Raw genomic sequence first — 131,884 nt, forward strand, 5'->3', positions numbered from 1 at the left:
GGGTAACTACGCCCACAAAAATGTAGGCAACAGATAATCCAACTACACCAGAAACCTAGGGTGAAGCAGAACAAATACATTCACAATACCACTGCCAACAACAAACCTAAATCAAACAACCATCAACAATCAATGGTCCTTACCACCCTCAACATTAATGGTTTTAACTCACCTATAAAGACACAGATTAACAGAATGGATACGAAGACAGAATCCATCCTTCTGCTGCATACAAGAAACACATCTTAGCCCAAAGATAGACATTACCTCAGGGTAAAGGGTTGGGAAAAGATTTTCCAATCAAATGGAAATAATAAGCAAGTAGGCTTAGCTATCCTAATATCTAACAAGCTAGACTTCAAACCAAACTAGTCAAAAGAGATGAAGACGGTCATTTCATATTCATCTCAGAGAAATCCATCAACACAAAGCCTCAATTCTGAACATCTATGCCCCTAATACAAAGCCACCCACATTCGTAAAGAAAACACTACTAAAACTCAAAGCTCATAAAAAACCTCACACACTTATAGTGGGAGACTTCAATACACCACTCTCAACACTAGACAGGACCACAAATCAGAAACTCAACAAAGAAACAAAAGAATTAACAGAAGTTATGTCTCAACTGGGGCTAACAGACATCTATAGAACATTCCATCCAAAGACAAAAGAATATACCTTCTTCTGCTCCACATTCCCTAAAATCGACCACATACTAGGAGACATAACAAACCCCCAACAGATACAAGAGAATAGAAATAGTCCCTGTATCTTATCGGACTACCATGCTTTAAAAATTGGAATTCAACAACAATACAAATAGCAGAAAACCTGCAAACTCATGGAAACTTAATACAAATTGCACCACTCCTGGGTCAAAGAAGAAATAAAGAAAGAAATTAAAGACTTTCTAATATTCAACGAGAATGAGGATACAACATACCCGAACTTATGGGACACCTTGAAAGCAGTGCTACGAGGGAAGTTCATTGCACTAAGTGCCCATATGAAGAAAACAGAGGATAGTCACATAAATGAATTAACAGCGCAACTGAAAGCCTTAGAACAGAGAGAAGCGAATTCACCCGCAGGAGAAGACGCCAGGAAATAATCCAACTTGAGGGCTGAAATCAACAAAATAGAAACCAGGAAAACAATACAAAAAAAAAATCAATGCAACAAAGAGTTGGTTTTTTGAGAAAATCAACAAGATTGATAAACCTTTATCCAAATTAACGAAAAAGAGAGACAGAACATGCAAATTAACAAAATCAGAAACGAAATGGGGAACATAACAACAGACACAGAGAAATCCAGACAATTTTCAGGTCATACTTCGAAATCTGTATTCCACAAAAATTGAAAATTCAAAGGAAATGGACAAGTTTCGGGATAACTGATCACTTACCAAAATTAAATCAAGAACAGACAAACAACTTAAATAGACCTATAACCCGAAATGAAATAGAAGCAGTCATCGAAAGCCTTCCAAAAAAAAAGTCCAGGGCCAGATGGATTCAGTGCAGAATTCTACCAGACATTCAAGGAAGAACTAATACCACTACTCCTCAAACTGTTCCACAAGATAGAAACAGAAGGTTTATTGCCAATCTCTTTTTATGAGGCCACAATAACTTTGATACCCAAACCTCACAAAGACACAACTAAGAAAGAAAACTACAGACCAATATCCCTGATGAACATCGATGCAAAAATACTCAATAAAATAATGGCAAACCGAATTCAAAAATACATCAGAGAAATCATCCACCATGATCAAGTAGGCTTCATACCTGGATTGCAGGTATGGTTTAACATACGAAAATCTATCAACGTGATCCACCATATAAACAAACTGAAAAAGAAAAACCATATGATTATCTCCCTAGATGCAGAAAAAGCCTTCGATAAAATTCAACACCCTTTCATGATAAAGGTATTAGAGAGGTCAGGGATAACAGGAACATACCTAAACATAATAAGAGCAATATACAGCAAACCAACTGCCAACATCAAACTGAATGGAGAGAAACTTAAGCCAATTCCTCTAAAATCAGGAACAAGACAAGGCTGTCCTCTCTCTCCATATCTCTTCAATATCGTACTAGAAGTTCTAGCTAATGCTATAAGACAACAAAAGGAGATCAAGGGCATCCAAATTGGAAAGGAAGAAGTCAAACTGTCTCTATTTGCAGATGATATGATAGTTTACATAAGCTTGACCCAATAAACTCTACCAGGGAACTCCTACAGCTGATAAACACCTTCAGCAAACTAGCAGGATACAAGATAAACTCAAAAAAAATCAGTAGCCCTATTTTTTTCAGACGACAAAGAGGCAGAGAAAGAAATCAGAGAAACATCACCCTTTACAATAGCCACAAGCAACATAAAGTATCTTGGTGTAACGCTTACCAAACAAGTAAAAGATCTATATAATAAGAACTTTGTGACTCTAAAGAAAGAAATTAAAGAAGATACCAGAAAATGGAAAGACCCCCCCATGCTCTTGGATAGGTAGGATAAACATAGTAAAAATGGCAATCTTACCAAAAGCAATCTACAAGATTCAATGCAATCCCCATTAAAATCCCACCACAATTCTTCACCGACCTTGAAAGGATAATAATCAACTTTATATGGAAAAACAAAAGACCCAGGATAGCCAAAACAACCCTATACAATAAAAGAACATCAGGAGGCATCACCATTCCTGACTTTAAGCTCTACTACAGAGCTATAGTTCTGAAAACAGCCTGGTATTGGCATAAAAATAGACAGGTAGACCAATGGAATCGAATTGAAAATCCTGATATTAATCCACACACCTATGAACACCTGATTTTCGACAAAACAGCTAAAATTATACAATGGGGCAAAGACAGCATCTTCAACAAATGGTGCTGGCACAATTGGATGAGGGTGTGTAGAAGACTGCAGATAGACCCATGGCTGTCGCCATGCACAAAACTCAAGTCCAAATGGATCAAAGACCTCAACATCAATCCAGCCACATTGAACCTCTTAGAAGAGAAAGTAGGAGGTACCCCTTGAACAAATTGGTATAGGAGACCGCTTCTTGAACATAACTCCAGGGGCACAGACACTGAAAGAAACAATTAATAAATGGGACCTCTTCAAACTTAGAAGCTTCTGTAAGGCAAAGGACACAGTTGACAAGACCAAACGGCAGCCCACTGACTGGGAAAAGATTTTCACTAAGCCTATATCCGACAAAGGGCTGATCTCCAAAATATACAAAGAACTCAAGAAACTAGTCAACAAAAACACCAAATAACCCTATTAAAAAATGGGGTACAGAACTGAAGAAAGAATTCTCAATGGAGGAAATCAAAAAGGCTGAAAGACACTTAAGAAAATGCTCCACATCCTTAGCTATCAGGGAAATGCAAATCAAAACAACTTTGAGATACCATCTTACCCCTGCCAGAATGGCTAAAATTAGAAACACTAGTGATGACTTATGTTGGAGAGGATGTGGAGAAAGTAGAACACTCCTCCACTGCTGGTGGGAATGCAAACTCATACAGCCACTTTGGAGATCAGTATGGCGGTTCCTCAGGAAAATGGGAATTAGTTTACCATAGGACCCGGCAATCCCCCTCTTAGGCATATACCCAAAGGATTCACATCAATGCAGCAAAGACATCTGTTCAACTATGTTCATAGCAGCACTATTTGTAAGGTAGCAAGAACCTGGAAGCAACCTAGATGCCCTTCAATTGAAGAATGGTTAATGAAGATGTGGCACATCTACACAATGGAATACTACTCTGCAGAAAAAAATAATGGTATCTTGAAATTCGCAGGCAAGTGGATGGCACTTGAAGAAACCATCCTGAATGAGGTAACCCAGTCACAAAAAGAGGAACACAGTATGTACTCACTCATATATGGATTTTAGACCTAGATCAAATGATCACCAGCCTATAATTCACATCACCAGAGGAACTAGGATACAAGTTGTATTCTAAGAGATTCATATAAAGTCCCTCACAGAACTGGGAAGGGACAAGTGCCCCAGACCTCAGGTATAGTGGGGGGGAGGACAGCTAATGGAGAGAGAAGTAGGAGAAAATGAGAGGGGAGGAGAGGAAGGCATGTGCGACCAGGAGGATTGAGCCTGGTTAGGAATGGAAAATAGGAAAGAGAGAGAGAGACAGAGACAGAGAGAGAGAACATAAAAGAGGGGGAGCCAATATTGGTTTGAAGATAAAGTTGAACACAAAGAAAGGTAGAGGGAACTACAAGACTGCTCCCAACTAACAATCTCAGCTTCCGTGGAAAGGCTATCATAAATGCCCTTCCGGAGAGTGAGATCAACAACTAACTTCTCCATGGAGTCCTCAACTAATGCCTGTTGAAAACAGGAGCAAACACTCATACATAAACACTGAGTCAAACTAGAACCCAGAAGCAGATGGAGAGGACAAGACCATGCGGTAGAAGTACATAGAGACAGCTTACCTGAACAAGGAGGAGCTATGGGCCACTAGACTGATAGCTGGGAAGCCAACAGGGGACTGACTCGGACCCCCCTGAATATGGGTCTCAGCCAGAAGGTCTGAGCAGTCTAAGAGACCTCAGACAGTGGAGCCAGGATGTATCCCTGGTGCACAAAAGGACTTTGCAAACATATCCCCCATGGAGGGATAACTGCCTTATTCTAGAGATAGGAGAGAAGCCCTAGTCCCTACTTCACAGGACCTGTCAGATCTACATGACCCCAACTGGATGGCATTCCCCTACATATTGTATTGTGGTGGGGGGTTGGGAGGGGAGGGTGTTTAGAGTGCATGGGAGAGGGCAGAGAGGGAAAAGGGAGGGAAGGAGGGAGGGAGGGGCTTGGGGGAGGGGGAGGGAGGGAGGGAGAGGGAACTGGGATCGACATGGGTAAAACAAAAAAAAAAAAAAAAAAAAAAAAACGCTTTGACTCCCAAAATTTAAGTTGAAGAACAAGTTACTGGGGAAAAGTATTTCTATTTTTGTTTCCAGAGAAAAAAAAAAGAGGGGGACCCCTACAAAACTAAGGTGGTTTGACCCCACCAGACCCCCTGAAAAGAGGAGGTGGACCCCCCATCCTATAAACAGGAACAGACAACGCACTAAATAGAACATAGGTACGGTATCTGTATTTTCTTCCACCCCCTTGGCGCCGCCCCTTACCAGCAGGAGTTTGTAAAGAAGAAAGCCCTAAAACCCAAAATTATTTTATAAAAATTATAATTTTTATTTAAAATTGTTTTATTTTATAAAAAAAAAAAAAAAAAAATAATTAAAAATAAAAAAAAAAATATAATTAACAGAATTAACATTAAAAATAGTGAAAAGAACTGCCAACCTCGGTTTGTTTATATTATTGAATTCCACTCAATCAAAAGGTAAAAGAAAGCCAACAGCTATAGTTATTTTCAGATGTAAACAATCTCAGAGGGAACACTGTAAAGGGAAAGGAAGGGGTAGACTGCAGCTAACAGGACTCATTCCAGCTAAGTGAAAGTACTAAACACAAACATGACTATGCTAACAGAGCCCAAACACAGACTCCAAAACACTGAAAAGAAAAAAGGATACAAAGATGTGACAGGTATATAACTACTCAAAACTTATACCTATTCAACTACCAGGCCAAACAGATTATTGAAGAAAAAAAAATTAAAGACAGCAAAAATCAGCAGATAATTAAAATATTAAAGTGATTAGGAAATGTTGACAAATTTTATGGTTTTAATAAATGTCACAATAAAAATAAAGTAAGCTAAAAAAAATTACAGGGAAAAACTGACAAATCCAGTATCACGATAGGGATTTTCAAACACATCTTTAATATTGATAGACCAACAGGAATAAAATTCAATACAAATAGTTTGAAAATAATAACTTAGGTTTGATTTACTGAAGTCTGAAAACAAATCTCAGAGAGTTCTGTAACTTTCAACCATCTAAATGTTTTTTTAGCAACTACAGATAAATTAAAAAACTTGATGACTATACTAGGTCACAAAGCTTAAAGCATCAATAGCCCCCAAATATTTCTATCTTCATAACAATTAAATTTAAGATTGAGAGCAAAAGGTCCAAGTTAGTTATTCTTAAATACCTCATAATAACTGTTAGTTCAATGAAGGAATCTTAATAGAAATAAAAAATTAGAATTGGAAATAAAATACATGAAAACCAGTAATATATAAAACAACTCATACATATTTTCATAATTTCAAAGTAGATAAAACTGTTAACTGAGTGTGGTGGGACATGCTTCAGAAGCTGAAGGAGGAGAATGGTGAGTTTGTAGCCAGCGTGAGCTACATGATGAGATATTTTCCACACATACAAAGAGACTAATATAGTTGACTTTTCAAAACATAAAATGTATAATACTACATTTTATTATTTACTATGACAAGATAATAACAAATGTACATTGTAGACGTTGAAAACCCACAGTATTATGTAAAGTTAATATTAACCAAAACTTTACACACCTAGACACAGAAACTTTACATGGTACCATTCACAGTGAAGAGCAAAGTAAGCAACACATTGTATTGCTATGATCATTTCATAGCTATTTCATGTTATAATCAGTAACCTCAAATGTCCCATGTATCCATTTAAAGATTTTGAGTGGTATCAAACATCTAAAAAGCAGTTTGCTCTCCAAGAAATTGTGTGTTGCAGTTTAAAATAAACATGATTCTTTTCTTACATATTTTTGTCACAAGCAATACACAGAAAATACGCGTTAATCACTACCAGGATTTCGACTTGGGGATTAGTAGATCTAATTTCAAAGACAGGGTTAGCCCCACTAACTAGCCCATTAAATAAGTTTCAAATTCCAGCCTAATAACTGGGAAAGGCCAGGAAGAATACAGAAAAAGCTAAATTAAGTCTCCAACAAGCAAGATCACATATGCAGGAAAGAACAGAAATAAACAAAGCATTACCAGAGACAACTTAAACACCAAACTTAATACTTAGAAATCCAATACAGCTCTAAAACTTATCCATAGTTACAATGGTAGTGAACACAGACATGCCAACTTAAAACAGAAGCAATCTATTGACAAAGTTCATAGTCTTCACTACTACGCTATATTACCAGTCAAAAAGCTAAACAGAAATGAAAAGCTTCCTGAATCCAACTATATTAATCATAACAATCTTCTTGTAGCACATAAACACAGACAAAAATACACAAAATTTTGCCTGTGATCTATAATCAGAATACACTTAAGAAACCTGTAACAACATTAAGAAAAGGGCAACAACCTAAAAGACAAATGGGCAAAAGAGGAGTAAATATTCCTCAGACTGGAAATCATGGGCAGCCAACAAACAAGAGGTTCAAACTCACAGGAAATTAGGAAAACTCAAAATTGAGACACAATGAGTAAAGACTCACCAAACTGTTTAAGTGTAGGGAAATATATAAAGCGAACAGAAATTCCTACATTCTGTTCTCAGGGTGCAACTAATAAAACACTTAATCACAAAAGAAATAACAATATTTTGACAATGAAATGTAAAACACACATACTATGGCTAAAAAAGTAATCCATTCTTGGCTGGAGATGAATCACTGGTTAAGAGCACTGGCTATTCTTGCAGAGGACCCATGTTTGATTCTCAGCTACCACATGGCAATATATGCCAGCCATCTGTAACTTCAGTTTCAGTAGATCCTACACTCTCTTATGATCTCCAAGGACACAGATATACACATGATATACATATACACATGCAGGAAAAGCACTCATACACATTAAATTATTTAAAAATTCATTATTAGGTATGCAACCTGAAGGAACTCCTTACATGTACCTGTGCATACATAGGTGTCCTACTCTATCATACTTAACCTTATTCCCTTGCAACAGAAGGTGTAGTAGTTTAAATAAGACTAATAGTTGTTGGAGTTGTTTGGGAAGGTTTAGTTGGTGTGGCCTTGCTGGGGAAGTATATTAATACAAGTGGACTTCGAGGGTTTAGTCTCATCACACATCAAGTTCATTCTGCTTCCTGCTCCTGCCACCATACATGTTGCTCTGGCTCCCTACCATGATAGGACTCCATTTCCTCTGGAAATGTCAGCCCAAATAAATCCTTCTTTCCGTAAGTTATGATGTTTTGTCACAGCAATAGAAAAATTAAGACAGGGTTTCTCACTACACTGGAGCTAGGTGGCAGAAGCCCTAGAGATCCTCTAGTCTCAGATACCTTCCCCAGAGCCCTAGAGTTACAGGCACACACATGAGTACAACTAGCTTTTTATGAGGGTTCTAATGATATGAACTCAGATCCTAATTCTTGCAAAGCAAGCACTCTATAACTACTGACCTATCTTTCCAGCTCCTATAGAAAGTCTTGAGCACATATATCACAAGAAATACCTGCTAGCTAGACTTATCTCAACTTGACACACAAACTATAGAGTTTATTAGGAAAGGAAGGGAGCCTCAATTGAAAAAATGCTACAATATGCTCCATCTGCAAACCTTTTTGTAATTAATGATCAATTGTGGATCATACCATCACTGGCCTGGTGGTCCTGGGCTCTGTAATAAAGTACGATGAATAAGCCATGGGAAGGAAGCCAGTAAGCAGCACCCCTCCATGGCCTCTGCATGAGCTCCTGCCTCAGGTTCCTGCCCTATTTGGGATCCTGTCCTGAATTCCTTTTATGGTGTACAATGAGGATTGGGGAAGGGTTTCCTTTTGTCTTTTCAGGAGAATGAGTTCATCTAGCTAAGGAATCTTAAGAATCACAGGACAAATGAGACATCTGAAGAGAAGAGAAAGAACAAATCATCCAGAAAAAAAAAAGTCCCAATAAAGAGTGAATTAGCCTATTACCATACTACATCTCCAGCAGGATACTATTTCATAAATCTTCCCAAATGTTTAATTCTGCTTTTTTTTTTCTATAGTCATAAAATGGAAATGGTCTTTTTGTATTCCCAGTTCAATTAAAAATTAAAGCTGGCTCCAGAGTTGGAATGTGGCTCTTTCCTTCTTTAAACCCAAGCATGTTTGTTAAAGTAAAATCCAAAATCTGTCTCATGTCTGCTCCTGGCAACACCAATCTACTTCAGACATGATGGGCATCAAAAAAAAAAAAAAAAAAAAAAAAAGAAAGAAAGAAAAACAAAACAAAAAAAACTACACATTGAGTTTCCTTTCTTTGTGGCAAAAGTTAGCCACTGGGCAAGAAAATGCCTTTGCCTTGACTGCTGACAGTATGTGTCCAAATTGGACAAGCAGGACACAAAAGAAAGTACTGCTGAATTTTGACAAGGTAAGACAGCCCTTCAGCATATGCTATTGCACAGAAAAGTCTGTCAGATATGCTAGGCCTGTAGGTTGAAGATGGATGCCCCACATGTGCAAAAGAACCTTGGATTACTGTCCAGGCACCCAGCAGTTTGTGTCATTTCTCACATTTTTTTTTTGGAAATCCCTTGCTTACATTTCCTGCTTATTCAGAAAATTATTTCCTTCTTGGGTCTCTGATGGAGTTGAAGACTTTATAGCTATAGTTACAATTTCCCTTGTTACCAGATTCAGAAAAGAAGTTCACTGAAGGGGTACAAAGTGTATAAGGGTGAGAGACATAAAAAGATAGTTTTGGTAACTCAAGTTAGAACAGAAAGTGAATTAGGTACAATCTTTTGGACTCACAAAGATAGGATAGATATGGAGATATGGAGTATTTTCTCTGAATTTGTCAACTTTTAATGGACTAAACAATTGTTGATGTATTTATTGCATATATATATGCAATAAATATCATATATATATATATCATATATAGTTATTGTACACAGTTTTTCTTATATTAGTTAACACCTTTTTTTTCCCTACTTTTTAGGCATAAAAGGGTGTGGTGATGTGTTGTTTATATTCTATCAAATAAAGCTTTCCTGAAGATCAGAGGGTGGAGCTAGCCATTAATTAACCACAGAGGTCTGGAGGTCTGTACAGACAGAGAGGAAGTGATAAGGCTGGGTGGAGATAGAAATATAAGGCAGGAGGGAACAGAACTCTTTTCAGTTGAGGAGTTACCAAGGTAAGAGTTGGTTGTGGCTTCCTGTTTTCTCTCTTTGGTCTTCCAGCATTTGCCCCTATATCTGGCTGCAAGTTTTATTAGTAAGACCAACTGGAAGTTTAAACCAATAAAACCTTTCCTCCTCAAGTTGCTTTAGTCAGGGTGTTTCATCATAGCAACAGAAACCCTAACTAAAACACATACAGAAGGACATTAATAGAAAATATCAGCAGAAAAATGGAAAAAGTAGTTCATGGTAATTCACAATTGACTTATCTAACAGTGAGAATTATATTAATATAATAGAATATATAAGAAAATATAAACATATTATAAATATAAAAATAAAAATGTGCATATATATGATAACACAGAAACATAATGTTGGATGACAATATAAGTTCAAAAGCAGGCTAAACTGAATCAATCATTTAGATGGAACCAATAAACATTAAACTGCCTATTAGGATAGAATGTATTATATTTACATATACTCTTTATTAAATTAGTTTAAGGTGGGAGCTTTTATACCTCATCCAGGCCTCAATGTCCTATGTAGCCAAGAGAGGCATTAAACTCCTAACTCAACTTCCTTCACATCCCACATGCTAGGAATACAGGGATGCACCACAATGCTCACCTTTGTCTAATTGTCATGTCATTCAAACAACTCTTTTAGAAACCATAAGTCAAACTCACCTGCAAAAACACTGTGGCAGTTCTCCTTGGCCATATAAAGGAAACAGAAATGGAGTGTTGCCATACCGCCCAAGACAGTGAAGAAAGTTTTTGGTAGCTTTGAGACCATCTACAGTACTGCTTGTAGTCTCTGATGTCATTGCAATTGAATGCAGGACAAAATATTGTAGGTTGGGGGTTAGTTTTCGAGTTTTTAAATATTCAGAAAATGTAGTTTCCTCATATGCTATGAAAAGAAACAGGAACATTCATCAATTAAAATAAAATATAATTTATATTTTTAATAAATCACACACTAATGGCCAAGTCTTTTGAAGGTTTAAAACAGGATGCAAGTGGTCCTATTACTAAAGTTTGGATGTACTATTGTTCTGAGGAAAAAATATGGAAACGACCTCATTATCCTAAGTAAATTGATGGCATAATTTTAAGCATTAAATGATGAATCTTTATTTAGTATTTTATTGATGTGAAAAACCAGGAAGACATTCAACAACTCTATAAATTATGGTGGATAGCAATACCTCAATTCATTAGCATTTAGGCTATAGAGTAATGTCAACATATACCTGAAAAAATAATATAAAATAATGAAATGATGAAATACATTAATAAAAATGTCACTTTTGTTACATTTTGCATTTTATTTTTGTTAAATATATACTTTGCATTCAAACCTAGAATTAAAAAAACTTCTACTGTAAGGTAATGAAACTAGTTTCTTTGTGGATGCAAGATACCAACATACACATACTGACAATCACACTTAAATATTAGGAATACCTACAAAACTAATCCTTTCATTACATAAGAGAAAACAAGTATATGTAGTAATAGTGGGAAGAAACAATCTTGTATCAAAAGACAAAACTTTAGGGAAATAAGCTAAGTTAATAAAAATGATAAAAATCAACTGACCAAGAATGTCTAAGTTTAGGTACTGGAAAAGACAACTTAGTATTTATTAAGTGTTTAATAGCGACAATTGGGTTTTCAGAATTCTGTCAAAACAAATCATGATATAATTCTCACTGAATTTTATAAATAAATTATCAAAATAAAATTTAATTTTGAACAATTTTCCAACCCAATGTACTTGAAAGGCAGCTTACATTACAACAATGAAATCAATTTTCAGCAAACTAAAATAACTGTCCTTAAAATTGCAATAATAGGGATAAAGCTAAGATTGGAAACCACAGTAACTCTAAATCTAGAGCTTTCCGCTATACATTACATAGCATTTACATCAACCAAATGAATAGATCAATATTTCAAGTAAAAGCAGTCCTGACGAGTGGCATCTATACAAATTTATTATTACTACTATTATAGTAGGAGGAGGAAGAGGAGGAGGAGGAACGACAAAGTAAAGATGAAATAACAAAAAAAGAATGTCATCTATCAACAATCAATTAACAGGTTATGTCTTATAAGCCAGGTCTTATGTTCAATTCCTACTGTCACACATATACAGATTAAACAATAAGTTAACCATAGTATTTTATTTAAAAGGAATAAAAATGAGAGGCTGCCATGACATTATGGCAATGTTGAAAACATTATAGCCACTACATGCATATGGATACCAAGCACTTGAAATATGGCTGGCATAACTGAGAAAATGAACTTTTCAGGATCTGAATAAATTAAATAGTACCATGCTGTTATGACTAACTCACTGGATACAGTAGAGTTAGAATGCATTTGAGAATAATTAGTATTTACCAAGTTGAGGAAGCAGATTAAAATTAAAATCACAAATAATTAGAAAACAATATTGGAAAGCAATACCTTTGTATTCATCAGGATAATCTTCATATTCCATACAAAATGTTAGAAATTTCATAAGCATTCGCTTTTCTACCATAGTAAGTTGTTTGCTATTAAAGACATCTGCTCTCGAACAGGGAACCTGAAAAGTATTTGAAAGTGAAGATGATTTTAGAATGCTTCCTAATGACACAAGTATTCCAGATTATACTTTTCAACCTTTCCTCATTACAAGGTTATCATTTCCATTCCATTCTGGCTGCTTCATGTCACCTTTCATCAGTTCCAATAGCATCTCTGTTAACTACAGAGCTAATTAATTTGAGAGCTCTGTTACTTAATTTTGCCAAGTTGTTCTTCATACCATTAAAAGGCCAATGACATGTCACCCCAATAGGGAACAAATGACAATTCAAATACAGTACTGCTGCCTGAAACTAACATTTCCTCAACATTAAAATTAACCTAGGGAATAAATGTTCAAAAACATAGCAAAATTTAATGGAGCAAATTTTGTGTTTACATTTATAAATGACCATGTAAAGTTGGAACTTATTGCCTTACTAGAAAATGTAACTGTCCTTTATCCTTCTAAATGAGTAACAGTAACTTGGCTCCCACAGCTGAGCAGCACAGTACCTGTTCCACAATTCCTTCACGAAATGCAAGAATCCTTGTAACATTTTTAAACTCTGCATATCGACTAACGTTTGATTTGATTAGAAGATCAATTAGTAATCCCCGAGAATAAAGAAGCTGTAGGAAGAAAGTGTTGGAGAGGATACAATCAAAGGCAAAATAATGGAAAATGGCAATTACCACAAACAGAAAGACACATACACAAAACTATTAGAATTTAAGTTATGTATACATTTTTAAAATCTAAAATTAATTCATTAACTGTTCACAGTTCAGCACTAAAATTCAAACCAAAAAGACCCTAGGATACAAAAGGTTTCTCCATAACTTGATCTGGCAGTAAAACCTGCACTCCTAAATGGTTCTTCTACTCATGTCTGGATGATGTATGAGTATACATGAATTTCATTACAGAAATGTTAATGGGTTTAGTTATGAAAACTCTTCCAGGTCTGCTAAGAATGTTGCATTGCACACTGCACATCAACATATCCAGTGTATTTCCTTCTGAAATATCCTTGTCATCTGAGTGATATAGTACCTCAGGATCTAGAGACACAAAATATTGAACTGGAAATAGAGCCAGTTGAGTTATAAGAAGAGATGAGTATAGTGAACCACCCCATGCCATCCATGTGGACAAACCAACCAAAAACAATCCAAAATCAAATAAAATAACCTCAAATAGAGGTAAACTTCCACAACAGAGTCAAATTCTAAGCCCCTCAAAATCTAAGTTTATATGACATATGATCTTTTCAAGAAGTGAACAATTTTACTATTGATATTTCTATGAAAGACTGACTTAATTCTTTCAGCATACATTATAATTAATACCAGAGAGGAAAGCAATAAAACTTTACATAGTATTGCCTAGCATGTTTGAAATTCATTTGAAATTATATTTGGCTATTTCCTATGATCATGATACTTATAATTTCTAACCCATTACATAAAAGGATAAAAGCTGTATCTATAATAACTGGAGAAAATTAAATAAAAAGAAATATGGCAGCTCAAAATTTTGATCTCATTCACTAATTTGTGCACCAAAGAACATGATTTCTTAAACAATATTATGTACAATTTTATAAACTATCATATTACTTTATCATTGTGCCAACAAAAGTTAATATTGCATTTTTAGAATTAATCGAAATACTCTGACTAAAAAATTTGCCATGTTATTTGACTACCTTGTTCCTAACACTATAAAACTGATACACATTATTTTTAAAATGACATTTATTAGCTCTATAAAATAGCGTGGTTTTGCATTTGCTTAAAAAATAATTACCTTTGATTTCACACTCAATGAAGAGGCAAATATTAATAGAGACCAAAAATGCATTTATATGTCAAATAAAGCTTAAAACAAGTGAATTTCAGTTTTCACTGAAGAATAAAAACAAATCTCAACTAAAATTATCTTACACATAAGTTTCTGAAGCATGGAAATAATACATGTACCATATTTAATCACAAGGCTTTTTACCAATGTCCCCTAAGTGATTTGCCATAGCAATTGCATATTCATGAGAGATGAAAAAAGCTGCAATTACACTAAAATAATCAGATAATTCTCAAACAGTTCTTTTGTCTATTTGGTATATTGTCTCCATAACTGAAGTATATAAGATTACTTAGAATCCCTTTTAATTGGAAAAAAAAAAAAAAAACTTTTATGGTGACTTCACTATTCTGAAGTACAATATTTCATGCAGGGAAATATTCATATTTATACACATTAAATTCAAAGCGAACAGCGGAGCAGGCATACAGATTTCATCAGCAACATGCAAGGTACATGAATTGTCTCTTCCCTTTCTCTTATCACACCCTTTATGGCAAGTCTGATTGGATATTTTATTATTATTTTGATAAAAAATAACCTTGTTTCTTATGAACCTAATGCAGTATTGAAGCCTCTCATGATCCAGCAATGTCATCGGAAATTACAATGAGCTAACATTAGAGTTAATTATGGAAACACTAGAAAAGACAAAAGAATTCTTCACATCTTTTGCCACCAGGAGAAAGATGTGCTCCAGTGTTCTCAAACCTGACGATGTGATATTCAAAAATGCATTTGCTTATTGAGAACACTTATATTGAGGACACTTTTATAAGGGCTATTCATACTAATATTTTAGTGTACTTGGGGGGGGGTTCAAGACAGGGTTTCTCCATGGCTTTAGGAGGCTGTCCTGGAACTTGCTCTTGTAGACCAGGCTAGTCTCCAACTCACAGAGATCCACCTACCTCTGCCTCTCAAGTGTTAGGATTAAAGGCATGTGGAACTAACATCTGGCTTTTAGTGTATTTTAACCTATACTCAAAGCAACCATTTTGTAACAGAATTATAAAATTGTGTTTATGATCTTTCTATAAAGCAAACAATTTACAATTCAGAAACTAAAATAAAGAAAAGTACACTTAGAGATCCAGATGCTGTTTTCAATATTGTTCTATGTTAAGATGTGTAAAATTGATACTTACTTTTGATACTAAATCAATATTAAATCTTCTTCCTTCTTTAATAATCTGTGAGTAAGTAATTATATTTTTCTTTGGTTGCTCTGTGTTGTCTTGTACTTTAGGCACATTTTCACTTGGCTCTTCTTCTGAAGGTTTATCATCGCTATAATTCTCTTTTTCTCCTGCTGCTTCAGCCTCATTTACTTCTAGTGAACTCTCTGGATCACTAATCTGAGTTTGTTCTGCTGGTGTTTCACAGCTCTGGGTGTTTATTGACTCATCTGCGACAGGCAGGCAAGCAGCCTCTGTAGCCTCTATGGAGTTCGTGTGTATTACAGAAGCATGATTTTTCTGCAGTGCACCAGCTTCTTCAACATCTTTGTGCAAATCCTGACTAATAAGAAATCATGACAATAATCAGTATCATGCTTCTGATATGTCTACCTTGCTACAATTTCTTACTACATTAAATTTTCATGACAAGTATGACTCCTCTATCCTTTTGTCTGAAGTTCAGGGTACATATTGTTAAAGTTTCCATATGAAATTTGAAATTTAAGATATTGAAGAGATCATGAACATGAATATTTTTGAGAATTTGAGGCAGGCAAAGGAATATTATTCTAAAAACAAACCAGCACAGTGTAACTATCAAACTGAACAGATAGAGCTATAACCCAACACCATTACTGATTAACATTCTAAATGTACTTAGTCCTACACTATGCCGGGATAATAGGACCCGCCATCAAGTTTGTTCTAAAAGTGAACTGACACATTGCATTCAAAGAACCCAACATTGTAAGTGGAACAGAGCAAATGCTCAATAATAGTAACTTTCAGAGGATTAATACTGAGGCTCTTAAGACTTGGTAGTGTGAGAGACATACCTTCATTCAAGGGAGGGGGAAGTGTGTCATGTCACTTTTCCTATTACTTTGTGGTACCTACCAGATCTTTTCACAGTGTTTCTTGTTTACTATTGATATTTATTACCCCACTGAAAGCTTCATTTTCAAAGTTATTACTAAAGTAAGCATTTTAGTCTACAGTTCTCTTGACACAACAGACTCATATTTGGCTTTCCTACATTGTGAATTTCGGTTCCAGAAAATCCACTCTTCTTCTTGTTCACTATCTGGTCCCAATTCCTTGTATTTGATGTCTGTTAACTAAGCATATACTAACTGAATATTTAAGAGCTAACAGTGGCCCTTCCACTATCAAGCAAGCCTAAACCCTACTTCCTGAAAAATCTTACTCTTTATGTCTCTAAAACAAATATCTTCCATCTTTATTTTTAAACTGCTTTCACATATGACATCTCTATCACCCAATTAATCATCTCAAGCCCCCATATTTTATCCCTTATCATGTTTTGTCATATGGGCTATTCTTCCCACTCCTCATAATATCAAAATTACTCTAGTTCCAAATATAACCACATATTAACTATCTATGTAGTATAGAAAATTCTAAATTTCAAAACAACCATATTTATCAGTTACTCCATGAACTATGAAGTATGGGTGCAGTTTATTTTGCATGTATTTACCTTTCTAATTGCCCTTTGGTTTTACAGTGTGGATTGATCATGCTTAAGCTACATCATCAAATATTAAATGTTAGCAAATCCAAAATCTTTTGAGCATCATGTTAGTAATCAAAAGATTTTAAATTATGGAACAATTTGGGCAAAAGATACTCAGTAAAGTCTATGTCAGTATTCTAAAATTGAAAAAAAAAGCAATCCTGAAGCACATCTGTTTCCAAGTGTAGTCATCTGAATGAGAACTATTCCCCATAGTCTCAAGCATTCAAATACTTGGTCCATAGTTGGTATTGCAGTCTGAGAAGTTTGGGAGGAGTGGACTTACTGGAAGAAGTATATCAGTGAGGGTAGCCTTTGACAGTTCAATGCCTCAGTCTACTCCATTTGCTCATTCTGCTACATGATACATATTTGTGGATCAAGAGATGAGCCCTCAACATCCTGCTCCAACCATCATGCCATTGTTTGCTACCATTCTTCCTTGCCATGGCAGACTCTTATCCCTCTAATCCCTTTCTTCTGTAAATTGCCTTGGTCATGGTATTTTATCACAACAGTTTTAAAAAAAAAAAAAAAGTAACAGAGACTTTGGTTCCAGAGAGTAGGCTAGTAGCATGCACTGAGTCCTCTGTGTATGTTGTAGCTGTTAGCTTGGTGTTTTGTGGGCCTCCTAACTATAGGAACAGTTATGTCTCTGACTAGGTTGCCTTGTCCAGCTGTGGTGGGAGGACTTTTGTCTTGTCTCGCTGTATTGTTTGGTCAGGTTGGGATGTTACCCATTAGAAGTCTGTTCATTTTGATGGGAATTTGGGATGGGGTGTGGTGGTGGAAGTGGATCCTGGAGAAAGAGGAAGTGGGGAGGTGGATATGGCAAAAGTAGAGAGAGGGGAAACTGTGCTGGGAATGTATTGTATGAGGAAAGAATCTATTTTCAAACTGTCAACAAATTATCAAAATGTAATGATAACTTCGATGAAATTTAATTTAAATAGCAACTGATAATCACTAATCATCAGCAAGACTTTTCCTAAGTAGGTAACAACAGTGGGGAAATGACCTAGGTCCCAATACCTCATGTCATTACTTGGGAGGTCCATTTACCTTATCTTTCATAATATCATAAGATAAACTAATATACATGAAAAGTATTTAATAAACAAAAAAGTCAGAAATAAGGTATAGATCCAATCTTGAGTTAGTTAAATTGCCTGTAGGTCAAAAGAAAAACCTCCATTGACTCACATGATGGAAACTCTGGCCATGCCATTACAATTAACATTAAAAACAAAAAATCAGGGATAGAAAGATGGTTCAGCAGTAAAAAAATGTTTGCTGCTTGTCTTATTTTAATTTCTGTTTGAATGATAAAACACTGATCAATGGAAATTTGGAAAGTTTTTTGGCTTAGAGGTTACAGTCCATTATGGCAAGAAGTCAATACAAGAAGTCAAGATGGGAAACTGGATATAGGTACTGAAACAGAGACCATGAAGGAACTGAATTATGGTATTACAAGTTATTACTGGATTATTTCCTCTCACTACCTTAGTTAGCTACCTTCTTAACTAGCTCTGGACCACCTGCATGAGGACTGCACTGCCCACAGTGAGCTGGGTTCTTCCACATCAAACTACAGTAAGCAAAGTAATGCACAAGCATGCACATAGCCAACCAGCAGTCAATTTCTTGATCTTTCACGCTTTCCCTGGGTGACTCTGATTTTTGCCAAGCTGATGAAAACAAACTAGCACACTGATCTTGCAGAAAAAGCAGGGTTCCAATGCCATGCTGAGGAGCTTAAAACTACCTTTAATTTTAGCTCCAGGGGATCTAATACCTTCTTCCAAAAGAACCCACACATACATATGCATAAATAAAGGTTAAAAGTTATATCCTTTAAAAATCAAGTTATGATATAAAATGTGATTTGTATCTTTTCCACAGTAATGTCCCCATCTGTATTTGCTTTCATTCTGAAAACTGATAAAACTTAAGATGACAACTTTCAACAAAAGTTCCATGCCTAAAGATTTGAGTAAGAAATGACAGAGTAATTAATTATACTACACAGACAAGATAGAATATGGCAACTTCTTTTATTATAGACTGTGATGAGAACAGCATGGAAATTGAGCATAACAACTGATTTATTCAGTAGCTATCTCGTATATTAAGTAAAAAGAGGTTTCATGTAGTAAATGAAATCCATTATTCAATGCTGGACAACCTGAAAGCTAAAAGTCAAAACGTTTCATTAAAGTTGTAATCAAAGGTTAAATAACTCTAAGGCACTAGGAAAGAAATTCCTATTTTAGAATTTGTTCTACTACTACAAACTACTAAATTTCAGTGTTCTCAACACCACAAGTTGGTCAAGTTCCTAGCTCTACAAGAAATAGAAGCATAAAAACATACTACTATTCCCACTTTATTAAAAACCAAAGAATTTTTGGAGTTCTGCCAAGTGTTAGCCTCATATCTAAAAAAATTATGAAGACACTAGAAATTCCTAAACCCCCAAATAATTACTGTGTAACCAAATTCTTTTAAGCAAAAGGGTGATATTTTCATGAATTTAAAACCTTACATTGTGGTTCATATATAAGCAGCATTTTCATAAAAAATTTTCATCTGCCAAGGAAAATTTAAGAATAACAGTTCAATTTTAGTAACTCAAATGTATTTGAAAACCATGAAAATGTATGTGCAAATATTTTAGCAAATTGTAAGCCCCCAAAGAAGCTCTTAATATAAAAACATTCACTATCAAATAATTTTGCAAATTAAGACAAATATCACTTATACTTCCAACCTGAATCTCAAAGGCCATTAGAGATGGATTGTATTTTTTAAAATAATTTACCCTAACTAAACTAAAAATGTTGATTGCTTTGTATAAACGTACCTAAAAAAAACTAATTGCCAACTTAAAGAACTCGGATCACTCATGAGTGGTAATAACCAAAGAGCACTTCCAAATAAATTTGCCATATTAATACTTTGTAATCCTTTATGTGGGTTCAATACACACACACACACACACACACACACACACACACACTGTAAACTAGCTGGTTACTTTATTTAGGACAGATGTTCACAGTTGTACAATTTTTGTATAATTATGCAAATATGTGTTGCATATATATATATATATATATATATATATATATATATATATATATAGTGGAATATTTGTTTAACTGTGTAAAGATGTGTTGCATTTGTTTAATTTTGTAAAGATATGTTGCTGTTTTACCTTGCCTGCCTAAGGCACCTGACTGATCAAATAAAAAGCTACAGAGCCAATAACAATGGAGGAGGTATAGGCAGAGAATAAGAGGAGGAATTTAGATTCTAGAGAAAAAAAGGAGAGGACAAGGAGACAACAGGGGCTAGATACAAACATTTCAGGGACCTACAGAATATGGCATTTAAGAGAGTGAGACAGGTCTGCTCCTGGCAGCTATGATCTACTTCATAAAAGGATAACAGGCATCAAAGGACATCCATAAGGAGTTCACGTCATTGTGGCAAAACTAGGCATTTGGGCAGGAAACTGCCTCGACTTCTGACAGTATGCTGTCCAAACTGGACAAGTAGGACACAAAAGAAAAAGACTGTCAAACTTTTGTCAGTTGCTGTTTCAAAGAAAATCCTGTCAGGTATTCTAGAGATGTAGGAAAAAGATGGATACCCCAATGTTGTATCGACAAAACTTAGGTGACTGTTCAGACATCTAGTTATTTTTCTCATTTCTATATTTTGGAAGATCTTTTCTCTATACTTCCTGCTTACTCAGTTGATTTTATCTCCTTCTCAGGTCTCTGATGGAATTGAAGGAGATATAGTTATAGTTTTTCTCATTACCATATTTAGAAAAGAGATTTAAATAAGAAAAGTTAAGTATATAAGATTAGAAACATAAAAGCTTAAATTGTTTAATCTAAGAAAATGTTTATTCCACTCAGGCATATACCCAAAAGATACACATTCACACAACAAAAACATCTGTTGAACTATGTTCATAACAGTGTATTTGTAATAGCCTGAACCTGGAAGCAACCTAAAGGCCCCTCAACTGAAGAATGGATGGAGAAAATGTGGTACATTTATACAGTAGTGTACTACTCAGGAGAAAACAACAACAACAACAACAACAATGGAATCTTGAAATTCGATGGCAAATGGATGGGACTAGAAGAAAACATCCTGAGTGAGGTAACCGAGTTACAAAAAGACAAGCACAGTATGTACTCACTCATATATGGTTTTGGGACATAGAGCAAGGATTACTAGCCTACATCCCACACCGCTAGAAAAGCTAGGAAACAAGGGGGATCCTTACAGAGATATACATGGTCCCTTGGAAAAGGGGAAAGGGACAAGATCTCCCAAGAAAATTGGGAACATGGGAGGAGGGGAGAGGGAGTCAGGGAGAAGAGGAGGGCAGAGGTAGGCATGAGGAATAAGGAAGATTAAGTCATGGAAAGAATAGAGGAGAGCAAGAAAAGAGATACCATAATAGAGGGAGTCATTATAGGTTTTAAGAGAAATCTGACACTAGGGAAATGTCCAGAGATCTACAAGGATGACCACAACTAACAATCTAAGCAATAATGGATAGGCTACCTTAATGCCCTTCCCCGATAATGAGATTGATTACTTCCTCATATACCATCCTAGCCCCTTCATCTGGTAGCTGATGGAAGCAGAAGCAGACACCCACAGCTAATCACTGAGCCAAACTCTTGGAATGCAGTTACATACAGGGAGGAATGATGAACAAAGGGGTCAAGACCAGGCTGGAGAAACCAAACTACTGACCTGAACAAGGGGTAGCTCATGGATTCCAGTCAGATGGCTGGGAAAACAGCATAAGACCAACCCAGATTCCCTGAATGTGGGGTTAGTTGGGAGGACTGGGCAGTCTATGGGGCTTCTGGTAATGGATCAGGATTTATACCTCGTATACAAATGGATTTTGGGAGCCATTACACTTAGAGGGATACTCCTTCAGCTGAGATACAATGGGAGGGCATAGGCTCTGCTACAAATGATATGACAGACTTTGAAGACTCCCCATAGAAGGCCTCACCCTCCCTGGGGAGCAGAAATGGGATCAGATGGGGGTTGGTGGGGGTAACAGAGGAGGACAGGAGGGTGTGGGAACTGGGAGTGATATAAAACAAGCTTGTTTCTAATTTAAATTTATTTATATATAATGTGTGGAAGTCTAAGATATTTTTGGGTTGATAATACAAGTAAGGATAGAAAGTTAATTAGGTACACAGCTTTGGACTCACCAAGATAGGATTTCCTAAATACAAAGGTACTGAATATTATAAATGTAATTCTTATTTGGTAATTCATCTTATTGTATATACTCTTAACTATGCTAAAGCTAAAACTTTTCTTTTTATTCAGACAATAAGGCAGAAATGTTGTAGAGTATTTGTTTAACTATGTAAATATGTGTTATAAAATTATGTGTTGTAGAATAACTATGTAATGATGTGTTACATATGTTTGCTGTGGAATATCTGTTTAATTATGACTAGATGTGTTGCATTTGTTTATTATGTAAAGATGTACTACTGTTTAACCTGACTGTTTAAGGCACGTGATTGATCTCACAAAAAGCTAAATGGACAATACTGAGGGAGTAAGTATAGGCAGAACTTTTGGGAAGGGAGAGTAACAAGGAGGACCAAATGGCTTGACAGATTTTGTTGACCCCTCCTGGAAGGTACCACCCTCCCTGTGGAGTGGGGGAGTGGAATGGGTTCGGAGGGAGGGATGGGGGGAGGGAGAGAAATGGGAGGGAGAGGGAACTGGGATCGATATGTAAAATAAGAAGAAAAGAAAAAAAAGAAGGCAGCAGGCAGGAAGACACCAGGGACCAGGCAGCCAGAGAAGGTGAGGAGGGAAAATAGGACATACAGGATGAAAGAAAAGGCAAAATGTAGATGAACAGGAACAGGTTAAATTAAGTAAAAAGAGCTAGTGGGACAATACTAACCTAAGGCCAAGCATTCATAATTAATAGTAAATCTTTGTGTCTTTATTTTCGAAGCTTGTTGGCAACCTAACAAAAATTTCAACTACAGTTCACTAGTTTTCACCTTTTGCACATTTTCTTCCCCAATATAGAATGTTGTAGAAATTGTGATATTTTAATTGATATATGCACTTTGTTCTAAGGCCATTCATTTTTGATTTGCATAGTATATTATATTGCTTTCCAGGCTCTTATTCCTAACAACAAATACTCCAAGACTACTCAAAAGAATTACAGAAATCAGACTATCCAAACTATTCCATAAAATTGTATTAATCTTGACTTTCTGTAATATATTATAGAAATCTGTCTAGTTGTTACCAACTTAAATGCTTTACACATTACAGAATAAAGCTAAAATATCAAACTTTCATTACATTTCCCAAGAACAAAAAAATTTCATGAGATTAGCAGCAGGTAACACTGGTTCCCTACTCAACCATAACAGTGTTTTTCCTTACTATGAGATACACTTTGTTCTTGACAATTTATTGGGCAGAAGATCCCCAGCCCTAGGAATGATTCATGAACAATCAAACTTTTATTTTGTAATTTTATTTCCTTTTTGGTGTAATGGCTTTAAGAATATGTATGTACTTCAGTTTTATCCAAACAGTTAAGGTAGAATCCTTTAAAAGTCTTGGCAAAGACTTTCTCTAATCTGTGATTATGTTATAATATATTTTATTTATATGAATGAAACATAAATGAAAATGTAAACTATAATTATAAATCTATAATCTGCCATTTCCTTTCCTGTATAAAGATTTTAGTTGTGTGTGAAAATTATGTGGAATCATGACAACTATCTAGCAAGTAACTCAAGTAATCCTGGATGGAAAGATAAAAGTACACCTTTAGTACTCCTTAGTACTGCAACAGGCAAATAAGCTACAAATCCTCTGACAACCTACTTGATACAACTGGTTCCAACAACTTTTAATTGGCATGCTTTCACAGCCTGAAACAAACTTATTGTACACAATAATAAACAACTTCCTCTAAACTGAAAAAATGCAGTGTACACTATATCGATTTTTTTTTCATTCTTCTTATTGAACAGCTAATACTGTTCAAGAAGTTTACTGTTTATGTTTCTGGAGTTCAAAATGAAGAAGTAGAATTTCAGATTCCTGTCACAATAAAATATTCATTTTTGATATATCAATCCACCATTAAAAGTCGGTCCATTTTAATTGTAGAATCACATTTTCAGTTCTGGTTTAATCTTATGTCACTTATATCAACAAGGGGGAAATATTAGTCATTTATATTCCACAATAAAAAACAAAACAAATATGTTGTTAACATAATTTAGAACAATAAAATGTCTTCTTCCTAGGCTCTGTGAGTAAAGCTATTTACCACCAATTTTGACAACTTGAACCTGATCCTAGGGTCCACATGGTCGAAAGGAGAATTGACTCCAGCAAACACACACACACATGCATGCGAGCATACACTTATAAAACATACATACTCATACAAACAAAATTAATTTAAAAATTAATTTATTGCTAAAGAAAAAGGCATGAATATGAAATTAACATTCAAGATATTTTATGTCTAAGAATTATTTTCATTTGTGTGACTAGTGGGAATAATTAATGCTATGTGAGTGACAGTTATGTGGCTTGATCTATTGGGGGCAAGGGGCTTGTAGTGAGACAACAATTTTACCTGGGTACATAAACTAGCTTTTTGGAGACTATATACCTTATATAGCCTTGATACAGGGTGGGGAGGGGCTTGGTCCTGCCTCAGCTTGGTATGCCAGACTTTTGTTGACTCCCCATGGGAGTCCTTATCCCCTCAGAAGAGTGGATGCAGGGGTAGGAAAGGAGGGCAAGAGAAGGGGAGGGAGGGGGAACTGGGGTTGGTATGTAAAATGAAACAAAAAATTTAATTAAAAAAAAAAGGTGAAGGGACTGAAGAAATAAGAGAAAAGTCTGCTTATGAAGAGGACCCAGGTTCCACTCCCAGCAACCATTATCAGGCAATTCACATCCACTTGAAACTCTACCTCCAGGATCTGTTACCTCTGGTCTATGAGAACACCAGCAATCATATGCACACACCCATATGTTCCATGTTCTAATGAGGAAGCACTTTCATGAAGTTTGATAGTAGCAGAACAAAAACAGTCATAAGTCAGGGCAATTTTAAAATAGATTGGTGGAAGGCTGGATGGCTCAGCACTTAGCACTTGCTGCACTTCCAGAGGACCCAAGTTCAGTTCCAAGCACCCATGTCAGGTGGCTCACAACTGAGTATAATTCCATCTCTAGGAGAACTGATGCCTCTGGACTCCACTGGTACCTGCATTCATGTGCACATAACTCACATGCAGACATATATAACTATGTATAATTAAAAATAAGTAAAAATAAAATACGTTGCTGGAAACATCAGATAGGCAGCTACAGATGGGGGAATCTCCTTCTCTAGCACCATGTCATACCATGATTATAATGGACTAAACCTCTGAACTGTAAGCCCCCAATTATTTAATGCTGTGTGCCTTCTCCTAATCTATATAAGAATTAAAGCTAGAAATATGGTTACTTTCTCCCCCCCACCATATAAACTAAGAAGTATTTCTGAGCATACAGAGTACAATCACAACAAATCAAGGATATTGGAATACCTTATGTCCTCTTGAGTTCAAAGCTCAAAGCTGGGCAATACAGTAAGGTCCTCTCTCACAAAAACAAAAGCAAAAGCAAAAGAGGTACAATGGAAATAGCATAGGCTTCTGACTTACAAAATTGTGATTTGAAATCCTGGTTTCATGAGAACCTCCTCTCACTGAACTTCAGTTTATCCACTTGTAACAAATCATTCACATGGCTTTGGCACAGAATAAAACAAATCAAATGTAATAAGACATATTAAGGAGGGCTACAGCTACTGCTACAAAAATAATAACCAACAACTGCAGGTACTTTTTGTTCCCCTTTCATTACTCAGTTGTTTAACTGCAAAAGATAACTTAAAGGAAAACAACCTTTGAATAGTAAAAGCATGTTCAAAGAGGCAGCACTCAGGATAAAACTCTGATAAAATAATCTTCATACTCCCTAGAGTCTGATGTCAAAGCAAATGATATTCTGAGGTTGGGGAATGAGGAGACAATTCACCTCATGCCACGTACAAAACAGTAAACTCAAAGTGGGTCATGGAAGTACTTTTTGAGGAGACAAAATCTTCTGGATGTACATCCAAGAAAAGAGATCTTAGACTCGATGTCAAAGACATAATACACAGAAGGAAAGATGAGCAAATGGCAGCTCGTTAAATTTTGTAAAAGCTTTCCATTGACATCTCTTAATTTTTTTATAAAGCCTGCTCTACAAAATACCCTGTTTAAAGAGAATGAAACAACAATTTACAGTTAAGGAGAACATGATTTTTAAACTACACAGTTAACAAAGAACACATAACTAGAAAAAGATTTCATCAATCAACAGACAGTTCACCCAAAAAAAAAAAAAAAAACATCGATGATAAAAAGAAGTACAAGAAAAATACACAAAATCAGCCATCAGTAAAATTCAAACTAAAATAAAAAACAGGGATGGGAATGTAGCTCAATTAGTATAGAGTGCTTGCATAGCTTGCAGGAATCAACATGTTTGATCTCCAACATTATATAAACACAGGGAAGGGTGCACATCTGTAATAGCATCACTCTGGGAGGATGAGGCATGAGCAGAGACATGAGCTAAGCAACATAAAAAGATACATTCCCATACATTTAAAAATGTAAAAATAAAGGAATGGGTTCTTCCAACTGTTCCATCTCATGGACCAATAGGGTAGGAGACAACAATCCCTCATAATGGGTAATGGGAATATGCAAAGCTAAAAAGCCTATGTATAGCAAAGGTAACAGCCAGTCAAATGAAGAAGCAACCCACAGAGTATAAGAAAGCCTTTGCCAGGTATATTTGTGACAGAGTATTGGTGACCAGTATCTACAACAAACTCAACTGAACATCAAGAAAACAAATCTAATTTAAAAATGGAAGACCAATTGCTAATTTATTCAAGAAGCATCCATACTGACATCCATAGTGGCTATACCACACTTACACAGCAGTGTAAAAATCAATGTCTTGTGTACATTCATTTTTTCTTAAAAAAAACTATTTATTTTATTTTATACACATGAGTATTCTGCCTGCATGTATGCATATATACCAAGTGCATGCCTGGTTTCCAAGGAGGAAAGAAGAGGGCACCTGAGCTCCTAGAAGTAAGTAGAGTTATGGATTGTCGTGAACCACCATGTTGTTATTGTTAGGAATAAAACTTGGGCCCTCTGCAAGAATAGCAAGTGCTTTTAATATCTGAGTCATCTCTTGCACTGTCAGCCTGCTTTCTTATACTGCCCAGGACAAATGTCCAAGGGTGGCACTGATCCTACTGAGCTGGCCCCTCCTATATCAATCATTAATCAGCAAAATGCCCCTGCAGACTTGCTTACAGGCCTAGTGGCATTTTCTCAATTGAAGTTGCCCCTCCCCAGATGGCCATAGCTTGGGTGAAGTTGACAGACTAACCAGCACAGCCCTATTGTAACATGGGGTTATTAAAAAGGTAAAATGAAAGGTATGGCATTGTTAGATGTTGTTATTATTTTAAAACTAGAGAACAGTGAAAGTTATAGCTGAAAAAGAAGGAAAGCCAATGCATTGATTTATTGATTTTACTACAGCAATATCCTTATTATCCAATTTTCCTGAAAAAAAAAAAAAGTGTTAAAAGGGGGAAAACCTATTCTTACTTAATGCTACATAAATAATTTTCATACCTGGCATAACAAAATACTTCTACATGTTGAATTGTTTTGTCCCTGCTACTAAGAAGAATAGCCTCCTCATTTTCAAATACTTGTTCTTGCCATGATGAATTTTCAGTCACAACATCACTGTTTTCCTAAACAAAACACAGAAAAAGAGTTTTAACTAAAATGAAAGATCTGAACTTAAAATTTTAAAAGAAAATCGTATCTTGTCTTACATTCATGTGTTTATTTTTATCACAACAAAAATCAATGCTTCAGAGTAACTGACTGACTCCAACAGCGTGCCAGCTTCAAAGGAGGCAGAGGGAAACTGCATAAAATCTATCAAAAGCTAGCTTTGGTATACAGTCTCTGAGGCCCTGTTGTATTTGGAAAATGCTACTTCCTTCAAGTCATCTACCCTCTGGCTCTTATAAACCTCTATGCCATCATCAGCATAGATCCCTGAGTTTTGATAGACAGTATATGATATGATATAGACATTCCATTTAGCGATAAGCATTTCAAAGTCTCTAACTCTCTGCATGTTTTCCAGAGGGACACAGTCATTTTTATGCAATGATATTTAAACTATAATATCACTGTGGCTTTTCACCCATGCTTTTGTCCTCAGGAAAGCTACTGCTGATATATTCCATTAAATCAATGAAAGTAAGCACCATGCTTAGTAGAGTAATGGAATGTTAGAAGTATATAATAGTTTTTAGCTAATGAATAGAGATTCCTGGAATATTATCATTCTCTATTCCCAACTTTCTCAGCTAATTTGAGAAATAGTACAGTATGAGTTCATGTAAGATATTCTCAGCATAAGTTATATTCAAGTCACATATACCCATATCTATATAAAGTGTGTCATATAAAAAATGTTAAACTACATGGCATGACTTAAATAACCACACCACAGAGCCACTTATCTCTAAAACTGTTTGTTACCAGGACTTTCCCACCAGCCTCGTCCCATAGCTGAGTCAGCCCCCAAATAACACACAGACACTATATTAATTATGAATCAGTTGGCTGGTTTCTTATTGGCTAGCTCTGTCTACATAATTAACCCATAATTTTATATATATATAATTTTTTTAACATGGTCTTATCATAGTGAGAACGCCAGACTTATGTGTCCTCTCTTCCTGAGATGACATCAGGGCTCCATCCTACATTTCCCAGAATCTTCCACCTCTCCTAGTCCCACCTATCTTGCTTCCCTATTGGCCAACACTGCTTTATTCATTAACCAATAGGAGAAACATATTTACAGAATGACATCTGCCATCAACTCTTTATGATGGGTACTCAACAGTTATAGTAACAAGAAGCTACCAGAGGAAAAATAATTTCTGAACTTCAATTTTTTTCTTTCTTTTTCCTTTAACTGCCTCTGACACATGATAGAAATAAACATACAAACCAGAGGATTTTCCAAATTAAATATTAATCTTCAAATAACTGATAGTACATTGTATTTTTATATAGTAATACAAAGAACAACTAATAATAGGTGAGATTTTACAATGTTAGGTAAAATTTCTGCAAATGATTCAGATGAATATATATGTATATACGTATATATATATATAAATATGAATATATGTATATATTATATACATTATAAATCATTAGCTAAAAAGGCAATTGTGCATATTTTTGCCAAGTACTTGAATGAAAATAAGGTATTTGTTTCACATGACAGAAAAAGAAAACATCTCTTCAATAAGTAGACACTACCTGACACAAGATCTATCCTAGTGACTTGCAATATCAGATAAGAATTTTACCTGGTATTCCTTTAGCCAGGACAACAGTCCTGAAAAGCTGAAACTGGCCCAATTTCCTCCATAGTAGCTTCGTCTGTAATAATGAAATACAAAGAACATGAAAATCAAGTTACTGATCACTATAACCTAAGCCATGCCTGACCTTTAAACTCTTATTATTTTCCAATAATACTGTCCTAAATGTTCCAAAGCACAATAATTGGGTTGCTGAAATAAGAGAAAATAATAGTAAGTGTAAGCAAATGGCTATTCTCAGATCTCAAAGGCAACTTTTTCTGATATAACAGTTTAAAAATTCTTTGCCTTCCACAGAGTTTTCTTCAGTGATCAAAGAGAACTCAGTCTCAAAGCCCCAGCATAATGAGTTCTGATATTGATCCACAAGAATAGTTAAGAGTCATAATGCTGGGCACTAATGGAATGGTGTGTGTAAATTGATAAACTTACAAAAATAAATTGTAGCTTCATGAAAAATACACAATTACCCTATAATCCAGCTATGTATTCATAAGTGATCACACAAGAGAAGAACATATTTTTATAAAGAAAACTATTTTCATCACATTAAAAGGCCCAAGGTAATATCATCAACAAGAAAATGTATAAACAAACTATGCTATATCCATAGGATTTATATATTTTAGCAATGTAAAAACATAAAATAGTGACAAAATGGCATAGATCAATCTCAAAACTTTGATTCCAAATGCAAGCCTAAGCCATAAAGAGTACATATTGCATAATTCCAATAGTGGGACAGTCAAGAACAAGCTAAATTAATCCATTACTAAAAAATCGTAAGAGTGGTTGCCTCAGAGATGGAGTGGTAAGTTTTTAATTACATAAGACATGTAACCTTAAGGACATACTTAAATGATATACTTAAATTCTGTACATTTCACAATATAGAAAATTTATCTGTGAAAAGAGACAATATTAAGTGTTCACTAGTGATGTTTATACTAACACACTGAGTGACAGAAATTGATGATGTGTACAAACCAGTAAGACGGAAAGATTCATGAATCCAGAGAATGAAACAAACACTACATACAAATGGCAACTATAGAACCTATGTAGTTAACTCATAGGTGTTCACAATATGATGTTTTTTTCGAAGTTCTCTGTACAATTGAAAATTATCACCATAAAATATAGGAAAACCAGAAATCATCTGTTTTTGAGGACTGACCACAATGTGTCAATTTCCAAGGTATTTTCACCTAATTATGAAAAGCCTAAGAAAACTATAAGAAGAAACATTCTGGTGCTTCTTTCCGCTACTAAATGACTTGAGGTCAGTTCCTGGTCAAAACCTATTTTTCTCCCCTGAACTTGGTCATATGGTATTTGACAGAGCTAATTGTTCCTAGTATTTTTCCATGAAGCTCCCATTTTCTACTTTTCCTGTTGATTTGTTGCTAACATTAACATCTGTGATTCCATCCAATTATGTATGTAAAAGGTGAAACATGGTTTTCATTACTGTGGTCTTTCTGACAAAATATGGCAAGACATTTATTAGTAAACTTACTATGAAAACAAAAGAGTCTGACTGAACTCATTCTGATATTTTTAAATATGGATTTTAAATATGGTTTATGACACCCCTTAAACAAAGACATTAGGTATGAATATCAAGAGAAACAGAAAAAAATCAATATGACATTCAAAAATGATCCGTGGAACAAACTACAATAGATATGATAGAAATTAAATCCATGAAATATCTTATCTTTAAAGAGATGACTTTAGAACCGTGACATTTAAATCCAATTTATAAAATGTTTTTCCATTTATGTTTATGTTTAAAATGTTATGTTTAAAATGTTATGTTTAAAACTGATTCTACAGGGGGAAATAAAACTAGATTACTTGTTTTTATTTTTATTTATTTTTTTATTTATTTATTTTTTTGCTTCAGAAACATGATTTAAAAACAAAGTGAAAATGAGAGAAAAATAAAGGGAAAAAAGGTATGGCACGTTATCTGCCAACTTCATGCCATCACTGCCTCTGTACATCAAGTAAAAGAAGCATTTGATTATGGAAAAGGAAGGATATTTCTGCTGTCAGGAACCGCTTCTGAAGATGAAAAACACTTCCTTAAAACTAGAGTCTCTGGGAAACAGAAAATAAGTATTCATGATATAAAAACGGAAAATATAATACTAGAATCTAAAACCCTCTAATGTCCCATGATAATTAAGTATCCTAAAGTCTTTACCAAAAAATAGAGAAAAATTATGAGGCATTCTTCTTTTATTTTAAGATAATCCCCACTCAATTATTATGTGAAATGCTGATATTAAAACTGTACAAACTATGATTTCAATTTTTCCATAGTTTTCTATAACCTACTCCAAATGCTACCTAAGTTTTTCCAGATACAAAGAAGAAATGATCTCAACAACTGTATCAATTAACACAAATCAATAAATAAGAAAACACTGCTGAAGCAATTCTAAATATTTCGTACACTTTGTATAATTTTATCCAACAGAAAACAAATAACAAGCAGAGGAGATGAGCAGTAAATATTTTATATAGGTTCTATAATAAAACCTTCTTTCTTTTCTATTTGGCAGCATAATTATAATTTTTTACTGACTGTTCAGCAGCAGAGACAGATAGATACAAGATGTTATATTACATACTGTATTGTGAAATAGCTTATACAACCAAGTTCCAAAAGACAGAGCTACTGACATTCAAGCACTTTCATCTGGTAATCATTTTCCTTCAGAAACCCATAGTAGAAAATACATTCAGACAGATAGGCAATACGGTATAAGACTGCTCAGTGAGAAAGAGAACTGCTCTAGGTAAGTTCTAACAATATTTTTCTATGCCCCAATATCTTATAATTAAAAAAGACTAATAGCATTTTTCTTTGCCAGCATTTATCTTTCCAACTTTACATGACCAATGAGCACATTTTTGAGAGGGGGTTTTGAATGAAATAGGTTTAGCAGAACATAATTTAAGAAATATTAGTTGAATTCATAGCAGAACATAATTTAAGAAATATTAGTTGAATTCATACTAAGGGTAAAGAAAACTACATGCATTAAAGTTGGCATTTTATATTCATTTTTTCATTTAAGCTTTATGTACCTCAATTCAGGTAAGAAATAGTATATTTGGAATATGAATACAGGGCATAGAAAACCCAAAGCCTAACATCTGCCTGCTAAATATTTCCTACTATAACCTATGAGTTTCACATCTTTAAAATTACAAGTATAAAAAAACCCTAGACTGACTATAAGTAAAAGCAATGATAACTGTTTACAAACTCCAGATGGTTTAAAGTCTATTTTAGTTTTTCTTTGCTTAAAAACAGTGCAATGACTTTAACACTCTGACTATTCTAATGTCAGAACTGGGGAGACTGTTCATTTCTAGAATCTTAAATTTCACTGGATCTCTCAAATTCAGAATGAACAAGTAGGAAAAAGAAAATAATTATTGTCATATCTATTAGTATTGGTTTGCCAGTTAGAAATGAGTGCAATGTGCCATTTAAACTAAACAAAGGATCAAGTCTGGCTTCTTAGTGCAGAAGGCAGTGTCCATCTCATAAAAAAAAAAAAAAAGACAAACAACAACACTAAAATAGCAACAAAAATGGTCAGTTCCATTTATTTTTGATGATATGCCTCTAGCATCTTCTTAACAAGCAGTAGGCCATAATTCTAGGACACAGACAATATATTGGACTACCCTACACAAAGTTTCTTTTAGCATAAGTTCAAAACATGTGCTACAGGAGAAAGTTATAGTCTGTCCACTATCCCCTACATTCTTAGACAATTAGATTGGGCTTCCATGATAGAATCTGCACATACAATTCTAATATTAGACAATCAGGCCCTTTCTTCATTGTGGTGTTTTAAGTAGCAAAAAAAAAAAAAATGCATGTATGACATGTATACTGTTAATAAATGAGTCACGTGAAGCTATAGGAGGTCCATTTAAAAATCAGGTTAATCTTATAGAAAGAAATAACCAGGTTACATTCCTAGCCATTATGCTTAGTGAGAAACTTTTCCTATGTTTGCAGTCATTAGTTATTCTATATAAGCCCACCTAACCCAACCTATTTAGGCAACAAGATAGACTTATGAATACAAAACACACTTATCCTCGACTTGTATTTCCTCATGTGAGCTCATCTGAACCACTGATTATGTCACTTATCACCCTCACTGATGACTCATAAATAAGTATTCCAATCTGGGCCGCTCAAAACCCACAGCTAAGCACTGATCCATACTCCTGGAATTCAGTTGTAAAGAAGGAGGAGGGATGGGCAAATGGGTCAAGACCATGCTAGAGAAACCCACAGAAACAGCTGACCTGTCACATGAACCCCTGTGGTAACGCTGGGAAACCAGCATTGGACCAAACCAAGTCCTCTGAATATGGGTGCCAGTTAGGAGGTCTGCGCAGTCTATGGGGCCTCTGACAGTGGAACCAGTATTTATCCCTAGTGCACAAATGGATTTTGGGAGCCCATTTCCCACGGAGAGATACGCTTAGCCTAGATACAAAGGGGAGGACCTAGGCCCCCTCCCAAATGATATGACAGACTTTGATGACCCTCATGGAAGGCCTCATCCTCCCTGGGGAGTGGATGAGGGTGGGATGCAGAGATTGGTAGGGGGCATGAGAGGATAGGAGGGAGAGGGAACTGAGATTGATATGTAAAATAAGATTGTTTCTAAATTAAATAAATTAATTTAAAAAAAGAAAATGTAGACCATGTGTCATCAGCTTATTGGACATCTCCTTCTATTAAACATCCAGGATTCACTTTGAGTCTATACAATCAATAGGCAAAGACTGCTATTTGTCATTTAGCACCAATTAAGTTTTATTTCTTTCCTCATCTCAAAAAGAAACACACAAAAATCAAAAAACCAACAAAAGCAATGACACTAATATAGCTATCTATGCTAAAAATATCTTGAACGTCCTATATATTTCTTCAAAGGTCAACTCTAATTATTTTGTCAGACCTCTTCTGTCCTTTCCAACCCTCCTGCTGTTGTCTTACTTCAGGTATTCACAAGCCACTGGTCTGTCTTATTGTATTAGTCTCATCAAAGGTTTTCCTACCTCCAGTTTCTTCCCTTTTTAATACAACCTCAACACTAATGCCACTGTGACATGGTCATTAGAGACCACATTATGTCTTTCTCAGGCTTAAAGATGTCTGATAGCTCATTAATGCTTCTGGAACCAAGTACAAAATCATTAAGATCATAAAATGCTTCACAAATTAATATCAACTCAACTCTATAGTCTTTTTATTAATTAAATTTATTTTTTTTAGTTTACATCCCAAGTGCCTCCTCTCCTCCCATTCCCTCCCCCAATCTTCCCTGTGTGCCCTCCTCCAACCCACTCCTCCATCAATGCTCAGAAACGGGAAGGACTACCATGGATATCAACAAAGCACCCCATATCAAACTACAGTAGGATAAAGCACCTCACCTTGTATTAAGGCTGGGCAAGACAACCCGGTATGAGGAACAAGGTTCCCAAAGGGAGCCAGTTTTAGGAACAGCTCCTGCACCCACTGTTAGAAGTCCCGCAAACAGACCAAGCTACACAACTGAAACACATATATACAGGGCCTAGATCAGTTCTATGCAGGCTCTCTGGCTGTCAGTTAAGACTATATGAGCTCGTCTAAGCCCAGGTTAGTTGACTCTGTAGGGAATTTTTCATTATTATTAAACATTTTTAAAGATTTATTTATTTATTACACATACAGTGTTCTGCCTGCATGTATGCCTGAGAACCAGAATAGGGCAAGAGATCTCATGATAGATGGTTGTGAGTCACCATGTGGTTGCTGAGAATTGAACTCAGGACCTGTAGAAGAGCAGCCAGTATTCTGAAACTCTGGGCCATCTCTCTAGCCCCCTGTGAATTTTCTGGTGATGTCCCAGATTCTTTCTTGCTCCTATAATCCTTCCTCTCTCTCTTCAGTGGGATTCCCCGAACTCAGCCTAATAGCTGGGTATAGCCTCTCTGACGACAACTGTGGGTAGCCAATCTGTGTTAACTCTATAATCTTATCACTTCTCTATATAAACTCAGCCATAAACTTATATTCAACTCAACATTGACTGACTGAGACAAGTGCCTCCATGTCTCTTTTATTTGTGATATTGATTGCCTGTACTATGGTAAAATTTTAGTTCATAATGGTACTAGCCAACACATTCAAAATTCTCAATCCATCATCACTTTTCTGTGCAGCCGCCAATCATCAAAAGAACTATGTGATACAATGTCCTATAGTTAGATTGCATGGATGCTTATCCTAATAAGACTAAGAGAAACTTAAGAATAAGGATAGTTACTGGGTTATGTGATATATTTATTAATAGTAATATTTGTAAAATAAGGAAATCTTTACTGATAATACATTGATATCAGTTAGGCCCTATGGGACCTGACAGAGTTAGGTTCAAAACAGTCTGCTCCTTTCTTACTAGCTGTAAAAGCTCAGTTAACCCCTTACAGAGATTCTTTAAAATCTCATTCTCCACAGCCAAAAAAAATATGTATTTAAGCAATGTTTGGCACATGATAACTACCTCTTAAAAAAAGATAAGCATAGAACAATATATAACAAATACCAGAGCTCCTCTGCTACTAGCCAACAAAGTTTGGTGCCAGTCAAACTTTGTTGGATTTTCAAACAACTTTTTGTTTGTTTGTTTGTTCTGATGCAAACAGCATGAGGACTTTTTTATTCCAAGTGCACTAGGGTCCACAGTCATACACCACGCAGGGGTAGAGGACTGAGGACCCCGAGTACAGAATCAACTCAACTTTTATAGGGTTTACAACAAAGCCCACCCATCGTAAACCAACCATTCCATAGCATCAAGAGCCCGAGCGGTGCGGGCTAATTAATTTAAACCATTTTATAGTTTTTAGACCAATCATTTTAAATAATCTAAGCCCACGCTTTATAGACCAATCAGTTTTCTATAGCCCTGGAGGTCTGCATTTGCTAGGGCTTTTAGGTGGGGTCACAAATAGCAGTGAGGATAGGTCACTGGGGCAGGAGTTTCACAAGCAGTTCTTAAAAATAAAAGCCAGAAAAAGTTAAGGTGGTCATAGCTGATGACAGAAATTGATATCAACACATCAAAAGATTATGTGCTTCCAGGTGGTGGTAGTGTACATCTTTAATTCCAACACCCAGGAATCAGAGGCAGGTGAATCTCTTGAATTCAAGGCCAGACTGGTATACAGAGTGAGTTCCAAGGTGTACAGGGCTATATAGAGAAACACTTCCTCCAACACACCCCTCAAAAAAAAAAAAAAAAAAAAAAAAAAAAAAAAAAAGATTAAGTGCTTACTTCCTCTCCTGGTTTCCCTATCCTCTATTTGAGGATGTCTTCCAATCCTTACATTGAACCTCTCTTTGCCCCTCCTTGTCACAGTAAAGAAATCAAATCTTTCTTTACTGGAACCCAGAAATTTGACTGTTGTCAAGTATATTTCTGTTGCTGTAATAAAAGACAAAAGCAAATTGGAGGAGAAAGGATTTATTTGGCTTACAGTTCCAGAAGTTCCAGGGGGATAAAATCTGTAATAGCAGGGAAGGTCTGGCAACAAGAGCAGGAAGAAAGAGATAATACTTTGTTTGCATACAGGAAGCTTAGAGCACAGCAAGAGAAAAGAAGTACAGTGAAGCTATAAATCCTCGAAGCCTACCCCAGTGACATACTTTCTCCAACAACACCCTTAACTTTCTATTACCTTCCTGGAACAGTTAAATCGACTGGGGATCGTTTGTTCAATTACATAAGCCTATGGGGAGATTTCTCATTCAAATCACAGCATGCAGCAAGAGGAACAAGTTAAAAGATTTGCTGTTTACACTGTATGTCATTCTACTTCCAGGTAGGAAAGCTGACTGATATTCTTTAAACTCCTAAGCAACTGGCAGGAACAATAGCTTCTTCAAAGTAAAAGCAAACTAAAAAAAAAAAAAAAAACAAAAAACAAAAACAAAAAAAAAAAAACAAAAATGAATAGGACACATAAAAGTGTTAAAAAAAAAAAACCAAACAAACAGGAAGTAGTCTTCTCTGAAACCACACACACACACACACACACACACACACCATCACCACCACCACCACCACCAACAACAACAACAACAAAATGACTTAGGTTATACTTATAATCAATGCATATACATACAAATGTATAACAATAATAATTAAAGAAAAAGAAAGTGGGGGGAACAAAAGAGGACATTAAGGAGGGTAGCGAGAAGGCACTGGAGGGAGGAAAGGGGGGAGCATAAGCAATGCAATTCTAATACAACTGAAAATAAATCAAGAACAAAAACCAAAAATGAATCTTTAGTTTCTTTTCAAAATAGAAAGGATCATGACAAAACCATACAATGGTAGAGGTTGGGGGGAACTGTTTTATGTTGAAAATTACATATAAGTACATTCACCTACTTTCACTTATAGGTTAGCAACATCTAGATGAAGCTGATGTTCTGTTTCTACAAAGATCTGTCTTAATCCATCTGTTTCAGTTAATTGAAACTAAATTCTTCCTTATGCAATAATTATCGATTGCAAATGAAGCTACTGTGATGGGAATTTCAGTGATCAAAAGATAAAATGTCATTTCTGTTTTTCAAAATCACACAAGTTCATAAATTGTTAGTGATTTTGTTGCTATTCTTGTTTTCCTACACTACCCTCCAAAATAGAGCCTAAACATACAAGTGCAAAGAAAAGGTTTGGTTGAACCTGCAACATTTAATCTTCAGACATTGCTATCCACAGCTCAGATTTTCATGTGTAACCCACTGGACACACACAGTTTGCAAACTAGTCAAATTTTACAGGCAAAGAAAATATCAGTCATTGAGGGTGAAGTTTTATCTGTTACATAACAATCATAGTGAAATTTGCATGGGCGCTGCTATCAATGGCCCTACATATAAAACCTGGTTCTTCGCTGTTATATGAATGGGATATTATATATTTTACTTCAGGTCCAAGTCTGTTTCCTTGTCTGCACAAAGGACAAAAAACATACTTCTTTCAGAGAAATCCAGTAAGTATTAAATAACATTTATGGGGTACTCACAATCAACTAAAGAATTGGAAAATAATTGCTATTGTTGTATCATTTCTAAAAATACATATTGTAACTAGTAGCGATTGTCATAAACAAATGAAAGGCACTTTATTTCACAAATTAATTTCACGTACATTATAAAATCTGTCTCAACCAAAGACACAATACTGAATGTGGCAAACCAGGATAATATATCACTAAGCAGGCTCGAATCCTAGAGAAAAGCAGGGTGATTATGAGTTGCAGATCAGTTGATGTTACATGAGACCATTTCTGAACAACAATGAAAAACTATGACAACGAAAACAAAACAAAAGCATGCAGAAGAGAACTTAAGTAATATGGTAGCAACTGATTGCCTGATTTTATTTTCTAAACCTCACTGATAATGATAATTTTATATCTTTTCTATAAATGACACTTTTATTCATAATGAGGTAATGTTTTCTCTATTTTCCTAACCTATTGTTGTACAGTATTATACACAAAGCCTAAAAAATATATAATTTTGTCCTAACTTAACTATATATCTGTATATTGTGGTAAAGGATAAAGACATATTTATCTATATTGTCTGATTTATTTATACTAAAGATGGAAAGAAACTAATATGATCAATCTTGTTGAGTGGTCATCTATAAGGAAGTGGTTCTCAACCTTGGCAGCACATATAATCCCCTCCCACTTTATTTATCTATCTACCTACTAATTTTTAAAATAGATTTTTTTCCATGCAATATATTCTGATGGCTGTTTCTCCTCCTTTCATAAGATCATACCCACCTTCTCACCTACCCAAAACCATACATTTTCCTACACTTTCTCATTTGAAAAAAACTAAGCATCTTTAAGAAAAATAGTCTGGAAGGAATCCACAGCTTTTCATTTTCTGTGGAAACAAAAATAGAAATACTTTTCCCCAGTAACTTGTCCTTGAACTTAAATTTTGCAGTCAAAGCATTTTTGTTATTTATTATTTTACATGTCGATCCCAGTTCCCTCTCCCTCCCTCCCTCCCTCCCCTCCAGCTCTCCCTCCCTCCTTCCCTCCTTTTTACCCTCTCAGCCCTCTCACATGCACCCTAACTACCCTCTCCTCCCATCCCCCCACCCCAATTCCATATGTAGGGGAATGTCATCCAGTTGGGGTCATGTAGGTCTGACAGGTCATGTGAAGTAGGGACTAGGGCTTCTCTCCTGTCTCTGGGTTAAGGCAGTTATCCCTCCATGGGGGATGTGTTAGCAAGGTCCTTTTGTGCACCAGGGATACATCCTGGCTCCACTGTCTGAGGTCGCTTAGACTGCTCAGTCCTTCTGGCTGAGACCCATATTCAGGGGGGCCTGAGTCAGTCCCATGCTGGCTTCCCAGCTATCAGTCTGGTGGACCGTTAGCTCCTCCTTGTTCAGGTAAACTGTCTCTATGTGTTTCTGCTGCCTGGTCTTGTCCTCTCCCTCTGCATCTGGGTTCTAGTTCAACTCAGTGTTGAGGTATGGGTATTTGCTCCTGTTTCCAACAGGCATTAGATGAGGGCTCCATGGATAAGTTAGTTGTTGATCTCACTCTCCGGGAAGGGCATTTATGGTAACCTTTCCACAGAAGCTCAAATTGTTAGTTGACGTCAGTCTTGTAGTTCTCTAGACCTTTCTTTGTGTTCAATTTTATCTTCAAACCAACATTGGCTCCCTCTTTTATGTTCTCTCTCTCTCTCTCTCTCTCTCTCTCTCTCTCTCTCTCTCTCTCTCTCTCTCTCTCCCTCCCTCCCTCCCTCTCCTGTCTTCAGTTCCTAACTGGGCTCAATCTTCCTAGTCACACATGTTTTCCTTTCCTCCCCCTCGTTTTCTCCTACTTCTCTCTACATTCCTTGCCCCCCCCCACTTCCCTTGTGCTCTGGGGGACTTGTCCCTTCCCGGTTCTGTGAGGGACTTTATATGAATCTCTTAGAATACACCTTGTATCCTAGATCCTCTGGTGGTGTGAATTATAGGCTGGTGATCCTTTGCTCTATGTCTAAAGTCCATATATGAGTGAGTACATACTGTGTTCCTCTTTTTGTGACTGGGTTACCTCATTCAGGGTAGTTTGATCATGCCAGACCGCCTGAAACAGAGTACCAGGTGATCCTACATTCAAAAGAGCTGGAGAAAGCAGCCTTACAGACAATAGCCAGGATTTCTGAATCTTCTTAGAATCCCCCATGACAGCGTCCCTTACCAGCAGGAACTAGTTTGGAAAGAACGATGCCCAAATTCCCAAATACTGTCTATAAATATTTGTTTTCATTTAAATGGACTTGGTAATATAAAATAAATAAATAAATAAGAAAAATAGTAAAATAAAATGAAAATAAACAGACATAGAACAACAACAAAACAAAATAAAAAACTGTACAGGGCATAACAAATGAACAGGAAAAGAAGCCAAAGAGAGAGCACAAAAAAAGAAAAAACTCAGATACAGACACACACAAACACACACACACACTTACTTGCACACATAGAAATCCCAAAATCAGAAACCATAATGTATACGGAAAATATTCATAAAGAGGGGGAACAACAATGATAAAAGTACCAATGAGTTTGATTGTGCTTACCATCTACAGCTGGGCATGGGGTCTGTCCTTAGAATGTATTTGTATACCCAGTGAGACTGTTGAAGAAACTAATTTTTAATTTGTGCACGGTTGTCGATTGGAAATAGTCTCTACATTGGTGATGGGAGCACAAAAGCAAACAGCCCAACCTTAATTTCCACTAAAAACCTCCTAAAAGAAACATCACGGGAAGAATAGGTGTTGAATCAATATCGGTTTCCTCTTTATGAGTGAATAATCACTGACTATCTAGAGTATTTTTGTTCTTTCATTAGAGAAGGCATCATTTCACTGAACTCTGCTTATATACAATTTATTTACAGGGTAGAAAAATAACCACAAAATTGGTTTGATAAACAATTACAGATACAATTTCTGAGGTGATTCAATGAAGTGAAATTGCAGTAAACAATGAAACCTGCCTCTATTAATAAATCCATAGCTTTCCATAAATTAATTCAGTGAGGTAATACCATCATTTTCAATAGAAAGTTTAATCCCTCTCATGTAAAGTAGTATTACAATAGAAAGATTGATAAAACAAAAATAAAATACAGACTTTGATGTGAATGTTGAGGCTAGACAGGTATCAGTTTTGTGTATGATGAGTCACACCAGCATCCATGCACTTGAGAACCCTTCTGATAACGGAGAAGACGAGAAGAAGTTATCAGCAAAAAACTGATTTGACATTTTGTATTTAACATATGCATGTGTTGAACTTTAAGTTCTTCTTGTATCATCAACACCCAAATACTATCTGACAGACATTAAATACATCATTATTCAATGAAAAAAATATCCCAATGATGTTTAAACAGGCAGTTACTAATACTATTTTCCCTCCCCCTTTACTGAAAACAGAATTTTTTTCCTCACATATGTCCTGATTATTTTTTGTACAAATATAAATCTTAAAGTGCCATGTCATCTACCAATCACATTTCTGGATATTTATATAAACCATTTAAAAATCAGAATTAAAAACAAATATTTGCTATCACTTATTTCTAGAAGCATTATTCACAATAGCCTCAAAATTTAAGCAGCCAAAAAAGTTATCAAAGAATACAGCTCAGTCTATTATTCAGTTATAAAGGGAAGACATCCTGTAAAATATGATAACATAGATAAAACATGAAAATAATGAACTAAGTGAAATAAACTAATCATAATAGATCAAATTCTATGGTGTGTATAGATACCCACAATCATGTTTTAAAAAAAAGAAAAAAGAATCTTAGCTCCTAGAAGTTTGATTTGTGGTAGTTATTCTTAAATAGGTAAAATAGATAAAAGATCAAGAGTTTTGGCTAGTTATGGTACAAAAATGTGAATATATATAACACAACTAAACTGTGTATCTAAGCATGGATAAGATAGTAAAGTTTATTTCACTTTAACCATAATTTAAAAAAAAAATATTTAAAGCATGGGAAAGGCTAGTAAGATACATCAGTAAGTAAATTATTTGCCTTGAATGGAAGAGGATCTGAATGTGATCCACAGAACCCACAGAAAATAGCCAGGCATGGCATTACCATCTTGTAATCCTCCACTTGGAAGGTAGTTAACAGGTGGATCCCTCGTGCTGCCTAGTCATCCCACAGAGGCTATTTAGTGAGCACAGGCCAGAGAGAGGCCCTATCTTGGAAAAAAAAAAAAAAAGGGCAGATGGATCATAGGGAAGAACACATGAACTTGTCCACTAGCATCCACACAAGCATGCATACATACATACAGAAAGAGAGCAAGAGCATGGGAAGACATAAATATTGAACTGAGGTACACGTAGTCTAGAAATTAAATAAGTCTGGTAATAGAGCTCACTGGTAAAGCATTTCCCTGATATACTCATCAACTGGCAAAGCATTTCCCTGGTATATTTATTAATGGGTAAAGCATGTCCCTGGTATACTTATCAACAGGTAAAGCATGTCCCTGGTATACTCATCAACTGGTAAAGGATTACCCTGGTATACTCATCAACTGGCAAAGCATTTCCCTGGTATATTCAAGGACCTGGCTTTGACTACCAGCACTGAGAAAAACAGAGATGGAGAGACAGATGGCAGACAGACAGAGACAAAGATTATCACAAACAGGGAAAAAAAGAGAGGAAAGCAGAGGCTAAAAGACAAGGTTAGTGGAATAAACTTATTATGACTATAAAGTCTTAAACTACTAAAGTGAATATTAAATGAAGAAAAAAAAATAAACCTGGGCCATAGCAGTAAAACAACCCATGTCCTTTTGCTTCATGCTTTCAGGTGGAATGAAAAAATATGGAATCAATTTATCAGATTAATAGACATCCACACCATCATGCCTTCCTGCTTAAATTCTAGCTGCTTTTTCTCAATCTACTTTGATGGACACTCTCCCAAAACTCAAACATTCTCCATTCTTGACTGTTATGTACTTTGTTCCATTCAGAATAATATGTACTTCTTTGTTATCAAATACTACCAGAACAAATAAAGTAGTTACAGGCTGGCAAGGAAGATATTGAAGGGATCATCTCATACTCACCAGGAAGATCCCAAAAGAAAAGACTCCAACCCCCCCCCCATAACTTTTCTTAGCAAGAGAAAATATTCTGACCTAGTCTGTTTGAACTAATTAGACTAAGCCTCCCCCAACCTGCAGAAATGGCTAATTGACAATCAAAGGGAACAGGAAAACCACACTTACCCAACTAGGAAGAAATACTGACAGATTTGCTATATATTTTTGTTTCATTTTATTATTTCTATTTGGTTTCGTTCATTTTCTTTTTAAAGTTTATACAAATGTTTAAGACAACCAAGCAAATCAATCCAAGACTTAGATAAAAATAATGAGATGAAAACATCAGCAATATAAAAAGAAATTCAAAACCATGGAAAAAAATTCAGCATTTTGGAAACTGAGATTATAAAAATAAAATCCATATATGTTAAAAATCAGACAAACCATCCAATTAATTTAAAAAAAAACCAGTAGAAATCACCATCTACAAATGCAAATAAAGAGAAAACGAGATGGGAAAGTATCAGAGATAGAAAACAAGGTCAAGAAGCTACTACACTCAGACACCCAGAAGGAAAAAAAGCAAATGATTGTGGCCAAACAGCCCAGGATACATTCCAGATATTAAGAATCTATAAAGTAGAAGGAGATGATATAAACATTAAAGGCATCCAGGATTCAGTAAAACCATAGCAGGAAATTACCTCAATCTACAAAAGAAATGGGACATCCAAATACAGGAGGTATTTAGAATATCAAATAAATGTGACCAGAGAACAACCACTCCAAGATAAAAATAAAAAAAAAAAAAAAAACCACAATCACATTGTCAAAAATACAAAATGATTACACAATATTAAAAGCTGGAAGAGAAAAATACCTAATCACCTACTGGAGCAAACATATAGACCTCTTACTAACAATTCTAAATGGATATAAAGAATGAAATCCTTTTCATGCCTTGAAAATAACCAACAAAGATTATTATCAACAGCCCTGTACTCTTTTAAACATTTATTTTATTTTTTAAATATGTGTGCTTGGCGATGGAGTATGTACACATGCAGGTACTTGCAGATGACAGAAGAGGACTGTCAGATCCCCCTGAAGTTGGAGTTACATGTGGCTGTGAGTTACATGAATTCTAATCCTTTGTAAGAGTAACCCAGACATGTTCTTAACCACTAAGCCATTTATATAGTCCCTAAAGCTATCATATAAAATTGAGGGGGGGGGGAAGGACATTTCAAGACAATTATAACCAATGCATGACAACTCAGTCAACCTCATAAAAAATACTTAAAGGAATATATTATGTACAAGGACAAAGAAAGACAGTCTGAGAAATACGTCCACAAATGAGAATTAGTAAGAGAATCTATTATGTTTAACATAATAAACCATAAAAGCCCTAGTACTCAAAAGAGAACAAACAACACAACAAACAACAAAAACAACATTAACACTTACAGGAGTATGCAAATACTCATCAATAGTAGGAGTAGTACTGCAGGAGGATAACAATGAGTTCAAGACCAGACCAGTGAGTCCAAGGATTGCCTAGACAACTTACTAAGGCCCTATTTCAAAGTCAATAAAGAGGAAAGGAAAAACTGGTATGATGGCCTGGTTGACAAAGGTGCTTGGTGCCAAGCTTCATGACCTGAATTCAATCCCATAAACCCCCATGGTGGAAGGAGAAAACCCAGCTTCCACATGTAATCATCTAATCTCCATGTGCACACTACAGCACATACAAATATACATACATACACACAAGTGAATAAATAAATGTAAAAAAATGTTAGGAGGACATGGATTTTCCCAATGTATAAAACAATGATTTTAAACATTTACTTAATTGAAATTTAAAAATAATCACTAATAGAAAAATTTTCAATTCACCAGCAGAACAGATTAAAATATAAGACACAACTATTTGTTTCCACCAAGATGTAACTTACTTATAAAGACATATAAAGTTAAAGGCTAGAAATCAATGAATAAAGCAAATGGAAGCTCAAAACAAGCTGGTATTGCTATTCTGCTTCCTGATAAGGTAATCTTTAAGTGAAAATTATTCAGATTTAAGGAGGGCTATATCGTGGTTTAATAAGGATCAGGATAAACAATTAGGCCGAACAGATGTTTATTCAGGGAGAAATAACTCACAACATAGACAGGTGAACATCAACAGGTTCCTGCTTCCAAGAATTCCTTCAGAAGTCCTCCTGTCCCAGAGTGGATAACAAGAGAGAACTCTCCTGCACCTCCTATGACCTAGTTCCCCAGGTAACTTTCACCCCTGGCTCCACCCCCTAATGGGTGTGGTCAGCGCCACAGAAGGAGACAAAGTGAATATCCCACTACAATTCCCCTTTTAGTCTAAAGAAAAGATTTAGTCTTTATACAAAACAGTGAATAACAAGGGTGCTCTAAGAAAAGGAAAATCGAGAACAAAATGACCTACATATCTAGTCTTAGGGTGAAGGCATAACGGAGTTTACAATAGAGTTGTCCTAAGCTGGAAAACTTAAGTCTAGTACCTAATATATCTAACCATAAAGAGAGAATAATATTTGTGATAGCTTAATCTCCAACCTCATCAAGACCTGAGACGGAAAATAACAATACTAGGGTAGACAGGAACTGGTAAAGTACGTTGTCATGGGGGATTCTAAGAAGATGCAGAAATCCTGGCTGTAGTCTGTAAGGCTGCATTGTTCAGCTGTTTTGAATGTAGGATCACCTGGTACTCTGTTTCAGGGGGTGTGGCTTGCTCAAACCACATAAGTCTGGAAGGAATCCACATTTTTTCATTTTCTGTGGAAACAAAAATAGAAATCCTTTTCCCCAGTAACTTGTCCTTGAACTTAAATTTTGGAGTCAAATCATTTTTAAAATATATAAATTGAATTAATCTAGCAGTATTTGTTTTAACAGTTGTTATTTCCTCAGCAGTCAAACGATACAAAGACAATATAATACCATACAGTATCCAGATTCTCTCCATCTTTATGTGGCTTTCTTTTTATTACTCTGTTTAATTTACTTTTTACTTTTTCATTTTTTGAGACAGCGTTTCTCTGTGTAACTTTTATCTGTCCTGGAATTTACTCTGCATACCAGGTTTACTTTGAAATCACAAGAGTTCTGCTTGCCTCTGTCTTTCTTGAGTGGTAGAATTAAAGGCGTGTGCCACCACACCCAGTACCTCTATGTCTTTTTAAAACCATTTTATTTATTTTCTCTCCCAATCCTACATATATTTTAGAACACACTGTAAACCTTTAGAGGTTTTTTAATGTGAATCGGTCTGTAAATCTTTAACTTTTTATGGCCATGAGTCTTTTATCTGATAAACAACAACACTGCTAAAACGAAAGTCATAGTTGTTTCTGCTGCAGTTTACCAAAGATGGCAGCAGGTATCTTTATCACCCACTCTCCAGTAAGGAGACCACGTGAAAACACATAGATCAACAGAAATGGGTTAATACTTAAGACAGAGCCAGAGCTAGCCGATGAGAAACTAGTACGTGGCCAACAGCATTATATCAAATATAGAGTCTCTTGTATGTTAATTGGGGCTGGCGCAGTGGCAGGACCAGACCAGCGGCAGGAGGAAAAACCTTACTCCTTACAGGGCTACTACATGATATTTTTGAAATTAAAATGCAGTAAACTTTCTTATAAATTGTATTTTTAAAAAAATAGATAGTATTTTTTAAAAATACCATTAATTAAGAAGACATAATAATTTTAAATATATACACACAGGACACTGGAATCCTAGATTTCATAAAATAAACACTAATAAGCATAAATAGTCACATAGGTCCTGAAATACTAATATTGGGTATGTGTTCATTTTATAAAAATACCCAAAGTAAACATCAAAAAGATCTTAAATGGTAAATTACAAAGTGGTTCAAATACATTTTACAGATGCCTATAGAATATTCCAGCCAAAAAAAAAAAACAAAACACAAACCCCATCTTTTTCAGAGTCTCATGGAGCTTTCTATAAAAGTGAACAAATTCTAGGATACAAAAACAGCTTAAAGAAACACAAAAGCACTGAAAGAATTGATACTATCTCATTAGCTAACATAGAAGCTACACAATTACATACACACTAAGCCAACACACTCTTGAATTAACAGGTTATTTAAAATAAAAATCAGGAAGGGACTTAAGTATCTTAACAATGAATGAAAATATCATGGCAGATATTAATGGACTACGAAAACAACTCAATATAGTAATTTGAACAGCTAAAGAACAAACCAAACAACAACAACAAAAAAACAAATTAAAAAAAAAATCTCAGCATGGAAGCTGTAGTGTGGTCCAATGAGTCATACCCTTTAGACCATACATCTAGACTTGTAATTTAAGTCATTGGTCTGGTCCAAAGCCTCTGGCTTTTACTATACTATTGATACTGGGCCCTCGCTAGGATTCCTCCTGGATATCTTATTATTCCCTTCATAAATATGCATTTTAAAAGAAAAATAAAACTGAAGAGAAGATGAAAAGACCTCCCATGTATATGGAATGGCAAAATTCATATTGTAAAAATAGCTAGTTCAACACATTTCACCTGAAAGTCTCAATTACATTCTGAGAAATATTTAAAAAGTACAAAAGTTCACAGGAAAGCAAAAGCAATCCAAAACAGACAAAACAATTTTGTTTTATGTACTTTTAAAATCTCACAGTGTACTGTCCATCATGAAGGGAAGTCAGAGTAAGAACCTGGAGGGAGAAGCTGAAGCAGAGACCAAGTAGGAATTCTGCTTACTGGTGTATTCAGCCTCTTTATAAAACTCAGGACCACCTGCCCATGTGTGTCCCCACCCACCACCACTTCAATTGTTAATCAAGAAAATGCCTAGTAGTCTTGCCTACACATGATAATCTGATTTGGACATTTTCTCAATTGCTGTTTTTCATTCTACCACAATACCCTGAGCCATTACAGGTCTAAAGAGAAATCTGGCACTAGGGAAATGTCCAGAGTTCTACAAGGAAGACCCCAAGTAATAATCTAAGCAATAGTGGAGAGGCTACCTTAAATGCCCTTCACAGATAGTGAAATTGATGACTACCTTGTATGCCATCCTAGAGCCTTCATCCAGTAGCTGCTGGAAGCAGAAGCAGAGACCCACAGCTAAATACTGAGCTAAACTTCTGGAATCCAATTGTAGAAAGGGGGGAGTAATGAGCAAAGGGGTCAAGACCAGACTGGAGAAACCACAGAAACCACTGAACTGAACAAGTGGGAGTTCATGGAGCTCAGACTGATAGCTAGGAAACAAACCAGCATAGTACCGACCCAGACACCCTGAATGTAGGTATCAGCTTGGAGGACTGGGCATTCTATGGGGCCTCTGGTAGTGGATCAATATTTATTCCTAGTGTATGAATAGACTTTGGGAGCCCATTCTCTATAAAGGAATACTCTCTCAGCATAGAGACACTAGGAAGGGCCAAGGTCATGCTCCAACTGATGTGACAGACTTTGAATATCCCCCATGGAAGGTCTCACCCTCCCTGGGGAGCAGAAAGGGGATGAGATGAGAAGTCAGTGGGAGGCAGGGGAGGATGGGAGGGAGAGAGAACTGGGATTGACATATAAAACAAGATTATTTCTAATTTAAATAAAAATTGTAGTTAAAAAAATAAAATTCATGAGTACCGTTTGTTTCATTAGAGCATGGTTATTAGCAAAAACAAAAAAACAAAACAAAACTCATGTGTGTCAAGTTGACAAAAAATAACCAGCACGCAATCTGATGGTCTATGGACAGAAAGATCCAGAGAGACAGACTGTCACAAAACTAAAAAGGAAACTATAAGAAGAAAGGAAATAATCTGATGAGGAGCCTCAGAGGAGTTAACAAAAATAGCTGTAAATACACGTGACATGAACACAGAAAGGGATCACTGATGAGAAGGGGATCTGTCAGAAGAGCATTAGTAGGGTGGGGGAAGGAAATGAATAAGAATAAGGTGTAATGGCATCCATACATACACAAAAAGGCAAAAATGAAGCCATTATTAGTTCATGTGGTTACCTAATTAAATAAATGTATGAAATTTTAAGTATAACAAATGTTACATTTTACAATATGAACAAATGGGAAAACACTATACATTATTTACAGATCGAGTGCTACTTTGTTTTCTAGCACTCTGGAAAATACTGTACTTAATATCTACGAGAAGACAGAATGTCCACTTATCCTTTCTCTTCTGAGTCAAAATGAGTAATAATATAGGTGACACACTTAAGACCTGCTTTCAAGTGACATATGAATTAAGATTTATGTTAGGCATCAAATAGTTTTCCCTTTACCTCTTTTTTTATTAATGCATTTAAAAGAAAAATATTCTAGACAGTTTTCCAAACTAATACTTTTATAAGTTTGAATTTTGATATCCTTTAATAAAACCATAAATTCAAATGTACTGACTAAATTTTAACAATAAAACATGAAGCCTAAAATACAGTAAATGTGGTATATTCTTCCAGACCACATACTCATATAAGAAAAGGTACATGTGGGGTTTTATTTTAAGATCTAGCTCACTCCTGATAAAAAAATTTAAAAGATGCTTTTGGTTTACGCATAAATGTCAACTATCCTTATTTCAAAAAATATAGTAAGAAACCCTGTATTTTATGTGTTTTGCATACTATTGGTTAAAAATGAAAATAATTCCAGTACTTTTTCTATGTTAAGAAATTTCACATGATACATACATACATATACATACATACATACATACATATATATATATATATATATAAAAGCACACCCATAAATATACAGACATATATGTGTGTTAAATGCTACCAGGGTGAAAACTTACGAATCAACATGCAGAACCCTCTGGCCACTCCTTGAACATGCAGCCGCAATGATGGATTCAGGCAAACCTATAAAAACACATACCTAGATCATTTAGAATGTAAGTATATATGAATTTTATAGAAAATGTTCAATTCATGCTATTGCTGCATAAAATATTTTTATTAAAGAAAATTTATAGTTTTTAAAATTATAAAGAGAGATATTTCTTAAACATATAAAACTAATGCTGGGTTTTTTTGGGTAGAAGATACTTGTTTTAAAAAGATAAGTCCTCAGCTTCTTTTGCAAATTATCATAAATGGACAACTGTTTAAAAACAAATAGGCCTTTGTTACTGAGGAACCAGGTTAGCAAACAAGCTTATCTGATCGTCACAAAGGCACTGAGATAAGAGTCTGCACCTGTGAGACAACAAAGAAACTGCTGCTCAAGGATGTAAATTTACTGCTAATAAAAAGATCCAGAGTTGAAATTTCAGATCTAATTCCAACGCCACAAAACCTCTATGTACAAATGGAATACATTTTTATGTTAAAAATTATGGTAATTAATCACCTTGCTTATTGGTCACTATAGCACATTGGAAAGGAAATAGTATTGCTTTGGAATCAAATGTAGGCATACTAAAGCTTACCTTCATAAAAGGAAATATAAATTACTAATAAGAACACAAATTTTAATTAACAACCTCAATTATGTTATCATAAAGGTCAAGTTTTTCTACTACATCACTAATATGTTAGATAAGTTCAAGACTCTTCCACAATTTTTATTGTCAGATCTTCCATTTCACTAGAGGTCATTAGGTCCTAAATTTTCATTCGTACAGATAAAGCATATTGAAAGTTTAGAACAATCCTCTGGAATGAGCACCACTAGCACTATGAGAAATCCTGGTTGTTTTGCATTCTTTGATGACCATTTAAAATACTAAGAATCAAAAATTACAAACAAAAAAACAAAAAAAAAAAAAAAAAAAAAAAAAAAACAAGTAAAGGTTAATTGTCCTCTGTGATACAGTACTCCGAAGATGGCTCAGTGACTAAAGGTGCCTACTGCTAAGACCTGAGTTTGACCTCCAGAGCCCACACAGAGAATAAGAAAATCAATTCCACAAAACTATCCTGTGACCTTCCTCCATATGCTCAGCAAACACACACACACACACAGTTAAAAATCTATTTTAAAGTAATACACAGGAAAGCAAATGACATAATCAGTGTTCAGCTAAAATCCACATTAAACACAAGAGCCAACTGTCTTCATGAAGAACTATTTTTCCAGTATTGAACAATTTGTGGGTTTATAATGTCTGGTTAAAAACAGAAGTTGTGTCCAAATGTACAGAATATAACCATTAAATATCAATTATTGGAACCAAGCCATCATAAAGTTTTATTTTTGGATATAAGTGTAGAAGAAAGATTAGAGGGAAATGGGAGTTTCAAATAAATACACATACTATGTTTTTCATCTAAAACTATTACTCTAATGTGTACTATGATGATCTGAACTTTTTGCTATACCTAAATAATGTCCCTTGCTAAAGAAATGTAATGAATATCCTTTTAAATGTTGATAAGCCAAGAAATACTACAAAATAGAAATGTTAACAAGTTTTCTACAAAACGACAGCATTAATATGGCACATACATAGTTTTATGCTTTGTAGCATGTAAACACATATCATACCATTCTCATTATCATCGTGGACAATACTATATAAAAGGGGAAACAAGCCACAAAGGAGTTTTGTAACTCCAGTAATTCATTTTTGGAGAACTAGATTGAAGGGCAATATAGGTAACTTAATAAAATGAGTTAAGTCTGAATCACTGAGACCTGGACTTGACTCTCTGTTCCACTGGTTCCCTAGCTATGTAACTTTAGACAAGTCACACTTTCTGTACCTCTTTTTCCTTCTGTCAATGGCAATCTTCATCACCTACTTCATAAAATTCTCTAGTTATTAGAAGTCTATCTGTGCTGAGAATAATTTTTAATCATTTTTTTAGATTATAATAACTGAATCATTCCCCCCTTCCCTTTCCTCCCTCCAAAGCCTTCCATATATCGCCTCATTGAACTCTTTCAAATTAGTGGCTTCTTTTTTAATTGATATTATACTTACATATATATTCATAAATATTCCTAAATACACAAATACAACCTGGAAGACAATTCTTAGCATGCTTGAGTTTAGTTTAGAAGCACCAGCATTTCATTCAATATCACACTAACATATGTCTTTGCACAAATGCCAACACCAACTGCAGACAATATCACTCTCCTCTATTTTACCCCAATTAGCTATTCTTTTGGGTAGGGAGATATGTGTGGTAATTTCTATGCCTGTAATCAACAGTCAGAAGTCAAGTCTCTGCTGGCAATGCAAAGCCAAAAATGGTTTTCAATGTGGAATATGATCTGAGTCCAAATTACATAAAACCCAAATAACTATTATTTGAAATTTTTCTTAATACTTGCATCCAGATATCACCACAAGTTTGTGAAATCAACACGCAGGCTGTTCCAATGTTAAATGTTAAGGGCCCATTATCTTCATGCTTAGAATTATTAAAATAACAATCTATGAATTCAGTTAGTAATGTCTTTGTGGCCAAGGTTACATTTTTTTGTCCCACCCAGTCAATAAATGATTTCTAAAGAAAGGACACAGCAAAGAAAAAAGTTAAGAAGATAGTTATTATGTTAAATAATTTTACTGCAATAAAACAAATTTTTACAAATGAGTAGTTGGAGCTAAATTAGGAAGTCTGGATGTCATTCTTTGAGTAAAAAAGTTTGAAAAGGATTTCGGTGTTTCAGTGTGAATTAACTTTTTAAAATACTTCAACTTGGAGATGGAGAGATAGCTCAGTGGTTAAGGACACTTGTTTTGCAGAGGCCCCAGGTTCAGTTCCCAGCACCCACATGGTAGCTCACAAACACCTATCTCCAACTCCAAGGAATCTGATGCTCTCTTCTGATCTTCTCAGGCATCAGGCATACAGTTGGTAGATGTGTATGTATACAGGTATAATGTTCGTATGAATAAAATAAAATAAATAAATCCAAAAAAAAAATACCCAGAGTTGCAGGAGAGAATAAAGTTTCATTAAAAAGAAGCTTTGAGTTTTAAAAGATATAGGAAAAGAGACTGATTAAATTTTGTTCTCAATCACTGAATAAAGTAACTGCTTGTTTAAAAAGGAGTAGGGAAAAACATGTGCCATGATGCACACGTGAAGGTCAGAGGACAATGTGCAGGAGTCAGTTCTCTTTTTCCAACTTTGTGGGGCCCGGGGATCAAACTCAGGTTAACAGGCCTAACAGCAGGCATCCTTATCCACTGAGCTATCTCACCAGCCCTTTTGTTGTTCTTATTTTGGTAAAATATTAATCTATATGTGTATATGTGTGTGTTCAACTTTAATATCACTTAAAAACTTTAATTTTGTACTAAAATCTCTTCGAACACTTAGAAAAATAGTACAGAATCATTACTCAAATTCACAATCCTTGGGAGTCTTTATCTAGAACACATATAGGCTTTAATAAATTATAAGATCTCCCTAGGAAGAAAAGCCAGATGCCTTAGAAGCAGAATTTCTTCTGCAAAGTAGATGACTCTCTGAAACATTATGCTAAGTGAAATATACCAGCCCAACTACTCACGAACCACCTTATTTTTTTTTTAACTCCCCTCTCCTTTACCCTTTGTGAGGAGTAACTTTAGGTTTGTTGGATAACCTTAAAGGCCTAGGTAATGGCTAATGTTGGATCAAGGACAAATCACAAAATGTTTCACTGGAAGCTCTATGAAATGTGTGAGCACAAATATGCAAGTACAATGTGTTCACTGTTCAGTCTGAGGAAGAACAGGAAAAAAATGATATGACACACCTTATAATACAGCTATGTGGAAAACGTTCTCTTCCTCTATTTCTTGAATTAAGATTAGCTCTCTGAGGGTTTAAAATACTTACCACTTGCTTACCACTGATTTATCTTTCAAAAGCATGTTTAAAGTTCATTTTTAAGCAGTCTGCAGCCTGAGACTATAGTGCCAGAACACATTGCCTTTGCAGCTGAAGATGGAAAAAGGGATGAGCATTCCACCAGCACTGTAGTATATGAAAGAGTTGGGTATACTCTTTTTTTTTTAATTCTTGAATTACTTTTTTTATTTGTGTATTCTTATTTTCCATATCGATCCCAGTTCCCTCTCCTCCCCTCCCTCCCTCTCTTCCTCCCTCACATGCCCCCCACCATCACCCTCTCATCCCACTCCCCCACACACTCCACAGGGAGGGTGATGCCTTCTAGGAGGGGTCAACAAAATCTGTCAAGTCATTTGCAACAGGGATAAGGCCCTCCCTCCTGCCTCTAGGTTGAGAGAGTATCCCTCCATGGGGAATGTGCTCCCAAAGTCCTTTTGTGCACCAGGGATACATCCTAGTTCCACTGTCAGAGGTCCCTTAGACTGCCCAGGCCTTCTAACTGGGACCCATGTTCAGAGGGTCTGAATCAGTCCAATGCTGGTTTCCTATCTATCAGTCTGAGAGCCCATGAGCTCCCCCATGTTCAGGTCAGCTGTCTCTGTGGATTTCTGTAGCCTGGTCTTGGCTCCCCTCTCTGCATCTGGATTCCAGTTCAGCTCAGTGTTTAGCTGTGGGTGTCTGCTTGTGTTTCCATCAGCTACTAGATGAGGGCTCTATGATGGTGGATAAGTTAGTCATCAATCTCATTATCAGGGAAGGGCATTTATGGTAACCTATAATTCACACTGCTAGAGAAACTAGATTACAAGTGGGAATCTAAGAGATTCATACAAGGTCCCTCACAGAAGGGGAAAGGGACAAGACCTCCTGGGTATGTTGGGAGTAAGGGGAGGGGAGTTTACTTCTTTTTGTTCGTTAGGTTTTATTACAAAGTAGATGTACACAGTGATTATAGCTTTTATAAGAAGCCAGGTACTACTGTTTTGTGCTAGAATAAAAAAAAAAAAACAATTTTATGCACTTTTTCGAAAAAGTCTATTATATTCTATGCAGGATTCAAAACCTACCAGTATCACTCTTTTTTAGCTTACTACAAGACCTTTGAGGTAGAGTAACACACACCTGTATTCTTGGAGAAGTATTTAACTACCTGTATAGCAGGTAATCTGGCACACTGATGTGCTTAAGGTGACCACAGAGGTTACAGATGTGGACTTTTCAGCCTTCAAGGATGCACTACTGCTTACAGAGAGAGCTCTGTATACAAGAATGAGAAGTGAATGCTTTTACCTTCAACTGTGTGAAGGAGCGTTTCCCTCTAAAGGAATGCCAGCTACCCCTGTAGCTGCCGGGTGGTGTTTATTTCCCAAGATGCTTTATTTGCATAGACAGTGCTTACATGTCCGAAAAAGAATTTGAACAAAGTAAACTTCTGGTCAGAGACTATAGATTAAAAACTGAGTAATTCTGTCCTCAGACACAAATTAAATTAACTCAAAATGTAAACTTTCTGTCACTGTAATATTTAAAACTAGTTTTCAAGATTAGGGGAATCCTTTTTTCTTTTACTGACAGGATATAAAGGCAGGCCGTTTTCCATGCTAGGCAAGTGTTCTATCACAGAGCCACACATGCATACCTGAAGAGAATCTATTTAATTTTTTTTAAAAGAACAAAGATGTTTTCAATATTCTTTCTATGGTAATTTCAAACCCACATAAAAGTTCAAACACAAAGAACAAGGACATTCTGTTGATCATTCACTCCATTCTTCCAAATGTTAACAAAAGACAGGTCCGTTTCAGCTACAAATCCAATGTATTCTGGCACTATAATCTCAGGTTCCACACTGCTTAGAATATGAATTTTTAAAATGCTTTAAGATTGTTACCTATTTGAGGATAAATCAATGGGAGGTGGTATTTATTTATTTTTATTTAAAATTTTTCATGCAATATATTTTATTTATTTAATTTTCTTCATACAATATAGTTTAATGATATCCATTCAGTACCCACACCTCCTCCCAGATTCTCCCCATCTCCCTACTCACTCAACTCCATATTTTCTCTATCTAAAAAAAAAAAAAAAAAAGAACATCCAAACAAACTAACGAAACAAACAAAAGTAATCAAGACAAAGGATTCTTAGTTTTTTCTATATAGATTTAGAACTTCCCTTAAGAGGTTTGGATGCTAACACTTATGGTTGACAAATCTGAATTTAAGGGGATGGAAAGAGAAGAAAGAGTAGTAGAAAGTTGTGTAACATGAGCAATGTCATATGCAAGCACTAATCTCAATTGTCAATGACCACATACAGAATAATGTAAAACTGAGCATCAGGGTCATGCCTATGAGGGATTTTCTTCCCTGGTTCACTTGAGATGGGAAGACCACCCTTAACCAGAAACACACCTTCTGGTGGCATCCCACATAAAATGACACAGAACGAGGAGCCTTTTTGTTTGCTTGCCTCACTCTGGCTGGAAAGTTCATCTACAGTCTACTGAGGCATTCCTTCTCTGGTATTAGATATACTTCTTCAGGATTCCAAGATGGACTAAAGATCAGCTTCTCTCTAGAAATCGTTCAGGACTCTAGCTCCTGAAATATCTAGTCTCATGCATTGAACAGTTACTGAATTTTTGGTCTTCCTATCAGTTGTGAGACAGCTATCGTCAGACTACCTGCCTGTAAATCATTCTAACAATTCTCATTCTTATCAATTCTATTCCTTTAGAGAACACTAACTAATACACAGTGTGTGTGGTTAAAATATATATATTTTAATCATACTACTTCTTAGGTCCTTAGGGAATTTTTCTCATATGTCTTCTGTGGCATAGTTTATTTCCACTTATATAAGTTCATCCCCTTGTCCCTTTGATCAGAAAGAAATATCATAATACCTGGATTAATGGCATACACCTGATATTACTTCAGATAAAATATTTTCTAAATAGTTACTGATACCTGTAATTTTTTTGAATCTTCAGTACAGTTATATATACTAAAAGAAGCTTTTTATCTAAAAAGAAGTTTATATCATGAATCTCCTTATGTAGAAATGTAAACAACGTAAATGTCTTTAAACTGATGAAAACGTGGTACAAACATGCAATGGTACAAAGAAAATTAAAATCATGAAATTTGCAGATAATAGGATGAACTAGAAAATATTATACTGAGTGAGACAACCTACACCCAGAAAAAAACGAATGATGATGAATGCTCTCTCTTATTTGTGACTGCTAGTTCCAAATCATTATGTGTATATATACAGCTTGAAGTAATTTCAGAAACCTGGAAAATAAAAGGAAACGTGTGGGGGTGGGGGGAGAAGAGGGAGAAGGAGCTCTAGAGACTGAGATAGTAGCACTTAAGTACTATGAAGTGAGAAATGGAGAAAGGAGGGTAGTCTTTAGATGGGAAGGGGGAAAAGGGAACAGTACCAAGCATGATAAACCTCCTTTCAAGCTGTACGTAAGGGGAATATGAGACCACAAAAACAAAAACAAACAAACAAAAAAAAAACAATAAAGTTTTGCAGTGTCATTGATTACCTCACAGAATTTGAAGGTAACTTTCTACTACTGAAGACAGCACACACTTTGGACACAGGACTTGGAAGAATCAAGTTAGATTTGACCCAGAAGCCTTCTCCCCAAGGACTATCTCTTATAGTACTGTAAGGTACTATGCAAGCTGCCAAAGCTGTGAAACCTATGAACCACAAAAATGATCACCATGGCAAGTTATCCAAAATGATGCAACATTGCTGCTTCTGTTTTAGGTGTAACCAACAGCTGTTTAATTGGGCCCAGTCATACTGAACAAGAGGGCCTTGATGCCCAGTACTGTAAACCTACAGCTAGAAAAGCCATGAAACCTAAAGGAGAACCTACTGTTGTCATTGTCCTAAAACAGTATACTTACTAACCATATTCTAAATACTTATCTTTATATCCACATACAAGAGTAATACTCACCCCACCCCAACCCCAGTCAAAGAAGATTCTTTTAGCATCAGATAGAGACAATTACAGAAATCCACAACAGGCAAAAATGCAGAGAACAACTGACTGGGATTTCTAACCTCACTGATGCATCTACAATGCAACGCTTACATTTAAAGCTCAAGAAGAATTAAAGAAGGGCCAGGACAATTCTTAGAGCCAGAGGACCAGATAAAGATGTGTGCTGGAAAAAAAAAAAAAACAAATATATAGGACAAGATAGGTTGTACAATATGGTTCCTTAAAGAATATTTGTGTACAGGGCTGGAGAGATGGCTCAGAGGTTAAGAGCACTGACTGCTCTTCCAGAGGACCTAAATTCAATTCCCAGCAACCACATCGTGGCTTACAACCATCTATAATGCGATCAGGTGCCCTCTTCTGGTGTGCAGACAAAATACTGCATACATAATAAATAAATCTTTAAAAAAAATATTTGTACAATGACACACCAGGTTGACATCCTGAAGTGGATTTTAGATCTCTGATTTGAGAACTCTCTCAAGGCCCAACCCCTAGATAAGAGCTACAGGCAATGAATAACTGCTGAGAAGGAAAAAATTAATCTTCCCCAAAGACAACTCCCTAAAAGACTATCTAATACCAAGAGGTCAGCCCTAAAAAATACACATTTGAGGAATACAAAATGGATTCAACAAATGGTATTTATCTCTTAATTTGCTTATACATACACTCACACTCACAGACTCTCTCTCTCTCTCACACACACACACACACACACACACACACCAGATGTAACAATAATAATTAAAAGAAGAGATCATGAGTTTGAGAGAGACAAGGGGAGAGCTGACAGGAAGAAAAGGGAATGATGTACATATAGTACATGCATAAAATTATATATAATACATGGCACTTGTATACTGATATTTAGTTATTATATAAGTTAATTTTATAAATCATTTTATGTATTCTATAGAAGTTTATCATACATTAGATATACATTAAACATTTCCCATTACATAAGGCTGTCCCAAAGAATCTGCCAAAAATTCAATTACAAGAAATATGGATAATTTTCATACAAGAGCAATTTGACTGGAGAGGTGAGTCTGGGCCCAATTGGGGCTGCCTCTCCCCTACAACCTCTCCCCTGCCCATGACCTTCATGGGTTGGCCCTGATCCTGCTGCTCCTGTGTCCTGTCCCCATCGAGAGCACCCTTGGAGCTCTGATACACCACACCCATCCCCACCATGAGCCTGCCCCCCCCAAAGCTGTGCCCTACCCTGTCCCCTACCCTACCCACAGCCCTGACGCTCTGGTTGAGCACTGGGACAGAGGATGGAGCCAACAATCCACCCTACTTCAGAGACGTCTCGGAGCAACTCTGAACAAAGGAGACGTGCTTATCCAAACAGAAGCACCCATAATTTCTACCTGCTTGGTCTCTGACCACAACTCCAGTCCTCTGCTAGAGTCCCGGGCCCCTCTGAGATATCCGCCTATCTCGGCAGGTCCACTGTGAGTTCCTGCCCACAAGATCCTTGACCCCAACATCCAGGCCTCTGCTAAAGAAAGAGGCCTCAGCTGGAGAGTTCAAGTTTCCAGTGAGATCCAACTATCCCGCAAAACCTTCCCAAATTTCAGCTCAGACTTTGTCCTCTTCCGCCGGCTATTGGTCAGGGATAAGTCTGGCCCCAATCGGGGCTGCCTCTCCCCTACAACCTCTCCACACACCCGAACACCCTGGGTTGGCCCCTGATACTGCTGCTCCTGTGTCCTGTCCCCATCGAGAGCAGCCATGGAGCTCTGATACACCACCACCCATCCCCACCGCCAGCCTACCCCCCCATACCCTATGCCCTACTCTACCCACAGTAATGACACACTGGTTAAGCACTGGGACATAGGGTGGAGCCAACAGTCCACCCTACTTCGGAGACTTCTCGGAGCAACTCTGAACAAAGGAGACCTGACTATCCACGTGGGACCACCCATAAGTTCCACCTGCTTGGTCTCTGACCCCCACCACCAGTCCTCTGCTGGAGTGCCAGGCCCCACCCAGAGATCTGCCTATCTCTGCAGGACCACTGTGAGTTCCTGCTGGCATCTTCTACTGGATTCTCATCCTTGAAGCCATCCCTGGGTCCCTGTCTGCAGAGAGACCTCCTAGAGAGCTTGGACCACACAGAGCTACAGATATTGAATCTCTGACCCACATAAGCCCACCAGGGAAGTACCATAGAGAGAGGGGGAGGCCCCACCAACACCTACTGGAAGAAGCTATGGGAATAAGGCAATACAAGAAAACACCTAACAACAGAAAGACAAGCATGAAACCACCAGAATCTAGGGATTCTACAACTAGAACGGAACACAACAACAAAGCAGAGGAAGCAGAAGGAACGACTTAAAAATTACCATCATAAAAATGATAGAGGCCCTTAAATACCTTGTTCTCTCCATCTATATTGATTGAGAGTTTTGCTGAATATAGTATCCTAGGCTGGCATCCGTGTTCTCTTAATATTTTTAGAACATCTATCCAGGACCTTCTGGTCTTGAGGGTTTCCATGAGAAGTCAGGTGTAATTTTGATAAGTCTGCCTTTATATGTTACCTGTCCTTTTTCCTTTGCTGCTCTTAATATCCTTTCTTTATTCTGCATGCTAGGTGTTTTGATTACTATATGTTGAGGGGTGTTTTTTCTTCTGTCCATCATATTTGGGGTTCGGTATGCTTCTTATACTTTCATGGGCATGTCCTTCTTCAGATCTGGAAAGTTTTGCTCGATGATTTTGTTGAATATGTTTTCGGCACCTTGGAGCTGGGCTTCCTCACCTTCCTCTATGCCTATTATTCTTAGGTTTGGTCTTTTCATGGTGTCCCGCATTTCCTGGATGTTTTGTGTTTAGGATTTGTTAGATTTATGATTTTCTTTGGTCAACAAATCTATTTCTTCTATAGGACACAGTTGACAAGACCAAATGGCAGCCCACTGACTGGGAAAAGATTTTCACTAACCCTATATCCGACAAAGGGCTGATCTCCAAAGTATACAATGAACTCAAGAAACTAGTCAACAAAACACCAAATAACTCTATTAAAAAATGGGGTACAGAACTGAAGAAAGAATTCTCAATAGAGGAAATCAAAAAGGCTGAAAGACACTTAAGAAAATGCTCCACATCCTTAGCTATCAGGGAAATGCAAATCAAAACAACTTTGAGATACCATCTTACTCCTGCCAGAATGGCTAAAATTAGAAACACCAGTGATGACTCATGTTGGAGAGGATGTGGAGAAAGGGGAACACTCTTCCACTGCTGGTGGGAGTGCAAACTCATACAGCCATTTTGGAGATCAGTATGGCGGTTCCTCAGGAAAATGGGAATTAGTTTACCACAGGACCCAGCAATCCCCCTCTTAGGCATATACCCACAGGATCCACATCCATGCACAAAGACATCTGTTCAACTATGTTCATAGCAGTAGTATTTGTAATAGCAGGAACTTGGAAGCAACCTAGATGCCCCTCAATTGAAGAATGGTTAATGAAGATGTGGCACATTTACACAATGGAATACTACTCTGCAGAAAAAAAAAAATAATGGTATCTTGAAATTCACAGGCAAGTGGATGGCACTTTAAGAAACCATCCTGAATGAGGTAACCCAGTCACAAAAAGGGGAACATAGTATGTACTCACTCATATATGGATTTTAGACCTAGATCAAAGGATCACCAGCCTATAATTCACACCACCAGAGGAACTAGGATACAAGGTGTAATCTAAGAGATTCATGTAAAGTCCCTCACAGAACTGGTAAGGGACAAGTCCCACAGAGCTCAGGGGAAGTGGGAGGGGGGCAGCGAATGTAGAGAGAAGTAGGAGAAAATGAGGGGGAAGAAATGAAGACATGTGCCACCAGGAAGATTGAGCCTGATTAAGAATAGAAGACAGGAGAGAGAGAGAGAGAGAGAGAGAGAGAGAGAGAGAGAGAGAGAGAGAGAGAGAGAGAGAGAGAACATAAAGGAGGGAGCCAATATTGGTTTGAAGATAAAATTGAACGCAAAAAAGGTCTAGAGAACTACAAGGCTGCTGCCAACTAACAATTTGAGCTTCCATGGAAAGGCTACCATAAATGCCCTTCCCGGAGAGTGAGATCAACAACTAACTTATCCATGGAGCCCTCAACTAATGCCTGTTGGAAACAGGAACAAACACCCATACATAAACACTGAGTCGAAGTAGAACTCAGATGCAGATGAAGATGCACAAGACCATGTGGCAGAAACACATACAGACAGCTTACCTGAACAAGGAGGAGCTAAAGGGCCATCAGACTGATAGCTGGGAAACCAGCATGGGACTGACTCAGGCCCCCCTGAATATGGGTCTCAGCAAGGACTGAGCAGTCTAAGGGACCTCAGACAGTGGAGCCAGGATGTATCCCTGGTGCACAAACGTACTTTGCGAACACATCCCCCATGGAGGGATAACTGCCCTAATCTAGAGACAGGAGAGAAGCCCTAGTCCCTACTTCACATGACCAGTCAGACCTACATGACCCCAACTGGATGGCATTCCCCTACATATAGAATTGGGGTGGCGGGATGGGAGGGGAGGATGGTTAGAGTGCATGTGAGAGGGTAGAGAGGGTAAAAGGAAGGGAAGGAGGGAGGGAGGGAGAGAGGGCTCGGGCGAGGGAGGGAGGGAGGGAGGGAGAGGGTACTGGGATCCACATGTAAAATAATAAATGAAATAAAAAAAAATGCTTTGACTCCAAAATTTAAGTGCAAGGACAAGTTACTGGGAAAAAAAGATTTCTATTTTTGTTTCCACAGAAAATGAAAAGCTGTGGATTCCTTCCAGACTAATGTGGTTTGATCAAGCCAGACAGCCTGAAACAGAGTTCCAGGTGATCCTACATTCAAAACAGCTGGACAAAGCAGCCTGACAGACTACATTCAGGATTTCTGAATCTTCTTCGAATCCCCCATGACAGAGCCCCTTACCAGCAGGAAGTAGTTTGGAAAGAACAATGCCCAAATTCCCACATATTGTCTATAAGTGTTTGTTTTCATTTAAATGGACTTGGTTATATTAAATAAATAAATAAATAAATAAATAAAATGCAAAAAAAAGAACAATTTGACTGAAAAGACATTACTAAAAACAGATAAATATGAGATATGATAAAATGAGTTTTCTTAACAGTTGTCACAGAGAATCTGGAGTATTAGCCATCAGACCTTCTGAGTTGACATTCCACTACAAAGTTGTCAGCTAAATATATATATATTTAGAAGTTTATGAACAGTCCCATCTTTCTGCAGTTTTTCAAAACCTATTAAGATAAATAGGTCTAATAATCAACTTAAGACACAAGATTAAAATCAGGGCTACAAAATCATGAAATGACTATTTTCAAGAAAGAAAACTATTCATTTCATGTTAAAATCACCTTTAATCCATATCATTAATGCTGGACTTTATAATTTATAACTATAATATTTAGGTTAGTTCTCCATGATATATTCTTAAAATTGTATTTGTGTCTGATTTTTTCCTAACACTACACTTACATAAGATAAACATAAAATAAAGTACTTACAACACTCCTAGTGAATCAAACAATAAATAATAGATTCTCCTGACAGGACTTTGATGACCTGGCAAAGCCCGAGTGCTTTCATCCCAAATCATATGAAACTGTAAATCACTCTTTATTTTATAGAACATTTCAAAATGGATTCCTGCTTTCTACCTTGAAAGTCATTTCATGTGTTATTTATAACTAGTGAAGACCAGAATGGAAAGAAAATTACATAGAACTAGAAAATTTACTGTGACTGCTTTTATGAAGAACATTTTTATTTTTTATTTTATTTTATTTATTTATTTATTTTTTAGGAAAAGAAACAGAATGACCGGCAAGAAGAAACTTGTAACTACATGCTTTCAGTGAGCCACGGCTTTTACTTTACTACTTAACCAACACTGTTAAGTGCAGGTGCAGGTATAGAGACCTGCACCATCATAAACAACAAAGCAACATTAGGTACAGAAATGACTAGATAGCAATGCAAAGGTAGGACTACATCCTTTAGAGGTTAAATCCACTCAGAAATGATAGCATAATATTAAGCAGAAACTCTATTTCAGTCAAGGCTCAAGTCATTTTGTTTATTCCTAATTTAAGTACTCACATTCATACTACTTTTAGTGGCTACTTTCAAATGAAAACTGTAAAGTGCCAGGGAAACAACCTAGCAAATCACAAAAACACAGAAAATACGGTTCTTAAATTCAACATTAATTCATATTAATTCCCCCGGAATATCAAGCACATTTCAATAAATGATGCTTAAATATCTTATGGATGTCTTCCTTGTAAAAAAATATTGTATGTATATGTCTAATGTTTTTAGCACTTTTGGAAAAAAAATATGCCACCTTATTAAAATATTAATTAATGCAAGTTTCATACACTGTAAGCTCCTAAGAATGGCTAATAAAGGGAACAATGTTCCAGGAGACAAAGAGTGTTGAACCAAACACCAGAACTGTCTTGTTCATCTCAGTTCTATATTAAATAGCTTTGATACTGGAAAAGTTATTGCCATTCCCTCTCTGCAACCCAGCTTCCTTACCCATAGGTATTTTTATTAGATAAAGTGAAGGGCTTAGCATAAATGATACAAATGTTTATTCCAGACTCTAAAAAACATGAATGGTAATGAGAAATAGGCCAATATTCTTTGACCGGGGATAGGAAATGAAAAATAAATATTCCTGGAAAACCACAGGATCACAAGAGTTCGATTTGGTGAATCTCCCTGAAGACCCTCAAAGTATCAAATCCTAAAGGAAAACATCACAACAAAATCTGGCTATACACTATCATCATAAATCTCAAAATATGAGTAGGTCAATTCCAACACCCAACAAATGCAAGAAAATGAGGGTAAGCCAATGTATCATTACCTTGAGAGCTAGAATTGTCTTACATACTGGCTGGAAGATTGGCACATTATTGTGAAAATGTGGGAAAATGCAGGAGATGCTGAAGGCCTTAATGTGGTTGAGTTAAAAAAAAAAAAAATGAGTGTACAAGTGGGGGTCAGAATCCTGAGAAACTGACAAATCAAACTCTTGTGAATTGTATGCTAGGGAGCAATGTACTAGTAGGGGGAGGGATGAGAGGGTAGGAAAAATAAGGAGATGGAAGAAGGTAAAACTAACACCAAGATGTTTGAAAAGTCATGTGGAAAATGTTACTTCCAGAAGCCTCAAGTTGTCAAATCAAAAGCCCAGTACTTCCCTTCAAGTTGTTGGTCTGGGGAGAATCCTAAAGACCACCTTAGAGAGCTATTGGCACTGCTCTTGATTAGCTAGAAGAACCTGGTGAGGACCATATTGCTAAAGATACTACACATTTTTCATACAGGACTCAAAGAAATCACATTGATAATGACCCTTCTTGCTGGCTATTTATCATAGTACCAAAAGGTGACATGCAGTGTTCTGGGGAAGAAAAGACACCAACATTCTTACCAAACTATGAGCTAAAAAAACAACAGGTATGGCAAGATTTACAACAGGTGCCAACAGGGGCATGAATGTTATTGGAGGTAGCCAACCACTACCTGAATTACTTTAAGGCCCACGCCTCAAAAGAAAAGTTATGCCTGGTGATGTAAATCTAGACAAGAAACAGTAGCTGGAGAACTGAGGTTTAGGGGTGGACCAACTTTCATTTTACTAAATGGACATAGCATCATATTGTGTTCTCTCTCTCTCTCCCTCATCCCTCCATCTCTCTCCCTCTCTCTCTCTCTCTCTCTCACACACACACACACACACACACATTCTACAACATACATCATATAGATGTAACCTAAAAGCACTAAAAGCAATCTTTTTCTTTTTCTTTCTTTCTTTCTTTCTTTTTTTTTTTTTTTTTTTTTGAGACAAGGCCTCATCTTAGAGCATTAGAGCATAAGCCTGACATGGAACTCATGTCAATCCTCCTGCCTTAGCTTCCCAAGTGCTAGGGTTAGAAGTTTGAGCCACGCCACCCACCTAACTACCAGCCTATGTTTGTCTAGCAAATGCAAAGTCCAGTTTTGATCTCCATCACTGCAACTAATTATTTAAAATGTAAAACCATTAAATGATAAAGCTTTGTCTAATTAAAATTAGCTTTTCTATATTAACAATTTTTACACAAATCAAAGTAATATTTACCTCCCCTTGGATAGAAGGCAAGGTTTCCTATGCATGTCTGCAGATACCAGAAATCACAGAAGAAAACATTTATATATCCCCACATAGGACATCACCATAAAAATAAAAGGCACACTTAGAAATCGAATATGACAATAAAAACACACTAAAATGCCAAGATTCCTGAAGAACATAGATACAAAATTACTACCAAAACAAATTCAAGGACATAGTAAGACTGATCTCTGCAATGCAAAGCCAGTTAAGCATACACTAATCAATAAACTTGATTTACCATATTAACATAATCACAATAAAAAGGTAATTATTTAAACAAATACCAAAGAGACACTAGAGAGAATACAAAAACCCTTCATGAAGAAAACTTCCTCTGGTCAGTGATGGCGCACAACTTTAATCCCCACACTCAGGAGGCAGAAGCAGGTAGATCTCTGTGAGTTGAAGATCAGCCTGATCTACAGGAGCTAGTTCCAAGACAGACTCCAAAAGCCACGGAGAAAAAAAAGAAAAAGAAAAAGAAAAGAAAACTTCCAAGCAACTCAAAACATATAGAAGGAACAAATCTTAGCAGATTATAACCTCTCCTAAGATTCAGAATTAGACCAGGATTCCTACTTTGACCAGTTTTTCAACATAGTACAGTAAGTGCTAGCCAGGCAAAGGAGCAAAAGAAAGACAAAAGGCATCTAAATTCAAAAGGAAAGAAAATCAAATTGTTCTTGATGGCATATAATTTCATTTACATAAAAAACTATAAAGTCATCACTCACCAAGGAACAAATGCAATTAGGAAACACAACAAAATTCAAGACACAAAACAGACAAGTATCAGTATACTGTTAATTAGACATTAATAGGGAATTATCTGAAAAAGAACTTGAAACAATCCCAGTTACAATGCCTACAAAAATAACACATCAAGGAATAAAGAAATGTAAAATTTATACATTTCCACATAAGATATCATCATACAAGTAGAAAGCACTTAGAAATTGAATATGACAATAAGAAAACACACTTACATACAAACACAGATACACACACACACACACACACACACACGAACAAAAAATAAATAAGAGGTGAAAGATCTCTATGAAAACTATAAAAAACTCACAAGAGAAACTGAAGAGGGTGTCAAAAAAGAGGGCATGGAAAGATGACTGTGATTGGTAAATACCTTTAATTCTCGCATTTGGGAGGCAGAGGTAAGAGGCCCAGCCTGGTCTACAAAGTGAGTTTTAGGCCAGCCAGAGTTACATAGTGAGATACTTACTCAATGAAAAAAAAGAAAAATGGAAAGGGGGAGAAGAAAGAAGAGGAGGGATAGGGAGGAAGATAGATATCACAAGTTTATATTCATAACTTAGAATAAATATAATCATATTAAAAATGCTTCCAAAAGCTATCTACAGATTCTACACAATCTCTATTAAACTTTATTATTTTTCACAGAATGAGAAAGATAACCATGAAAGACCACAAATATTGAAAGCCTAACAAAGCAAAACAGAACAAAGTTTTATCTGACTTTAAAATTATTAACCAATAATAACTAATAATAATTAGCTAAAATAGCATGATGTTAGCAAAAACAAAACTTGAGAAACAAATGGAACAAAGCAAGAGCACAAAAGTGAAGCTGCCTTCTAGATGTAAAACTAACTTGATTTGTGACAAAAGGCATGAAGAACATGCCTCAGGGGAAGGGCAGTCTTCTCACTAAGTTCCGCTAGGAAAACCTTATCAATGTGCAGAAGAATGAAATCAAATCAAACCCTATCTCTCACCACTTCCAGCTGTCAACCCAAAGTGAATGAAAGGTATCTGAAAGACTCAAGTCTGTGAGTCTTACAAGAGCAAACAAGGAACACACTAACAAGCATTGGTCTGAGAAAAGAATGATCACAACTGTGCCAACCAAAACAAAAATTGAAAACTCCTACACAGCAAAAGAAACAATTAAAATTTAAGAGACAAGCTTTGTAATAGAGTGCTTGAATAGCAAATAATGAAGGCATAGGCTCAATGGGCCTCTGTGTGGGATCAATGGTCATCACTGAGGGAAAAATGACTGAATAGACAAGCAATACAACTAGTAGAACAGGAGAAAATATTTGCAAATTATATACCTGACAAGCAGATATGTTAATATTCATAATACACAAAGAACTGAACTTAACAGCAATAAATAAATAACCCAATTCAAAAAGGGGCTAAAGAACAGATTAGGTATTCTTAAGACAAAGAGGCAATAGATAAATGAGAAACTTCTCAAGCTGGAAATGCAAATTTAAAAAACAAAATTCCAATGAGTTATGTCTTTATTCCAATTGTTGAAAAGACCAAAAAAAAAAGTGACAAGGATACAGACAAAAAGGAACTCTTATACACTGTTAGTAAGAATTTAAATTTGTATAGCCATTGCAAAAAAAAGGAGGGGTATAAAGGTTTCTCACAATACAAAAAGCAGAATGACTATATTTCTACCCTTCCCAAAAATGAAATAAATCATTACATCAAAGAGACAAGTACTTTTTGCTTTGTTTTATTTTTGTTTTTTGAAACAAAAGTTTCTCTGTGTAGCCCTGGTTGTCCTGGAACTCACTACATAGACCAGATTGACCTTATCCACCTGTCTTTGCCTCCCAAGTGCTAGAATCAAAGGTGTGCACCACAAGCACAATCAATTGCAGTACTATTGCTACGAACACCCACCTGACAAGTACATCCAATTGCAATACTGTTCACAAAAGCCAAGATATGGAAAGTATGTCTGGCTGTCACATGGTGAGTAGATAAAGAGAATTTAGTACATAGACTCAGTGGAACAGTATTCTGCCATTAAAAAAAAAAATGAAATTGGGGGCTGGAGAGATTGCTTAGTGGTTAGACCACCCACTGCTCTATACAAGATCCATTTTAATTACCAGCATTCACATGGTAATTCACAGTCATCCATTACTCCAGTTGTAGAGTACCCTCCCTGATCTCCTTAAGCATACATGTGGTGCACATACATATAAACAAGCAAAATATTTACACAGAAAATAAATTTACAAAAAGAATAAAATCTTGTCTATTACAACATGGTATGTGAAGTGAAACAAGTTAACACTGATAAGCAAATACCATGTGATCTTTAAGGAATCCACAATACTTGATCTCAACAGAAGTTATTAAAACAGTGATATAACAGAAACTGGAGATAGAATGTAAAGGGGAATAGAGAGTGTTTTGTCATTAAGAGTAAATTCTGGTGACCTACTTAATGAATATAACACATTACATTTTTAGTTATAATTTGAAATGATTTAAAATATATGAATAATAAGGAAATAAAAGTTTAAAGTGATGAGCATGCTAACAAAACTGAGTTATACAAGTATGTGCTAATCAAAATAACAAAACTGAGTTATACAAGTACGTGCTACTCAAAATAACAATTTAAACACATGACAAAACTTAAGTTACTAAATCACTACATACTTATAATAAGAAAAGTCATGAGCTGATTAATATGTTATGGCCACGAAAGAAATGTAGAAGGCAAAGTCACAGATAGTCAGCCTTCTAAAACACAAATTCAAACAAGTAATATTATTTGTGTATCAAGTTTGTTGCCAAGTAGTAGTATTTGTGTATTGAGTTTGTTGCTATACAGATGGCCTGCAAAGTTTTCATCAAGGGCAAACCTAAATTCAAGGACAAGCACACAATCCTCCCAATGGGTGTTCACATGTCTCTGTAAAAAAACTGCAGGGCAATCTAATAATGAGGAAAATGCCTTCATGTGGGCCTTTTTGGAGAATTATGTTCTCTCTCAGCCCTAATGACCTCTCAAGCTCTAGATTTGGTCTGACACTTCCAGTAACCTGCTGTGCCCTTTCAATATTCCAAACTGTAAAATAAATTTGGTTTTTTTTTTCTTAGTAAAAGAAACCCAGAGACACAGAGTGTGTGTCTCTGCATACATCATTGCTCTTCTCTTCCAGGAACAGCAAGTTTCAGCTTTTGCAGCAATGGCCACAAAACAAGTTGATAGAAATGAAAACTAAGACATGAATGTCAATGTTGAAAGTAGATGAATACTGATTCATTCTCAGACTCACATCATTATTATGTAATTACATATCTTACAATGAATGAAATTCAATTGAAACAAATTATATCTTAAAACATGACTAAAATGTCTGATTCCACTGATTTAGTGTCTGTAATTCTTTGATTTTTCTTTTGTTTGTTTGTTTGCTTCATATTGTTTTGGGGGATAAACCTAACTACACCATCCTATTTCTCTTCATGTAAAGGTTTGCAAGCTAAACCCAATGTCACAGTGCTGTTTATAATTCAGACAAGACATGAAGCTATTGTAGGCATCAGTAAAAAAAAAAAAACCTGCAACCCATAAACCTAGAGCACACTAATCTAATCTTCAGAGTATTATGATGCTCTTTTTCACCTAGGAAAAATTCAACAAGCTCACTTCGGTATCTCAACTTCAGTTGACAATGACTTGCCTAACCTATCCAATCTAAATTGAAGTTGGCTAAATCTATGGTTTTACACTTACTTAAGATGAGGGTAACAGTAAGAAATCACATAATTATACTAAATTGGTGTGGACAAGCATAGTAACAGAGAACACTTATAAGGGGGAAAGCAGAAACTAGAAAATCAAACCAGCCTAACTTCTTGGTACCATATAGTATGAGATGAAATCAACCAGGCATTATGCTAGCCAAGCTGCCTGTCTCAATTATTTGTAACCTATTGGGGGGTGGGTGGTAAATCTAGAAAAGTATCCCTATTTTACTAGCTACAACTAAATATCTCCCAAACTCCAAATCTTTCTATAGTATGGATTCTGCACTATGAACAGACAGCAACTTTTAAGATTTACACACATAAAAGGCACAGCCTAACTTTTCAGATCACACTGCAACTGAATGCCAGATGATTTAGCATGAGTAACAGGTCAATTATATGGAATTATAATTGTTTCTGTGCATTGGGATTTTATGTTAAACATGAGAATGTGAGGTTGAGCAACCACATTTGATTTTAATTGCTGTAGCATGAGTTATCCAAAACATCATGAGAACACTGGAGAAAATGAGAAAATGACAAGCAGCATGGGAGATGAAAATGATGCTGCCCAGGGAACTCCGGTAACAGATGTGGCTCTCTCTAAGGGATTGGCTCAAATTTATGATTTACAGAGAAGTGTAGCAGCTCAGAGAATCCTTGGAATTAAATAAGTCCTCCTTACTCTGCTGGTACAAAATAGCAAGATCTGTAGGCTTTCTTTACCTCCACAGCATTTTTAAGCAATGAAGAAGCATGTGACCCTAATGAATTGATATATCTAATCAAACAAATGATAAATAATGAAAACTGGTGAAGCAAACCCAAGAAAAGAAGTAATAGCTATAAACTACCAGATAAGCAATCTGATTTTTTTTGAAGTGGTAATACACAAAGGTCTTTCCAACCAAGTAGCCAATGGGAAGGGGAATATAATGAATCTTACAATAACATCATCCAGGAACTGGAAAAGTCTGAGTTCTTTCTTGAAGCTATTTAGACTAAATAGTAATGATAATAAAAAAAAATCAGTATGACTTTTTGGACTTTAAAAATGAGCTACATTTTTGTGAACAATGCATCGGAATTATTTCTTTAATATTTAGCACAGCTTGTGGAACTCATCCTACCTAGAAATAAGATGGAACTTAAGAAGGGTTAAGGAATGTGCCTAATGTGGCTGATTCCACAGCCATACTATCAATTGCCTCATTATACTGCATGAGGCATATGCATGTAGAAGTGTGCAAAATATATGGAAGTTCTAAAGGACCTTTGAAATACTTCTTTAAATTTTATTTACTATTAAGTTGATTATTGTTTTCTAGACATTATAATTTTGTGTGTATAAAGAGAATACATACATCATACACACACACACACACACACACACACACACATATATTCATTTAGAGCTAGCATCCATTACAGAGAAATGGCAACTTGCAATTAAAAAACAAAGCCACTCTTGGTGCTTAGCCCAATTGTCATCAGAGAGGCTTCATCTAGCAACTGATAGAAACAGATGCAAAGAGACTCGCAGCCAAACATTAGGCAGAGCTCGGGAATCCTGAGGAAAAGCAGGTGGGAATTGTAGGAGCTACAGGGTCAAGGACACCACAAGAAAAACCACATAATCAACTAACTTGGGCTCATAGGGGCTCACAGAGACTGAATTAACAACCAGGAAGCCTGAATGGGACTGACATAGGCCTCTGCATATGTTATAGTTGTATAGCTTGGTCTTCTTGTGGGACTCCTAACATTGGGATCAGGGGCTGCCCCTAATGTTTTGAATGGCTTTTGGAACACTACTCCTCATATTGGGTTGCCTCGCCCAAAATTAATACCTGGGTAGATGTTTAGTCTTACTGAAACTTGGTATGCCATCATTGGTTGACATTCATGGGAGGCCTGCCTTTTCCTGAATAGAAAGGGGGTGGGGTAGAGGAGAGGTGGGAGAAGAGAAGGAAAGGGAAACTGTTATTGGAATGTTAAAAACTAAATTACACACACACACACACACACACACACACACACCATTCTCAACAGTAGGTGAGTAGGTGCAAGGAAATTTGAAGAGAAGGAATATGTGCACATTATGATAACAGACATCCTAAGAAGAGTATTAAATGGTATGTACATATGGGAAATAACGTGTACTGAGCATAGCATAAGTGCTTCTTGGCAAATGCCAGTTTTTACACCACTCGCTACAGCATTACTATTCACCAAGATTTAGAAATTAGTACCCTACTGCTATCAGAAACATTTTAATCCTTGAATGAGCTGCCAGTCAAAGATAACTAACTCAATGTTGCATTCTGATAAATCATGAATGGGACTGGGCTATCTACATGAATATTCCTGAAAAAGAGCAGCTAACATCTCTGAGGGGAAAAAAAAAGCAGCTTTTTTTTTGTTGTTGTTGTTGTTTTTGTTTGTTTGGTTGGTTTGTTTAAGGAAGTTTTAATCAATACAATATATAGAACACAAATTCAACTTCTTTAAAAGGCTACAAAGACCATGGAATCACCTACATACAAACATCCTTACCTAAGAGAAGCTTTGGCTAACAGCTCTTTTAAAACGATCTGAGAGGGCAGGGTATGTAACTCTGTACTTTCATAGCATGTGCAAAAGCCCAGGTTCAAAGACCGCACAAGACTGGAGGGAGAGTGGGAGGAGAAGAGAGAGGCAGGGGTGGGGGAAGAAAAGATCTATCTTCAAGAAAATAGTTAACTAAGAAATTAAATAAGCTAACTTACTGCATAGTCTCTTAGAGGAGGAACTGTTGGCAAAGATAAAGGAGTTAGTTGAGAAGGAATGGCATGCAGACTGAATTTATAAATGGTGTTCTGAAAGCATAAATAACCCATGATATGAGAACTTTCCATGGTTTTAGGAAAAACTGTAGAACTATGACTCTGAGAAGTCCAAAAGTTTTCTAAGAAATTGCAATTATTAAGTATAAGGGATTAGTTTCTCTATAGGAACTGAGTATCACGAAAATTGATTGATTGTGTATGTATTTACATTAATAAATGTCAAGCCATTGTGCCATTTCATGTATATTCCCTTTCTTACAGAGCTCTCAGTTTTCAGTCACCTGTAAAACTAATAGCACTAGCCAAACATGCTCTTCATGGGTGATAACAGTCTGTGCTTCCAAATGAGTTGGTTATGGTGCATTTTAAGCATGCTAGAATTCCTTCTAAACTAAGAATGAGTTTCAAGTTAGGAGCTGATTTATGCTCCTATATATGGTATATATAAAAATTATCATATATCCTTTGTAACTTAGATTTCTTCCTCACTTGTGATTTTTTGTCCTTGCTGGAGATCATATAATTTATTACTGGGATAATTTTTAACCTGCACCCAAAGACAACTTTTCCACAACCCACAAAATTATTACTAAAATTATTTTTAAATGCCAAACTATCCTGAAATTACAATCACATTCTAATCATTTATTTATGTACGTTTTCCTCCCCACTGAGATTCCTATTGGTTTTACCTCTTTGATCTCTTTTCTTTTTATCTTTTCCCTCACAGTTCAAGTACTGTATCTTAACTTTATTTCTTTGGGTATTCTGGTATTTTCCCATATCTGGAAAATATGACGTTAAAGGAAAGCTTTACACTAGGTCATGCAAAAATGTAAAAATACACATTATTTAAGACAGCTGGACTTTTAAAATATTCTTAGATGATTCTACTAGATGAAGCCATTGTCTCTTGATGATATTTTAACTAGAAACTTGCTTAAGGGGAACTACAACTCATAGCCTAGTTCTTTACTTGTTTCTGATAATGATATAATTCATTCTGCTTTTGTTAACAGAGCTGAAATCATGAAACACTGTTTCCCTATAAGTTATCTGTGGATTAATTTAGTAACGCCAGCACATTTGAAATCTACTTCATCTAAGTATGTCAGAAAGAAATCAACATGCTTTAAAAGTCAGTTCAATTACAAGCAATGACTGAAACTGTCAAAATCATTGTATTTGAAAACTGACTTTCACCAAATGTTTCCACTTAGAATGTACCTAAAAGAATACATTTAACAAAAGTTAACACATCACCCAAATCAAGTACAGCATATAAAAGCAAAACAAAACACCTTACTCTAAGGTGGATGGTGTTCTCAGTTTTAGAGCAAATTGGGAATAGTGAATAGTCTACTGGCTCTCTGGAGCTCTCATCCAACATCTGTTCATTGCAGTTACAACCAGGTTAGCTATTGCAGTAGTTATCTTCAGGCTGGGAATAACAAAGCTCTACTGTTCTGAGAACAATTAATTACTCAGGTATATCTAAAATATGAGAATTTGTGTTTGGATAACACCTTTAAAGGCTATTTGATTTACCCTACTGATATTCAAAATTGTGGAAAATTGAAATAGCAAGTAATAGTAATTTCCCAGTTATTTCTGCTAACATTGTACAATTTTGAGAGTAAATAAAAAGTGATTCCATTTCACAGATACTGCCAGCTGTGTGACTTTGGCAAGTTAGTCTTGCAGGCTGCTTTTCCTCTTCTGTGTATTGAAAAGATGACCCATTCTAACAAGGTTGTTGTTGGAATTTTATGAAGTGCTTAGTTCATTGATTGCGAAATGATAAGCATTTGAAAACCAGTTGCTATTGTTTTTCCTCTAAACCTTGAAATATGGCTTATCTTACTCTTTGGGAACAGATTAAACTAAATTTATTAACACAATGGACAGAATCACATTCACCAAAGCTTCTCTTGCCTAACACATTCTACTGACAGTAGAAAAACTCATCCACTATCTCTTTTATCCTATGCAGAGTACATCCCTTATAGTTAAGAAATGTTAATTGCTGCCAAGAGTTGTAGGATTAACTAGTCAACTAGAAACTGAAGAGGATTTCTGGCTCCACCCAAAACATGGAGAACAAATGATGGAAAAGCAAGGAGAAGCTTAGGTCAGACATAGGATCTGGAACACTGGGGCTTATTCAGAGCACATATAGTTGAGATGTATAGACGGGTGAAAGAAAACAATATACTTCCTTTCTGCATCACAAACAAGGGTGTTTTAAACACCATAATGCAAGAATTATGGCTATCTCAGTGGGGGAAAGCCCTTAGGGTACTCAACAGAAGAAAAAAGGAGTCCATTTCCTTTCCAGTAATAGATATACACAGGGGGGAACAACTGAGCATCATTCTTATAAACTGCAAATTAAGCTATATCTGAGGTGCAATGTATCCTAGAACCGTGTAAGGATATGGGAAAAGTCCTAAGAAATTGCGACAGAAAACGATGGGGAATATAACCTTGAAATCAACAAGGAGGGAAAGAGACAATTATGTTATGCCAATGGCGTCTCCGTTGATGAACCGACCCTCCATTCTCATGACACTGCAAACCCACCCTCCTCTAGTAAATTAACAGGAATCACCGCAGCAACCAACCTCAGCAATCGGCATCGACCAGATCGACCCCTACTCAAATGGTGCAAAACACCGAGGTTCCAAGCCCCTCCCTGGAGCTGCCAAGTCCCGTGCTGACTCCACACTACCTCACTTCCTTTGCCAACTCCCTCCTAGGCTCGACCCCCACCGTTTCTCGCTAACCCTCGCCACTGACACAGAAACTAAAATGCAAGAATTATTTCATAAATTTTGTCTAGGAAAAACCACAGCCACACATACCAGTCCCTATTACGATCACATCAAACTCCGAAGGGAGATTATCCGCCATCTTGACAGGAAACGTATCATGTGACCGTAGTTTGTGGATAAGAGTTCCTCAAGCAGGCGCTTCATAGAAGGCGGAAGGGAAAACAATGCATTCTGGGTGTTGTAGTTCTACTGTGAAGGGTCCCGGTAGGTGACAAAGATACAGTGTTTGAAATGTTAACGAGTGGTAAAAGTTCTATTCATTTTACAGTCTTAAGTGAAATAGCTTATTTATCCTGGAGGTTTGATATGGAAAAGAAATGTAAGTATTCTACTCGTCAAGCATGAGGAGTCTTGACAATTATCCCTTGACAATTACCAAGCAAAAATTGGTCATAGACATTCAGGGAAGAGTGAAATTCAAAGGCGCTCATTCTGAACAAAGGAGATTTTCATTCACGCCAGGAAAACTCTTTCCTCTAGCATGTCTGTATTTGCATTTTTTGGAAACAGACACATCTATTTTCACTTCATTATAATACTGACCACCTATGTTCTGTGTCTTGTCTGCCTCTATGTCTTTCCAGTGTGTGCTGGGTTGGGGGAGGGGTGGGGACACCAATCAAATAAAAATCCTGTTGCCTAGTTTCCACAGAATGGAATTCCTCCTGTATTCTCTATAGTCAGTTCAAACAGCCGCCTAGCAATGTAAGTGTCAAAATGAGACAGAGAAAAGACTGTGAAAGAATAATAAAGAATAGTAGATGTTTAATAAATCTTTTGTTTCAGAATCTGATTTCCAACCAAAATAAAAAGAGCCCATACAACTTTCTCTTACGAAGATGCTGGAGAAATGATTAAAGTAAAATACACTTATATAGAAGTGGTCATAATTGATAAGTGAGCTTAAGGTTGTCTATGCCAAGAAGTTAAAAGAATTCTCATGAGTATATTCAAGGTCTGTCACCTCCCACTTTACCTTATTTAAAATGCTTGCATGTCTGAAAATACTAAAATAAAAAGAGAGGGGAGGGTTGCATTGAAATAAAGTAGGTAGTTTTTTTTAATTTCAGGAATTATTAGTGCAGTTATTTTCCAAGAATTTCAAAATAATTCAAATTCAAGATGCAGTAGTGTGACAATCTTTTCTACTGTCTACCGTCTCAGATGCTTATAGTCCTCCATACTTTGTTTTCTTCTTGGTCTCTATGACCTAGTCACACTAGCTTTTCCCTCAGCAATGAAAGATCTTCTCAGTCTCTAGGTTACGCTTCTATTTAATATCAAGGAAAAGATAAACTAATGCAAAAATGTTTTAAAACACCACCTGGTTCCACATAAATGTAAAAAAGAAAATGTGTGTCTGTTAAAAATAAGGAAATGTAACTCAATGGTTAAGAGCACTGGCTGCTCTGCTAGAGGACCCAGTTCTATTCCTATACCAATGAAGCAAATCACAACCATATGTAACTCCAGTTTCAAGGATCTCACACCTTCTTCTAGCCTCCAGGAACTTCACACACAGTGCACAGACATGTCAGATACATACACATTATATAATTAAACTTTTAGAAATAATAGTCATGACAAAAAGAAAAAAAACCTTTGGAGGCAAAGAAATCAAAACTGTAAGAGATACATTGCTTGAGACAAGGTCCCATTAATGTACACTAGGACAGTCTAGAATGCTCAACTTTTCAAAGCTGATTCTACAGGTATACAGTCAGCAAGCTATTTTTACAAATTCTTTTTAAAGGAACATTTAACTCAGTTTCTATTTTATCTCACTTTTACTCCTCTATGTTGTGCTTCTTAAAGGTATTAAAACTTTATCATATCTTGCTATGTTGCACTGAAATTTCATGTATGCTAACTCCTATAAATTACTAATATCTCCACATATACACACATAATGCACACCCAGACATATAGTACTATAAAGTGTAAAGTGTAAAGCCTTTTATTATAGAGATCAAATCATGCTCCACTTTTGCCCCAGTACACTTAACTTAAACTTGTTTTCACAGTAGGAATTCAACAAGTATTTCCTGAACTTAACTCTGACTTCTTCAGCAGATATGGAGCACTCTAAAGACAGAAACTATGTCTTTTTTCACCTTAATATCCACTGACCACTCTGAAGTAATTTGTATATTTTAAAACATTTGATTTTTTTTTTTTTAGCATTTCCATGAAAATGGGTTAAAATAGATTTTGCTAGATATATTTCTGTATTTTGGTAAAATCATTATTAACATTATAGAATTCTTAGTTTTATTTATGGATTATCTTATTACAGTATACTATTCTCTTGATGTGTGATTGTAAAGAGTACAGGTTTTTCTGCCTGCCTCCGGTCTTGTCCCGCCCCCGCGCCAGCCCCAAATAACATGCTGAGACTCTGTATTTGGTATAATTCTGTTTTCCAGGTACTAGTTTCTTATCGGCTAGCTCTGTCTTAAGTATTAATCCATTTCTGCTGATCTATGTATTTCTCTTACAGGGGAGCTGGCCTGCATTCTGCTTTCTCCAGACTCTCCATCTTGGCTCCTCCTTCCCACTTCCCCTTTCCTCCTTGTCTCCTAGTCTCTCTCATCCTCCTTTCCTATTGGCCAACAGTGCTTTATTCATTAACCAGTATAAGAAACAATATATACAGAATGGCATCTCCCATCATCTCCTCTTTTCTGTCTAAAATAAAAAGAAGGGTTTCAACCTTAATATTGGAAAATATATCACATAACAGTTATCAAATAAGAATCGCAGTTAACACTATTTAGTACATTAACATTTAGCAAGATTTGAAAAACTATTCTATCATCTACCCTATATTTGTGAGTCTAAAGTCCTATATGTAATTTATCTTTAATCCTAACTAAGGAAAACTATAACCATAACTGTCTTCAACTCCTTCAAAGACCACAGAAGGATAGTATGTAAACTCTAGAAATGACAGAGACAACTCACTGCCTGATCACCCGAAGTTCTTTAGTAATCTCCCATCTTCAGCCCATAGGCCATAATGTGTCTGGCAGACTCTTCAACAAAACAGGAAACTTTAAACTGTCATCTTGTATTGGCAATTTGTCAGTCACGTTCCTCTGTATCCTGCAGACTGTCTGGCAGACTCTTCCATGAAGCAGGAACTCTGTAGCAATGTCCATCTTGAATCACCAGTCACTTTTCTGTGGTCCCTGCATGTCCAGTTTATACAGCATAAAGTCAAACAGTCCAGACAAGAGCAGTATCTTGTCCAAATGGCTAGTCTAGCCATATTGGAAGCAAACTCTATAACGAGTTTCTTCAATGTCCATCTTCCTTTCTGACGCAGGTGGTGTTGCCAGGAGGAATTGTGCCTCATTGTCAACAAAAACCCTAAACCATTTTAAATGCCATATTCTGTAGGTCTTTGAAAGGTTTGAAGAATTCCTATCTATCTCAAATACATCTCTGCATATCTAGGAAACCTAACTCACCTAGCTATAAATTTTGACTATTATAGGTAACTATCTAAAATCTGTACCAAATTATACATGACATTTTTAAATGAGCTAAATAAACACAATACCTAAACAAAATGAGAAATATACATATCATAAAATTGACCTTAAATTGTATCAATAAATGAAAATCCATTCCAAAACAAAGTATTCATTTCTATATCATAATCCCCTTTTTACTTTTAAAAGGAGATTGGTTGTTGTCATTAACCATTTAAAACCAAGCCCACTTAAAAGAAAACAAACATTTATAAACAATATTTGGGAATTTGGGCCTCGTTCATCCCAAACTACTTCCTGCTGATAGGGGGCGCTATCATGGGGGATTCTAAGAAGATGCAGAATTTCTGGCTGTAGTCTGTAAGGCTACTTTGTCCTGCTATTTTGTATGTAGGATCACCTGGTACTGTGTTTCAGGTGGTCTGGCTTGATCAAACCGCGCTAGTCTGGAAGGAATCCACAGCTTTTCATTTTCTGTGGAAACAAAAATAGAAATCCTATTCCCCAGCAAATTGTCCTTGAACTTAAATTTTGGAGTCAAAGCATTTTTTTAATTTAATTTATTATTTTACATGTCGATCCCAGTTCCCTCTCCCTCCCTCCCTTTCTCCCTCTTTCCCTCCCACTCTCCCTCCCTTTTACCCGCTCTGCCCTCTCACATGCACCCTTACCACCCTCCCCTCCCATCCCCCCACCCCGATTCCATATGTAGGGGAATGCCATCCAGTTGGGGTCATGTAGATGTGACAGGTCCTGTGAAGTAGGGACTAGGGCTTCTCTCCCGTCTCTGGGTTAAGGCAGTTATCCCTCCATGGGAGATGTGTTAGCAATGTCCTTTTGTGCACCAGGGATACATCCTGGCTCCACTGTCTGAGGTCTCTTAGACTGCTCAGTCCTTCTGGCTGAGACCCATATTCAGGGGGGCCTGAGTCAGTCCCATGCTGGCTTCCCAGCTATCAGTCTGGTGGCCCATTAGTTCCTCCTTGTTCAGGTAAGCTGTCTCTATGTGTTTCTGCCTCCTGGTCTTGTCCTCTCCCTCTGCATCTGGGTTCTAGTTCGACTCATTGTTTATGTATGGGTGTTTGCTCCTGTTTCCAAGAGGTATTAGATGAGGGCTCCATGGATAAGTTAGTTGTTGATCTCACTCTCCGGGATGGGCATTTATGGTAGCCTTTCCACGGAAGCTCAAATTGTTAGTTGGTAGCAGTCTTGTAGTTCTCTAGACCTTTCTTTGTGTTCAATTTTATCTTCAAACCAATATTGACTCCCTCTTTTATGTCTCTCTCTCTCTCTCTCTCTCTCTCTCTCTCTCTCTCTCTCTCTCTCTCTCTCTCTCTCTCTCTCTCTCTCTCTCTCCTGTCTTCTATTACTAACCGGGCTCAATCTTCCTGGTCGCATGTGTTTTCCTTTCCTCCCCCTCGTTTTCTCCTACTTCTCTCTACATTCACTGCCTCCCTCCACTTCCCCTGTGCTCTGGGGGACTTGTCTCTCCCAGTTCTATGAGGGACTTTATATGAATCTCTTAGAATCTATCTACCTTGTATCTTAGTTCCTCTGCCGGTGTGAATTATAGGCTCGTGATCCTTTGCTCTAGGTCTAAAATCCACATATGAGTGAGTGCATACTATGTTCCTCTTTTTATGACTGGGTTACCTCATTCAGGATGGTTTATTTATTGTGCTTTTAAAAGTATAGTCCACTATGAAAAGATTATCTTTTTACAAATAAATAATTGAATTTGTTTTCCCATAGGATCTTGCTTCTCAGCTCTAGAATTACATTTAACTTCTTACTTAGTATCTCCTCTCAGTATATACAGTACTGAGCTCCAAAATATTCCAACCATATTCCCACACTGTCTCTTCATCTTGTAATTCCTGTTTAATATTTTTTCACCTTCTGCTCACTTGAGTCAAAAAAATCAAGAATCATCCTGAGCACATCTTTTTCTTATACTCTTAAACCATATTAACAAACTCATACCAGGTTTGTGCTTGAAGAATACTGCAAGTGTTGGAGACCCAGTTAACTGTATCAGACATGAGTTTCATCTTGTGAACCAGCATCTAAATCCAATCAGAAAGTAATTGGTTATTCCCATAGCATTCGTGTCATTAGTGTACCAGTGCCCACATCTTGTCAGTACAGTCATTATTATAGCTCACATGGTTCACAGAAGGGTATGACTTTGTTTTATTTGTTTTATGAGAAGTTTTTCCTCTGTTAACATCAACAGAAACCTTTAGTGCTGTGAAATTTTTTCAGTAGAAATTGTTCTTTTGCTGCAGCTATTGCCTATGAAACACAAACACTAGACTCAGCACCCATGTGGACTTTATTGAGAGAGGGGAGAGAAAGGGGGTAGCTGGTAGCCAACTGAAAGCAGGGGAGAGAGGGGGGAGGTGTGGGGTGCTTGCTTTGAAAGGGAGCTTGGGCATGCATAACTGAGTCCCCTGCATAGCCAGGTAAAGATGCTGCTGGTTCCCAACATCCCAACCTCTTATTGTTATTAAAAAGGTGGGGGTTGGGCATGGAAGGTTAGGGAATAATGACATTGAGTTATCAAGAATGCTTCCTGCTAACTTGGGGGCCTTGATCCTCTTTGGGGAATCAGAGAAAGCTGGGGTGCTGCCACGCTCTGGTAGCTGGTTGTTTCATCTCAGTCCTGACAGTGTGGAGTTCTGGCATCTTTTTTGAGACCTGGCAAGATTTTAGCAGAGCAGAAGATAAGGTTAAGTTCCCCCACCTTAGGTCTTAGTACTTAATGGGAGAAGTGTGAGGTGGGGAAGGGGCTCCCAAGGGGGTCCTGGGACCAGGGAAGAAAGTCCCAAGGCAGTATTTATTTGGAGTGAATCTGATCTGTTTAAAAGGATCCACTTCAGCTCCCTGGAACCTAAAGAATCCTCTTTGTCCTCTGAAAAAAGTACGGCTACTGATTGTTTTGAGTTCATGTTGTATCCTGCTAGTTTGTTGAAGGTTTTTATCAGCTATAAGAGTTCCCTGGTAGAATTTATTGGGTCGCTTATGTAAACTATCATACCATCTGCAAATAGAGACAGTTTGACTTCTTCCTTTCCAATTTGGATCCTCTTGATCTCCTTTTGTTATCTTATACCATTAGCTAGAACTTCTATTAAAATATTGAAGAGATATGGAGAGAGAGCAGCCTTGTCTTGTTCCTGATTTTAGAGGAATTGGCTTAAGTTTCTCTCCATTCAGTTTGATGTTGGCAGTGGGTTTGCTGTATATTGCTCTTATTATGTTTAGGTATGTTCCTATTATCCCTGACCTCTCTAATACCTTTATCATGAAAGGGTGTTGAATTTTGTCGAAGGCTTTTTCCGCATCTAGGGAGATAATCATATGGTTTTTCTTTTTCTGTTTGTTTATATGGTGGATCACATTGGTAGATTTTCGTATGTTAAACCATCCCTGCAATCCAGGGATGAAGCCTACTTCATCATGGTGGATGATTTCTCTGATGTATTCTTGAATTCGGTTTGCCAGTATTTTATTGAGTATTTTTGCATCGATGTTCATCAGGGATATTGGTCTGTAGTTTTCTTTCTTAGTTGTGTCGTTGTGAGGTTTGGATACCAAAGTTATTGTTGCCTCATAAAAAGAGATGGCAACAAACCTTCTGTTTCTATCTTGTGGAACAGTTTGAGGAGTAGTGGTATTAGTTCTTCCTTGAATGTCTGGTAGAATTCTGCAATGAATCCATCTGGCCCTGGACTTTTTTTCTTTGGAAGGCTTTCGATGACTGCTTCTATTTCATTGCGGGTTAAAGGTCTATTTAACTTGTTTGTCTGTTCTTGATTTAATTTTGGTAAGTGATAGTTATCCAGAAACTTGTCCATTTCCTTTGAATTTTCAATTTTTGTGGAATACAGATTTTCAAAGTATGACCTGAAAATTGTCTGGATTTCCTCTGTGTCTGTTGTTATGTTCCCCTTTTCATTTCTGATTTTGTTAATTGGCATGTTCTGTCTCTGCTTTTTCGTTAATTTGGATAAAGGTTTGTCTATCTTGTTGATTTTCTCAAAAAAACCAACTCTTTGTTGCATTAATTTTTTTATATTGTTTTCCTGGTTTCTATTTTGTTGATTTCAGCCCTCAAGTTGATTATTTCCTGGCGTCTACTCCTGCGGGGTGAATTTGCTTCTCTCTGTTCTAAGGTTTTCAGTTGGGCTGTTAATTCTTTTATGTGACTATCCTCTGTTTTCTTCATATGGGCACTTAGTGCAATGAACTTCCCTCGTAGCACTGCTTTCAATGTGTCCCATAAGTTCGGGTATGTTGTATCCTCATTCTCGTTGAATATTAGAAAGTTTTTAATTTCTTTCTTTATTTCTTCTTTGACCCAGGAGTGGTGCAATTGCACATTGTTAAGTTTCCATGAGTTTGCAGGTTTTCTGCTATTTGTGTTGTTGTTGAATTCCAATTTTAAAGCATGGTGGTCCGATAAGATACAGGGGACTATTTCTATTCTCTTGTATCTGTTGAGGTTAGTTATGTCTCCTAGTATGTGGTCAATTTTAGAGAAGGTTCCATGTGGAGCAGAGAAGAAGGTATATTCTTTTGTCTTTGGATGGAATGTTCTATAGATGTCTGTTAGCCCCAGTTGAGACATAGCTTCTGTTAATTCTTTTGTTTCTTTGTTGAGTTTCTGATTTGTGGTCCTGTCTAGTGTTGAGAGTGGTGTATTGAAGTCTCCCACTATAAGTGTGTGAGGTTTATATGAGCTTTGAGTTTTAGTAGTGTTTCTTTTACGAATGTGGGTGACTTTGTATTAGGGGCAGAGATGTTCAGAAGTGAGACTTTGTGTTGATGGATTTCTCCTGAGATGAATATGAAATGACCGTCTTCATCTCTTTTGACTAGTTTTGGTTTGCAGTCTAACTTGTTAGATATTAGGATAGCTACGCCTGCTTGCTTCTTATTTCCATTTGATTGGTAAATCTTTTCCCCCACCCTTTACCCTGAGGTAATGTCTATCTTTGGAGCTAAGATGTGTTTCTTGTATGCAGCAGAAGGATGGATTCTGTCTTCGTATCCATTCTGTTAGCCTGTGTCTTTTTATAGGTGAGTTAAGACCATTAATGTTGAGGGTGAGTAAGGTCCATTGATTGTTGATGCTTGTTTGATTTAGGTTTGTTGTTGGCAGTGGTATTATGAATATATTTGTTCTGCTTCACCCAAGGTTTCTGGTGTAGTTGGATTATCTGTTGCCTCCATTTTTGTGGGCGTAGTTACCTTCCTTGGGTTGGAATTTTCCTTCCAATACTTTCTGTAGGGCTGGATTTGGAGATACATATTGGGAAAATCTGGTTTTGTCATTGAATATCTTGTTCTCTCCATCTATATTGACTGAGAGTTTTGCTGGATATAGTAGCCTAGGCTGGCATCCATGTTCTCTTAATACTTGTAGAACATCTATCCAGGACCTTCTGGCCTTGAGGGTTTCCATGGAGAAGTCTGGTGTAATTTTGATAGGTCTGCCTTTATATGTTACCTGTCCTTTTTCTTTCGCTGCTCTTAATATTCTTTCTTTATTCTGTATGCTAGGTGTTTTGATTATTATATGTCGGGGCGTCTTTTTTCTTTGGTTCAGCCTATTTGGGGTTCGGTATGCTTCTTGTACTTTCATGGGCATGTCCTTCTTCAGATTTGGAAAGTTTTCCTCGATGATTTTGTTGAATATGTTTTCGGCACCTTTGAGCTGGGCTTCCTCACCTTCCTCTATGCCTATTATTCTTAGGTTTGGCCTTTTCATGGTGTCCCACATTTCCTGGATGTTTTGTGTTAAGGATTTGTTGAATTTATGATTTTCTTTGGTCGATGAATCTATTTCTTCTAGTTTATCTTCTGTGCCTGAGATTCTCTCTTCCATCTCTTGAATTCTATTGGTTATGCTTGTGTCCGTGGTTTCCGATTTTTTGCCCAGCTTTTCAATTTCCAGCCTTCCTTCCGTTTGTGTTACCTTTATTTTCTCAATTTTAGTTTTCAAGTCTTGAACCGTTTCCTTTACCTGGTTAATTGTTTTTTCTTGGTTTTCTGTACTTTCCTTAAGGTGTTTGTTCATTTCTTCCCCCTTTTTGTTTGTTTTTTCCTCCATTTCTTTAAGGGATTTTCTCACATCTTCTTTGAGGGCCTCTATCATTTTTATGATGGTGATTTTTAAGTCGTACCCTTCTGCTTCCTCTGCTTTGTTGTTGTGTTCCATTCTAGTTGGTGTAGATTCCCTAGATTCTGGTGGTGTCATGTTTGTCTTTCTGTTGTTGTGTGTTCTCTTGTATTGCCTTCTTCCCATAGTTTCTTCAAGTAGGTGTTGGTGATGTCTCTTCCCTCTCTCTATGGTCCTTCCCCGATGGGCTTATGTGGATCTGAGATTCAATATCTGTAGCTCTGTGTGGTCCAAGCTCTCTAGGAGGTTTCTCCACAGACAGGGATCCAGGGATGTGGTCAAGGATGAGGATCCAGAAGAAGATGCCAGCAGGTACTCACAGTGGTCCTCTGGCCAATAGCTCTGGCCAACAGCTCTGGCCAATAACCGGCAGAAGAGGACGAGGGCTGAGCTTGAACTTGAGAAGGTTTTGCAGGGTAGTGGGATCTCACTGGAAACTGGCGCCCTCCTGCTGAGACCTCGTTCTTTGGCAGGGGCCCAGATTTGGGAGTCATGGATCTTGCAGGCAGGAACTTCGAGAGGACCTGCAGAGATAGGCGGATCTCTGGGAGGGGCCCAGGACTCCAGCAGAGGACTGGAGGCAGGGTCAGAGACCAAGCTGTTGGAAATTATGGGTGGTCCAGCATGGATAGTCAGGTCACCTTTGTTTGGAGTTGCTCCGAGAGGTCTCCGAAGTAGGGTGGACTGTTGGCTCCACCCTCTGTCCCAGTGTTCAACCAGAGTGGCAGGACCATAGGTGGGGTAGGTCACAGGGTGGGGGGTAGGCTGGAGGTGGGGATGGGTGGGAGTGTATCAGAGCTCCAAGGGTGCTCTCAATGGGGACCTGAGACAGGAGCAGCAGGATCAGGGGCCAATCCAGGGAGTTCAGGCGGGGAGGGGGGAAAAGAGGTTGTAGGGGACAGGCAGCCCCAATTGGGCCCAGACTCACCTCTGGCCAATAGCTGGCAGAAGAGGATGAGGGCTGGGCTGGAACTTGAGAAGGTTTAACAAAACACTTCTTTCTGCATAAACAAAAGCACCAGTGTCAGATGAGTCACTGTCACTTTGAGGTCTTAAGTTAAAAAAAAAATTTTCAAAAAAATTTGTTGTGATGTGATGTTATGTTATTTTTTTTTTTTTTTTTTTTTTTTTTTTTTTATTTGTTTTTTTGGTTTTGAGACAGGGTTTCTCTGAGGCTTTGGAGGCTGTCTTGGAACTAGCCCTTGAAAACCAGGCTGGTCTCAAACTCATAATGATCTGCCTGTCTCTGTCTCCCCAGTACTGGGATTAAAGGTATGTGCCACCAGCAACACCACCCTGTACAATGTGAGTCTTTTAACATCACAAACATTAATGACTAGCACTAGAAAAGGAAGCTTATGCCAAATATTATTGCAAGTTACATATTTACAAAGGAAATTATAGTTAATATAGAAGTACTGTCATGGCTTCTATGGATAGAAATCTTTCTGCTGTAAAACCAGTATTTGTGGTGGTGATAAAAATATTCAAACAAAAATGTTTGGGGTAATAGCACATAAATAAAGCTAGAGAGAGTGCCGCCTACTTTAGAATAATTTCAAATTATGTAAAGTTTGTGTAATTCAAATGAGCATCATTCTTTTCATTTCAAATATGTGGAACTACTTAGCCATTATCTATTTTCTGCTTATAATTCTCCTTCTTCAAGTGCATGTACATTGCTGTTTTTACAACATAATCAATGTCACAGAAGCAATCATTACACCATATGAGAAATATTTTAAGTGCCCGTTTTAGTAACAAAATGATTATTTGTGTTGTTGTATTTGTTAGCTCATTCAATACAGAAGTATTTGGAACAAATTTGCATTCTCATGGTCCTTGAAAGTAAACAAAACAGAAAAAAAAAACCTATGAATAATTTTGTGGGAATTTCATGAACTTTTGCTAAAAAGCTTGCTGTTAGAATTTTAGCTATTTAATTATAATGTCATATTCACAGAAAGCAGCATACTCAATTCTTCATGGATGAATAAGCACAAAGATTCAACAGACTAAATCAAACAGTTGGTTAAACATTTTCTGCATAACAGACCACAAAATGAGCATTCATTTTACCAGTGGATCCTTGATGATAGAAGCAAAGAGAAATGCATACCAACATAATTAAACTGAATATTCAGTGGCCCAATTGCCTAAATGTATTCAAGAATACACATCAGAGAGATTAAATGTGAACACTATTCATTTGCATTTCATTGTTAAATAAATTGTTTCCCTTTGTGTTGTCCTCAAAGTTTGAACCATGTACATTTTCTATGTTTGGATTCATGAACTGAAAAAAATCAAACACATAGAAGTACTCCATAATTTTTGTGATGCTGGGAATCACACTGAGAACTTGACGCTTATTAAACATTTACTCTCTACAGTTAAGTTACAACTACATCCTCTCTAATTTTTACATTAGGATTGAATTTAAAGTTATATATTTGTATCAAGTAGATACCACATTATACGTTGATGTAACTACAACAACAAAAGACAATTTAATCTACCATTCAAAACTGTACAAAACTGGTATGAAAATAATGTATTGGAGGTTGGCCCCTGATCCCACTGCTCCTGTGTCCTGTCCCCATCGGGAGCACCCTTGGAGTTCTGATAAACCCACACCCATCCCCGGTGGGAGCCTGCCCCCCCCCTAACGTGTGCCCTACCTTGCCCACTGTCCAAAGGCTCTGGCTGAGCACTGGAACAGAGGGTGGAACCAACAGTCCACCCTACTTCAAGGACTTCTGGGAGCAACTCTGAACAAAGGATACCTGCCTATCAAGGTAGGACCATCTGTAATTTCCACCTACTTGGTTTCTGACCCCCACCTCCATTCCTCTGCTGGAGTCCTGGGCCCCTCCCAGAGATCCGCCTATCTCTGCCAGTCCACTCTGAGATCCCACTGACAAGATCCTTGACCCCCAAAGCAGGGCCTCTGCTAAAGAAAGAGGCCTCAGCTGGAGAGTGCCAGTCCCCAGTGAGATCCCACTATCTGTGCAGAAACTTCCTCTGTATCAGCCCAGGATTTGTCCTCTTCGACCAGCCAATGGCTGGAGGTGAGTCTGGGCCCAATTGGGGCAGCCTCTCCCCTACAACCTCCCCCCACTCAAATTTCCTGAGTTGGCCCCTGATCCCGCTGCTCCTGTGTCCTGTCCCCATTGAGAGCACCCTTGGATCTCTGACACACCCCCATCCATCCCCGCCATGACCATGGGCCCCCTACCCTGTGCCCTACCCTGCCCACTGTCCCACTGCTCTTGTTGAGCACTGGGACAGAGGGTGGAGCCAACAGTCCACCCTACTTCGGGGACTTCTAGGAGCAACTCTGAACAAAAGAGACCTGCCTATCCACGCGGGACCACCCATAATTTCCACCTGCTTGGTCGATGACCCCACCTTCAGTCCTCTGCTGGAGTCCAGGGCCCCTCCCAGAGATCGGCCTATCTATGCTAGTCCACTCTGAGTTACCACTGGCAAGATACTTGACCCGCAAAGCAGGACCTCTGCTGAAGAAAGAGGCGTCAGGTGGAGAGTGCCAGTTCCTAGTGAGATCCCACTATCTGTGCAGAAACATCCCGAATATCAGCCCTGCTATTGTCCTCTTCTGCCAGCCATTGTCCTCTTCTGCCAGCCTTTGTTGGCTAGAGCCATTGGCTAGAGTACACACTACTTCGGGGGAATTCTCAAAGTGATCTCAAAAAAGGAGACCTGCCTATCCACGTGGGACCACCCATAATTCCCACATGCTTGGTCTCTGACCCCCATATCCAGTCTTCTTTCAGACTCTGTCCTCTTCTGCCAGCCATTGGCCATAGGCATCTTCTACTGGATCCTCATCCCTGAACCCATCCATGTGTCCCTCTCTGGGGAGAGACCACCTATAGAGCTTGGACCACACAGAGCTACAGATATTGAACCTCAGACCAACATGAGCCCACCGGGGAAGTACCATAGAGAGAGGGGGAGACCCCACCAACACCTACTGGAAGAAGCTATGGGAAGAAGGCAATACAAGAAAACACCTAACAACAGAAAGACAAGCATGACACCACCAGAATCTAGGGAATCTATGCCAACTAGAATGGAACACATCAACAAAGCAGAGGAAGCAGAAGGGAACTACTTAAAAATTACCATCATAAAAATGATAAAGGCCCTCAAAGAAGATATGAGAAAATCCCTTACAGAAATGGAGGAAAAAACAAACAAAAAAGTAGAAAAAATTAAAAAATTCTTTAAGGAAAGTAAAGAAGTATAGAAAGCCAAGAAAAAACAATTAAGCAGGCGAAGGAAAAAGTTCAAGACTTGAAAACTGAAATAGAGAAAATAAAGGCAACACAAACAGAAGGAATGCTGGAAATAGAAAAACTGGGCAAAAAAATCAGGAACTACAGATACAAGCATAACCAACAGAATTCAAGAGATGGAAGAGATAATCTCAGGCACAGAAGATAAACTAGAAGAAATAGATTAATGGACCAAAGAAAATCATAAATTCAACAAATCCTAAACACAAAACATCCAGGAAATGTGGGACACCATGAAAAGGCCAAACCTAAGAATAATAAGCATAGAGGAAGGTGAGGAAGCCCAGCTCGAAGGTGCCGAAAACATATTCAACAAAATCATCGAGGAAAACTTTCCAAATCTGAAGAAGGACATGCCCATGAAAGTACAAGAAGCATACCGAATTCCAAATAGGTTGTACCAAAGAAAAAAGACCCCTTGACATATAATAATCAAAACACCTAGCTTACAGAATAAAGAAAGAATATTAAGGGCAGCGAAGGAAAAAGGACAGGTAACATATAAAGGTAGACCTATCAAAATTACACCTGAATTCTCCATAGAAACCCTGAAGGCCAGAAGGTCCTGGATAGATGTTTTACAAGTATTAAGAGAAAACAAATGCCAGCCTAGGGTATTATATCCAGCAAAACTCTCAATCACAATAGATGGGGAAAACTAGATATTTCATGACAAAACCAGATTTTCAAAATATGTATCTACAAATCCAGCCCTACAGAAAGTATTGGAAGGAAAACTACAACCCAAGGAAGGTAACTACACCTATAAAAATGTAGGCAACAGATAATCCAACTAAACCAGAAACCAAGGGTAATGCAGAAAAAATATATTCACAATACCACTGCCAACAACAAACCTAAATCAAACAAGCATCAACAATCAATGGTCCTTACTCGCCCTCAACATTAATGGTCTTAACTCACCTATAAAAAGACACACAGAATGGATACGAAGACAGAATCCATCCTTCTGCTGCATACAAGAAACACATCTTACCTTCAAAGATAGACATTACCTCAGGGTAAAGGGAGGGGAAAAGATTTTCCAATCAAACGGAACCAAAAAGCAAGCAGACTTGGATATCCTAATATCTAACAAGTTAGACTTCAAACGAAAATTAATCAAAAGAGATGAAAACGGTCATTTCGTATTCATCTCAGGAGAAATCCATCAACACAAAGTCTCAGTTCTGAACATCTATGCCCCTAATACAAAGTAACCCCCATGCGTAAAAGAAACACTACTAAAACTCAAAGCTCATATAAAACCTCACACACTTATAGTGGAAGACTTCAATACATCACTCTCAATACTAGACGGGACCACAAATCAGAAAAACAACAAAGAAACAAAAGAAGTAACAGAAGTTATGTCTCAACTGGGGTTAACAGACATCTATAGAACATTCTATGCAAAGACAAAAGAATATACCTTCTTCTCTGCTCCACATGGAACCTTCTCTAAAATCGACCACATTGTGGCCTAACAAACAGCAACAGATACAAGAGAATAGGAAGAGTCCCTTGTAACTTATCAGACCACCATGCTTTAAAATTAGTATTTAGCTACAACACAAACAGCAGAAAATCTGCAAACAATGTCAAAGAAGATAAAAAGAAATTAAGGACTTTCTAATATTCAACAAGAATGAGGACACAACATACCCGAAATTATGGGACACCTTGAAAGCAGTGCTACAAGGCAATTTCATTGCACTAAGTGCCCATATGAAGAAAACACAGGATAGTCACATAAGAGAATTAACAGTGCAACTGAAAGCATTAGAACAGAGAGAAGCGAACTCACCCTGTAGGAGTAGAAGCCAGGAAATAATCAACTTGAGGGCTGAAATCAACAAAATGGAAACCAGGAAAACAATACAAAAAATCAATGCAACGGAGAGTTGGTTTTTTGAGATAATCAACAAGATAGACAAACCTTTATCCCAACTAATGAAAAAGCAGAGAGAGAACAAGCAATTTAACAAAATCTGAAATGAAAAGGAGAACATAACAACCTACACAGAGGAAATCCAGACAATTTTCAGGTCATACTTTGAAAATATTTATTCCACAAAAATTGAAAATTCAAAGAAAATGGACAAATTTCTGGATAACTATCACTTACCAAAATTAAATCAAGAACAGACAAACAACTTAAAGAGATCTATAACCTGCAATGAAATAGAAGCAGTAATTGAAAACCTTCCAACCAAAAATAGTCCAGGGCCAGATGGATTCATTGCAGAATTCTAGCAGACATTCAAGGAAGAACTAATACCACTACTCCTCAAACTGTTCCACAAAATTGAAACACAAGTTTCATTGCCAAACTCCTTGTGTGAGGCCCCAATAACCTTGGTACCCAAGCCTCACAAAGACACAACTAAGAAAGAAAACTACAGACCAATATCCCTGATGAACACCAATGCAAAAATACTCAATAAAACACTGGCAAACCGAATTCAATAATACATCAGAGAAATCATCCACCATGACCAAGTAGGCTTCATCCCTGTATTGCAGAGATAGTTTGTCATACGAAAATCTACCAACGTGATCCACCATATAAACAAACAGAAAAAGAAAAACCATATGATTATCTCCCTAGATGCGGAAAAAGCCTTCGGCAAAATTCAACACCCTTTCATGATAAAGGTATTGGAGAGGTCAGGGATAACAGGAACATACCTAAACATAATAAGAGCAATATACAGCAAACCAACTGCCAACATCAAACTGAATGGGAGAAACTTAAGACAATTCCTCTAAAATCAGGAACAAGACAAGGCTGTCCTCTCCATATCTCTTCAATATAGTACTAGAATTTCTAGCTAATGCTATAAGACAACAAAAGGAGATAAAGGGCATCCAAATTGGAAAGGAAGAAGTCAAACTGTCTCTATTTGCAGATGATATGATAGTTTACATAAGCGACCTAATAAACTCTACCAGAGAAGTCCTACAGCTGATAAACACCTTCAGCAAACTAGCAGGATACAAGATAAACTCAAAAAAATCAGTAGCCCTACTTTTTTCAGACGACAAAGAGACAGAGAAAGAAATCAGAGAAACATCACCCTTTACAATAGCCACAAGCAACATAAAGTATCTTGGTGTAACACTTACCAAACAAGTAAAAGACCTATATAATAAGAACTTTGTGACTCTAAAGAAAGAAATTAAAGAAGATACCAGAAAATGGAAAGATCTCCCATGCTCTTGGTTAGGTAGGATTAACATAGTAAAAATGGCAATCTTACCCAAAGCAATCTACAGATTCAATGCAATCGCCATTAAAATCCCACCACAATTCTTCACCGACCTTGAAAGGAAAATAATCAACTTTATATGGAAAAATAAAGACACGGGATAGTCAAAACAACCCTATACAATAAAAGAACTTCAGGAGGCATCACCATTACTGACTTTAAGCTCTACTACAGAGCTATAGTTCTGAAAACAGCCTGATATTGGCATAAAAATAGACAGGTAGACCAATGGAATCAAATTGAAAATCCTAATATTAACCCACACACCTATGAACACCTGATTTTCGACAAAACAGCTAAAATTATACAATGGGGCAAAGACAGCATCTTCAACAAATGGTGCTGGCATAATTGGATGAGGGTGTGTGGATAACTGCAGATAGACCCATGTCTGTCGCCATGCACAAAACTCAAGTCCAAATGGATCAAAGACCTCAACATCAATCCAGCCACATTGAAACTCTTAGAAGAGAAAGTAGGAGGTACCCTTGAACAAATTGGTATAGGAGACCGCCTTTTGAACTTAACTCCAGGGACAGAGACACTGAAAGAAACAATTAATAAATGGGACCTCTTCAAACTTAGAAGCTTCTGTAAGGCAAAGGACACAGTGGACAAGACCAAATGGCAGCCCACAGACTGGGAAAAGATTTTCACCAACCTATATCCGACAAAGGGCTGATCTCCAAAATACACAAAGACCTCAAGAAAGTAGTCAACAAAACACCAAATAACCCTATTAAAAATGGGGTACAGGACTGAAGAAAGAAGTCTCAATGGAGCAAATCAAAATGGCTGAAAGACACTTAAGAAAATGCTCCACATCCTTAGCTATCAGGGAAATGCAAATCAAAACAACTTTGAGACACCAACTTACCCCTGCCAGAATGGCTAAAATTAGAAACACCAGTGATGAGTTATGTTGGAGAGGATGTGGAGAAAGTGGAACACTCCTCCACTGCTGGTGGGAGTGCAAACTCATATAGCATTTTGGAGATCAGTATGGCGGTTCCTCAGGAAAATGGGAATTAGTTTACCACAGGACCCGGCAATCCCCCTCTTAGGCATATACCCAAAGGATTCACATCCATACAACAAAGACATCTGTTCAAGTATGTTCATAGCAGCACTATTTGTAATAGGAAGAACCTGGAAGCAACCTAGATGCCCCTCAATTGAAGAATGGTTAAGGAAGATGTGGCACATCTACACAATAGAATACTATTCTGCAGAAAAAAGTAATGGTATGTTGAAATTCGCAGGCAAGTGGATGGCACTTGAAGAAACCATCCTGAATGAGGTAACCGAGTCACAAAAAGAGGAACACAGTATGTACTCAGTCATATATGGATTTTAGACCTAGATTAAATGATCACCAGTGTAGAGAGCCACCGGTGCCATTCCCGAAGATGGCGCTGGTTTTCTGTCCATAAGCCAGCAAGGCGTGGATGTGCGATCCATGTCATGGGGTGACCGTTATGACCGTTGCAGGCTGCAACTGTCAGTAATGGACACAGCTCCTCTGCAACTGTCAGTAACAGACACAGCTCCTCTATATAAGCAGAGCCCTTTTTCCTCCTCGGGGTCTTCCCTCAACTTGCTGTAATTAGTTGGGCAATAAACATAGCTGCAGAAGAATCCTGTTGTTGAGCATCATTCTTGCAGGCAAGGCGATAGTGCTCGACAAGTGGTGCCGAAACCCGGGAATCTGACATCAGCGGCACAAGGGGGACCATTCAGTCAGCTGGAGAGGATTCAGAACTGTGGCAGACAGATAACAAAATAAGTTAAGTTCTGATAGACATGCTATCAGGAGAGCATGTCAGAAGCAGAACGTGATGAAAAGTTGGGTGTGCGCAAAAAGAAAAAGGCTAGCAAAGAGCCCCGAGAGACTGATCAAAAAAATAAATAAATAAATAAATAAATAAATAAAATAGAAAAAAACAGAATAATAAAAAAGCCACAGATGGAGAGGTTCTGGATACTGTACGGTATTATATTGTCTTTGTATTGTTTGACTGCCGAGGAAACAACTGTTAAAGGAAATGTTGCTGGATTAATTCAATTTATATATTTTAAAAATGCTTTCACTCCAAAATTTAAGTTCAAGGACAAGTTACTGGGGAAAAGGATTTCTATTTTTGTTTCAACAGGAAATAAAAAGCTGTGGATTCCTTCCAGACTAATGTGGTTTGAGCAAGCCAGACTGCCGGAAACAGAGTACCAGGTGATCCTACATTCAAAACAGCTGAACAAAGCAGCCTTGCAGTTAACTCAGATGTTTCCCGTTTTTGAGGAGGATGGAAATCGTACTCATCAACCTTTGGAACATAAGCAGGTTAAGGAATTGGCTGAATCTGTCCGGGCTTATGGCATTAATGTTAACTACACCTTCTCACAAGTAGAGAGACTGTCTGCTATGGCTATGACCCCTGCAGATTGGATGTTTGTCACAAAAGCATGCCTCACTGTGGGGTAATATTTGGAATGGAAAGCCATATGGCATGATCTTAGCCAATCACAGGCCTCCATTGATTCATGATTAAAAGGAGGATTGATGGTAGTCAGAGAATTGATTTGGTGCAGGAACAAATTGACAAACTCTGGTAGCTAGCCCAACTGGGCTGTCAATGGAAATATTCCAATTTATGTGTCACCAGTGTACAATATGAAAATTATACAAGAGCTGCAAACCTTTCTAAACAACTTTTTCAGTATCTTTTAGGTGAATGGACAGGAGAATTTGATAGCCTGATGGGCCAACTCCAAATGCCCATCGTCCATGTGAATTCCACCCGTGTGGACGGCTCTCTATCAGAAGGATCGTTCTCCTGGATCTCCACCGCTTTTTCCCACTTTAAGGAATGGGCAGGTGTAATGGGGTTTGGCCTGCTGTTATATGATGGGGTGGTGCTCCTGCTCTGGTTGGTGTGTAAGCTACATGCTCAACAGACACATGACAAAGTGGTTATCGCTCAAGCCCTAGCTGCTATGGAGATAGGCTCCTCTCCTACTATGTGGCTAAGCATGTTTAAAAATGGACATTAATTGTCCAATAGGACAGCCCTTGCACCCTGAGTCTTCTATGACATTGCACCAGGTTAGGGTGTCCATTTTTTACCAGAAACAGCCCTAATGCTCTGCGGGGGTTTTTCCCATTGCACGCAGACAGGTGCTTCTTTAGTTTAGTCTACTGTAATAAATTCTTCACGCTCAGGTTGTTTGGCTTAGCACTGCACTCCGGGTTGACTCTGGCCATGAGCAGCTCCAAGAAGGGCAAGTCTGGTTGCATGTGGGTTGGTGTCCAAGGCCCCACCTCCAGGGAAAAGATGCCAGACGGGTATGGCACTGACTTGGCTGACTACCTGGATTCAGGGTCATTACAATGTCCATCTCATTACTGGAGATCAGACCACTACCCTTGCCTGTTGTGTTTATAAAACAAAAAAGGGGGAGATGTAGAGAGCCACCGGTGCCATTCCCGAAGATGGCGCCGGTTTTCTGTCCATGAACCAGCAAGGTGATCCACATCATGGGGTGACCGTTATGACCATTGCAGGCTGCAACTGTCAGTAATGGACACAGCTCCTCTGCAACTGTCAGTAACGGACACAGCTCCTCTGCAACTGTCAGTAACGGACACAGCTCCTCTATATAAGCAGAGCCCTTTTTCCTCCTCAGGGTCTTCCCTAAACTTGCTGTAATGAGTCGCGCAATAAACATAGCTACAGAAGAATCCTGTTGTTGAGCATCGTTCTTGCAGCCAAGGCGATAGCGCTCGACACACCAGCCTATAATTCACATCACCAGATGAACTAGGATACAAGGTGTATTCTAAGAGATTCATATAAAGTCCCTCACAGAACTGGGAAGGGACAAGTCCCCCAGAGCTCAGGTGAAGTAGGGGAGGACAGCGAATGGAGAGAGAAGTAGGAGAAAATGAGTGGGAGGAAATGAAAACATGTGAGACCAGGAAGATTGAGCCTGGTTAGTAATAGAAGATAGGAAAGAGAAAGAGAGAGAGACAGAGACAGATAGAGAGAGATAGAACATAAAAGAGGGAGCCAATATTGCTTTAAAGATAAAATGGAACACAAAGAAAGGTCGAGAGAACTACAAGACTGCTCCCAACTAACAATCTCAGCTTCCGTGGAAAGGCTATCATAAATGCCCTTCCCGGAGAGTGAGATCAACAACTAACTTATCCATGGAGCCCTCAACTAATGCCTGTTGAAAATAGGAGCAAACACCCATACATAAACACTGAGTCGAACTAGAACACAGGAGCAGATGGAGAGACAAGTCCATGCGGCAAAAGCACATAGAGACAGCGTACCTGAACAAGGAGGAGCTAACGGGCAAACAGAATGATAGCTGGGAAGCCATCATGGGACTGACTCAGCCCCCCCCCCCTGAATAGGGGTCTCAGCCAGAAGGACTGAGCAGTCTAAGGAACCTCAGACAGTAGAGCCAGGATGTATCCCTGGTGCACAAAAGGACTTTGCGAACATATCCCCCATGGAGGGATAACTCCCTTATTCTAGAGACAGGAGAGAAGCCCTACTCCCTACTTCACAGGACCTGTCACATCTACATGACCCCAACTGGATGGCATTCCCCTACATATGGAATTGTGGTGGGGGATGGGAGGGGAGGGTGTTTAAAGTGCATTGAGAGGGCAGAGAGGGTAAAAGGAAGGGAAGGAGGGAGGGAGGGCTCGGAGGAGGGAGGGAGGGAGGAAGGGAGAGGGAACTGGGATCGACATGTAAAATAATTAATCAAATTAAAAAAAAATGCTTTGACTCCAAAATTTAAGTTGAAGGACAAGTTACTGGGGAAAAGGATTTCTATTTTTGTTTCCACAGAAAATGAATAGATGTGGATTCCTTCCAGACTAATGTGGTTTGATCACGCCAGACCGCCTGAAACAGAGTACAAGCTGACCCTACATTCAAAACAGCTGGACAAAACAGCCCTACAGACTACAGCCAGGATATCTGCATCTTCTTCGAATTCCCCAAGACAGTGCCCCTTACCAGCAGGAAGTAGTTTGGAAAGAACGACGCCCAAATTCCCAAATATTGTGTATAAATGTTTGTTTTCATTTAATTTGACTTATATAAAATAAAATAAAATAAAAAAATATTTGTGACTCTAAAGAAAGAAATTAAAGAAGATACCAGAAAATGGACATATCCCCCATGCTCTTGGATAGGTAGGATAATCATATTAAAAAATGGCAATCTTGGCAAATGCAATCTACAGATTCAATGCAATCCCCATTAAAATACTACCACAAATCTTCACCGACCTTGAAAGTATAATAATCAACTTTATATGGAAAAACAAATGACCCGGGATAGTCAAAACAACCCTATACAATAAAAGAACTTCAGGAGGCATCACCATTCCTGACTTTAAGCTCTACTACAGAGCTATAGTTCTGAAAACAGCCTAGTATTGGGATAAAAATAGACAGGTAAACCAATGGAATCGAATTGAAAATCCTAATATTAACCCACACACCTATGAAAACCTGACTTTCCACAAAACAGGTAAAATTATACAATGGGGCGAGGACTGCATCATCAAAAAATGGTGCTGGCACAATTGGATGAGGGTGTGTAGAAGACTGCAGATTGACCCATGTCTGTGGCCATGCACAAAACTCAAGTCCAAATGGATCAAAGACCTCAACATCAATCCAGCCACATTGAACCTCTTAGAATAGAAAGTAAGAGGTACCTGATGGGAGATGTCGTTCTGTAAATCTGTTTCTCATAGTGGTTATATATAGCACTGTTGGCCAATAGGAAAACAAGATAGGTGGGACTAGGAAACAAGGACGAAAGAGAAAGGAGTAAGGTGTCTGGATGGAGAGTCTGGAGAGATCAGAAGCGCCATTCTGCCGCTCTGGGTAAGACCATGTGGAAATACATAGAAATGGGTTAATACTTAAGAAAGAGCTAGCCGATAAGAAACAAGTAACTGGCCAACAACATAATATCAAATACAGAGTCTCTGTGTGTTATTTGGGACAGGACCAGGAAGCAGGCAGAAAATACTTACATCTTACAGGTACCCTTCAACAAATTTGTATAGGAGACCGCTTCCTGAACATAACTCCAGGGGCACAGACACTGAGAGAAACAATTAATACATGGGATATCTTCAAATTTAGAAGCTTCTGTAAGGCAAAGGACACAGTGGACAAGGCCATACGGCAGCCCACAGACTGGAAAAGATTTTCACCAGTCATATATCCGACAAAGGGCTGATCTCCAAAATATACAAAGAACTCAAGAAACTAGTCAGCAAACCACAAATAACTCTATTAAAACATGGGGTACAGAACTGAAGAAAGAATTCTCAATAGAGGAAATCAAAAAGGCTGAAAGACACTTAAGAAAATGCTCCACATCCTTAGCTATCGGGGAAATGCAAATCAAAACAACTTTGAGATACCATCTTACTCCTGCCAGAATGGCTAAAATTAGAAACACCAATGATGACTCATGTTGGAGAGGATGTGGAGAAATGGGATCACTCCTCTACTGCTGGTGAGAGTGCAAACTCATACAGCCATTTTGGAGATCAGTATGGCGGTTACTCAGGAAAATGGGAATTAGTTTACCACAGGACCCAGCAATCCCACTCTTAGGCATATACCCAAAGGATTCACATCTATGCAACAAAGACATCTGTTCAACTATGTTCATAGCAGCACTATTTGTAATAGGAAGAACCTGGAAGCAACCTAGATGCCCCTCAATTGAAGAATGGTTAATGAAGATGTGGCACATCTACACAATGGAATACTACTCTACAGAAAAAAATAATGGTATGTTGAAATTCTCAGGCAAGTGGATGGCACTTGAAGAAACCATCCCGAATGAGGTAACCCAGTCACAAATAGAGGAACATAGTGTGTACTCACTTATATATGGATTTTAGACATAGAGCAAATGATTACCAGCCTATAATTCACACCACCAGAGGAACTAGGATACTAGGTGTATCCTAAGAGATTCATATATAGTTCCTCACAGAAGATGGAAGGGACAAGTCCCTGAGAGCACAGGTGAAGTGGGGGGGCAGGGAATGGAGAGAGAAGTAGGAGAAAACGAGGGGGATGAAAAGAAATCACGTGCAACAAGGAAGATTGTGCCCGGTTAGGAATAGAAGACAGGAGAGAGAGAGAGAGAGAGAACATAAAAGAGGGAGTCAATATTGTTTTGAAGGTAAAATTGAACACAAAGAATGGTCTAAACAACTACAAGACTGCTGCCAACTAACAATTTGAGCTTTCGTGGAATGGCTACCATAAATGCACTTCCTGGAGAGTAAGATCAACAACTAACTTATCCATGGAGCCCTCATCTAATGCCTGTTGGAAACAGGAGCAAAAACCCATACATAAACACTGTGTCGAACTAGAACTCAGATGCAGAGGGAGAGGACAAGACCAGGTGTCAGGAGCACATAGAGACAGCTTACCTGAACAAGGAGGAGCTAACGGGCCACCAGACTGATAGCTTGGAAGCCAGCATGGGACTGACTCAGACCCCCCTGAATATGGGTCTCAGCCAGAAGGACTGAGCAGTCTAAGGTACCTCAGACAGTGGAGCCAGGATGTATCCGTGGTGCACAAAATTTCCTTGCTAACACATCCCCCATGGAGGGATAACTGCCTTAACCTAGAGACAGGAGAGAAGCCCTAGTCCCTACTTCACAGGACCTTTCAGATCTACATGACCCCTACTGGATGGCATTCCCCCACATATGGAATGGGGGTGGGGGCATGGGATGGGAGGGTGGTTAGGGTGAATGTGAGAGGGCAGAGAGGGTAAAAGGAAGGAAAAGAGTGAGGGAGGGAGTGAGGGAGGTAGGGAGAGAGAGAGGAAGGGAGAAGGAACTGGGATCTACATGTAAAATAATACATTATTTTCTTTTTTTATTTAATCTGGTAGGGGTACATCCTGGCTCCACTGTCTGAGGGCAAATAAGCAGTTTCCTTGGTTTTTCAGAGATTTAAAAGAAGTGCCTTTTAAAAAATACTACAGAACTATCCAGTGCATACCGTATTAAAAAGCTATGCAAATGAGATAATGGAAACTGATCACAATCCTAACTATCTTTCCTCAATGGGTAAATTACAAATTAAATTTTTTTTGTCAAAACTGTAAAGAAAATATGGGAGAGGACATTTGTTAAAGGAAAAATTTACCAAGATGACATTTGAATTCTTAACCTTTGTGCCTCAAACACAAGGGCACCCTGTTATTGGAAAAACATTACTACTACAGCTCAAATAGCATATTTACCCTCATACACTGACAGTGGTTGACTTTTTATCTCACAATCTCCAAGGACAGGTGTAAGGAGTAGGGTTTTTCTGTCTGCTCCCTAGTCTTGTCCCGCCGCCGTGACAGCCCCAAATAATACACAGAGATTCTGTATTTGATACAATGCTGTTGGCCCGGTTACTTGTTTCTTATCTGCTACCACTGTCTTAATTTTTAGCCCATTTCTATGTATTTCCACGTGGTCTTACTGAGAGCGGGGGAATGGCGGTTCTGTTCTCTCCAGACTCTCCATCTTGACCCTTCTTACTACTTCCTCTTTCCTCCTTGTCTCCTAGTCCCACCTATCTTATTTTCCTGTTGGCCAATGGTGCTTTATTCATTAACCAGTATGAGAAACATATACAGAATGACATCTCCCATCAGACAGGTCATACAGACAAAACTAAACAGAAAAATACTGGTCTTAATAGATGTTATAAACCATATGAACCTAACAAATTTACATAATATTTCACCCAAACATAAAAGAATATATCTTCTTGTCAGCACATCATAGAACCTTCTACAAAGCTCACCACCTATTCAGACACAGAGAAAGAGTCACCAGATATAATGAGATTGAAATTACTCCCTACACCCTAACAGACCACCATATATTTAGTTTGGTTATCCACAATAACAGAGGCAACAGAAAGCCTATTAACTCATGGAAACTGAACAGCTCTCTATTTAACGAACAATGCATCAAGGGAGATGTAAACAAAGACATTAAAAATTTTGTAGAATTCTATGAAAATTAACACAATACAACCAAACTTATGGGACATGATATAAGTGGTGCAAAGAGGCAAGTTCATAGTACATAGTGCCTACATTTTTAAAAAATAAAAAGATCTCATACTAGCAACTTTTGAATAAGCATACCTGAAAGCTCCAGAATAAAAGGAAGTAAACATACCCAAGAAGAGCAGATTGCAGGAAATAAGCTGAGGGCTGAAATCAATAAAATAGAAACAGCAAGAATAACGCAAAGCATCAATGAAACAAATAGTTGATTCTTTGAGAAAACCAACAAGCTAGACAGACCTTCATCCAAAGTAACTAAAAGACACAGACTATCTAAATTAACAAAATCAAATACAAAAAGGGGACATAACAACAAACATCAAGGAAAACCAGAGAATTATAAAGACATACTTTTTATAAATTTTATTTAAATTTGAAACAACCTTATTTTATATATCAATCCCAGTTCCCTCCCCTCCATTCTCCCATGTCCACTGCATATCCTCCATCCCATCCCCTATCCATCCACTACCCAGGGAGGGTGAGGCCTTCCAAGAGGGATCATCAAACATGCTCTTGACCAAATTAGAAAATCTAAAAGAAATGGAGCAATTTCTCAATAGGTACCACCTTTCAAAATTAAGTGAATATCAGCTTAAACAGACCTATCACCCCCTTTGAAATAAAACAGTCATTGCTAGTCTCCCAACCAATAACGGTCCAGGACCAGAAGAATTTAGCACAGAGTTCAATCAGAATTTCAAAGAGTCAATGGCAATACTCCTCAAATTATTTTTTATTCTCCCCCTCCTTAAATTATTCTGCAAAATAGAAACAGAAGGAACATTGCACAATTAATTTTATGAATCTACAGTTACCCTGATAACCAAAACATATAAAGACTCAATCAAGAAAGAGAATTACAGAGCACTTTTCCTCGTGAATATTTAGGCAAAAATACTCAATAAAATACTTGCAAACAAAATACAAGAACATATCAAAAGATCATGTACCATGATCAAATAAACTTTATCCTAAAGATGCAGGCATGGTTCAACATATGAAAAGGAGACAATGCAGTCCATGATATAAGCAAAGATTAAAAAACAGATGATCATCTCATTAGATACTGAAAATTCCTTTGCCAAAAATAAAAAATCCTTTCATGATAAAATTCCAGGAAACAAGGGATATATTTAAACACAATAAATGTATTATATAGCAAGACAAATAATACAAAATATCTTGGGGTAACACTAACCAAACAAGTGAATATTTTTATTTCCAAAATTAATGAGGAAAAGTAATGGATAAAAAGAAATATTTTAAAAATGAGCTTCTCAAAGGTTCTGAGAAAGAAATTAGAGAAACATCATCCATTACAATAACCACAAACAATATAGAGTATCTTGGGGTAACCCAAATAGGACAAGTGAAAGACCTATATAATAAGGACTTGGAGTCTTTAAGAAGTAAATAAAAGAAGATACCAAAAAATGGAAAATCGCCCTTGCTCTTGGATAGGTAGAATCAACATAGTAAAAATGGCAATCTTGCCAAAAGCAATCTCCAGATTCAATGCAATCCCCCTGAAAATCCCAGATGATCTTGAAAGGATAATACTCAACTTTATACAGAAAAACAAAAGACCCAGTGTAGACAAAACAACCCTGTACAATAAAGGAACTTCAGGGGGCATCACCATCCCAGACTTCAAGCTCTACTGTAGAGCTATAGTACTGAAAATACATTGATATTAGCATAAAAATTGACAGGTAGGTCAATGAAATCTAATAAAAAATCTCGATATTAACCGACACATCTACGAACACCTGATTTTTGACACAACAGCTAAAATTATACAATGGAAAGAGGAAAGCATCTTCAAGAAATGGTGCTGGCACAACTGGATGATGGTGTGTAGAAGACTACAGATAGACCCATGTCTATCACCATGCACAAAACTTAAGTCCAAATGGATCAAAGACTTCAACATAAATCCAGCCACACTGAACCATTTAGGAGAGAAAGTGGGAGGTACCCTTGAACAAATTGGTACAGGAGACCACTTCCTAAACATAACTCCAGTAGTACAGACACTGAGATTGACAATTAAGAAATGGGATCTCCTCAAACTGAGAGGCTTCTGTAAGGCAAAATGACACAGTTGACAAGATCAAATGGCAGCCTACAGACTGGGGAAAGATCTTCACTAATCCCACATCTAACAGAGGGCTGATCTCCAAAATATACAAAGAATTCAAGAAAGTAGTCACTAAAGCACCAAATAACCCTATTAAAAAGTGGGGTATAAAACTGAAGAAAGAATTCTTAAACCAAAATGGCTGAAAGACACTTTGGATATGGTTTGAGGTTTTGAAGATTCATGTGTTAAATCTTGGTATTAGTGTAGTCATGATCAGAGGTAATAAAACATCTAAGAATTTGGATTAGTGAGACATGACTGAATAGTGAAGGGATGTTAGTACCTTTCTCTCAGGAATGCAGTTTTTCCTCTTGAGAAAAGTTTTTTGAGAGTGAAATACTCTGATTCTGGTACCTCCCTTGAATCTATTTGTGATATTTGCCACTGACCATCTCTTGTGCGCAATCCTTCAAATGTAATACTATTTGTCATACAGTCTTCATTAGAGCCAAACAGATGCTAATTTCATATTCTTGAACTTTTTAAACTATGATATAAATTTAACATCTTTGTAAACAACTCAGCCTTTTGGCATTTTGGCATAGCAACACCAAATACAATAAGAAAATTATTGTAAATTACGTTGACTGTTCTGTGTATCTAGAACATAAGCTTCATGGGAGCACATGTTTGGCTTCCTTTGTTTTCCTTTTTTATTCAATATGATTATAATAAATTCAGAAGCATATTAGAAACAATAAATATATCTGTTACATGAATGAATGCTGGAGTTTAAAATCATAACAGATTTTATTTTGTTTTGCTCCCAGAATTATAACAATAAAAAATAATAGCAATAGCATCATCAACAAAAATAGTAACTGACATTAAATTTAAATTGTAAAAAGTAAACCATTGAGGACACTTCTGACAGGATTTTAGCAACAATGTGTATATGTCCATACGCTGAGTTTCCTATTTGTTTCCTAGGATATCTTAAATTTTTTTTTTCAAAAGGCTCTCCTGACTTAGACTTAAATGCCTAATCTCTGTGTATGTGTTACTGATTCTTCTTAAAATCATCAATTCATTCTCCATTGTTGTAAATTTTAGTGAGATATCTGTATACTTTAGAACCAAATGAAATGACATATAAATAAGTGCAAATTATATCAATCTTCTGATTCATTCATTTAAGATGCATAAATATACAGTGTTGAGGAGATAACTCAGCCTTTATAGCACCTTCATTTCAAGCACGGAGACCTGAATTCAGATGACCAGAACCCACAAAAAAATAGAAGTGTGGTGATAAGCACATGTAATTACAGTGGTGGTGAGATGGAAAGTGGAATGGGATGAATCTCCAGAAGCTTGCTAGACAGGTAGTCTAGCCTTTGTGGTTAAGGACTAGGCTAAAGACAGATTCTGTCTCATACAAAAAGCAAAAGACACCTGGAGAATGACAAGAGAGGTTGTAGTCTGTTCTTCATATGCATATAGGAACTCATAATCTTGTGCACCCTCACAACCAAGAGCACACACTCATAGAACAATATGCACACATATACACACACACTCTCACACACACATACAAATAAAAAATACAACTTCAAAGTTTAACGATTGATTCCATAAACTTAAGCATAAACTTAAGTAATTTTTTTAAATTCACAAAAATATCCTCTAGCATTTACTAATAGCATTTCTTATTCACTTTAAAAGCTTTGAAATGATTTTCTTTTCAAAGAAGAGAACATGATGTGCATTGTCTCCCACATTCCCCCACTCCAGAAAAGTGTTTTTTACTTGCCCCTGGTTCTTCTATCCCCTAATTCTGTCATCTGAGATGTTCAACTTGTTCTATGCAAGCAGTCTACTTTGTTCTAAATACTTAGATGCCTTTGAAGTTTTTCAGGATTCTTCCTTCAGAACACTTTGCTGACTTGTGTAAGAAACAAGTGCACAAAGCTCACAACTTATTATTCTTCACAAACTTAATGGTAATGCATTTTATCAGAAAGAAAATTGAATCCCTGCTTTGGAGAGATGGCTCAGCCATTAAAGGCTAGACTCACAACCACAAATATGAGAAAATTAAACGTTTTAAAGTCCAAAGGAGAATTTATTGCCTTGTGTAAATGAATGTTAAGGAGTGGCCCAAACGATGCCTGTAGAGTGTACATTTCATCTTTAGCTCTGCTTTTATTATGTCACTCATTTTTTTCAGTATGTGATGACCCTTGATGACTATAAAATTTTTCTTTCTACTGAGAAGATATATGCAGCAGAATAACCCTCTTGATTCATGATAATAAACTTCCAGTAAAGATCACATGCTTTCACTGTCGTGTGTGTGTGTGTGTGTGTGTGTGTGTGTGTGTGTGTGTGCGTTTTGTCTATTTGCAAACCAGAGTTATTTGGGAAGAGGTGCCTCAATTGAGAAAATGCTTCCATCAAATCTGTAGCCAAGTGTGTAGGGTACATTCTTTTTAAAATAATTTTTTATTTAATGTTTTTTCTTATTTTCAATATCGACCTCAGTTCCCTCTGCCTCCAAACCTTCCATGCCCCCACAGATGTCCCCATCCCATCCCCCAACTACTCCCCAGGGAGGGTGATGCCTTCCATGAGTGATCATCAAAATCTGTCAAGTTATTTGGCTTAGGGCCTAGGCCCTCCCTCATGTCTCTAGGCTAAGGGGGTATCCCTCCATGGGGAATGGGCTCCTGAAGTCTGTGCACTAGGGATACATCCTGGTTTCATTGTCAGAGGTCCCCTAGACTGCCCAGGCCTCCTAACTGAGACCCACATTCATGGGATCTGGCTCAGTCCTATGCTGATTTCCCAACTATATCAGTCTAGGTCCATGAACTCTCACTTGCTCAGGTCAGCTGTTTCTGTGGGTTTCTCCTTCCTTGTCTTGACTGCTTTTCTAATCACTTCTCCCTCACTACAACTGGATTCCCGGAGTTCACCTCTGTGTTTAGCTGTGGGTGTCTACTTCTGCTTTTGTTAACTACTGAGTGAAGGCTCTCAGATGGCATATAAGGTAGTAATCAATCTCATTATAGGGGAAGGACTTTAAAATAGCCTCTTCAGTATTGCTTATATTGTTAGTTGGGGTCATCCTTGTAGATCTCTGGACATTTCCCTAGTGCCAGATTTCTCTTTAAACTTACAGTGCCTCCCTCTATTATAGTATCTCTTTTCTTGTTCTCCTCTATTTTTCCCGACTCAATCTTCCTGCTCCCTCATGTTCTCCTTTCCCCTCCTCTTCTCCCTTCTCTTTCTCCTAACTCCCTCTCCCCTCCTCCCTGGTCCCAATTTGCTCTTGAGAACTTTTCCCTTTCCCCTTCTGTGAGGGTCCTTCATGATTCCTAGCTTCTCTGGTGGGAGTGTAAGCTTGTACAGCCACTTTAGAAATCAGTATGGCAGTTCCTCAGGAAAGTGAGAATCAGTCTACCACAAAATCCAGCAATTCCACTCTTAGGCATATACCCCCCAAAAAAGATGTGCATTCATGCAACAAAGACATCTGTCCAACTATGTTCATAGCAACATTATTTGTAATATTCAGAACCTGGAAGAAACCTAGATGGCCCTCACCTGAAGAATGGTTAAAGAAAATGTAGAACAATCACACAATGGAGTACTACTCAGCCTAAAAACACAATGGAATCCTGAAATTCACAGGGAAATTGATGGAACTAGAAGAAACCATCCTGAATGAGGTACCCCCATCACAAAAAGATGAACATGGTATGTACTCACTCATATAGGGATTTTAGACATAGAGCAAAGGATCACCACCCTATGTTACACACCACCAGGGTAGGGTACTTTTTGACTTATTATTGGTGTAGACAGACTGAGTTGGTTGAGATCATTAGGGGCAGTGCTTGTCCTGGGCAGAGCATCCTGACTGTATGAAAAAGCCAAAAGGAACAAGCCAGTATGAAGCAGTTCTCCATGGCTTCAGTTCTTGTCCCAGATTCCTACCTTGAGTGTCTGCCCTGATTTTCCTTTCTTACACAACTTTCTTTGGCCATGGTTTCTATCGCATTAATAGAAATCTAACTAAAACACCTGCCTTTTAAAATTTACCTCAGAATAAGTTTCACTAGTTCAAAATAGGCCAGGTACTCATCTTCCTCTACTTCCATATTGTTGGTTACTCCTATAACATTGTGCAACTATAGTCTCTCATTGTTCTAAAGAAGTAAAGTCACTCTCTTACCTGCAGTACAGGAACTCCGTCCTGGGACGAAGAACCTGCTGGTATTCATCTGTCTATGTTTTTGTTAAGAGCTATTCTTCAGGGACCAACCTGAGAAGGATTGTCTGATGCAGGATGCGATTTGGTAGGACCCCTCCAGGCATTACCACAACAAGCTGAGATCAACAACTAAAACCATCAATGTTGGAGGACAGCAGAATTACACCTAAGAACCCACAGGAAAGTGACTGCTGATACAAGATGGACATTGCTACATGGTTCCTTCTTCATGGAAGAGTCTGCTAGACAGTCTGAAGGATGTGGAGAAAAGGGACTGACAAACTGCCAACACAGAATTTGTTCATTTCAGAGGCCCAAATCCATGCCTCTGCTGAAAAAAGAGGCTTCAGCTGCAGAATTCCAGTTTCCAGTGAGATCCGACTATCCTGCAAAACCTTCCCAAGTTTCAGCTCAGCCTTTGTCCTCTTCTGCCAGCTATTGGCCAGAGGTGACTTTGGGCAAAATCAGGGCTGCCTGTCCCCTACAACCCTCCAACCCCGAAGTCCCTGGGTTGGCCCCTGATCCTGCTGATCCTGTGTTCTGTCCCCATCAAGAGCACCCTTGGAGCTCTGATACAGCCCCACCCATCCCCAACACGAGCCTGCACCCCCTACCCTGTGCCCTACCCTACACACTGTCCTGTCACTCTGGTTGAGCACTGGGACAGAGGGTGGAGCCAACAGTTCACCCTACTTCAGAGACTTCTGGGAGCAACTCTGAACAAAAGAGTCCTGCTTATCGACGCGGGACCACCCGTAATTTCTACCTGCTTGGTTTCTGACCCCCACCTCCAGTCCTCTGCTGGAGTCCCGGGCACCTCCCAGAGATCCGCCTATCTTGGAAGGACCACTGGGAGTTACTACTGGCATCTTTTACTGGATCCTCATCCTTGAACCCATCCCTGGTTCCCTGTCTGGGGAGAGACTGCCTAGAGATCTTGGACCACCCAGAGCTACAGATATTGGATCTATGGCCCACAAAAGCCCACCAGGAATGTACCATAGAGAGAAGCAGAGACCCCACCAACACCTACTGGAAGAAGCTATGGGAAGAAGGCAATACAAGAAAACACCTAACAACAGAAAGACAAGCTTGACAGCACCAGAATCTAGGGAATCTACCCCAACTAGAACAGAACACAACAACAAAGCAGAGGAAGCAGAAGGGAACGACTTAAAAATTACCATCATAAAAATGATAGAGGCCCTCAAAGAAGATGTGAAAAAATCCCTTAAAGAAATGGAGGAAAAAAACAAACAAAAAAGTGGAAGAAATGAACAAATTCCTTAAGGAAAGTACAGAAAACCAAGAAAAAAAAAAAAACAATTAAGCAGGTGAAGGAAACGGTTCAAGACTTGAAAACTGAAATAGAGAAAATAAAAGCAACACAAACTGAAGGAATGCTGGAAACAGAAAAACTGGGCAAAAAATCGGGAACTAGAGACACAACCATAACCAACAGAATTCAAGATATGGAAGAGAATCTCAGGCGAAGAAGATAAACTAGAAGAAATAGATTCATCGACCAAAGAAAATCATAAATCCAACAAATCCTTAACACAAAACATCCAGGAAATGTGGGACACCATGAAAAGGCCAAACCTAAGAATAATAAGCATAGAGGAAGGTGAGGAAGCCCAGCTCAAAGGTGTCGAAAACATATTCAACAAAATCATCGAGGAAAACTTCCCAAATCTGAAGAAGGACATGCCCATGAAAGTACAAGAAGCATACCCAACCCAAAATAGGCTGGACCAAAGAAAAAAGACCCCTCGACATATAATAATCAAAACACCTAGCATACAGAATAAAGAAAGAATATTAAGAGCAGCGAAGGAAAAAGGACAGGTAACATATAAAGGCAGACCTATCAAATTACACCTGACTTCTCCATATAAACCATCAAGACCAGAAGGTCCTGGATAGATGTTCTAAAACTATTAAGAGAACAAGGATGCCAGCCTAGACTACTATATCCACTAAAACTCTCAATCAATATAGATGGAGAAAACAAGATATTTAATGACAAAACCAGATTTTCCCAATACGTATATACAAATTCAGCCCTGCAGAAAGTATTGGAAGGAAAACTCCAACCCAAGGAAGGTAACTACGACCACAAAAATGGAGGCAACAGATAATCCAACTACAACAGAAACCAAGGGTAAACCAGAACAAATTTATTCACAACACCACTGCCAAAAACAAACTGAAACCAAACAAGTATCAATAATCAATATTCCTTACTCACCCTCAACATTAATGGTCTTAACTCACCTATAAAAAGACACAGGCTAAATATTGCTTTGAAGATAAAGTTAAAAAAAAAAAAAGGGGGAGAGAAATAAAAAACCGCCCCATAAATAAAAACAACACCCCCGGTGGAAAGGCTATCATAAATGCCCTTCCCGGAGAGTGAGATCAACAACTAACTTATCCATGGAGCCCTCAACTAATGCCTGTTGAAAATAGGAGCAAACACCCATACATAAACACTGAGTTGGACTAGAACCCAGAAAGAGATGGAGAGGACAAGACCATGCGGTAGAAGCACATAGAGACAGCTTACCTGAACAAGGAGGAGCTAAGGGCCACTAGACTGATAGCTGGGAAGCCAGCATGGGACTGACTCAGGCCCCCCTGAATATGGGTCTCAGCCAGAAGGTCTGAGCAGTCTAAGAGACCTCAGACAGTGGAGCCAGGATGTATCCCTGGTGCACAAAAGGACTTTGCAAACATATCCCCCATGGGATAACTGCCTTATTCTAGAGATAGGAGAGAATCCCTAGTCCCTACTTCACAGGACCTGTCACATCTACATGACCCCAACTGGATGGCATTCCCCTACATATGGAATTGTCGTGGGGGAATGGGAGGGGAGGGTGTTTAGAGGTCATGTGAGAGGGCAGAGAGGGCAAAAGGGAGGGGAGGAGGGAGGGAAGGAGGAAGGGAGGGCTTGGGGGGAGGGAGGGAGGGAGGGAGAGGGAACTGGGATCGACATGTAAAAAAAAAATAAAAAAAAAAAAAAAAAACGCTTTGACTCCAAAATTTAAGTTGAAGAACAAGTTACTGGGGAAAAGTATTTCTATTTTTGTTTCCACAGAAAATGAAAAGATGTGGATTCCTTCCAGACTAATGTGGTTTGATCACACCAGACCGCCTGAAACAGAGTACAAGCTGATCCTACATTCCAAACAGCTGGACAAAACAGCCCCACAGACCACAGCTAGGAAATCTCAATCTTTTTCAAACCCCCAAACACGGCCCCCCACAACAAAAAAGAAGTTTGAAAAAAAACCACCCCCAAATTCCCAAATATTGTGTATAAATGTTTGTTTTAATTTAATTGGACTTTGTTATATAAAATTAAATAAAAAAATTAAATATATAAAAAAGACACAGGCTAACAGAATGGATACGAAGACAGAATCCATCCTTCCTCTGAATACAAGATACACATCAAAGCTTCAAAGATAGACATTACCTCATTGTAAAGGGTTGGGAAAAGATATTCGAATGTAATGGAAATAAGAAGCAAGTAGGCATAGCTATCCTAATATCTAACAAGTTAGACTTCAAACCAAAATTAATCAAAAGAGATGAAGATGGTCATTTCATGTTCATCACAGGAGAAATCCATCAACACAAAGTCTCAGTTATGAACATCTATGCCCCTAATACAAAGTCACCCACATTCGCAAAAGAAACACTACTAAAACTCAAAGCTAATATAAAACCTCACACACTTATAGTGGAAGACTTCAATACACTACTCTTAACACGAGACATGACCACAAATCAGAAACACAACAAAGAAACAAAAGAACTAACAGAAGTTATGTCTCAACTGGGGTTAACAGACATCTATAGAACAATCCATCCAAAGACAAAAGAATATACCTTCTTCTCTGCTCCACATGGAACCTTCTCTAAAATCGACCACATACTAGGTGGCATAACATACCTCAACAGATACAAGATAATAGGAATATTCCCCTGTATCTTATCAGACAACCATGCTTTAAAATTGGAATTCAACAACAACATAAATAGCAGAAAACCTAAACACTCATGGAAACTGAACAATGTGCAATTGCACCACTCCTGTGTCAAAGAAGAAATAAAGAAAGAAATTAAGGACTTTCTAATATTCAATGAGAATGAGGACACAACATACCTGAAATAATGGGACACGTTGAAAGCAGTGCTACAAGGCAATTTCATTGTACTAAGTGCCCATATGAAGAAAACAGAGGATAGTCACATAAGAGAATTGACAGCACAACTGAAAGCCTTAGAACAGAGAGAAGCAAATTCACCCCATGTGAGTAGATGCCAGGAAATACTCAACTTGAGGGCTGAAATCAACAAAATAGAAACCAGGAAAACAATACAAAAAATCAAAGCAACGAAGAGTTGTTTTTTGGAGAAAATCAACAAAATAGTCAAACCTTTAACCAAATTTATGAAAAAGCAGAGAGGGTACATGCAAATTATCAAAATCAAAAGAAATGGGGAACATAACAACAGGCACAAAGGAAATCCAGACAATTTTCAGGTCATACTTTGAAAACCTTTATTCCACAAAAATTGAAAATTCAAAGGAAATGAACAAATTTCTGGATAACTATCACTTACCAAAATTAAATCAAGCACAGACAAACAACTTAAATAGACCTATAACCCACAATGAAATAGAAGCAGTCATCGAAAGCCTTCCAACCAAAAATGTCCAGGGCCAGATCGATTCAATGCAGAATTCTACCAGACATTCAAGGATGATCTAATACCACTACTCCTCAAACTTTTCAACAAGAAAGAACAGAAGGTACATTGGCCGAACTCTTTGTCTGAGTCCCCAATAACCTTGGTACCCAAGCCTCACAAAGACACAACTAAGAAAGAAAACTACAGACCAATATCCCAGATGAACATCGATGCAAAAATACTCAATAAAATACTGGCAAACCGAATTCAAGAATACATCAGAGAAATCATCCACCATGACCAAGTAGGCTTCATCCCTGGAATCCAGGGATGGGTTAACATAAAAAAATCTATCAGCAAGATCCACCATATAAACAGACAGAAAAAGAATAACCATATGATTATCTCCCTAGATGTGGAAAAACCTTCGACAATATTCTACATCCTTTCATGATAAAGGTGTTGGAGTGGTCAGGGATAACAGGAACCTACCTAAATATAATAAGAGCAATATACAGCAAACCAACTGCCAACATGAAACTGAATGGAGAAAACTTAAGCCAACTCCTCTAAAATCAGGAACAAGACAAGGCTGCCCTCTCTGTCCATATCTCTTCAATATCGTATTGGAAGTTCTAGTTGACGCTATAAGACAACAAAAGGAGATAAAGGGGATCAAAATTGGAAAGGAAGATGTCTAACTCTCTATTTGCAGATGATTTGATAGTTTACATAAGCGAACCAATAAACTATACCAGGGAACTCCTACAGCTGATAATCACCTTCAGCAAACTAGCAGGATACAAGATAAACTCAAAAAAATCAGTAGCCCTACTTTTTTCAGATGACAAAGAGACAGAGAAAGAAATCAGAGAAACATCACGCTTTACAATAGCCACAACCAACATAAAGTATCTTGGTGTAACGCTTACCAAACAAGTAAAAGACCTATATAATAAGAACTTTGTGGCTCTATAGTAAGAAATTAAAGAAAATACCAGAAAATGGAAAGATCTCCCATGCTCTTGGATGAACATAGTAAAAACGGCAATCTTGCCAAAAGCTATCTACAGATTCAGTACAATACCCATTAAAATGCCACCACAATTCTTCACCGACCTTGAAAGGATAATAATCAACTTTATATGGAAAAATAAAGATCCAGGATAACCAAAACAACCCTATACAATAAAAGAACTTCAGGAGGCCTCACCATTCCTAACTTTAAGCTCTACTACAGACCTATAGTTCTGAAAACAGCCGGGTATTGGCATAAAAATAGACAGGTAGACCAATGGAATTGAATTGAAAATCCTAATATTAACCCACACACCTATGAACACCTGATTTTCGACAAAACAGCTAAAATTATACAATGGGGCAAAGACAGCTTCTTCCTCAAATGGTGCTGGCACAATTGGATGAGGGTGTGTGGACAACTGCAGATAGACCCATGTCTGTTGCCATGCACATAATTGAAGTTGAAATGGATCAAAGACCTCAACATCAATCCAGCCACATTGAACCTCTTAGAAGAGAAAGTAGGAGGTACCCTTGAACAAATTGTTATATAAGACCGCTTCCTGAACATAACTCCAGGGGCACAGACACTGAGAGAAACAATTAATAACTTGGACCTCTTCAAACTTAGAAGCTTCTGTAAGGCAAAGGACACAGTGGACAAGACCAAAAGGCAGCCCACAGACTGGGAAAAGATTTTCACCAATCCTATATCTGACAAAGGCCTGATCTTCAAAATATACAAAGACCTCAAGAAACTAGTCAACAAAACTCTAAATAACCCTATTAAAAATGTGGTACAGAACTGTAGAATGAATTCTCAATAGAGGAAATCAAAAAGCCTGAAAGACACTTAAGAAAACGCTCCACATCCTTAGCTATCAGTGAAATGCAAATCAAAACAACTTTGTGATACCATCTTACTCCTGCCAGAATGGCTAAAATTAGAAACACCAATGATGACTCATGTTGGAGAGGATGTGAAGAAAGGGAACACTCCTCCACTGCTGGTGAGAGTGCAAACTCATATAGCATTTTGGTGATCAGTATGGTGGTTCCTCAGGAAAATGGGTGTTAGTCTCCCACAGGACCCAGCAATCCCCCTCTTAAGCATATACCCAAAGGATCCACAGCCATGCAACAAAGACATCTGTTCAACTATGTTCATAGCAGCACTATTTGTAATAGCAAGAACCAGAAGCAACCTAGATGCCCCTCAATTGAAGAATGGTTAATGAAGATATGGCACATCTACACAATTGAATACTACTCTGCAGAAAAAATAATGGTATCTTGAAATTCGCAGGCATGTGGATGGCACTTGAAGGAACCATCCTGAATGAGGTAACCCAGTCACAAATAGAGGAACACAGTGTGTACTCACTCATATATGGATTTTAGATCTAGATCAAAGGATAACCAGCCTATAATTTACACCACCAGAAGAACTAGGATACAAGGTGTATTCTAAGAGAGTCATATAAAGTACCTCACAGAACTGGTAAGGGACAAGTCCCCCAGAACTCAGGGGAAGTGGGGGGGGCAGCGAATGGAGAAAAGTAGGAGAAAATGAGGGGGAGGAAAGGAAAACATGTGTGACCAGGAAGATTGAGCCTGTTCAGGAATAGAAGACAGGAAAGAGAGAGAGAGAGAGAGAGAGAGAGAGAGAGAGAGAGAGAGAGAGAGAGAGAACATAAAAGAGGGAGCCATTATTGGTTTGAAGATAAAATCGCACACAACGAAAGGTCTAGAGAACTATAAGACTTCTGCCAACTAACAATTTGAGCTTCTGTGGAAGCCCTTCCTGGAGAGTGAGATCAACAACTAACTTACATTTGAGTTGTTTCCCAAAGGGTCCCATGGAACTTCAAACAAATGAGCCCATTGTCAGTCCTATGTTTTTCTCAATCCTAGGTTGTTCTGTATAAACTGACAGCAAGGTCCTATTGCTAAAGACAACACCAACACAACTAATGAACATGGAGTAGTTGCACTGGTCCCTATATCGAGTCTTCACCATTTTATTCCAACATCTTTGGTATAGGAAGGTACTCTTTACTCTATTAAAAGAGAAATAAACACCAACCCAGACAAGAGTCTTCCCACAGTGATATCTTGCCTGCAAGATATGCTAATGCAATGGTAGTTCAAATCTTGTGGGAATAATCACTCAATATCAGATTTGATTTAAAGCCCACTGTACAAGATGGAACCATAACCAGATGATTCTTGGGTCACTAAGATTTGAGGCTAGATAGCCCAGAGACCTAGAGCAAAACAAAATATTACTGTCATAGTAGAGAAATGTAGCAATTAAATGACTCATAATGATATTCAGCTGTAGTGTGTAGATCAGTGCCTTTCTCACCCGTCATCAGAGGAACTACTTCCTGAAGCAGAAGGGAACAAATGCAGAAACCCACAGTCAGACATTATGCAGAGTGTGAGAGACCTTAAAACACTCAGCCCTAAATGTGATGTCTCCATCAAATTTCTCCCCTCAGAGCTCATGGAACAACACTGTGGAAGGGGAGGCACAGATAGCCTGAGAATTTGGGGGACACTGAGAAAACAAGACCTTCTATGTTCAAGAGGACAGATGAACATATGAACTCCCATATTGAGGCAGCATGCACAGGGCCTGCATGTGTCTGCACCAGATGGGATCCTAGACACATGCCCTCCTCCCCATCCATAGGCTTTCTCCAATTGAAAACCTCTTACAATTATTTTTTCTTCAAGGGAGTCTCATTGGGGAAACTAACAGCTCTTATTGGGTAGGTTGCATGCCCAGCAGCAGCAGATGGCCAAATATAAAACACATTCAATGGCTCATTTGGAGATTTATTTTTTGTAATGTTAAATCAGGACTTTGTAAAATTTTTGTGTTTTTAGTTTTATATTCTTTTAATTTTTCCTTTATGTTATCCTGGATATATTATGGGTTCCAGTTTTGTGTTTTTATTGGTTCCTGAGTGTGCAAACAAGTGGGTCTCTGTGTCTGTTACTTTTGCTTTTCCTTGGGCTCTTTTCCTTCTGTTTGTTTTCTTTTTTCCTGTTCTGTTGTGTTCATTTTTGTTTTGCCTTATTATGTATTATTTTATTATTACATTTTAGAAGTGTGTTTGTTTTTAAATGAGAGACAGAAAGCAGGTAGATCTGGATAGCAGGGGAGTTAAGGAGTAACTGTGTGAGTAGAGGGAGAAGAAAATCATAATCAGGATACATTGTATGAAAAGCATCTATTTTCAATAAATGACAAAAATTATGCCAGGCTTTAAACAACTGTGGGTATATGCATAGATATTTAGAATCTAATTGAGAATCATCCTAAATTAAGACATTGGCAATAATATGTTCTCCTGGAGGGTCCATGACCAGTCACAAATATTAGGCAGGTATATAGCACCAGGCATGAATTTCCATTTTGTTAACTGTTAGCCATAAGATGTAAATGATTCTGTTATATTCTTGAAAACATCTGGCCATTGTTGTTTTTTTTTTTTTAACAACTTACTACAGATCCCTATTTAAGTTGCCCAAATACTCTTGTGTGTGGGGCCTCCCACTGAGGCATGGTCAATCTACCTACCATGGTCAACATGCCAAATCCTGAACAGATTCTGATTTGTTTTGTATTTTTAAATTGGGGAATTTCGACTTTACTCCCCTGTGCTGCAACGATCCTGTCATGTCCTGAAGACATTTCAGTTCATTCTTCCCCAACCTCCATATATAGGTCCTTCCATCTAAGGATATTTAGAGAATCCAATTGCTGTAGGAGTTTGGAAAATGAATTCCAAATATGCTATGACCACTGCTTTTATGTTAAATGCTTGCTATTGGTAGTGAAAAATAAAAACTTGCAAATTATTTTTTTCTCAAATAGTCCTCAACATGATTCAATTAACAGTTTACTAAACTTTGATAATAATTTTCCTTTAGCATGGCTGTTAAATTGTGATGCAATAAAAGAATCCAAACTTTTCTATCCAGATTATCAAAATTTTGGTAACTTTTATTGGTGTGATTTGATAGGGAAATTACTTCTCGTCTCAAGTCCTTTCTCCTTCTATTAAGTTTACTTGCTGTTCTTGTTGTGTCAGGAGGAATTTCACATCCCTTTGCAGACTGAAACTTACTGAGCTTGTATTTCTTTTGCCAGATCTATAATTTCTTTTTTCATCCATTGGGATTACTTGTTCACATTAGTGGGAGCTGAGTAAACATATCAAGCAAACAAAGCCTCTCCCTTTACTTGAGAACCAGGTAACATGGGTACAGTTATCACTGATATAATATTTTATCTCTGGGATCATTTTAAGAATAGCTTTTAATTATGAACAGAGGGCTGAACTTGATAGCATATTAATGTCAGAACCATTTATAAAATGATGAGTCCCTTTGCAAACCTTTTTTCGAAGTTGACTTGTACATATCAGTGTTGTCATAAAAGTGTGCTTAAAATATTGTTAATTAAATTTTACCAACAATATTAAGAACTTGAAGTCACTGTGATGAGAGAACAGCCCTCAGCATGTCTTCCTAAGAAGGCAACACAGCACTTTTTCACTTTTAATTTTAATTTGCAATTCCAATATCTTTTTTTTTTTTTGGTGGTTTCCATCTTTACGTAGATTTTTATTTATTTATTTTTATTTAATTTTATATAACAAAGTCCAATTAAATGAAAACAAACATTTATACACAATATTTGGGAATTTGGGCGTTTTTTTTCCAAAACTACCCCCGGGGGGTGGGGGGGGCCGTGGGGGGGGGGGGGGAAGAAAATCCAAATTACCTGGGTGGGGGGGGGGGGGCGGGTTGTCCCGGGTTGTGGTAGGGGGGATCTGTGTTTCTTGTGTGTGGGGGGGGGGGGCGACCAAATCAGATCAGGCGGGATGGAACGGACATCTTTTCATTTTCTGTGGAAACAAAAGTAGAAATCCTTTTCCCCAGTAACTTGTTCTTCAACTTAAATTTTGGAGTCAAAGAGTTTTTTTTTTAATTTATTATTTTACATGTCGATCCCAGTTCCCTCTCCCTCCTTCCCTCCCTTTTGCCCTCTCTGCCCTCTCTCATGCACTCTAAACACCCTCCCCTCCCAACCCCCCACCACAATACCATATGTAGGGGAATGCCATCCAGTTGGGGTCATGTAGATCTGACAGGTCCTATGAAGTAGGGACTAGGGCTTCTCTCCTATCTCTAGAATAAGGCAGTTATCCCTCCATGGGGGATATGTTTGCAAAGTCCTTTTGTGCACCAGGGATACATCCTGGCTCCACTGTCTGAGGTCTCTTAGACTGCTCAGACCTTCTGGCTGAGACCCATATTCAGGGGGGTCCGAGTCAGTCCCCTGTTGGCTTCCCAGCTATCTGTCTAGTGGCCCTTAGCTCCTCCTTGTTCAGGTAAGCTGTCTCTATGTACTTCTACCGCATGGTCTTGTCCTCTCCATCTGCTTCTGGGTTCTAGTTTGACTCAGTGTTTATGTATGAGTGTTTGCTCCTGTTTTCAACAGGCATTAGTTGAGGACTACATGGAGAAGTTAGTTGTTGATCTCACTCTCCGGGAAGGGCATTTATGATAGCCTTTCCATGGGAGCTGAGATTGTTAGTTGGGAGCAGTCTTGTAGTTCCCTCGACCTTTCTTTGTGTTCAACTTTATCTTCAAACCAATATTGGCTCCCTCTTTTATGTTCTCTCACTCTGTCTCTGTCTCTCTCTCTCTCTCTTTCCTATTTTCCATTCCTAACCAGGCTCAATCCTCCTGGTCGCACATGCCTTCCTCTCCTCCCTCTCATTTTCTCCTACTTCTCTCTCCATTAGCTGTCCTCCCCCACTTTACCTGAGGTCTGGGGGGACTTGTCCCTTCCCAGTTCTGTGAGGGACTTTATATGAATCTCTTAGAATACACCTTGTATCCTAGTTCCTCTGGTGACGTGAATTATAGGCTGGTGATCATTTGATCTAGTTCTAAAATCCATATATGAGTGAGTACATACTGTGTTTCTCTTTTTGTGACTGGGTTACCTCATTCAGGATGGTTTCTTCAAGTGCCATCCACTTGCCTGCGAATTTCAAGATACCATTATATTTTTTCTGCAGAGTAGTATTCCATTGTGTAGATGTGCCACATCTTCATTAACCATTCTTCAATTGAGGGGCACCTAGGGGGTTTCCCGGTTCTTGCTAATAAAAAAAGTGCGGCTATAAAAAAAATTGAAGGGATGGTTTTTTTGCCTTAATTTAAAATCCTTTGGTATATGCCTAAGAGGGGGATTGCCGGGTCCTGTGGTAAACTAATTCCCATTTTCCTTTTGTTTGTGTTGCCTTTATTTTCTCTATTTCAGTTTTCAAGTCTTGAACTTTTTCCTTCGCCTGCTTAATTGTTTTTTCTTGGCTTTCTATACTTCTTTACTTTCCTTAAAGAATTTTTTAATTTTTTCTACTTTTTTGTTTGTTTTTTCCTCCATTTCTTTAAGGGATTTTCTCACATCTTCTTTGAGGGCCTCTATCATTTTTAGGATGGTGATTTTTAAGTTGTACCCTTCTGCTTCCTCTGCTTTGTTGTTGTGTTCCATTCTAGTTGGTGTAGATTCCCTAGATTCTGGTGGTGTCATGTTTGTCTTTCTGTTGTTATGTGTTCTCTTGTATTGCCTTCTTCCCATAGTTTCTTCCAGTAGGTGTTGGTGGTGTCTCTTCCCTCTCTCTATGGTCCTTCCCCGATGGGCTTATGTGGATCAAAGATTCAATGTCTGTAGTTCTGTGTGGTCCAAGCTCTCTAGGAGGTTTCTCCACAGACAGGGATCCAGGGATGGGGTCAAGTATGAGGATCCAGAAGAAGATGCCAGCAGGTACTCACAGTGGTCCTCTGGCCAATAGCTCTGGCCAATAGCTCTGGCCAATAGCTCTGGCCAATGACTGGCAGAAGAGGACGAGGGCTGAGCTTGAACTTGAGAAGGTTTTGCAGGGTAGTGGGATCTTACTGGAAACTGGTGCTCTCCAGCTGAGACCTCGTTCTTTGGCAGGGGCCCGGATTTGGGGGTCAAGGATCTTGCCCACAGGAACTCTGAGTGGACCTGCAGAGATAGGCGGATCTCTGGGAGGGGCCCGGGACTCCAGCAGAGGACTGGAGGCGGGGTCAGAGACCAAGCCGGTGGAAATTACAGGTGGTCCCCCGTGGATAGTCAGGTCTCCTTTGTTTGGAGTTGCTCTGAGAGGTCTCCGAAGTAGGGTGGACTGTTGGCTCCACCCTCTGTCCCAGTGCTCAACCAGAGCAGGAGGACCGTAGGTGGGGTAGGGCACAGGGTAGGGGGGGTGTGCTGGAGGTTGGGATGGTTGGGGGTGCATCAGAGCTCCAAGGGTGCTCTCAATGGGGACCTGAGACAGGAGCAGCAGGATCAGGGGCCAATCCAGGGAATTCAGGCGGGGGAGGGTGAAAGAGGTTGAAGGGGACAGGCAGCCCCAATTGGGCCCAGACTCACCTCTGGCCAATAGCTGGCAGAAGAGGACGAGGGCTGGGCTGGAACTTGAGAAGGTTTTGCAGGGTAGTGGGATCTCACTGGAAACTGGAGCTCTCCAGCTGAGACCTAGTTCTTTGGCAGGGGCCCGGATTTCCAATTCCAATATCTTTGTCTAAACAAATGCAATATAACTTGTTCCTATAGATAACATCACAGGTAGATGCCTCAAATTAGATCAAAATCCATCTCAGTGATCCATTAAATATTGCTTAAGGGCTGACAGAATTTCTTTGCAGTTTGGTACTTGACACTGTTGGCACTTCAGAGATTAAAAATAATTACTTACACGTTAGATTTTCCTAGTATATTAGCTCAAACAAATAAGCAAAATTTCATGCTTCCCAAACAACAACCCAAAAGGTAGTGGGAGTAATTATTTAAAAGAAAACATTTAAGTTTTATGTTTTGGATTGATTCTGTTTTATACATTTATTTCACACTTTTATTTTCCCTGAAGGTGAGACTATACCTATTATGTAACAGGTACAGAGTGTAATTTGGATACTTTGACAGTTATTTCTTTTGTACAGCTTTACTGAAAACATTTAGCATGTGACCAAAACCCAAGAAATGTTATGTTACGAAAATATACTTAAATGGTCTAATGGGAGAGGAAAATGACAAATAAAGCCCCATGTAAATAAAATAATTCTATGATATCGAGTAGACACTCCTTTGAGGCAAATAAGTTTACACAAAGATCCATTTTTCCAAGTTTTAGCTCCTTAAATTGCTTTTGATGCTACCAAGGGAACAATACATAATTCTTTCATGCAAGTAGGCTATTGCTTCTTCTCTACTGAGGGCCTGCATTGATAAACAGTTATTACTGATAAGAGTTCATCTGAAAAGGACTGCCAACTCGCAAGTTTGTACTTGGGCTATGCGGTGAATACATATGAGTCTCTTCCAAGAATTATTAGATTTGAAATAGCTGTGCCTGATTTTCCTCTTCCCAGTATGATTTCCTATAAGTTTAAAACACAGGTATGGGTCAATATTTGTAAGAATGTTTGGTGTTGCAAATGAAGATGTATAGCATTATTTTTATAGTCAAACAAATATTTATGTCATTGATCTCATTCTTGCTATTACTTGTGTTTTTAAAGAATATAACCTCCATAAATTTCCTTAAATCCTTACAAGAAGATACGATAGGCAAACATTTAAGTGGTGACAATTAGTTACATATTTCAAAATAGCTAGCAAAATATTTTTGAATGTTTCTAACACAAAGAAATGATAAATGGTTGAAGTATGGGTTACACTAGTTACCCAATATAATCAATATCTATTGTACTTTGATTGTAATGTCACCATGTACCTTGTAATCCTGTACAGGTATTATGTAGAAATTAAAATATATTAATTGTGAAAGAATTGAGGGACAGTAAACATGTAGAATCAAATAAAAGTGAATGAAAATTAACATGGCATTTTAAAGATGAAACTCAAAAAGTCATCAATTATAAGGAAATGACAATTGTCAATTTTATATTGCAAAATGTGAGGTTAATAAGCATAATATAGTATTTTTGGGTGTGGTTTGCTTACCAAGGATTCATTTGTTGAAATTTTGTTCTCCAGTGTATTGGGACTGAGAAGTAATTGGGCCATAAGAGGTGAGAATTAATGGTAATGAACCCATTGTGTTCGGCTGACTGTGGTGGTTTGAAAGAGAAATGTCCTCCTTAGTCTCAGGAATTTGAATAATTTGTACCTAGTTGGTGGTGTTGTTTAGAGATGTTTATGTAGTTTTGACTTGCTGGAGGAAATATGTCATTGGGGACAGACTTTGATAATACAAGCCTCTTGCCATTTCCACTTTGTTCTGTTTCATACTTTCAGTTCAAACGGTGAGTTCCTACCTTCCTGTTGCTAATGTCATGTTATCCTTACTATTGTGTGCTCAACTTCTCTGGAACCAACATCTAAGTTATACCATTTTCTTCTTTCACACTCCTTTGTCATGGTGTTTTGTTGCAGCAACAGAAGCTATGAATAGGTCAGGCTCCAAAAGCTATAATTAGATCAGCCACATATTTCTGTTTCACCATTCTTGAGCGTTATATCCTTTATATCCTACTATGGAGAAACCTGTCCATCTGTGTTAAATACTGCTCAATTCACAATGAGTGTGAAATAAAAAAAAATGCAGTATAGATATTTATAAACTGCTGGCTAGATGATGAAATATGATGAGTAGAAAATGAAAAGAATAGATAATGAAAATGTGGTACAACTTTGAAAGAAATAACAGATTCTAGACACTAGAATAGAAGACAGGAGAGAGAGAGAGCGAGAGAGAGAGGGAGAGACAGAGCGAGAGATCATAAAATAGGGAGCCAATATTGGTTTCCATATAAAATTGAACACAAAGAAAGGTCTAGAGAACTACAAGACTGCTACCAACTAACAATTTGAGCTTCTGTGGAAAGGCTACCATAAATGCCCTTCCCGGAGAGTGAGATCAACAACTAACTTCTCCATGGAGCCCTCATCTAATGCCTGTTGGAAACAGGAACAAACACCCATACATAAACACTGAGTCGAACTAGATCCCAGATGCAGATGGAGAGGACAAGACCAGGCAGCAGAAACACATAGAGACAGCTTACCTGAACAAGGAGGAGCTAATGGGCCACCAGAGTGATAGCTGGGAAGCCAGCATGGGACTGACTCAGGCCCCCCTGATTATGGGTCTCAGCCAGAAGGACTGAGCAGTCTAAGGGACCTCAGACAGTGGAGCCAGGATGTATCCCTGGTGCAAAAAGGACTTTGCAAACATATCCCCCATGGAGGGATAACTGCTTTAATCTAGAGACAGGAGAGAAGCCCTAGTCCCTACATCACAAGACCTGTCAGGCCTACATTACCCCAACTGGATGGCATTCCCCTACATATGGAATTGTGGTGGGGGTGTGGGAGGGGAGGGTTGTTAGAGTGCATATGAGAGGGCAGAGAGGGTAAAAGGGAGGGAAGGAGTGAGGGAGGGTGGGAGGAAAGGAGGGTGGGAGGGAGAGGGAACTGGGATCATCATGTAAAATAATAAATTAAATTAAAAAAGTGCTAAACAAAAACAAAACAAAAAACAAAACAAAACAGAATTAAAAATTTTCTGTGGATATTCTCTTTTGTGCTAGGCTCCATTTGATTCTTAATATAACTAAAGTAAAAATTTTAATTTCTTTTTTCTAGTTTAAACAAAAGTCACTTTCCACATAGAAGTTACTATGTGTGTGAATCCAAAATGTGATAGTCTTTTACTGTTTTTTTAAAAAAAATAACTCCTTATAGCTTCTACTTAGCTGGGTTACACTCACACCCACACTCACACACACACATATACAGAGAGAAAGAGAGAGAGAGAGAGACAGAATGACAGACAGACAGCGACAAAGTGAAAAATAACTGTTTGAAAACCTTATTTATGAAAGAGTTCTAAAATATTTGACCATATGTTAACATTTTTACTTTAAGACAATATTTATGTAGCCACGAATGCAAGGAAATCATTAGTGACATCTCAGGAAACTGTATATACAGAAACTTCTCAAGATAAGAGCTGCAAATAGTTTGTAAAAACAGAAAATTATTATTACTGGAAACAATTTGGAAAGCCAATAAAAAGAAATATTATTTTACCATAGAGTTTCATTGGGTTTAAAATACAAATTAATGCATAATCTGCATTGTTTGTATTTTAATCAATAAATAAGTTCTTAACATGCAAGAAACCTGGAAGAATTCCAATTTTTTGAAATCATAAAACTTAAGTTGTAGTCAAACAATGGCCTGATAGATATTTTTAGATTGATTAATTCTAATAATTTATCTTCTGATTTCTACATTGTTTTACCTTTCAACATTGTATGCAATTTTGTTTTGAAAAGTAAAATGATTATACTTGTCACTAGTTGATGGTACTCCAGGATTGGTTACATGCAGGAAAGTAGTAAAATGAAGGTTCTTATTGATTTAAATTTTACTAATAATGCTACACGTATTATTGTGGAAGGCATAGTCCACTGCTTATAAGAGAATTGAACTTACAATCTACACCTACAAGGTCTAATCAAAATGGCTGCCTAAATAAGACCTGAACAAGGATGAAACTAGTAGACATACTAACACAGAAGAAAGAGATCTTACTGGGCCTCAGCCTCGAGTCTAGACCAAAAATCTACAGGCAACTAAAGGCACACTCTGAATGAGAGAAATAGTTTTCTCCACCAAAGAGTTCCCAACTTGGTTACCGATATCAAGTGGTCAGCCCTGAAACCATACATACAAAAATAATATTACATGGAATAAGCAAATTCTCCTTCTTCCTTTCTCCCTCTGTCTCTCTGTCTCTCTCTCTCTGTATGTATGTCTCACAATGATTAAAGAAAAGAGATAATGTATTTGAGAGAGAGAAAGAGAACAAAGGGAGATGTATGGGAGAGATTGGATAGTGAAAAGGAAAGGGAAAGAATGATTTAATTATATTTTAATTAAAAATGGAAAAACTTGGGAAAGTGAGATACATTTTGAATCATGAAACATCTTTGTTTTGGTTTACTGCCCTGATATATAGGTTCAGTATTTGAATATCAAGCAGAATTATTTAAGAATCATTATTAATAATGATCACAGCATCTTTAGTTAATTGGGAACAATGGCACCAATTTTTAATATAAAACCAGTTCACATCTTCCAGTTGACATTTCTTCCTGTTCAGACATATGAAGCTCAAGACGTACTTTATAAATGAAGAGACCGAGGCATATTTCATATGTATATACATTCTAGGACAACATAGATAAGTATAATTTAGCCAAATAAAGGCCATATAGTGAAAGACTTTAACAAGTAGCATAATAAACAATTTATGCTTAAAATAAACCATTTCAGAAGTCAGCAATCAAATAGGATACTAGCAGGAGTTTACATTAAAATACATTGTAGTCCTTCATCTATTGTCAGTCACAAATAAAAATTTTTCTGTTACCACATTCAAATTTCCTATTTGATGGCCATAAAATTACATTAAGACCAGACATTCTGAAAGGTGTAAACAGTTGAATAGAATGAAGAATGTGATATATTCAAAGAAAAAAGAAATGACCTGATTCCTTAGGTGAGAAAACTTTAGGACAATTAGCTCTCACAGAGCAGGGGGACACCTGATGGAGGTCCTGAAAATGAAAAAGAATTTTGTGTGATGCCTTGGGGGTATGGAAGGGAGAAAGGGAGGGAGGAATGAAGGGAGAGAGGGAGGGAGGGAGGGAATGAGGGACAAGAAAGCTGGAACTGGGATCGATATGTAAAATAAGAAAAAAGTAATAAAACAAAACAAACCAAAAAAAAAAAAAAAACACACACAAAACAAAATACAACAACAGAAAAAGAATTTTGTACAGAGCAGATATTTGTATTTGTTTTTCTTTTTTAACAGAATTGTTTTGGACAATTGCTGCTGTTTGATTCTTGTTAGACATCATTGGGTCCTTGGAGATAAAAGTTGGAGATTTAAGTAAAAGCATACCTTATTTGTCTGTTTATTGATGCATTATGCATTAGAAGACAAGCTGAAAGGCTCACAGCTTTTACTCAGGAAGCCTCCTGCAGACTAACCATGCTTAGTAATATATTTCAAATCAGCAGAGATCTGAATATTAGGACATATTCTTGTCCTGAATATTTTTATTTGCTAAACCTATTTTTACTTCTTTAGTCATTACAGTGTCTGAGTAGTCTATTGATGTGACAATTATTCTAATATGATTATAAAGAACACTATGAAGATACCACTATGCTTTCTAGTCATGGAAAATATCCTAGCAACTCCTATTTATTTTATAATGGAAATAATGGATATTTTTTCTTTAAAACATTAAAAACAGATGCCACGGCATTACCTCACTGTTGATGTATGTAATAGAAATGACACACTAATTAATTTAGTGCAGTATAAGTGTACTGATTATTTATCCTGGCTGACAATTAAATTAAGAAAACATTCAATTACAATCAGTGGTAATTATTATTTATTGATTTTACATTATGCACACATTAAAACAAAACATTTAATTATGCCGAAAGGGGATCGCTTTTTTTGTTGACATGCAGATATTTGAATTTATAAGTTTTCTTTAAAAACAAACAAAAATGTCTGACTGCTAAGTATTGATATAAACTGTAATAAATATATTTGGAGTCCCTTTTAAAAGATTGCCTAAACAATGTGAGCTTCTGAGTAAAGTTGTGTTGATTAATTTTTTTGATGATTTCTATATTTTTATTTATTTTATATAACCAATCCATTTAAATGAAAACAAACATTTATAGACAATATTTGGGAATTTGGGCGTCGTTCTTTCCAAACTACTTCCTGCTGGTAAGGGGAGGCGCTGTCTTGGGGGATTCGAAGAAGATTCAGATATCCTAGCTGTAGTCTGTAGGGCTGTTTTGTCCAGCTGTTTGGAATGTAGGATCAGCTTGTACTCTGTTTCAGGCGGTCTGGTGTGATCAAACCACATTAGTCTGGAAGGAATCCACATCTTTTCATTTTCTGTGGAAACAAAAATAGAAATACTTTTCCCCAGTAACTTGTTCTTCAACTTAAATTTTGGAGTCAAAGCGTTTTTTTTTTTTTTTTTTTTTTTTTTTATTATTTTACATGTCGATCCCAGTTCCCTCTCCCTCCCTCCCCTCCCTACCACAAGACTTCCCTCCCTCCTTCCCTCCCTTTGCCCTCTCTACCCTCTCCCATGCACTCTAAACACCCTCCCCTCCCAACCCCCCACCACAATACAATATGTAGGGGAATGCCATCCAGTTGGGGTCATGTAGATCTGACAGGTCCTGTGAAGTAGGGACTAGGGCTTCTCTCCTATCTCTAGAATAAGGCAGTTATCCCTCCATGGGGGATATGTTTGCAAAGTCCTTTTGTGCACCAGGGATACATCCTGGCTCCACTGTCTGAGGTCTCTTAGACTGCTCAGACCTTCTGGCTGAGACCCATATTCAGGGGGGTCCGAGTCAGACCCCTGTTGGCTTCCCAGCTATCAGTCTAGTGGCCCTTAGCTCCTCCTTGTTCAGGTAAGCTGTCTCTATGTACTTCTACCGCATGGTCTTGTCCTCTCCATCTGCTTCTGGGTTCTAGTTTGACTCAGTGTTTATGTATGGGTGTTTGCTCCTGTTTTCAACAGGCATTAGTTGAGGACTACATGGAGAAGTTAGTTGTTGATCTCACTCTCCGGGAAGGTTATTTATGATAGCCTTTCCACGGAAGCTGAGATTGTTAATTGGGAGCAGTCTTGTAGTTCCCTCGACCTTTCTTTGTGTTCAACTTTATCTTCAAACCAATATTGGCTCCCTCTTTTATGTTCTCTCTCTCTGTCTCTGTCTCTCTCTCTCCTTCCTATTTTCCATTCCTAACCAGGCTCAATCCTCCTGGTCGCACATGCCTTCCTCTCCTCCCTCTCATTTTCTCCTACTTCTCTCTCCATTAGCTGTCCTCCCCCACTATACCTGAGGTCTGGGGGACTTGTCCCTTCCCAGTTCTGTGAGGGACTTTATATGAATCTCTTAGAATACAACTTGTATCCTAGTTCCTCTGGTGATGTGAATTATAGGCTGGTGATCATTTGATCTAGGTCTAAAATCCATATATGAGTGAGTACATACTGTGTTCCTCTTTTTGTGACTGGGTTACCTCATTCAGGATGGTTTCTTCAAGTGCCATCCACTTGCCTGCGAATTTCAAGATACCATTATTTTTTTCTGCAGAGTAGTATTCCATTGTGTAGATGTGCCACATCTTCATTAACCATTCTTCAATTGAAGGGCATCTAGGTTGCTTCCAGGTTCTTGCTATTACAAATAGTGCTGCTATGAACATAGTTGAACGGATGGCTTTGTTGCATTGATGTGAATCCTTTGGGTATATGCCTAAGAGGGGGATTGCCGGGTCCTGTGGTAAACTAATTCCCATTTTCCTGAGGAACCGCCATACTGATCTCCAAAGTGGCTGTATGAGTTTGCACTCCCACCAGCAGTGGAGGAGTGTTCCACTTTCTCCACATCCTCTCCAACATAAGTCATCACTGGTGTTTCTAATTTTAGCCATTCTGGCAGGGGTAAGATGGTATCTCAAAGTTGTTTTGATTTGCATTTCCCTGATAGCTAAGGATGTGGAGCATTTTCTTAAGTGTCTTTCAGCCTTTTTGATTTCCTCCATTGAGAATTCTTTCTTCAGTTCTGTACCCCATTTTTTAATAGGGTTATTTGGTGTTTTGTTGACTAGTTTCTTGAGTTCTTTGTATATTTTGGAGATCAGCCCTTTGTCGGATATAGGATTAGTG

General features: G+C 37.6%; 1 protein-coding gene across 1 annotated transcript; it reads right to left on the reverse strand.

Annotated features, from left to right (window-relative positions):
- Positions 1–10,770: 10,770 nt before the first annotated feature.
- Positions 10,771–77,565, reverse strand: LOC127214993 (rab proteins geranylgeranyltransferase component A 1-like). The gene is made up of 9 exons (XM_051175300.1): positions 77,530–77,565; positions 77,236–77,407; positions 50,998–51,064; positions 29,869–29,941; positions 28,094–28,218; positions 15,686–16,058; positions 13,187–13,303; positions 12,569–12,689; positions 10,771–11,000 (listed from the first exon to the last, which is right to left on the reverse strand). The coding sequence occupies exons 1-9, from the start codon at positions 77,563–77,565 to the stop codon at positions 10,771–10,773; spliced, it is 1,314 nt and encodes a 437-aa protein (XP_051031257.1).
- Positions 77,566–131,884: the final 54,319 nt, after the last annotated feature.

This window comes from Phodopus roborovskii, unplaced genomic scaffold (assembly GCF_943737965.1).
Source record: "Phodopus roborovskii unplaced genomic scaffold, PHOROB, whole genome shotgun sequence".
NCBI lineage: Eukaryota > Metazoa > Chordata > Mammalia > Rodentia > Cricetidae > Phodopus > Phodopus roborovskii.

What these genes read in the sequence shown, in the direction of transcription:
- LOC127214993 (XM_051175300.1), bottom strand. Translation starts at nt 77,565, where the DNA reads ATGGCGGATAATCTCCCTTCGGAGTTTGATGTGATC. An exon ending in GAAGTATTTTGTTATGCCAG is followed by an intron (nt 16,059 to 28,093) that starts GTATGAAAATTA and finishes ATTTCTTATTAG; the next exon opens with TCAGGATTTGCACAAAGATG. An exon ending in GTGAAGGAATTGTGGAACAG is followed by an intron (nt 12,690 to 13,186) that starts GTACTGTGCTGC and finishes AATACTTTTCAG; the next exon opens with GTTCCCTGTTCGAGAGCAGA.